We start from the raw sequence: 144,179 nt of genomic DNA, 5'->3' as shown, positions 1-144,179 counted from the left end.
GGTATAAGCATTATCGTTTAACAGGTGAAGAAACAGACTAAAGTAGGAAGTTACCCAACATTTAAATATGGAGTGGAAACTCATAAGTTCAAGACAGGTCTTAGAACTGCATTTCCTAAAATTTCCGTCACTTCTGATTTATTAAAGATGTTAACAAGTGAAATTGGCCTAAAGGATGACTTTCAAAGAATTCCAACATGGGACTCTGTAGCCTGTAGCCTGATGTTCCCAAAGTGTGGTCCCTGGACCAGCAGCATCCACCTCACTTGGGAACTTGTTAGACAAGCAAATTCTTGGGCCCCTATCCACATCTGCTGAGTCAGAAACTTTGAGAGTGGTGCCCCTCATATGTGTTTTAACAAGCCCTGAAGAGGATGCTACTGCATGCTAGACATAAGAACCATGGATTTAGCCATATGAGTGAGTAAGAATTTAGCAGCCAGGAACTTGAGTCAGGTCATTGTTTTGAACCTGTCCTACCCGTAAGATCTATAAACATGGGAAGATTATATTAGGTTAAGATGGCCTTTGACTTCTTTACTCTGGATGTCCAAGGTAGGGGAACTGATGACAGGATTGGCAAAGGAGGAAGAAAATGCTTCTGCAGCTCCAGTGGAGTAAGGGACTTGTGGCTCCACAGACTGCTTTTCTTATGCACTGATCTTCAGAAGGAGGTGCTTAAGCTCATCTTATTGCTTCACCATATTCAGAAAGTCACCACTAAGGGTGTGACATAAAGTAGGTCACTACTTGTTTTCTGAATCTTACTCTACACTTCTTGAAAATCAGAGATTTGACCAATTAGTTCTTAAAATATCTACACTATGATGTGAACGGCATTCCCTATGAAGTATTACTGCCCCAAATTTAAATATTAATCTAATCGAGTATTTAGATCATGCTTAGCAGTTGCAGGAAATCAGGGTATGGAGGAGCAAAGTGGGCGGCACCATGGGGAAGCACCCAGTCAAGTCCAGAATAGGGGGTAGTTAACACAGTCAATACCCTCCACAATCAATACCTTGAAATAAAAGTAGGGTAGCTATTTTAGAATAAATTAGTTTAAAGAAATGCAATAACAAATGTCATGTGATATGTGAAATTTACTTTATTCTTTGGTTTAGAAACACTCTGTTAAGGGCAGATAGACAGAAAGATAGATGTAGATTTATAGAAATATACATATAGTGCAATTATTGCAAAATGTCCATGATTGTTGAACCTAGATGGGTATAGATGATCATTTTACTATTTTCCTCAAACTTCCATTTGTTTGACTTTTTTCAAAATTAAATGTTGATGAAAAATAGTAAAAGTAAAGAAGGTTATATAGCAGAAAGGATTTTTAAATATCCCTCCTCTATCTTCCCCCAGCATTCCATGAATAAAGAAACCTGGATAAAGAAAAGGACAGAGAGGTAAATGCACTTTTGCTGAACTACTTCATCTGTTTTTTACCCCTTATTCCACGGTAATCAGACCAAAGCCCCTGGCTCTGAAACTATGTCTCTTCAACTAGCATCATGGATCCGAGGGGCCTGTGAACAGTCTAAACTGCTGCAAAGGTCATGGAGGTGTTTTCCTGGTCAGTTGCTTCAAGGTCTCTTGACACCTACCCATCCTGGGCCTCTGTTCTCCATGTTTCCTTCTTAGACAACAAAATATAACTGGAAAAGTAAGGAGACCAGAGCTCAAGGATTTTTGAGAACTGGTGACAATAGGCATGAACATGCACCAGGAGAGAGAGATTGGAGGAGGTGGGTGTCAGCCTTCTCCAAAAGTTTTGGGAAATAATATCATATTAATTTTAAAGTGTCATCAAATAAAAATCTTACTTCAAACTTGTAAATTTTCCTTTCCCAAATGGAAAAACTCCAAATATTTGGGGTTTTCATGCATAGGGTCACAATTTCTACTAACATAAGATCCCATAAGCTCTCCTTACCACTCTCTTGGGACACATTGCTTCATTTTGGACTCCGTAAATCAATCGTGTATTAAGAAGAAGGTTTGTGACACTGAATAGATTCACAGTGCTCTCTGAATCTACCTTTTCACATCACGCTACACAAATTAAAATTTATAAAAAATGAAACAAAGGATGTATGTAGACAGACATGTCTGTCTGTCTGTCTGTGTGTATGCATATCCTAAGACAAGATATGAATGTAGGTCTATATGCACACATGTATGTGTGTGTGAATAAAATCTTTCTTTTCACCAGCTGTTGTTGTTTATAAATCGAAGGTTTGAGGAACAGAGATTTTCTTAATGTCTTAGGTTTTGGATTGTAGTGTTACTTTGCTTCCTTTCTTTTTTGAAATTTCCCCTAAGCATTTATTATTTCACTGAAATGGAGCAGATTAAGATGACAAAATCTCCAGATACTCCACCACAGCTTCATAAAATAACAGGGTGCAGCTGCCTGGGCTTTGTCCCTGAGAGAGGAGAAAATAACACTCTTGTGATGAAAGCACAGAGAGTTGCTAATCACTTTCTAATATTCCGTGCACGGAAATATTGATGCGATATCCGAAACTAGACCCACCAGGCCTGGGGTTTTACTTCTGCATCTTAGTGGAATAAAAACAGCCATGCAAATGCTCAGACTATGCTTGGTGCCTCTCCCTTTCCTAATGCATGCAAAGTGTCACTTTAATCTCATCTTCCAGAGAATTAAGTCCCATGGACTGCTCTAGGTTTTAAAATTTTCCTGTTAAAGTGTGCTCATATCTCAGATGTATTTTTCTACTGCGACTTTTAAGGAATATTCCAGGGAGCGTTAATATGAACAGGCACACAGATCATGATTATGGTAACTTTGCTTTTGGGTGTAACTCAAGGAGTCCTATAGTGCATTTCCCTGTGTGGGTTTTTTTTTTCCTTGTCTCAAATTGGGATGAGACACTAAAAGCATCCCCTAAGAGCTAAAACCCTATCATTGTTCTTCACTGGCTAAAGAGGTGCTGTATGTGCTTTGCTAATGATAGAAAAAGGTTTAAATATTATCTCTTGTGGAGGAGAAGTTTATTCTGTAAGAAAACCTAATATATATTTGATATCATAAAGCAGTCCATACTTATTCAATTGATTTTTAGGAAGGATACAGTTTATGCTTAAAAATGTGCAATTTCTGATCCAAGGAATGAATTATTGGTCCACCTTTAACTGAACACACTGATTCTAACTTTATTTTTTCCAATAAAATAGAAGATTCTGCAAGTTGGATTGATTCTTCCCTTTTTTTCTTGTCCAGGTAGCCACATATTTCTGCTGAAATAGAAAATTGCTGGAGTTGATATTCAAACAATGACACCAAATCTATAGAAACTGCATTGACCAACTCTGTTCCAAACCTTTCTGAAAAAATTTTAACAAAATAATGGAGGAGGTGCTCATTGTATGATGGTATCCAGATAGGAATTCAATACTCAGTTGCCTCAATTTCATTGAAATAGCAATTATCACATGAAAAATATTCCAGTAATCATCAGCACACATTTCAAGCCTGCTGTTTACCACCTCTGATAAGTTATTTATAAACATTTTCTCAATCAGTTATGAACCTTAGGAGGTAGTTTCTAATTTTACAGATAAGAAAACCTATGTATGGAATTCTAACTCTTTACATCATGCACCTAGAAGGTTGAAGAGTGGATTCACACCCGGATCTGTCTGATTTCAGTTTTGAAAATTTTAAACACTATAAAATGCCTCTCATAACCTTAAAAACTATTGCTAGACTCTAAAAGGAATTTCTACAAATGTCAATATATACAAAGCTGAAAGGTAAATTACTATAATTTGTAGCTTACACCGGTAATTTTTCATTTTTCTACCTAGGGGATAACAAAGCCATTGGTGAGAAGGGTGATAATTTAATTTGTCTCATATTACCTCACACAACTCTCAGGAAGATACAGCACTTCGAATCAAGTCAACCAGCCATTGAAAGCTGCCTCTCTTCTGGTCAGGTTTTTTATCTTTTGTCTGTATAAATTCTTATTCTTATACATCAATTCTTTTTTATTTCTTTGTTTTTTAATTTTATTGAGGTCACATTGGTTAATAACATTGTGTAAATTTCAGGTGTAAATCATTACATTTCAGCTTCTGTATAGACTGCATCATGTTCACCACCAAAAGTCTAGTTTCCATTCGTCACCATACATATGTGCCCCTTTGCCCTCCCCCTATTCCCTTCTTCTCTGGTAACCACCATTCTATTCTCCATAACTACATGTCTTTCTGTTTGTTTATCTTCTACATGTGAGTGAAGTCATACGGTAATTGTCTTTCTCTGTGTGACTTATTTCACTTAATGCAATACGGTCAAGGTCCATCCACACTGTGTCAAATGGAGCAATTTCGTCTTCTTTATGGCTGAGTAGTATTCCATTATATATATATATATCACATTTTCTTTATTCATTCAACCATTCATGGGCACTTAGGTTGGTTCCAAGTCTTGACTATTGTGAATAATGCTTCAATGAACATAGGGGTACACATATCTCTTTGAATTAGTGTTTTAATGTTCTTTGGATAAATATCCAAAAGTGGAATAGCTGGATCATATGGTATTTCTATGTTTATTTTTATTCTTCTTCTTCTTATTTTTTTTTTTTTTTGATGAGGAAGGCTGGCCCTGAGCTAACATCTGTGACAATCTTCCTCTATTTTGTATGTGGGATGCCGCCTCAGTAAGGCTTGATGAGCAGTGTATAAGTCTGCACCTTGGATCCGAACCTGTGAACCCCAGGCCGCCAAAGCAGAGTGCATGAATTTTACCACTACACCATGAGGCTGGCCCTGGTATTTCTATTTTAATTTTCTGAGAAATCTTCATATGGTTTCATAGTGTCTGCACCAGTTTGAATACTCACCAATAGTGTATGAGGGTTCCCTTTTGTCTACATCCTCACCAACACTTGTTATTTCTTTTCTTTTTAACAATAGCTATTCTGATAGGTGTAAGGTGATATCTTATTGATATTTTCCCAAAGAAGATTTTTAGATGGCCAACAGGCACATGAAAAGGTATTCAACATTACTAATTATTAGGGAAATTCAAATCAAAACTACAATAAGATATCACCTTATACATCAACTCTTCATACTGAAATCCCAATTCATTGAACATCTCCAGAGATGGAAGTAGATATCTTAATACTTTATATTCAAGATTTGAAAGATAATCTGTAATACATAGGTTTAATAAGTTTGGCAATCTAAAGATGATAGTTGTTTTCTGTATGAAAATAAATAAGGATATTTTAGATTCTCAAATAATGAATTCTTCACAATCTTGTATGGCAGGAGAGAAACTTCGTCCTCAGTTCATCTCCCACATGAAATAAACAAATGAGAGATTGCAGGAATTTGACCAAGAGCCTCACACACCACCAGATTTAGAATTTGGCTTTAAAAGGAAGACTCTAACAAGAACAAGGAGCATAATGAGAATCTGGCCTCTGTCTAGGAACAAGCATGGAGCTGAATGAAGCACTCCTCTTCAGGAAAGATGAAAGTGGCGATAGTGGGCCGAAATACGCTGAGTCTATAAGGGAAAGAAGTAGTGTTCATGATAAATAGAAAAAGCATTGTTCTCCAAAGTGTACATATCCACATAAAACAATATTCACTTCAGGCTTTCAAGAAAGTCTGAAACATGATTATAAATAAGAAACGTAATGTTACACAGACCAAGTTGAGTCTACCGAACCTGGCATAGCCAGCCTCCAGCCAGATGTCAAAAAAGAGAAGATGTGACTGTGTCCATCATAAAGTGAGGGTTTGGGGGAGGAAGAGTAAAGAGAATGGCCAGAGTTTCATGTGGCTTGACACTCATAAAATCACTTCTGCTGTAATATCCAAATGGGTTTGTATGCACCTTCAGCAATGCACTGATGGTTGTGAAAGATGTTCCTCATCCAGCTTTCTATATATCACATTGCTACCCTAATTTGTCCATAGTACCTTGTGATACAATATCTTCCATCTGCTTGAAATTTTATAAAGTGCCTACTATGTGCCATTACTGATCATAGTCTCTGATGATATAATAATGAATACAAAAGACAAAAGTCTCTGTCCTTGTGGAGTTTGCATCTTGATGGGGTGGGAGGATGAAGTGGGCACAGATAGTTAGCAAAACTTGTGTAAATTTAGAAACTTATAAGTTTAGGGAGAAACATGAACCACAGAAAAAGACTAAGAAATCTCAGGAAGTAAAAGTTGCAAATTTTAAAATGGTCTTAATGCAAGTCTCACTTAGAAGGCAACATTGAAGAGGGATTAGAAGGGGTTTTGGGAGAAACAAAGTCTGCTGGTATCTGGCGGAAGGCCATCCCAGGGTGAGGCAAACAGAAGGAAGAGTTCTGGAATGAACAGGTGCTTGCCAGGTTTGAGAAATGGCAGGAAGGCCATGTGGATATAGAACACTGAGAAGGGGAATCTTAGTAGGAGACATAAGAGAAGTAAGAAGAAGCCAGACAGTCTAGTGTCCTCTAGGCCTTCCAAAGACTTTGGACATTACGGGGTTGAAGTGGAGTGACACTGGAAGTTTGAGGGAGAAGAGTGACGTTTCCTGAGGAAATTAAATGGCTGCTATGCTGAGAATAGACTGGAATAGAGGCAGAGAGCATGGTCATAAGTAGGAAGACCGGTTAGGAGATTACTACAATATCCCAGTTAAGATATTATTGTGGATTTCAACAGAGTCATGGTGGTAGTGGAAGAAATGGCCAAATTCTCGACATGCTGTGAAGGTAGAGGATTTGCTAATGGATTCTATACAGAGTATAAAAGAAAGAAGAATGAAATGATTCCAAGACTTTTGGTCCTATCACCAGGAAAGTTGGAGTTGCTACTAACTGAGAAAAGGAATAAAGTGAGGGTGGGAACAAAGATTTGGAGAGAAAAATCAAGAAATTTCTTCTGGTAATGGTATAGGTGAGATGCCAAACTAAACATTTAAGTGGAAGTGTTGACTGCACAGTTAAATGTATGAGTCTGGCCTGCTATGGAGGCCCATGGCTGGAGAGGTGAGACTTTCCAGTGTCAAGAATTTGGAGAGATGGGGGTATAGTAAAGTATACAGATAATATAGATGGAAAAGAAGAAATGAGTGACAAAGAGGGAAAATTGGTAGTGTGGTGTCCTATAAACCACCCAATGAAAGATTTCAAGGTCGAGGGAACCCGTAGGGGTGTCCAATGATTGTTTGGGGGCAGGTAAGACGAGGATTTAGACATCACCATTGGTTTTAACAACAAGGAGGTCTTATTAGCTGTGGCAATGGTGGTAGTGAATGCCATATTGCAAGAAGTTTGGAAGAGGAAGAAAAGAGGAGAATAAATTTTCATTCATTTTGATTCTTTGAGGAGGAAATTCAAAGATAATGAGCACAGATAACTTTCTTTAAAAGCTGGTGATAGATGACAGCAGAGAAATGGGGAGGAAAGTGAAAAGTTAAAAAGAATGATCCATTAGAGAGAGAAAAGATGCTGACATCAAAAGGTGAGGGGAGAATTGCTGTTGCAATGCCCTTGACTAGCTGATAGAGGATGGGATTCAGTGAACCAGTGGAAGTTCTGGTGAGATAACAATGAATGCATCACTTGGAGTAAGTGACTCTCCAACGTGAACCCTTACGATCTTGAGGGGTAGGCACCACAAGCTAGAAAAACGTATGTGGAGAAAAATGGGTAATGACTATTCTGTGGATAGTTACCAGTGTTTCCTACTGTTAGTAGTTTTATTATAGTCACCAACATTATTATTATCTAAAACACGAGGCAACCAAAAGCTATGGACCAATGTCTAAGAGTTTGAGAAAAACTGACAAGTCGTTGTTCACCAGCGCAGGCAAACAAATGTGCTTCCAGATGTCCAAAGGCCTGAGATATTAGCCATGAATATACCGTCACAAAAATATTCCTAAGGATATTTGAGCTTACAAATCTTTGACTCAACCTTTAAAAAACAAAACAACTAAAAATGGTGGTATTGCAATATAAAACGAGTAACAGTGACCATTGCAACAAGCTAAACAAATAATGACTAAATAATTGATCAAGCACACTTCCAAACAGAATACAAACAAAAAGTAATTCTTGAGAGAAGAAACACAATTTAATATTAATAAATAAGATCAGCCCAGCTCATACAAACTAGTATTCATGAGAGGTCTAAGGAGGTAAAATTTTCTTATATTTGGGATTATAGATGCATTTCGTTCTTAACACTGATAATTTTCAAACTATGGGCTAAAGCACATGTCTCTGTAGATGTTAAATTATATTCGTAATCTTTTTCTGAAAAAGGTCTTTAAAGTAACCCATAAAAGTACTGAAATGCCAGTGTATGCTTTCTAAATTTCAAGGAAAAATAGAATATTTAAATAATTAAGGGGAGCATACATAAGCAGATAAGAAAGAAATAAAAAGAATTAGAAGAAATAAAAGTCATCAAAAGAAAATTAACCAAAATAGGACTACATACATTCTTTTCTCTTATAATATGATGGGCGTGTTCCCTAAAAAGTCCCCAAATATTACCATTCTACTATTAAAAATTATGTTAAAGACTCAATCCCATTCACAATCACAACAAAAAGAATAAAATACCTTGGGATAAATTTAACCAAGTGAAAGATCTATACAACGAAAACTACAAGACTTCCTTGAAAGAAATCGATGACGACATAAAGAGATGGAAAGACATTCCATGCACATGGACTGGAAGAATAAACATAGTTAAAATGTCCATACTACCTAAAGCAATCTACAGATTCAATGCTATCCCAGTCAGAATCCCAAGGACATTCTTTACAGAAATTGAACAAAGAATCCTAAAATTCATATGGGGCAACAAAAGACCCCGAATTGCTAAAGCAATCCTGAGAAAGAAGAACAAAGCTGGAGGCATCACAATCCCTGACTTCAAAGCATACTGCAAAGCTACAGTAATCAAAACAGCATGGTACTGGTACAAAAACAGGTGCACAGATCAATGGAACAGAATTGAAAGCCCAGAAATAAAACCACACATCTATGGACAGCTAATCTTCAACAAAGGAGCTGAGGGCCTACAATGGAGAAAAGAAAGTCTCTTCAACAAATGGTGCTGGGAAAACTGGACAGCCACGTGTAAAAGAATGAAAATTGACCATTATTTTTCACCATTCACAAAAATAAACTCAGAATGGATCAAAGACCTAAAGATTAGGCCTGAAACAATAAGTCTTCTGGAAGAGAATATAGGCAGTACACTCTTTGACATCAGTTTCAAAAGAATCTTTTTGGACACCATAACCCCTCAGATGAGGGAAACAATAGAAAGAATAAACAAATGGGACTTCATCAGACTAAAGAGCTTCTTTAAGGCAATGGAAAACAGGATTGAAACAAAAAAACAGCCAATTAATTGGGAAAACATATTTACAAGTTATTTATCCAACAAAGGGTTAATATTCATAATTTATAAAGAACTCACACAGCTCAAAACCAAAAAATCAAACAACCCAATCAAAAAATGGGCAGGGGACATGAACATACATTTCTCCAAAGAAGATATGTGGATGGCCAATAGACACATGAAAAGATGCTCATCATCACTAATCATCAGGGAAATGCAAATCAAAACTACACTAAGATATCACCTTACGCCTGTTAGAATGGCAAAAATATCCAGAACCAAGAGTGACAAATGTTGGAGAGGCTGTGGAGAAAAAGGAACCCTCATACACTGTTGGTGGGAATGCAAACTGGTGCAGCCACTATGGAAAACAGTATGGAGATTTCTCAAAAAGTTAAAAATAGAAACAACTTATGACCCAGCCATCCCGCTACTGAGTATCTATCCTAAGAACCTGAAATCAGCAATTCCAAAAGTCCCACGCACCCCTATGTTGATCACAGCATTATTCACAATTTCCAAGACATGGAACCAACCTAAGTGCCCAGCAACTGATGATTGGATAAAGCAGATATGGTATATATATACAATGGAATACTACTCAGCCATAAAAAGGACAAAATCGCCCATTCACAACAACATGGATAGACCTTGAGGGTATTATGTTGAGTGAAATAAGCCAGACAGAGAAAGACGAACTCTGTATGACTCCACTCACAGGTGGTAGTTAACATATAGACAATGAGAACTGATCAGTCGTTACCAGGGGAAAGGGGGGCTAGGGGGAGGGCACTAAGGGTGAAGTGGTGTACCTACAACATGACTAATAATAATGTACAACTGTAATTTCACAAGGTTGTTAGAACTATCATAATCTTAATAAAAATCAAAAATTATGTTAAACAGATATATGATACCGTGGAGAAAAATCATGCTCACATTTAAGCAACTGTAGATTGTATTTCAAAACAATACAATTCCAATTTTATAAAATGTGTAAATATATACACCTTAGTACCATAAAATAAAAACATTGATTTTTATTTTACTCTTAATCTTAGGATTGCAGGAGGGTCTTATTCCCTTTATTTTTATTTTTTGGTATAAAAATTCACTTCAGTAAACTTGCAACAGGAAGTTTTTTATTCAGGAAATAAATGTAATTTTGTGAAACATATTTTCTACTGCCTACAAAGAACAAAATTGTAATTTTTGAATAAGATAATTCAGAAATACCATGTTAATTACGTTGCAAAATTAAAATACACATTTATGTGAAATGCTCCTTTGTATCATATAAAATATATCTGTAGTGATAGATATTTTGACTCAGGGGTGAGCGGACTTTGTTCTGAGTCACATAAGAAATGTCCAAATGTGTGACATTGTGAGTTGACTTTGGATTGAGTTTGGACTAACTGATATTGGTACTCTTTCAACTGTGAACTGACAAGATTTTGTTTTGGTCCCTCTTCCCGTCCTTGCATCTAACTTATAAAGAAGAAAATAAAATCTATAACATCAAATCCCTCTTGTAGAAACCACATTCTTGAGGAAAATAATACCATTTGTCCTTCACAACACTTAAACCACAGCATGACTCTTGGGGTCTTGAAACAGAGTTGAGACGATGGGAATCCATTAGACATGAAGTCAAGTAGCCAGAAATATAGGGTTAATAAGCTAATTAACAACAGCAAAGGGCACAACATGAAAATATTAGAAAATTCAAGGAGGCTTCTCTTTTCTCTACAATCAATTCAATCAGATTCTCCTCCAAGTGAAGAGGGCGATACTGATGCAAAGGCTTCATTGACAGAGTTTTAAACTCTGTAATGAGATAATACCATAACTTAGAAGACACATTCAACTAAGCCAGTCTGTTGTTCAAAATTTTCAGTCTCCTCAAACAAATTACTGAGCACTCGGCAATGATGAAATGAAAGCTCTTCTCTTGTATCCACCACAACAAATGAGGATATAAAGTTTAAATCTTGAAGACAGGGAATGATACACATTAAAAGAAAAAGAATGACTCTATTTTAAAATTTGGAAGAAATACTAATAGTAAAAGCTGATATGCCAACGTTTATAAGGATTTTAGGAACAGCCAGAACTACAGTCATTTGAGAAAATATATTTGTAATGAATTGGAACCAATCTATAACCTCTAGGCAGGCACATGGTGGCAGAAAGTCAATTGCATACACTATGGACTATGCTATCCCAGTAGGCATTATAAATGCCCGAAGAAGAATATGTTTACCAGATGGACTCACAACATGCAAACCTAAAGTCCACTGTTACTCGTTTGACTAGAAGACCTTGTACGCTTAGCATTTGTGGAAATAAACACTTTGAGAAAAGCAGCATATTAGGAGATTTTAAATGAGTGATGGAAAATGAAAAAGGAAGGATAGGTAAAGCATATATTGATATTGCTTTTCTCCTCTCCATTTCTTATTAGCAGAGAATGCCATGGAACCCTTCAAGAATTTACTCTAGTAACTGGAATAGCCTTCACTCCAATATTTTTCTAGACACCAGATGAATTTCATCATTCTAAGTTGTAAAATTCACTTTTCTGCCTGATAATTTCCCCAGGAAAAAAGACAAAATGTCCATGATAAGAAAACTCCCACTTGGGAAATATTTGACCTTTTACCTTTCTCTTCTATAAATTGTGCATTAAAATATATGCCAGCATAAATATATTTCTAAAAGCCCAGCTGTTTAAACATATTTGCAATTTAATGTGAAGAGTCCCCAATGCATTTATATTGCAAGGTGAAACTAATGTCAAAAATAGTGTTGGTATTATCATTGGAATCTTATAGTTATTGGAATAGTGATAACAATCTTGATTCCACTTGTCCTGTTTTGATATAAAATAAGGAGGAAACCACCCCAGTAATACGTTTCAGTTCCTCTAGTACTACATAACAAAGAAAAACAATAACGTTTCATTGTTTTGTGTTTTTTTTAGGATTTACTCTGATCTACCACCTGTTGCCAAGCTTCCTCTCCCCAAAGCCCCAGTACATAGTTGTATATTTTAGTTATAAGTCCTTCTAGTTCTACTATGTGAGCCACCACCACAGCATGGCTGCTGACATATGAGTGGTGTAGGCTTGCACCTGGGAACTGAACCTGGGCCACCAAAGCAGAGCACACCTAACTTTAACCAATAGGCCATCATTTTTCTCTTTTTTTTTTTTTCTATTTCATCTTTCTTTGCATTGAAATTGTTTATTCAAATACATATTCTAAAATGACTATATTAAAGTCTAAATGTAAAATGACTATAGAATAAGCCTTGTAAAGGCACATTTCCTCTTTCTCTCTTTTGCCTCTCTGTGTCTCCTTCTGTATCTTGCTGTCTCTATACTTCTACCATTTCAAACAGAATTCGGAGTAATTCAGGGCATGGTTACAAGGAAACCAAAAATCAACATCAAAGACTACCAAATGCAGTGTAAAGGGAAAGAGGAAGAGGAAAAGCATATCAGAAAACTCTGACTCAGGAGAATTAAAGGTTTCAAATAAATGTTACTCCGAGGCAAGTGGGAAAATAAGAGTGTTTACTCACTCAATATCTCCATTGATTTTTTTCCTCCCTTCAAGCCCTCTGAAGGCAGTAGTCAGACCTGTCCACTGCCACTTCTCCAGAACTCATTGCTGTATAGCTATGACACTGGAGCATTAATTGAGCTATCCAGGTGCTAACTCAGGACTCAGTATGAGCCCCACAGCCCACTTCTTCTCACATTTAACCTACAAATGACTCAATTTAAAATATAAAGGATAGATTTGTTTTGATATATCTCCACTTATCTATTTTTGCATTTTTTGCTTGTGCTATTGGTGTCATATCCAAGAAAGCACTGTGAAGACTAATATCAAGAGGATTTCCCAGTAAGTTTTCTTCTGAGAATTTTACAATTTAAGGTCTTATGTTTAAGTTTTTAACCCATTTTAAAATTATTTTTATGTATGGTGTGGCATAAGGGTCCAATTTCATTCTTTTGCATGTGAATATAAAGTTTTTCCAACACCATTTGCTGAAAAGACTATCTTTCCCCATTGTGTATTATTGGCACCATTGTCAAAGATTCATTGAGCATATATGTGTGGGTTTATTTCTGCACTCTCTCTATTCTGTTCCATGGGTCCATATGTCATAAACAAGTGGGACCATATGACACTAAAAAGCTTCTGTACAGCAAAGGAAACAATCAATAGAATGAACAGGCAACCTATGGAATGGGAGAAAACATTTGCAAATCATATGTATTAGTAAGGGTTCTCCAAGGAAACAGAACCAATACTATGCAAGAGATTTATTATGAGAAATTGGCTTACATGATTGTGTAGAGTGAGAAGTCCCACAATCTCTATCTGCAAGCTGGAGGCCCAGGAAAGCCATTGGAGTAGTTCCAGTCCTAGTCTGAAGGCTTGAGAACCAAGGGAGTCAATGATGTGACTCCCAGTCCAAGGGCAGGAGAAGAGCAACATCCCAGCTCAACAGGAAGGCAGGAAACAAAAGAGGCAAATTTCTTCTCCCTCCACATTTTTATTCTACTCAGGCCCTCAGTGGATTGTATGATGCTCATCCACACTGGGGAAGGCAACTTATTTTACTGAGTCCACTGATTCACACACTAGTCTCATCTAGAAACACCCTCACAGACACATCCAGGAATAAAATTTAATCTTGGTACACTTGGCCCAGTCAACACATAAAATTAACCATAACACCATATATCTGATAAGGTGTTAATACCCAAAATATGTAAATAACTCCCACAACTCAATAGAAAGAAAACAAATAACCTGATTTTAAAAATGGAAAAAGGACTTAGATATTTCTCCAAAGAAGACATAGCAAACAGATAACAAGCATTTGAAAAGATGCTCAGCATCACTAATCATCAGGGAAATGCAATCAAAACCACACTATTATAACACCTCACACCAGTGAGTATAGTTATTATCAGAAAAACAAAAGATTACTAAGTTTTGGAAAAGATGTGGAGAAACTGGAACCCTTCTACAGTGCTGATAAGAATGTAAAATAGTGCAGCCACTATGCAAAACATTTTGGAGGTTCCTAAAAATTTAAAAATAGAACTACCAGATGATCCAACAATCCCACTTCGTTGTATATATGCAAAGGAATTGAATTCAGGATCTCAAAGAGATATCTGTACTCCCATGTTTACTGCAGCATTGTTCATAAGAGTCAACTTATGGAAGCAATCCAAATCTCCATTGACAGATGAACAGGTAAATAAAATGTGTCATATACAGACAAGAGAATACTATTCATCCTTAAAAAATATAGAAATCCTGCCATTTGTGGCAACATGGATGAACCTGAAAGACGTTATGCTAAGTGAAATAAGCCAGTCACAGAAGGCAAGTATTGCATTATTCCACTTATACGAGGTACCAAAAATATTCAGACTCATAGAAGCAGGGAATAGAACAGTGGTTATCAAGGTCCTAGGAGAGGGGAAACAGGAGTTGTTCAGTTGATATGAAATTTCAGTTATGCAAGAGGAATGAGTTCTAGAGATCTGCTGTACAGCAAAGTGCCCGTTATCAACTGCATTGTACACTCAAAATTTTGTTAAGATGGTAGACATCATGTTAAGTGTTCCTACCACAAAAAGAAAGAGGAAAAACAAAGGGACACAAGGAAACTTTGGGAGGTGATGGATAGGTCTCTTACCTTGAGTGTGGTGGTAATAACATGCATGGATGCATACATCCAAACCCGTTGAATTGTATACGTTAAATGTATGCAATTTATTGCATATCAATTATAACTCAATGAAGCTGTTTAAAATAAATATGCAGATTTCAAGCTGCCACATGCTCTGTCCGTCACATAACATGACTTCTACAATATCTAACTTTAAATTAAAAAAAGAAAGAAAAACTGAGATATTGATGAGAACTTTTTTCCTCAACTTCCACATAAATTTGGAATTATTTTTTTCTATTTCTGCAAGACAATGCTATTCCAAGCCTTGTACACACAGTGTACCAAACCATGGACTCAAGAAGAAACTCTACGTGAGTTACAATGTAGGCTGGACTGCGTTTAACAAAGAAGCAAATCACCATGGTTTAAGCGAGCTGGAAGTCTGCTTCTCCCAGAGGCAAAGATACTGAAGGAGAAGGTCTGGGGCTCCCTGAGCTCGCTTCCTGCCTGTGTCCCTCTAGCCTACTGGGGGACCCCTTCTTCCTTTACTGGTCTTTGGGATGCCCTCCTGCCCCCTTCCTGGTTTCTCAGATGCCTCCATCACTGATATATCAACCTCCTATATTGAATTTCTTGTGCTTATTATATTCTGAGGGTTTCAATGGTCGTACCGTGCTATCTTCCAAGGACCAAGTTTCCCTCCATTTTTAGTCCCTCGTCCCTAGAGTAGAAATCTGCAAACTGAGGCTATGGACAAAATGAGACCTAAAGCCTCTTTTTGTAGATAGAATTTTATTGTAACCCAACCACACTCATTCATTTCACTGTTGTCTATCACTGCTTTCATGCTGCAACAACAGAGTGGAGTAGTTACCAATGAGACTGTTGGCAAAGATTGTCTTCTTGACCCAACTCTAGCCAGGCTCCTCTCAGCCTTCTTCTCAATTAGGCCTCAACCTTGGCCTATAAAATCTTGAACAAATACTTGACATAGTTTCCAACCTCTCAAGGAGACATCTCAAGTGTGATCCCAGCTCACCTGTAAAGTGCCTGGCTGAGAAAACTCAAGGCTGCCAAAAAAATTTACTGTTTGTTCCCGTCCATACCAGAAGATCAGGTGCCTGAACTCCCAGTCTTGGTGAGAAGCGAGGAGTCTAACTGCAATAAGCACCAGTTAACAAACTCAGATGGCTTTCATGTGGACCAACCTCTCCTTCACATTTTCTGTAATTTTTCACTTCTCTGATTCTGAGCCCTCACTCCTCCTACTCTCTCTTTCTTTATTCTCCCTTTAAAACACCCAGTCGCCTCTGCACAAATCAAAGTCAAGTTCAGTTTACACTGGACTTTTTTCTCCATTTCAACTTTGTATTACCAATTGGAATCTGTTCTCAACACTTATCTAGCTTGCAGCTATGTTAATCTTTGACATTGCACAACCTACAAAGCCTACAGTACAAACTGTCTTGTCCTTTACAGGAAAACTTTTCTGGGCCCTGGCCTAGAGTAATGCCCTCAATTCTGGTTGTATGGGATGATTCACCAGTATGACATACACACGCAAGTCCAAGGATGGAGGAAGGGAAGAAGAAGGGGAGCAACTGCATCATTCAAGGACGTACCCTGGATGCTGCACGTATTTGCTTCAGTCCTATTTTGTCGGTCTGAATTTAGTCAATGTCCACACTTAGCAGCAAGGACACTGGGAAATTTTGCCTTTATTGTGTAGCCATGAGTCCAGGTACAAAATTGAAAATCCTATCACATTGTGAAAAGGTGAGACTTGTAATTCTCATTTTCATTCAAACAAGAAACAACCCAAAGCAAGGACATTCAGTGCCTTGCATGTTTTTGATGCTAAACAAATGTTTTTATTAAAAAGTGACAGTGATCCTTTTAAAAGTCAGCACCTGATGCTGTTTTCTTGAGCCCTGACATTCTATAATTGTACACAGTGTCTACTACAAGTTGTTCACTGAATTTTGATTACTTTACAATTATACTGGAATCATATTTGTGGAGCTTAAGCCAGTAAAATCCGCACAGCATCAGGACACAAAGAGAAAGTGGTTAAAAATACCTACACTGAGCCAGCAGCAAACCCATAATCCTTGACCCTGGCTTATGCACAATAAATAACGCTTCCATCTTAATTTGTTGAACACAAATTTTTTTCATTATGAACCTACTATAGCTGGAATTAAAAAAAACAATTTGGAAAATGGATGAATAATAAGAAACTATATTTTATTACATTAACACAAACACCCTAAGAATTTTGGTATATTTTTTTTTAATTCTTCACCCTCATATACCTCTCTTTCTATTCATAATTGCATTCAGAGTATTATAACATATATAAAAACTGAACACAGGTAATATTGTCATGGGGAAGCACTTACAACTTATAGTGGTGGTCTCTTTGAATCTCGTGATTCTAGTGTTTGGTAGAATCTGAAGAGATTTTATTTAAAAATGATGCACTCCATGACACAGGAATCAGACACAGACTGACTCCCAAAGAGAATGGCTTTATAATTCCTCTCTTGCCAATTCCATTTCCATCCCAACACAACACCAGGATTTCCCACATCCATATGACTAAATTCTCGTTATATCCCTCTATGCTACCATTCAAGAGAGGTGACAACACAATGACATTTTCAGACAAAATCTGGGAGAGTCTGGTGCTTCACTGGAAGACAAACTTTTTCTCTACCCTCTTAGTTTCCATCTTCAGTTCAGTGATTAGGGGTCTGTGACTTAAACGGAAACTGACACCTTAAGAGGAAAAAATACCCACGAAGTTTATTCATATACCTATGGGAATGAATAAAAGAAGTAGTTCTCTAAACAGCTACCGATGTGGGTCCATTTACCTGGCTTAATGGGGCAGGGGAGAAAAGGGTTGTATGAGAAGAGAAAATGGATTTCTAGGAGAGCAAATGGGAAGTAAGAAAGCTTGTGATAATGTTTGTTTATGCACGTGTGAGTGGTCTTCTCTATTTTATTCTTCTATTCTGGCCATAAAGTTTCTCTGGAGATGGCATTCATGGCAGACTCACTCTTGGTGAGTTAAGGGAAACTCTGAGAAGGCTTCTATCTGCATCTATTGATCTCAAATATCTTTAGTGTAAAATAATCTTTATATCAATTCTAGGGCTCTGAGTGTTTCCCCAAGTTCCCCCATCTGAAATTTCCCTAAAAGTTTCACAAAAAGCTGGGTAGATTGCTATGGAGAGAAGATTCCAGTTAGAAATTGTGAGATAAGTGATCTGCAAAGGGAAAGAAGAGCACGGATTAGAACAAGGAAACAAAAGGAACAAAGATCAATGGGTAGAGCAGATTATAAACCCAATTTTCATGTCAAGAGGACAGCCAGATTTCTAGATGTTGGGTTCAAAGGAGTTTTAGTTAGCATGGTAGTGGTGGTGGCCTGGTCACGGTAATTTACTGGAGCAGAGTATGGAAGATGCGATGTTCTGGTGAAATTCTTGAGTGGCCTGCACCATTGTGGGGATAAATCCTTTGAAGTTTGTCGTAAGCCATCCAACTTTAGTTTGCAGGGCTTTGAGAAAAGGTCAGTTTTAGTTTTTAATAATGTCAAGTCAGGAGAGTGGGAGAAAAGTTGGAAATGTTAATCAATAACAAAATGTGTTTGTCACATAATATATAACACATAAACGTAAGACAATAGGATCCAGTTTGCAAGAGGTGAAAATAGTTCAAAAACAGTAAATATTAAACAATAAATCTGATAACAAAAAAGAGTGTGCTATAGTTTTCTATTGAAACATAAAACTTCTCACCATAGTCGTCTTTAATTTTTGATCAAAGATAATGAGAGTAAGATTAATCATTTGCAAAATAAGTTTAATCCCAGTAAATTTTACCTGCTTATCTACATAAGTGCATCAATAACAGTGACCAATCATGTAAGTTTTTTAAGTGTGTTTTGTTGGAACTTTTATAAGAAATCTCAGACTGGACTTTTAAAAGCCACTCAAGGTTATGAAGCCATGTCAAGAATTCATCATCAGATTTCATCTACAGTACCTATAGATTGGGGAGAATTCCTCTCTTCTGAAGCTCCCCTAAATAAACTAAGATTCCTTGGCATACCAGGAAGTGAACTTCCTTACTCATCTGTAAGGCTGAGAACCCTGTAGGCCAGGTACCCAGACAGTTTTACCAAGAGGGCTTTGTAAGCATTGACTTCATAAAGTCAACCCAACTTACTTAAAACTGTGTGTTCACACCTGATTTTACGCCCATCATTTTCAAATATGACATTCCAATCAAAGCCTTGGTTATGTAACCAATGTTTCCAATTATATCCTGCTATAAGGAGAACAGATTCTTTATTATCTAGTTTAATTGAGATATAATTGACTTATAACATTGTATAAGTTTAAGGTGTCCAACAATGATTAGATACATGTGTATATTGCAAAATAATCACCACAATAAGTTTAGTGAACATCCATCACTTCATATAATTACAGATTTTTTCCTTGTGATAAGAACTTTTAAGATTTACTTTCTTAGCAACTTTCAAATGTACAATACAGTATTGTTAACTAAAGTCATGTCATATATTACATCCCCAGAACATACTCATCTTATAACTGGAAGTTTGTACCCTTTGACCTTCATCTCCCCATTTTTCCTACACCCACAGCCCTGGCAACTACCATTCTACTCTCTGTTTCTATGAGTTTGGCTTTTTTAGTTTCCATATATAAGTGAGTTTATACAATATTTTTCTTTGTGTGTCACATTTATTTTACTTATCATTTTGCCCTAAGCTTCATCCATGTTGTCACAGATAGCAGGATTTACTTCTTTTTTAAGGCTGAGTAATATTCCATTGTGTATGTATATACTACATCTTCTTTATCCCTTCATCCATTAATGGACACTTAGGTTGTTTTCACGTTTTCCCTAGAATGAATACTGCTATGGTGAACCTGGGGGTGCAGATACCTCTTTGAAATAGTGATAGTGATTTCGTTTCCTTCAGATATATATTCAGAAGTGTGATTGCTTGTTCATATGGTAAGTTCTACTTTTAATTATTTGATGAACCTCCATACTGCTTTCCATAGTGTCTGTATCAATTTACATTCCCACCAATAGTGTACAAGGACTTCCTTTAGGAGAGCATATTCTTATTGAACTTATGGAAATAACTATATTGCCATAAAATTAAGAATACTCAAGAGTTTCTGAATTCTGGAGGGATCAAGTAGGGAGAAAATAAATGTTTCATTTCTATTTATAAAAGTATAATCCACTAAGTTGCTATTAGTTATAGACAGCTTAAGAAAAAAAGCATTCCTTAAATGCAGAAAATAAAACACTAAAGAACCAGCAATATTCCAAGCAAAAGTCATAAAAGAAATTGCAATTATTTTTATCAGTCTATTCATTCTCATGTGATTCATTTAAATCTTGTTTGATCTTGGGTTAGTAATTTCAGAAACCCATCAGTTTCTTATTAGTTCTGGAAATCCTTGCTCAATCCGGTAGTATGATCACAAAGTTAGCATATTAATGCCTGAATCCCAGAAGCCTAACTGCACAGTCTTCCTGTGGGTCTCTGAGACAGTCCCTTCTGTTGAAAACAAACGCTTTGGCCTATAGCTGATGTAAGTGCTTTCAGAAAAGCGTGAGTAAAATAATAACTATCTGTTACTGACAAAAGTTTTAAAATAGTCATGATTAAAGATCTGATGAGAATTCATTATAATTCAATTAACAAGGAAATTTGGCCATCTCTGTGTCATAGAATATTTTAAGATAACTGGAATTATGACTGATAACATTATATCAGAACATATCATGGACAGCAAGGACATTGACAAATTTCTAGGAACTTTATGTAATTTCTAAAATACTTATATTAATAACATATATTCATAAAGGTAGAACCTAGTGAAGGTTAAATATTTCTTCTTCTTTGACAGTTTAGCATATCGAATAAACCTGATTTGTTTAACATCTTATTCTTATGAGGTGAGAGAATAAGTCCTTTGAGATTTTTCAAGGGTCCTCTGGGAAATCCTAAACTCAGTTCAAGGTCAAGAAGTTTTTATTTAGAATTTGGTTTGGAGAAGTTGTCAAAAATTCAAAAGTTTTTAACATTTGACTAAATGATATTGTACGCCACTGTAAAACAATATTTAGCTATTCATTTAACCAAAATAACAATGAAATATTACAAAACTAAATACAGGAGGTAACATTACGGAGAAAAATGCTCTTTTATTATTGAGAGGACTAGTTTTGCTTAATTAATCAAAGAAATAGTAAGGGCAACATGAAGCATAAGAAATTATTTTAAGACGTATTATCTTTGTTTCCTATGCAGATTACTCAGAAGGTAAAGAAAAACCTTTTACAATCTCTAAGAGCAAACCAATAGCCCAGGAAAACTATCATTTTAACAAAGAAAACAAAACTTTCATTTTGCATTGGTTCACTATTGATATTGAAGCTCATTGTAACAGCTTATAATAAATCTGTTCATCCTTAGCTAGTTTAACCATACCAGATGAACTCTCTCTCTTTCTTTTTCTGTAAGCTCTTTACAATTTTATCATATCCAGTCAGGTTTTTCTATTTTATTTTCCTCTTTCTCATTGTATAACAACCTTTAATATCCTCTAAACAATCATCTTAGGACAAAAATTCTATTTTAACAAAAACATATCCTTCATATTTCATACCTTTATACTTTTCCTTGTCAAAAACTCATCTTATTTTTCCCTCATACTTTGTATATAAAGATATTTCTTTTCACCCTTATTACGTTAGTAGTTTAGTTTACATACAGTAGCCCCCCTTATTGGCAGTTTCCCATTCTGTGGTTGCAGTTACCTTTGGACACAGACATTGTCTGCTCCGGACATCCCACAATTGATGTCATCATGGTTTGCTGATCCTCCTTCTGATGTATTGTCAGAAAGTCAATGATAGCCTAGCGCTACATCACAAAGCCTATTACCATTCATCTCACTTCATCCCAGCATGTAGGCATAGTATCATCTCACACCATCACAAGAAGGATGACTACAGTACAATAAGATATTTTGAGAAAGAGAAAAAGACCACATTCACATAACTTTTATTACAGTATATTGTTAAAATTGTTTTATTTTATTATTAGCTATTGTCATTAATCTCTTACTGTGGCTAGTTTATAAATTAGACTTTATCATAGGTATGAAAGTATAGGGAAAAAATAGTATAAATAGAGTTCAAGACTACCCACGGTTTCAGGCATCCACTCGGGGTCTTGGAACATATCTCTTGTGGATAAGGGGGACGACTATATATTGATTATAAATATTAATCCTTAGCATTCTTTATTTTCCAGAGAAAACTAGGAAGCAGACAACTGAATTGTCTGTTGGATATCAGCATTCTATAGTACATTAGCAAATTTATGAATATATCATTTCATAATCTCTAAAGGCTATGCACCTTTACAGTACAATTTACCAGTGTGGCAAAGAACATATTTATTAATAGACCCAAATATCTTTAAACTCTCTGCAAAAAATGAGGAGCCAAAAGTATAAAAACTTACTTACATTCCTTAATTAATATTTCAGTATATTATTTATAAATGATGTAGATATTCAATAAATAGCTATCATTTAGCTTAACCTAGTATAACTTTAAGGTTTTGAGTTACCAAAAGATTTTGAAAACTACCTTTTTTTGTTTTTTGAGGAAGATTAGCCCTGAGCTAACTGCTGCCAATCCTCCCCTCTTTTCTGAGGAAGACTGGCCCTGAGCTAACATCGGTGCCTATCTTCCTCTACTTTATATGTGGGATGCCTACCACAGCATGGCTTGCCAAGCGGTGCCATGTCTGCACCCAGAATCCAAACCAGCAAACCCCGGGCCGTCAAAGTGGAACGTGCACACTTAACCACTGCGCCACCAGGTTGGCGCCTGAAAACTACCTTTATGTAGACATATTATAAAACACAATTGTTGAAATTAAAGTTTGTCAGAATAATGACTCAGTTTGGTTAAAATTAAATCTATAAGTATTATAACCTGAAACATCCAGTAGATGTAATATTAGCTAGTTCGACAAGTAAATCTGACTATAATAAAAATTGTATGTCTGTACTGTATTTAATACTGACAACTCTGAAGGCATACCTGTTTTTATTAAACCAATAATATTTAACTAGTTTTATTTACCAAAGATTTATCCAAATCACGTGAACTTGGAAAATATTCGAGTTAGTTCACATATTTCTGAGAGTTTTAGGAATATTTAATTTATAAGCACTTATTTTTCTCTAAGCCAATTTAGAACAGCGCTCCTTTATTCATGTGTTAACATTATCTGGAAGTAGGAAAATATTGTGTATATATGTATGTCTATAAATAACATACATACATAAACGTATAGACAGATGCATGTAGAGAGTTAATGGCTTTCATTCTAAGATTTTAGCCATAAGTCAGATATAAATACAGAACTCACTAATTTGCATAAGAGTTGGTTCTCATCTTTGCTTTGTTTTGTTAATTCAAATTACGTTTCTTGCAGGTGGAACAAGTTTCCTTTTGTTATCTGTTCAATATGAGAGCTAAAGCCTTATACCAATATTTGTGGGCGTGACTCTTGACATATAATCTTACAGAGGGTGTGATTTTAGTCCCATGTGGTTGTTTTAGTCAACTGAGACATTAAAGCAAGGTACCTTTCTGACTGGGATCCAGAGTAATAACCTCAGATGTTTACATTTCAAGAGACACCTCTCAGGTCCTTGAGAAGGCAGTTCTGGGTAGTACAAGATGTACATCTTGTAAGAATGAGAGAAAGCAATAAAAGAGAAAGGATCAAAGCTTTCTACAATAGTTGTTCTAAAAAGGAGTTTGAGGGAATAGTTTCCTATTACTAGGTTTTTGGCTGAAACAGCAGTAAATTCTCCTGGCAGCATCAAGCTTTTTCAAGTAGACATTTTAAAAGAGGGGGAGGGTTTATGATGAGTATGGATTTTAGTCTTTGTTCTAAATCTGATTTATGCTCCTTAATTTTGTTAAAGGAATATTTTAGGTGAGCCCTGATACTTTTTTACCTTCTTTTAATTTGATCTTCTCGTAAGTACCAATAGGACTTTGTTTAGGGTGAGAGCTCTCTAAAACTCCTTTAAAATATAAAAGCTCTACCAATTCAAAGGATCTGTCATCCAGCCACTGACAATTTAGAAACTTCAAAGGTATACCTGTTCCAAAAAGTGACTTAAAACTAATCAGAATTTTTACGGCTTAACCACGGACACAAGAGGATCCCCAAAAGGGGATCCATCCCCAAAAGATGCAGCCCTCATGATCCAAAGTTATCCCAAAGATAGTAGAAAAAAAGAAACCAAGCTGCAGTAGGAAACAAAGGCAATGAGAAAGGATTTAGGTTTAGGCTGTCCCCTAGAGCTGGCGACTGTCAGTAGGAAAGTGTCTCAGGCACAGAGTCTGATGGCTGGCTACCTGCAGATACAGGCTCAAAAACTGGTGCCCTTGGCAGGTGGAAAAGCAGAGAAAGAACATTCACAGTGGATCATACCAAGCTCTCAGACACAACAGCTACCTCTGGGAAGGAAAGGATGTATGACAAGGGTACTCAAGCCCAAAGTCACAATACCCAAAGAATTAGTTCCTACAAGTGTTTTCTCCTGCCTTACAGTCAAGGAACCACAGGCTGACTGGAAATGCCTGTTCTTGTTGCATAATAACACAGGGTCATGAAACAAACAACAGCAGGCTGTTTTTATTTAAAATTTTGTCACCATAGATGTTTTGCATTAATTTTGATTTTTCAAAATATTGAATTAACGTATTACTTATTCTGAGTGCTGAGTTTTCTGTCACTCTCTTAAATTTTATGCCCAAGGTGAGAGCTGAGGGGAAGAAAAATTTTCCCTTCTACCCTTTTCAGTTTTGTGGTTGGTCTAAGAATTAAATTGACGTAAGACAGATTTATAGGAGAAAAGAAAACTATTTTAATTTCATACATAGGTGCAGGAGCCCCGCAAAGATTTGATACTCAAAATGCAGCCAGATGGTTGAGGCTTATATCCCAACCCGAGCGAAGGAAAGGAACAGGGGTCTGGGGCTTCAAAGGCAGGAAGGCAATCCAAGGGAAGGCGAGAAGAAGAAATGTTGGTGAGCAAAGGTTACCAGGCTGTGCAAAGAAGTCTCCCAGTTGAAAAACTGCTCTCTCCTGAAAGCTCTCTCCCTGGTACTGACCTCCTTTCTAAGGTAAATTTCCTTTATGCGTGTAGATTTTTCTTACAAAAGGGGAACTTCCACTCTCTTTTCAGTGCTTCTCCTGTGTCAACAGTGTATCAAAATAATTAACTCAAAATTGTCTTTATGCCAAAGAGGCATATTTGGGGATGGTATGGTCTGCTGCCCTTCCGTGCCTTCCTCACCTCACCCGAGCCCTAGCCGCATCACTGAAGATTATTCCTCAGCAAGGAGGAGCTTGTACCAAGAAGAAAGGAGGGGGAACGCAAGGAGCCGTGGTGAGCAAATAAATTATTAGTAAACAGGTAAATAAATCCAAAGATTCGTTGATTATAAGTCCTATAATAATTACAGTTACTATTTAGAAAGGCTAAAAGCGAAGTAGAATTAAAATGCTACACAATAACGACATGAAAGATGGGAAGAGAGTGAAAATTATGGTGATATTGCTTAACTTTATATTTTATTAAATCATTGTTATTTGAGAATAATCCAATATAAAAATAAAAATAAAAATCAGCAGAAGGAAAACCTATGTATGTGGATAAATAGGTAAAATTTAGTTAATTTAATTAGACAGGAAAGAAAAGCAAGAAGCAAAGGAAATGGATGGAAAATCGAAAGTGTAAAATATACAAGGTAGGAATAAACCCACTGAAGATAGATCCCTTTGTGATGCGAGTTGTGAATCACAATTGATCTAATTGCCTTTGCCAGTAATGCTTCAGGGATGTATTTGTATTCCATTGTTGTATAGCAAGTCTTCACAAATTTAATGGCTTCAAACAACACACATTTATTATCTCACAGTCTCTGAGGATCAGAAATCTGGGCACTGCTTTGCTAGGTTCTCTGCTCAGGGTCTCACCAGGCTGAAATCCAGATGTCAGCCAGAGAGCTGGGATTTCATATAAGGTTCAGGGTTCTCTTCCAGCTCACTCATTTTTGGCAGAATTCATTTCCTTGTGGTTGTAGAATTGAAGTCCCTCATCTCTTGCTAGTTATCAGGTAGGGGTTTCTCTCAGCTCTAGGGGCCAACTGTTGTTCCGTTCTCCCCCCTATAGGCAGTTCATAGTGTGGTGGTTTGCTTTCTTCCAGGCCTGCAGCTTACCTCCCTGACACTTTACCTTCTTCTAAAGGCTTTTCTGATTAGGTCAGGCTCACCCACGATAGTCTCCCTTTGGATTAAGTCAGGGTTGGCTAATTTATAGCCTAGTCACAGGAATGACATCACACCATGATCAAAGTTCTGCCCACACTCAAGGGCAGGGGATCATATGATGTATGTATACCAGGGGTGGGAATCTTGGGGCCATGATAAAATCCAACCTACCATTAGTGTGAGCATAAGACCCAAAAAGAAAATATAAGAAATAAAAGTCAAATCTTTTGGGGATGTGGGGGATCAGAATCAGTCGCCTCAAAATGCGTCTGTTTGGCTCATTTTTAATAAGAAAAGACTCTAAAAGAAACTTCGACCTTCACCATGCCTCCCTAAAAGAATTTAAGATAAAAGGCCTCTCCCTAAGACAGTCCATCACCATAGATAACTCTGGGTATCAGTAGACTGTGAGGGTCCTTGCTAAGCCCATTCTTATCTACCAAACATTTTCTTCTCCATTTCCGCTTGAATTGCCTTCTTCCCCTTTGAAGACTCAAACCGCTACCCACGACTTCCTCCTTTGTCTTCAGTTGAAGATGGTATATAAGCTGGCAGGTCGGCCATGTTGGTGAGTTATCTAGTTTTCCTGGGTTTCTCCCACATATACATGTTATAAAGCTTTGTTACATTTTCTCCTGTTATTCTGCCTCATGTCAATTTCATTTGTAGACCAGCCAAAAGGACCTAGAATGGGTAGAGGAATTCTCTTCCTCCCCTACAGAGACTTCTTATATTTTCCTCTAAATGAAGATTCAGACACTGATGAGGAGAAATTTCCCCTGATTTCTTGATTTTTCCACTTTACTGTCAGGGGAAATGATGCTTGAGCTGCAGCCAGCCTATAACTCTGAGGGGAAAGTTTGGAGACCATGGCTGAGCTACTCTACCCACCCAGGCTTCTTTGACCTGACACGTGCTAACAGATGACATCTCATGCAGTTGGGTAACCTATTACTCCAGCAGCTAATATACCAAGTGATACGGAAGCATATATAAAATAAATTACAAAGACATCCAGAAAAAGTGAACACCAATTTCCTGTGTGTGTTTAGCTGTGCAGTGGGAAGGAGAGAAAGAATTGGAGGGAGGGTGTCTTCACCAAATCAGATATTTTACTTTTTAAAAATATGACAGAAAGATTTTAAAAATGTTAACATTCCCTAAATCTGAGCAGTGGGCTTTATGAGTCTATCATATTATTTTTGGTGTTTTTCTGCATTTTAGAGTATTTCATAACTTAAAATAGAGCATGGTTGTTGCAGAGGAGCTTATATCACAGCTCTGCAGAGTACTTGCAGAATGACCAGCCACCTCATTCCTCCGAGTGTCAGCAGCCATAGCTTCACATGGGCACCTGTGAGAGATGGACTGGATAAGCTGTGGGAGACAGAGGAAAAACAAACTTCTCCCGAGAGCATTACTCCAGACTATAGTATTCTAAATAGACTAAGACCAGGTATGTTGGCACTCCATTTATCAACAATTTTATTGAAGCATAATTTATATACCATAAAATGCTTATATTAAGTGTGATATTTCATGATTTTTAATAAACTTACTGGGTGATGCAGCCACCATTACTCTCCAGTTTTACCACATCACTCCAATAAAATCCCTTTGCCCATTTAGAGTTAAGCCTCTTTCTCATGCTAAATCCAGGCAACCACTAATCTACTTTACGTCTCCATAGACTTGCCTTACATGGAAAATCATATAAATTCATATCATATAAATTCAATCATACAATATGTGATCTCTTGCCTCTGGCTCCTGTGACATAGCATGCTTTTGAGGTTCACCCCATTACAGCATGTATCAGTACTTCATTCCTCTTAATTGCTAGATAGTATTCCATTGAATAGATATACTACACTTTGTTTATTCACTCACCAATTTTTGGACATTTGGGCTATTTTCACCTTTTGGCTATTATGAATGATCCTATTATGAACATGCACAGACATATGTTGTTGTGCTTCCCCACTTTGGGAAGGTAGTTAAGAGTGAAATTACTGTGTTATCTAGCAAAGAAAAGAAACAAAAACGGATATCCTTAAGCTTTCTGCACCTCTGCTTGTTTAGAGAGGACTATAACTGGTCCAAGATTGGAGGTATATTAACTTACCAAGTTGTGTCTCAATTAGCTAAAAAGAGGAATAAAACTACTCTGTAGTTAAAAGGTTTTCAGAGCCACTTCCCTAAAGACTTTGGGGGATGTATGACATGTGGCAGATTTAAAATTTTCTGGATTAACATATAATTCGTTTTACTAATAGGCATTCAGTTGATTATTCTGCAGTGTGTAATCTACTTGTACATTTAACATAAAATGATAAAAATTTTCAATGTTTCTATATATTCTTTTAAATTGCTGCTTAAAAATCTAGTGAATAGACATGGTATTTACTTAATCATTTTACTATAGATGAGTATTCAACTTATTTCCCTTAAAAATTATGAAAAAAGCTTCCAATATCATCTTTGTGCAAGCAATTTCCCCATGTTTTTGGATAATTTCCTTAGGAAAGAAACATCCAAATGCAGTTCCTGAGTTGAAATAAATGGGCACTTGATGGCTTTTGACCCGTACTGCCAAATTGTTTTCCGAAAGGTCTATACCAGTTTATATCTGCCACCGGCACTGTGTGAATGCCAGTTTCATTACATCCTTGCCAGCACTGGCTATTACCTTTTCAAACATGGCATTCTTAGAATTCTCCTTTTTCTAAATCACAACAAATCAATGTAGAAAAACAATCAGAGGTCTCCTGTCTCATTTTTCTAAATTTGGGAAAAGCCCACAATCACTGTCTGATTCTCAACTCTCAAAAAGGGCATATATTCTTAAAAAAGTTCAGATTCTTTCTTAGAAATATATCTTTCTTTCCCTTTGCTCCATCTTTCGCCCCCCTCCAGCTTGCATTCTGAATAGATCTCCGACTCAGACTGAAATCAACTGTTTATCTAACATCATCTCATCGTCCAACCAGATAGATCTTCCCAAAGATCTACTCAGTAAGAAAGGATCTACTCACTAAGAAAATTATCAGAAGAGTAGCATTGTCTATTTTCTCTTCAGGATGCTAAGCAGACAGTGGGGCAGGTTGCTCCCTAAAGTTTGAGTCACATGTCAGTAATGGCTGTCCTAGAGCTGTGTGAAATGATAGGACCCCTCAGCCTCTTCTAAAGGTGGCTCCTTGAGGTGGCTATCAATGGCCCCACCTCCTGTGGCTATTCTTAAAGGCCACACAGCAACTCATGGTGGTATCTCTCAGTGGCTATTGAAACGGACAAGGTCTAGCCTGGAACAGCATTTGAGCCCCAGTGGCTGTGCAGGTCAGTGATGTTCTCCAGTATCATGTCTCATTTTCCACTAGGTGGACTTCACCCACAAGCTCTAAGAGGGCACCTCTCTAGAATTACCAGGAGGCATAGCTGGACAGTGCCCAATAGATTACATCGTGCTCACTCAGCAAGTGCTGCCCCAGCAGCAGCATTCCCCCTCCCTACCCAAACACTGCTGAGGCAGGACGAGTGCTCTGATTTTCCCTTAGATTGAGGTCAAAACTCTCTCTCCCCCAGGCCATCGAATATAGATACCAATGACAGTCACAGCCTGCACATGTCTGTCAGTAAAGGAGGACACTCTTGTTCAGCATAGAAGGACAAACTCAGCAACCTTTGATCTCAAGACTTTCCAAGATAAAGAGGAAAGTAACTGCAATAATGATCATTACCCAATTTTTGTAAAACTCAACCCAAGATCAGAGAACAGTTCACGACAATGGAATTCTAGTATATTAGGAAAAGGAAAAATAAAGGAGTATTAATGAGAAAACTGCTATTTTTGGAATATCCATTAAGTGATAAGCAGCATTTTTTAAATGTCTTCATACGCATTCCATCTCTTTACACCCTGATGGTAACCCTCCATTTCCAAAATGGGGAAAATGAGGTTCAGGAAACTTAAGTAGCTTGCCAAAGTTAATTTAGCTAATAAATGATAATAATAATGTAATGCATACTAACATAAGGGGAAATGCCTGGTCTGTGGAGAGGCAGGAAGGTTGCAGAAAGTGTGATCTAAGAGTTAGGAAGGCTTGTGAAGAAAAGCCTGAGTGCTCACAAGTAGTTGACCAGATTGCAGATGGGGACCCTAAGAGGAGAATCACACAGTGCGGTGAAGTGCATGCTCCTGACCTTGACCCCTGCCTCCCTTCAAGGGGGAGCAAAGCTGGAATAAGGTTTGACTTGGGAACCCATCAGGAAGGCCCACCCCTTGGTGGCTCGGGCCTTGGGTCATTGCACATCCGTTGGGTGCCCAATTTAGTTCTCCTTAGGTGGTGACGAGCCTGCACACCCAAATAAACTGGGTAATGGGACTTGAGGTCAAGGCTGAAGGTCTCAATTAATCAGAATCAAGACCTCAGAGTCTGAGGAAACTGTGATATTATCAAAGTCCACACCCCATGGCAGACAGTCAGACATCAGTCAAATAAGAAGTTTCATCCAGGAGTATTAAAGAAATAAAAGGTAAATGTCAAGCAACACTTTTAGCCTGTTTAAATATTCATCATGTTTGAGACAATAAAAGCAATTGGAGCATTACAATTGTTCTGTGCATCCGCACTCCACTGAAGTGTTGGTTTGTGAAATAACACGTGCACTCTTGTTTTCTGAGTATCCACATATTATGTCCGGATTAATAGCCACAAATAAACAATTAAATGATCTAAGAATACCTGCTCTGTTGCCTCACCAAATTGGAATTGATCTTTCTTTCTCAATCTCAATACCTAAAAATCGATTTCTTGTAAGATGTCATGTACAAACAATCCTTGTTCTAACTCTGTCTTCATCTCTTTCTATATGTGAGGCCCTGGGAAGGTCAGTTTATCTCATTGAGTTGGGGATCTTTTACTAATAATACAGTGATAACTGCCATTCTCATAGATACAGTGGTTTAGAAGCCATGAATATAAGGACCTGGAACTTAGTAACACTGAATAAATGAGAGCTAGGAGAGCTGTGGCATTGTCGGGTTCACTCTATCCATAGAGGGCTCTTGTCTGATTCCCTTCAAGTGTCATAGAATCAGTTTACAAATGAGGCAGCCAAGGTGCAGAGAGAAATCAGAGAGCTAACTGGTGAGAATCGCGATAGAACAGTGACCGAAGCTCATCCCTTTATATTCTGTGATGGCTCTCAGAGCAGAATGCAAATACTGGCGGCTCCAGCCCAACAAGTAATAGATGCTGTGATTTTTTTTTATTTAGTCATAAGCTATAAAATTAGAAGATAACAAGAAATAAAGCTTGTGTTGTATACACTGTTGAGAAAATTCCTTATACTCAGTTTTCTCACAGGTAAAAATTGGGGTTTTTTTTTAAGGTGATAAAAACATTTTAAGATTGACTATGGTGATGGGTGCACATATCTGTAGATGTACTAAAAAACCACTCAATTATACACAGTGGGTGAATTTTATGGTATGTGAATTATATCCCAACAAAGCTGTTAAAAATAATTGAGGAGTTTGAATAGACAAAACCAACACTGACTTTCTCAGCCACATGAGAAAGACAAGGAGCACACTACAGTATAAGCTTGAAATTGAGGAGTCTAAATCCTAACCTCAGATGGGCCTGGTTCTAGCTGGGTGACATTGAACAAATTAACTAACCCAGCTGTGCCTCAGTCTCCACATCATTTAAAATTGGTTGGTGTGAAGGTGGTAAATAACACCAGGGCATAGGGTTTTGGTGAGTACATCAGTCCCCCCTTATCCATGGGAGATACAATACAAGATCCCCAGTGGATGCCTGAAACAGAGGATAGTACTGAACCCTATATATACATATGTATGTTTTTCCTATATATACACACCAATGATAAAGTTTAATTTATAAATTAGGCACAGTAAGAGATTAACAACAATAACAATAACTTCTCTTTGGCATATATGAATTGCCATCATCACTACTCTTGTACTTTAGGGCCACTATTAAGTAAAATAAAGGTTACTTGAACACAAGCACTGTGATACAGCGAGAGTCAATCTGATAACCCAGACAGCTACTAAGTGACCAACGGGTAGGCAGTGGGTAGAGGGTGCATCCCCTGGACAAAGGGATGAGTCACATCCTGGGAGACAGAACAGCAGCAATTTAAAACTTATAAATTGTTTGTTTCTGGAATTTTCCATTTAATATTTTTGAACTGAGGTTGACTGCAGGTAACTGAAGCCACAGAAAGAAAAATCACAGATAAGGTGGGACTGCTGTATACGTATGAGAATGCCTGGCACTCAAAACATGTCAGTTTTCTTTATTGGCATTAAAATTCTAAACTAGGGAGTTGGCTATATTGCTATTTAAAAGTCAAGTGTGTTTCCTAAGAACAGGACTCTTGCTATCACTGCTGCACTAACAAGCCACGATGCTACACTGAGACATGCACGTATTTTCCTCAAGAGTAGGGCAGATGACTTAGCTTTGTGTAGCTTTATTTATTCAAATGAGATTTAGATGTGTGTCTCCCAACAACAAATTAGGATCATGCAAAGGATCACTCGTCAGATCTTCTTACCAGTCTAAACAGAAAACAAAATGGCAGGACAGTGGGTGTGGTGTCTGGTCTACTTCATATCAACATGGCCCTGGAGCAGCCTTGGGGAGAAGAACTTGCTCCCGGCCCAGAGAGAATTGCTTTCAAACCTGCAGTTCACCTCCTCTCTCTTCACCGGCAGGGAAGTGGCTTACTCACTCTGAGGCTCCCATGCTTCTTTCTAAAATGCTTGTAATGATACTTATCTTATGGAATTATGGTGGAAAATATATAAATATTGCCAGCACTACATTATAGGTCAGTATTTGCTTTCTTCCTCCTCAATAAAAATGCAAAAATTGGTCATCAGGTATATGATATAAAAATTCACGGGTTTATGTGGCATTATACAGACCAAATCGTGTCATATTTGATTGATTTTGCTTTTCAGCCATGTGTGTGGAGGCTGATTTTAGGTTCTTTACCTGAAATGCGTCATACGGATTGGGAAATTAAAAATCGTTGCTCTTGAGAAATCTGTTAAGGCAGAGGAACGAGTTGGAATGTCCGCTGCCCCTACTGGGTGTTGACTCTTGTCGCGAGTCTACCGGGTCAGTTATGTACTAAATCCAGAAGAGAATTTCCTTTTCCATTCCAGGTATCTCTGTCCTTTGGATTTACTTTTCTTAAATTCTCAGGGGAAGAAAACATAAAAACTCCCCAAACCTGGAATCTCTATATCTTTTATGAAGGTGCTAAACTGTCCTTTTTTTCTGTCTAGATATGAAAAAGATATGGTCTTGCCTCTGGTGATATCTGATCTGTGGGAGAGAAGCCGAAATAACATTTGGAACACAAATAGACTACAAATGATTCGAGCCCTTTGAAAATCGCTCTCCTGGTATTGACTCACTCTGGGAAGGAAGGCCTGTTGGCCGACAGACCAGCCCTGGGCAGACGGACCTGAGGCTACAGAATCCCTGGGAGAGGCAGGAAGACTTGGAGAAATATTAGCTGCCAATAGCACTTAGCACCATGTCCCCCAGTTAGGCACGCTTTCACTTTGTTCCAGCCTTTGAAAGGCTTTCCATCTATTTTGAACACACTCCCATTTTCAAGTGACAAGTTTGAAAAGAACAAAATGATTATTTAATACAGTAGCTGTGATCAGCAAAGATATAACAACACTGTGCCTTTTATTTTTCAAAGCTCTTGACTAAACATTATCGTATTTTAAGCCTCTCGCAAACCTGTGAGCTAAGTATCTTTACTAGTCTCTCCACGGAAGGAGAAAGTGAGACTTTGGCACCCTCCATGAGTTGCCACAGCCCAGCATTTGGAAAGCTGGGGCAGAAATTGACCCCTGTCTCTGATACCTGCTTAGGATTATCACACGGCCCCAGCAGCAGAGCTGGAAATGTGCTAACTGTCCATCAGTGTAGGGGTGGTCAAAAATTGGAAGCACGAGTTAGAATGTGGCACTGATGTGGAAACATGTCCATCTACACTGCTTTGGGGAAAAAGGAAACCATAATAGAAGAGGGGGGTATAGTATGATTCAATTTCAGTTAGGGAGAATATTTCTATCTTTTCATTGTTTTTACAAGGATGTCTTAAGGGATGCTCACCAAACACCTAAATGAGTATGTGATTCTCTCTGGAGTGATAAGTGTAACTGATTAGGGGTTTGGGGACAGAGGAATTGTTAGCAGCTTTCACTTATTTCAAGTGATAGAGTAACGGTGCCAAATCCCTCAGGGCTCTGTGCTCCTGCGTAACCAGCCAATAGGATGGGAGTTCCTCCAGTGTGTTCACGAGTAATGATCATTTTGAATAAAGAAAACTACTTGTGTTGAGCCAACAGGGCACTGAGAGCCCTAGCAGAATATCTGTTGTTTCATCACCACTGCCCTGCATGGGAGGTATCACTGTGTGGTTGGCATTAACATAGGAGATAATTGTTCTTCTGTACAAATTCTGGGGGGAGAGGAGAGAGGTCTGTGCATTTACAGTTTCTCCGAATAAGAAGCTGACACCGGAGTGTACACAGTAGACCAGGCCCTTATGCCGCACAGCAGGGCCGTCATCTCACTTTACATTGAGGAATCTGGGACTCAGCCAATGAGCACCTTGAGTCATCCAGCCACTAAATGGCAGAACCTAAACCCAGATGCACAGCTGTGGTCCACACTCGGGCTCAACTATGGAGATAAGAGCTTATATGAAGAGGGAATACTTATGGAGAGGAAGATCCTATCCATGATCTGGCTTCTAAACTTCTAAGAAAGGAGCCAAAGTGAGGAATTGCCCCAATCTCAGGGAAAATCTTGCTCCAGTAGCCCCCACCTCAACTCTCATGGAACAGTAGTGTAGCTGCCTATGCATTCATCTGTCCACTAGCTGGTCTGGTAGACATATAGCCTCTTTTTTGGCCATTCTGCCTGGGATCACTTTTATGAATCTTAGATGGAAGCATAGACCACCTCCCACTTCGGAAGTTCACAATGCCAGACAATCCCTTCCCCAAGGCAAAGACAAGTGTCCTGGGTTGATTACTCATGTCCCGACTCTGGCTGAGACTAGAAAGCCAGTCATCCAAAGGAACAGAAATTGCACAGAATGCCCTGGGAATCAGGGGCAGCAGTGGGAATGACAGTGTCCCTTTTCCAGGAGTTGCAGTTGAGGTCCCCCTAGAAGCTGCATCTCTTGCTTAGTACTTGGGGTGTCAGTGGGGCAAGCAGTAGATTTGAGGCCATGCAAAGCAGGAAGTGGAATATTCACAAGAACTGATTTGTAATATGATTTTAGACTTTGGATTCTGGCATGGTCTTCAAACATGCATCTGAAGCTCTCCTAGAAATTGTCTAAGCCATTCAATATTTTATAATATATTACTGTTCTGCTGAGATTAAACAAACCCATTGCTGTAGTTTACCACCCAGATTAGCTGCTAAGTGTACATTTATTGTGTGAGTGATAAATATGAATCAATAGTCAATTGTCAAGTTCTTCTACCCCTTGACAATGTCAAACCAAATGCATGTGAACATAAAACCATATTTATTTGCTTTATGTGTTCCTATTCCCCAATCAGCAGCAAAAAATAATCTTGATGTTCCTAGTAATATGAATCATTGATTTAAAACTCAGTCTCTTTCTGGCTAAAATTTACTCCAGTTCATGTCCTACTACGCCAAGCACTTTTCTTCACTCCTCTACTCTTCTTATTATGCCTCCTAATTCCTCAGGATTTGCATATATTTATCACAGGTGGAAGTGGGCAGGGAGAGGGAATTTGCTTAGCTGGATGGGCACAGTTTGGTGGAAACAGGAAATAGTCTCCATCTGATCTGCATCTCGGGCAGGAGGGGATGTGGAGAACTGCTGTGGTCTACAGGCTCACTCATTTCTGATGCTGGCTCTATCACATGGCAGCATGTTGGGTGGTCTCAGGCACTGAGCTGGGCTTTGAGTGCAGTCTCCTGATATATGCCAGCCTAAGATTGTTGGACCAAACCTCCCACTGACCTCGAGTGGGGGAGTCCTCTCACCACCCACCATACACTGTCCCATAAGAAGGTGGGGTTAACAAGAAGAGCCAACCTTCTCATGGCACCCCAGAGCCCATCACTCCAGAGAATTTACAGGATCCTTGTGCACCCAAGTTAGCCCCTGAGGAAATGGGGTAGTTCTTGCCCCCTCCCTCTGAGTGGTAGAAATTTACTATGTCTCTACCATTCCATCCTCATGCCCAGGCCATCCTAGGGCTTATCAAACTCCACAGAAGGTCTGGGGACCAGTCTTTTTTGCTCAGAATCATGGCCAAATCTCCAAGGAAGTTCTCGGGGTCCTCCCTGCCTCTGGTTCTGCAGTAGAATCACCCGGGGAGTGGGCAGTAGGAACATAAATCAGTGATCCTCAAATGGAATCAGCGACCAGCAACATGTGCATCATCTACACACTTGTTAGAAATGCAAAACCTGCACCCCACCCAGAGCTACAAAATCAGGAACTCTGGGGTCAAGCCCAGCAGTCTCCGTTATCACAAGCCCTGTAGGGAATGCTGCTGCCCTCTAGAGCTTGAAAACCACACACATAAATCATCACTAACCTGCTTCTCCAATGCCTGTTCCCCAACACAGACATGTCTGTCCTGAAGCCTCTTTTCCAATTTCCACCCTGCCTAACTACAGAGCTATTTCTGCTCCTTGCGTCTTGGTGATAATGAAGAAAGAATGACTCCTTGGGTTTGGTTCCATCTGAACTCGGCTATGTGGAATATTCAGCAACCGTGTACATGCATGTGTGTGAGTGTGTGCATGTGTGTGTGCTTCACACCCATATGCACGTTAGGCAGTGCCAGAGAAGATAGGGAAGCAATACTCGTTTTCACATGCGCTTGCCACAAGCTAGCCTTCTCCATCTCACTCAGTTACATCTTGTTGATGCACACCTAAGAAGTCCTGCCTCCCCTTTTTCAACCCCAACCTGACCCAGGTCTTATGACAGAGGTCACGTGACAGTACCTAGCTACTCAGGAAGCTGTCTGAGCCCCAAGAGATCTCCTGAGGAGAGTTTCTGGGACATGAATGGAGCACTAGTCCCACTTTTCTCTCCAGGATTTTTATGCGATCTGTCCTTTCCTCCAAGTTGCAGAATTAGGGATATTAGTAGGAATGGGGGTACAGGAGGAAAAGGATGTGAGCCTGACGAAGACTCCTCTGCCTCCTCTTTCAGGCACGTCTTCTGGGAGCAGAGATACTTCTGAGCCTGGTGGAGAAGGGAGCATTGAGTTCGCCTTCTGAGGGGTTGGTTACGGGGCAGAACGAAGGGGCAGCCTGGATATATCTCATGATGAAATATAGAAGAACACTTGAAAGTGAGCAGGAGTTAGGATTTAGGTTGTGTCCATTAAAAAATGAAAATGAAACTGAGACGTGTGTAGGTGGACATTGGGGGTGGCGGACACAAGTCACCTGAGTCCTGAAGGTTGAATTTTCCTCTGATAAAATCCCTTAGTACTGTCCCTAGGGTTCTGTATGCACCCAAGACTAATTTAAATTGCAACATGGGACAATATATGGAAACAGAGGAAGTTGAAATAAGGCTTTTGGAACTTGTATCTGCACAAAGCCATTGTACATGGAAAGTATAGAGAAAAACAATTGGAATCATTTCAGGCCTTGAAAACTTATAATTACAGGTGAGTGGCTATTATGTTATTGGAACAGCCATTATAACTGAAAGGTACAATTTGAGATAATATATGTGAGGAGACTAATAGACCATCAGGTTTCTACAGCACGAGCATCATAATGCATCCAATTTCAAATTAAAGGTTACCTTCCTAGGTTTTTTCTTGATTCTCTATCTCTATTTTTAAATAGAGCATTCATGTGAAATAATGGCATCATTTTTCAAAAAAAGTCACAATAATTTTTGGTTGTGCATTTTTTACTACCATTTAAAAGTGTCCAGGTCTTTAACATTTTAGGAAAATAAACAAAATCAAAATTACCCATCAGGACATTCTCCACATGACTGTCACCTTTAAGTCACTTTTGCTAATTCAATACAGCTATGGCATGGATAATCCAGATGGGGATTAATATAGAAATCACCTTTATTTGCATTTAGAATTTACATTTAAATGGAAAAACGTCTGATGCTTTGGAGGTCTCTGAACACTGGATGAAGAGTGTCAGCAAGCATTGCAGTAGAGTGAGAGAACATGGGCAACAGAAGAACCAAGGGAATTGTGTCCTGGACTCTATCACCTTGTCACTGGGCCACATTGCTAATATCCCTAAGCCTCTGTGCCCTTGTGAATCACATCTACTTTGTAATTGTCCCAAGGATTACTTTGAGACTGGGTGAATTATAGGTTGATTTCCCAGGTGTCCATCCCCTTGGCAGGCTTGCATCCTAGGTCATTGTGAAGAAATCTAATTCAGATCAGTCCCTGGCCTGTTACAAATTCTTGATATGCAGCTCCACCGTTTCAGAAGATCACAAATATACCTATTCTCCAACTTCTCCTTTCAAAATTCCATGCAAAGCATTATATGTGTTTTCATGATTATGCAAACACTGACCTAAATAAAGTTATCTTTTACTTTTACATTTATTTTTCACAGCTTCTTGGGTTGATTGAAGTACTTAGTTTGTTCTAGGGTGGCTTTCCCAGGAATAGTGATGAATTGTAGGTTGTTAGAGAAAGTGAAAGAGAATTGTGGCAACAGCCAGATTTCATTACATAAGCCACAGTGATAGGAAACAAATCTAACTAAAAGAGCAGTGGGGTTGAAAATAACACTGATTATGAATTATTAAGAACTAAAATGATTTTTGTGGTGTTAAGATGTAAGTTTATTGCAATACATTGTGTTTTCTGTATAAAATTAAATACAAAATCCCCAGAATGATTTATGATAATCTAAATTTTCTTTTTGTGAAAATCGTCTTATGCCTAGATACATAACATAATTCTGAAAATAATCTTAAAATTGTATTGCATTTGGTTTTCTTGAGCTACATCAAGTGCCTATGTAGCGGTAAGCATTTTCCCATGAGGCAAGAACAACTTAAGTATGTCAATATATGAAGATCAAAGTCAGAGACAAAGATAGCCTAAAAAAAGTGACTTAGGAAATCCCCATCACATTTTATGTTAGATGCTGCTACAGAGAATGAGAGACAAGCTGGAGGCACACATCACTAGGCATGTTTGTGATTTGATGGAAGGATTTATTTTGTGAAATATTTAAAGCAAATCTTTATTTCAAAATAATTTTGTATTATATACAAAGCACAGATTGCAAAACAAAAATTTTATAGCTCTCTTACAATGCGATACATCTGTTCATTTCTAATATGAAGCCACAGCATGGAAGGGAAGAAAGCCTTCTCAACAAAATATTTAACCTCTTCTGTGCATGTAGTGAGTGGCAGACCCAATGAAAAATAGATTCTTTGCTTGTGCCACTTGTATGGATTTTGTCAATGTGCTCCAGGTACTCAGATATTCATCCTCGTGTCTTAAGTACCCCTCTGTGTCGGGCACCAGAGAACATTTACTGTGATGGTTAATTTTATGTCAACTTGAGTGGAACACAGGGTGCCCAGACTAACCATTGTATCTGAGTGTGTCTGTGAGAGTGTTTCAGGATGAGTAGCATTTGAATCAATGGACTCAGTAAAGTAGATCAGCCTCCCCAGTGTGTGTGTGTTGGGGCCTGGAGGGGGCCCCTCATCCAATCTGTTGAGGACCTGAATAGAACAAAGCATGGAGGAAGGAGGAATTTACCCCCTTGTTCTTTCTGCCTCCCTGCATGAGTGGGAACATCTCATCTCATCTGGGATTTATACAGTCAGCTGCTCTGGTCCTCAAGCCTTTGGACTGGGACTAAATTGCACCCCTGGCTTTTCTGGGTCTCCAGCATGCAGACGGCTGACTGTGGGACTTCTCAGCCTCCATAATTGTGTGCGCTAAGTCCTCCAAATAAATAAATAAATTATATTACATTTTATATAAACAAATATAAAGAAATTACACATATGTGTGTATGCGTATACTTATATAAATAAATACATATATAAAACCTATTGGTTCTGTTTCTCTGGAGAATGATGACTAATACAGGGACACAGAAACCAACAAGTAGAACCCCTATCCACAGGGATGGAATGATTAAATTCTTTCCTTTCTCTTTCACCTCCTTCTCTCACTCACTCACACTTGCTTACTCCTGGATGACAGCATTTCTTAATTAGTGTAAATAATTACATGACATTCATTCAACTAATCATAAAAATTTAAAACATGAGCTGATAGATAATAAAGGTATAAAGAAAAATTAAATCTTGTTGTACAACCAAGAAATTTATTCTTTTCCAAACATATATTTTATCTTCATGATGAGAACATTTTGTTCTCAAAATCTTTAAAAAGGAGAATGTTTTCTACCCACAGTCAAATAAAAATAGTCTGTAGAAATGGCAAAGATTATCCACAAGGTCACACAGTCACGATTCACATACTCTTTAAACATGGATTTATATTCACACATGGTATTCCATTTTCAGAACACGTTTAATAGGCAATATGGCAAAGTTACAGAAATACTTGCAAAGCTTGTGCACTCATAATGTACAAATAACTATGGTGCAAATTAGCTGAATTATTCATTGAGGTGCAGTGCCAAACAACATTATCTAGACTTGAATTCCTTACAGGTTTAGCTCATTTTTCAAAAACAAGAATTGACAGTTCCTTATGATGCCTGAGTGCACACTAAATTCGTGCCTGTATAATGCTAAAGGATTTGTGGGGAAAATCAAATATTCAGCCAGTCATCGCCAATGTTTCTCCATGCAGGACCAGACTCTTCTGGATGAAGACTTTGGACAAAAACACCCAGTTGACTGACTACAACGCTAAGGTGAACCCAGGGAAACAGGATCCATTTTTGACAGTTTTATAGGATATAAGTAAAATCTAATTGGTTTCATATGTGAGAAAAGAGACAAAGAAAAGATGAGCAACTTATAACATCTCCGATGACCAGAAGAGCTGGGTAAGGGGTCAAGCAAGAGCAGTGTCCTGACCTGTACAGATCCCTACTTCTGTCACTTCAGGTGTTCTTTGTAGAAGGAAAATGAGTGGTTTGGGATAGGAAATTTCTTCAAAGTGAGACTAGGTCATCTTTCAAAAAACATCACAGAGAACTACGTACAACTAATGCTTCATATGTTTTAGGAGAAGCATCCAGCTAAAGATACATTTGATGGGTGACACCACAATGCTGTGAGCCCAATTCTCATCCTGACTTCTTTATGTGTAGGATTTGGGTAGTGCTTTCATACACACCCAGCCCAGACACTTCTCCCCTGACCCTCACCCTGGGATTGGGGGCCTACAGGACTCAGTAAAGATGTCAGGTAAGAGTATCTGAATTGAACTGGAGTGTGGTAGATTGTCTCTAAAGATGGTCTCCAACAATCACTCCCTGGCACGTATGTGGATGCAGTTCGCCCTTCCCTTAAATCTGGGTTGACTTTGTGACTTGACTGACAGGGTGCCAATTTTAGATGTAGCACTTAATAGGTCTGGTAGCTTTCACTTTTACTCTCTTGCATCCTGGTCTCTGTACTCTAAGCAAGTAAGTTGAGGCCACTGAAGGAAGAGATCGCTTATGCAGCACTGACTACTAGGCGTATTAGTGAGTCCTTTTTGAAAGTTTCAGACCTAACTGAGCTTCTAGCTGACTGTGGAGGCATGAGCAACCCTGGCCAATGACACGTGGAAGAAAAGGACTGCTCGGTCGGGCTCAGAAAACTCACAGAATTCTAAGAAATATTAAAGTGCTGTTGTCTTAATCGACTTTGTTACGCAACAATAGATAACTTAAACAAGCAGCATCCAAGTGTCATAACAACACAGTTGTAATATTTTGGATGATTTTGCTTTGGGGCTTCTTATTCAGAATTGCCATGCCACCTGAAAGACAGCGCCAGAGGTTCCTCCAACTATATTGTAAGCATTCTGAGACAGAGTAAAGAAAGGCTGTCTCCTAGAAACTCAGACATCCCCCACCCCTCCATGCAATAAAAATAAGGGAAGGACTCTTTAGGGGGAAAATGTGGAAAACAGAAGACAAAAGCCTAGTGAAACAACCATAAGCACATGCTGGGTTCTAGCCTCATGATGCTACAGAAAATCAAATCAATGGAAGCTTCCAGCTGGATTAGTTTTCACCATCCCATACTAGGAAGATATTTTCATGGATGCCAAAATGTGTCACATGTATCTTTTGGAGTTTGATCCCCAAGGAGTGTGAGAAAATTGATAGTGCAATCATCAACATTAACTGCACAAAAGTATAGTCCTGTACCCTCCCCAATCTTGTTTCCCTTAACCAGTCTTAATAGACAGGGATGGAGACGGTGTTGGTTTTGTCACTCTAGGAAGTGAAGTAAGATTGTCATGCATGTTTATGTTCTTTCTTACGTCTGGTGCCATCTGTCCCCAGCATATAATATATGCCATGGCTCCAATGACATTTCCTTCCTCAATGGTGTCCTTTTGAAGCTCACTGATTATATAGCAGGCCAAATTTTACAGTGGCTACTTATGAAAGTTTCAAAGACCTAGAGATGATATTGAAATGTGATCTATATCAAGCTTAATGTTCCATTTCATAGCAATTTTAAAGGGAAAAAACTATATGCCCATAGTCCCAATAATGTTGAACTCTTAGCTATCTTATACAGTGACAGTTTTTTCTAATCAGTGAGCAGTGAGCAGATTAACTCATCAAATAAGAACCTCAGAGACGATCAGAGCTAAACCTGGCCCCCTTCAACACAGTGACCAAGGGAAACACCACTGGTCTTTCATCCAGGGTACGAAAAGACAGAAGACATATGTGCAATACCAAAGAAGCTTTGAGAAGAGAAGGTAACAGGACTGAGATCCAGTCTTTGATTCATTAAAAATTTATTCAGTGTCTCCATTGTGCTTTCTGTGTGTGTAAGGAAGACAGGCAATGTGAATTGTATTGAATGGATATTGTCCTTGCCTTTGAAACTCACCAATTGGAGCTGGCAATTTGGGCAGCTAATAATGAAAGAATATGTAAAGTTATATCGTCCAATTCAGAAAAAAGATATTGTCCAATTATATGACCAGCTCAGTTCTGGTACTGGGAATTTTCTATAAGGATTCTAAAAGATACAGATACTTTAAACACTTATGACATAATTTGATACATGCTTAACAGAGGCAGACACAGAATGCTACGGGACCACAGGGAGGGACCCATAACTTAGCTCATAGAAGTCCAAAAGATTTTCCTTGAAGAAGAAATGTACATTCTGGGTCTTAAAGGAAGATTTGGAATTGGTGAGCAGAAAATGGAGAAAAGATATATTGGGTAGAGACAACAGTGGATAAAAGAGCATGTAGCATGCAGATAGGCAAATGATTCCTCATGGCTGTCACATAGAGTGAGCTTGAGAATGGCAGGATATGAGTCTGGCACAGTTTTATGAGGCTTGCCCCAAAGGCCTTGAATATCACACTGAAGAGTTTATGGAAAAAGCAATGAGGGAGATAAATGAACAAGACATAACAGAACTGCACAGAATACTCTATCCAACAACAACGGAATAAATCCACATTCTTCTCAAGTAAACACGAAACATTCTCCAAGATAACCATATGTTAGGCCACAAAATAAGTCTCAATATGTTCAAAAACAGAGATAATATACAGGGTATCTTATCTGACCACAACAGGATAAAGTTAGAAATCAGTAACAGAAGAAAAATTGTAAAATTCACACATTTGTGGAAATTAAAAACACACTTTTGAAAAACTGGTAAATCAAAGAAGAAATCAGAAGGGATATGAGAAAATATCTTGAGACAATGAAACAAAAATAAAAAACAACATGCCAAAACTTATGGGACACAGCAGAAGCAGTGCTAAGGGGGATATTTATAGCTATAAATGCTTACATTAAAAAAAAAGATCTAAAATCAATAACCTAACTTTACAACTTAAGAAACTAGAAAAAGAAGGGAAAAAAAAACTATACTCAAAGCTAGCAGAAGGAATAATAAAGATTAGAGCAGAGATAAACAAAATAGAGAATAGAAAAACAATAGAGAAAGTCAACAAAACCAAATGCTGGTTTTTTGAAAAGATGAATGAAATTGACAAACTTAGCTAGATGGACTAAGAAAGAAAGAGAGAAGATTCAAATTACTAAAATCAGAAATGGAGGTGGGGACATTACTACCCATGATATGGAAGTAAAAAAGGATTATTACAGAGTACTATGAAAAATTGTACACCAACAAATTGGATAACCTAGATAAAATGGAAAAATTACTGTACACCAAACCTACCAAGACTGAAGTATGAATAAATAGAAAACCTAAATAACCTATAACTAGTAAAGAGATTGATTCAGTAGTTAAAAATATCCCCAAAAAACAAAAGTCCTGGACATGATGGCTTCACTGGTGAATTCTACCAAACATTTAAAAAACTAATACCAATCCTTCTCAAACTTTCCAAAAAACTGAAAAGGAATGACTATTTCCCAACTCTTTCTATGAGCATTAACCTAATACCAAAGCCCGACAAAGACACCACAAAAAAAGAAAACAGGTCAATATCCCTTATGAACTTTGGTGCAAAAATTCTCAATAAAATGCTAGTACACTAAAAGGATCATACACCATGACCAAGTAGGAATTATTCCTGGAATCTGAGGATGATTTAGCATATGAAAATCAATGAAAGTGACATACACATTAACAGAATGGATGAAAAAAACCACATGATCATCTTAATTGTTGCAGAAAAAGCATTTGACAAAATTCAACACACTTTCACGATAAAAACATTCAACAAACTAGGAATAGAAGAAAATACCAAAACATAATAAAAGTTATGTATGAAAAACCCACGCAAACATCATATTCAATGGTGAAATAATAAAAGATTTTCTCTAAGATCAAGAAAAGGCAAAGATGTCAACTTTTTCCGCTTCTATTCAATACATTATTGGAAGTTCTAGCCAAACTAGATTGTCAAGGAAAAGAAATAAAAGGCATCCAAGTTAGAAAAAAAGTAAAATCGTCTGTTCACAGATGACATGACCTTATATGTAAAAAACCCTAAAGACTCCACACACAGACACACAATGGGTAGAACTAATAAACAAATTCAGTAAAGTAGCATGATACAAAACGAACATGTAAAAATCACTTGGATTTCTACACGCTAACAATGAACTGTCTGAAAAGGAAATTAAGAAAACAAGCCCGTTTACAATAGCTTCAAAAAATTATTTTGGAATTAACTAAGGAGGTGAAAAACTTTTACAATGAAAACTACAAAATATTGCTAAAAGAAATTATGGAAGACATAAATAAATGGAAAGACATCCATGTTCATGGATTAGAAGATTCAATATTGTTAAGATAATATTACTCAAAGTTGCACAAATTCAGTCAACCCAAATCAAAATCCCAATGATATTTTTTTGCACAAATAGAAAACTCATCCTAAAATGTATATGGAATCTCAAGAGACCCCAAATAGCCAAAATGATTTTGAAAAAGAACAAAGTTAGAGGACTCACACTCCCTGATTTCAAAACTGACTACAAAGCTACAGTAATCAAAACAGTGCGGTACTCGCCTAAAGACAAACATATAAACTAATAAAACAGACTAGAGGGCCTGGAAATAAATCCTCACATATATGGTCAAATTATTTTAAACAAGGGTGCCAAGAGAGTTCAATGGAGAAAGAAGAGTTTTTACTCCAAATGGTGCTGGGAAAACTGGATATGCACCTGCAAAAGAATGAAGTTAAATACTGTCTTAGTTTGTTTGGACTGCTATAACAAAATACCGTAAACGGGGTGCCTTATAAATAACGAACATTTATATTTCATGGTTTTGGAGGCTAAAAAGTCCAGGATCAAGGTACTGGCAGATTTGGTGTCTGATGAGAACTCACTTTCTCACAACCGTCTTTTCTCTGTAACCTCAAACGGCAGAAGGAGCGAGCTAGTTCTCTGGGGCTTCCTTTATAAGAGCACTAATCTCAATCATGAGGGCTCTGTCTTCATAACATAATTACCTCCCAAAGACTCCACCTAAAATTTCAACATATGAATTTGGGGGGAACACAAACATTCAGACCATAGCAGACCCTTACCTAACATCATATATAAAAATTAACTCAAAATGGATCAAAACCTAAACATAAGAGCTAAAACTACAAAGCTGCTAAAAGAAAGCATAAGAGAAGGCTTCATGACATTAGATCTGGCAATTATTTGTTGGATATTACACTAAAGACATAAGCAATAAAATAATAAATAGACAAATTGAGCTTAATCAAAATTAAAAACTTACGTGCATCGAAGACATTATGAACAAAATAAAAAGAGAGTCTACTTAATGGGGTAAAATATTTACAAATCATACATCTGATAAAGGATTAATATGCAGAACATATAGAGAACTTCTAATATTTAACAACAACAAACAACCTGATTCAAAAATGAGCAAAGGACGTGAATAACAATTCTCCAAAGGAGATGTACAAATCCCAATAAGCACATGAGGAGATGCTCAACATCACTAATTGTCATGGAAATACAAATCAAAACCACAGTGAGGCACCACCTCACACCTATTACAATGGCTCTATCAAGAAAAAAAAAAACAGAAAATAACACGTGTTGGTTGTTGGTGAGGATGTGACGAAATTGGAAACCCTGTGCACTGTTGGTGAAAATGCAAAATGACACAGCTGCTGTGGAAATCAACATGCAGTTCTTCTAAAAATTAAACATAGAATTACCATATGACCCATCAATTCCACTTCCAGGTATATACTCAAAAGAGTTGAAAGTAAGGTCTAAAAGAGACATATGTACACTTGTGCTCATACCAACATTATTCACAATAGTGGTTATGTGGAAGCAACCCAAGTGTCCATTGACAGATGAATGGATAAACAAAATGTAGTGTATACATACAATGGAATATTATTCAGCCTTAAAAAGGTATGGAATTTTGCCATGCTACAGCACAACTAAACTTTGAGGACGTTATACTAAGGAAAATAAACCAGTCACAAAAAGACATATACCATATGATTCTACATATACGAAGTACCTAGCATAGTCACATTCATAGAAACAGGAAATAGCATGGTATTTGCCAGGTGGGAGGAGAGGGGAACGGGAGTTATTGTTTAATGAGTACGGTTTCAGTTTTGAAGGATGAAAAGAGCTCTGGATATGGATGGTGGTGATGGCTTTACAATATGGATGTACTTAATATCATTGAACTGTACACTTAAAGATGGTTAAGGTGGCAAATTTTATGATATGTGTATTTTACCACACTAAAAGAAAGTTATTAAAAGGGGGAAAAAGCAATGAGAGAGAAATGGGGAGTTTTTAAGCAAAGAATGAGACTTTATGCTGTATTTTAGGAAGATCATTTTGTCAGAAGTATGGAGAACAGATTGAAAGGAAGTAGGACAGAAAAGATTGAGACAAGGCATAAATAAAATCTTGAACTAGGACCATATTTTTTGAGAGAGAGAGGAGAGGGCACACTCAGGAGGCTTGTGATATAATTGGCAGGAATTGGTGAGCAGCATAAGAGATGAGAGAGTGGGAGAAGTAGATGAAAAGCTCTCAGGATCTGGTCTTGTACCTTTCAAAGGTGAAGTCAGGAAAGGAGCTGACGGAGATGTGGAGTTGGGGGTTTTACATGAGCTTGAAGGGATGTTACCCAAAGGAAATTAGCCAGTAGGATACTGGGTATACATTTCTTACTCTCGTGCTCAAAAACATCTTGGCTTAAGATACAGATTTGAGATTCATTAGCATATTGACCGTAAAGATCTGAATGTGAGAGAAATAACCCACAGAGGCCCAATGACTTATCCAAGATGGTCGACAGAAGCCAAAAGAAGTGTGCCGCCTCCCCTGGAACACAAATCTCTTACTAAAACTTTTCTTATATATTCACTTGAATTAAATCTTAAATTTTACGTGACATAATGACCAATACTTTTCTAGAAACTATTTTTGATACTACAAATCTGCAAGTCCAAATAGTTTTCAATGAGGAAACAAATCTTTTGAGGGGGCAAGAATTATAAACTCAATTTTAAAAAGAAAATATTCTATTAACCTATGTGGATATTGCATGTTTCAGAGTATAGCAAAAATCTCATGGCATACACCCTTATGAAACATGGACCTGGGTAATTTTTCTACCTGAGTCCAGAATTTAATAGGTGTAACATTCACTTATTGGGAACGTCTATCTCTATTAAAAGGGCAGGGATTGGTAGAATCTTAGCTGTATCTATGATGAGGAGTTTAGGCTGCTTGGAGGCAGAGCTATTGTGGGACACATTTCCCATCGTAACAAAATTTTTGCTGTCTGGATTTCAGAGCTAAGCCTTAGTGTTTCTCTTGTAGACATTATTGTAGTAAGCAGTCAGCAATTGCTCATGGAAACATTTGTTGTTAACCACCATGAGAAGGGAGTGATTTTCTTGCCTGCACAGGAGTTAACTATTGAGTACCTGATAAATATTCGTGGAGTCAAAGCTGTAACTAAGACACACCCATAGCATCACTGTCAGTTAGACCTCCATGGTTTAAAGGAGACCATGGCAGTGGGGGAGGGAGTTATCTATGAAGCTCAGATGCAGAAATTGTCAGATCATGTCAGCAAATACTGTAGGGAGGACTCACCTCCTGCCGTTAGCTAGCTTTTCATCCAGGGGTAAATGTCATGTTGAAGAAGTTAAGTACAACTTCCTGGAGAGGAGACCAGTGTGCTGAAGAATCCGGAGGAAGGACTGGCAGAACTTGGGAGGCTTAATGTGGAAAGGATTGGCTCAAGGGTCTTCACATATCTAAAGGGCTGTCATATGGAAGTACCGGAGGAGGCACACTTTCATTCAGCCTAAGGCAGAGTTTGAACACTAAGAGTCCACAGTGAAGAATCGCATTCCAGAGCAGCGATTGACTTTTCTTCAGGACCACTCACACTGCAGTATCAGCGCCGGGGTGTAGAGAAGGATCACATTTGACTTTTGCATGACTCCTCCAGTATATAGTCCTGTCCTTCACCCCCACCATCTTTGGCAAGAGGATTATATCAGAAAAATAATGTATCCTGTGCAGGGACTTTTTAAACCTACGATTTGTTTTTTTAAAGGTCAACATTTGTGGTAGAAGAAGATTTTGTGGTTGCAATTAACAAAGTCAAGATGTCTAATTATTTTTTTAATCTCAAATTTCCTATCTCCCTCAAGAGTATGATTATACCATAGAATTTTATAACCAATATTGTATTGGAATCACTGATCTCATCCAATTACAGTTCTGTCTCTTATCTTCTGTGTGACCTGAGGTGTAAATCTCTTAACCTCATTTGTAATTTGGAAATAATTATTCATGACTTGCATAGTATTTTAAAAACTAAGACTTATAAAAATAAAAAAGTATTATCTGAAGGTGTGAAATGATAAGTTTAAAATAATCTTTTCCCCCTTCAGTAAGCATGGCATTGAAAAAATACGTTTGAGGCGCTTGCATAAAAGGGCACACTTTAAGTGAATGTGCAATGTTGCTGCCTACAGTGATTTTGCCATCACAGACTTCAGAGCTCAAAAAAAGCCAGGAAAGCAATGTTTTTCAAATACTTGCATTAATTAAAATCCCTATTGGAGAATCTGGATCAGTTTTCAGGTTTATTTTTCAAAGAATGACAGTTACGGTATACAAAATTTCAGTGGAAAATAAATGGCAAAAATTTTGGTCTCTTTTAAGAAGAATCGGGACTTTTAAATGAATGGAACCCAGTCTGGAAATATGCAGTTTTTTAGCAGAAGTTGTGAGTTGATCATCTGGTGGTTGTCCAGTATTTACAAATAAGATTAAACTTGGAACCAGAGGCAGGTGACACAAACCAGTGGTGTTATATTTCTCTTGACCGGAATTTAGCATCATAGGGAAAGGCATATTTTTGGAGGCCCCTTCTGTGAAATAAAGCCACAGGAGGCGTTTCAGAGGAAAACTCACATTCAGATTCTAAGAGAAGAACTAAGGACCCACTATTTAAAGCAACTTAAACACAGGCAGAAATGAACTACTAGCTGGAGGCAGTGAGTGTATGCAGAATATTTCAGGGCAATTCAGATAGAGTCAGGTAGAAAAACTGGGGTCATAGATCGGAGTGGTGGTGAGATTGTTCTATAATAATAATTTTTTAAAACTCTACTGTTTACATGACTAGAGCTCCAGAGAGTTCTGTTTCAATTTCTTGGCATAAAGTACAGTAAAAACAAAATTAAGAAGTCAGAATTCCACGTCAATTGGCTAAAAGTTTTCCAAGTTTCTCATTCTTTTAAATATTGCTTTTTGCATCTTTCAATTTGGACATAAATTTGGATTTATACATATTTATTGCATACAAAACAAATGGTCTGGATCTCTCATTTTAACACAATATAAGATTCATTGCTATAAAGCCTCAAATATATCACTGTCATTGGCACCAGACACATCAAATTTCAAGTACTATACTCCCAGAGATTTCTAATTTCTAGGGGTTTTGCCCTGCCATTCAACTAATTCCTTGCATGATCAGAAATTCCTATATCCTTTCCTCTTTCATGACACTTATAACTCTATCCCTTATGGTAGTCATTTAGTCAACAACCAATCTCCCCAAGGCTGGACACTGAGGTAGGTGTACAAGGTTAATACATAGGAAAGACACCCTCTTTCCTTCCCCAACAATTTAGTAGGGGAGATGAATTTCTAAGCATATAGTTAAAATATCAAAGTGAGAAGTACTATTATTTTTATGGTAATATTAAGCACTATGAGAGCACTGGGAGGAGAGGTAAAGCTTTTTAAAGCAGGGTGAGTAAAAACAAAATACAAGGTGATAACTATTGAAGAGGATGGTAAAAATATGTAGAGTGCATCAGACAACTGGAAGGAGAGCCTGCATATGTGAAGAGCTGACACAGTTAAAGAATATTACCTGTTCAATCTTGGCAAGTACTTTGGTGTAACATGAACTAACTGAGTATTATCAAGAGCAAAAGGCATAAAACAATGCTGGAATCATAAGTTCTGTACAGTGCTAAGAAGATTTGAAATAGTGAGTGAAGGAAGCATTTTAAGCAGAGTATTTATGCAATCAGAATAGTATTTTAGAAAGATGGATTAAAGAATTATGTGCCTAGAGGAAAATAAACCAAACAGGAAACTATTGCAATGGTGTGGGCAGCGAGACTTAGAAAACGTGGGGAATGGGGAAGAAGAGAAGGAATGGATTCTGCAAATGTGACATGAAGAATGTTAGAGTTGGGTGTAGGAGAGCTTCTGAGCTTCTAAAGAGGCAATTTGTTGGGGAGGCGTACTTTAATATCTCCTGTGCAGGCCCAGGACTAGGGTGAAGTAAGCAAAACTCACCTCAGGTGCAAAATTTAAGAGGGCATAAAAAACTCAATAACCAAGATATATATTTTAATGCAATGTTTTTAAAAATCAATATTAATGCAAAAATCCATGATGAATATAGCAGTCAGGGTTCTCCAGAGAATCAGAAGCAATTGGATATATAGAGTGAGAAACAGAGATTTATTTTAAGGAATTGGCTCACACGATGATGATGGAGGGTGAGAAGTCCCAACACTTTCAGTCAGCAAGCTTGAGACCTCAGAGAGCCAACTATGTGGATCCAGTCTGAACTGGCAGGGCTGAGACTCAGGAAGAGCTAGTGTTTCAGCTGGAGTCCACAGGCAGAAAAAAGCTGATGTCCCATTTGGAAGGTAGTTCTATTCAATTCTATTCAGGCCTTCAACTGATTGGAAGAGGCCCACCCACATTAAGGAGGCTAATCTGTTTTACTCAATCTATTAATGTAAAAATTAATCTCATCCAAAAACACCCTCACAGAAACAACTCGAATGATGTTTGACGAAATATCTGGGTACTCTGTGGCCCAGTCAAGCTGATATATAAAATTAACCATCACATTAAACAAAACATAAAAATTTAAAATAAAGACAAGATCAGTATTACTGAATTTTATTTTGCCTCAGGCATGACTATGGCTTGGCATGGCACTGCTCCTGTCTTTTAATATCTCCTACTTGTCACAATGTCTCTTGAAGGCAAGCACTAGGCAATATTAACTCTATTTTCCCAATGATTGCAATGTATCATATACAGAGAAACAGTTCAGTAACTATATTTAACACATAGTGATGCAAGTTAATTTGTGTGGGAATGAAAGACTTTCCATCATGGCATTAGCCACACAAACTTAAGACCAACAATCCAGAATCCCCTTAAATATTCCCTTTGGATGTTTCACCCAAAATGCATTTACATTCTGATATATTTTAACTGTTAATCCCAGGTTTTTCCTCTATTTTCTATGAATGTAATTTCAGTAGCAGTAACCATAAAAATGGCAGGCTAGGGAGGCAGATTCCCAGCAGAGTCCTGCACATGTTATCCCACATTACTAGGACTGTTATCTGTACTATATAGATTAGGAAATGAAGGCTCAAGGATTTTAATTAGCTTGGCCCTGATTGCATATTTAGTGAGTGGCATTAATATGACATGTCCCTAGTTCCGTCCAACTCTCAACCTTAGAATATTTCCATTACTGCCTCCGTGATAATCTCCCCAAATATGTAAAACAGAAAGAAACCACCTGGCATTGTTCTCTTCAAATGTAAATATGCATTTACTTTTGAGAGGTCTGAAAACTGTAAACAACTGATTTCTAATTTTGATTCGTATATCTACACTATAATGCAATAGAAATATGATTAAAAAAAAATCCGGATGCAAATCAAGTGCCTTGCCCCAATAAATTAAATGTTACCTGAAGTCAACTTAAAATAACCAACTATTCAACAGCCCTGTTCCAATCAGGAAAAGTAACCATAGCAACGTAATTATTAACATTCACCATTCCTCATCCCTCCATTTTGATTCTGAAAAGGTAATTTGGTTGAATTACTTGTTTATGTATTTTTTACAGTCTGGCTTTCTATTGATCTTAGCTTCTAATTCAATCAGACAGCTTTTCCCCGAAGTGAAATTTAAAAATCAAACCTCTTTTCAATCTGCCTTGTCACTTCCTTTCCGTGATTCTGACTGCCTGAGAGAGAATTTGGTAAGCATTGCCTCTTCACATGTACACCTGGGGACAAAAGTCTATCAGTATAAAATTTTGGAATATCAACTGATATGTTTTTCTGCAGAATTTCCTGTTGCCCTGTGGCCTTGCTGTAATCAAAATCTAGACCATAAGCCATCCTTTGCTTCAAGGAAATGCTTTTTACAAAATGAACAATAAAGTAATAAATAAAATAGGCAAATATTTGGCTTTAAAATTTTTAAAGCTGAGATCCAGGCATAAGACATAAAGGATTAGATGTGACCCACATGAATCACCTCCCAGGGACTAACAACAGAAACGTAGAGGATTTCAGTTTGGAAAAGAGATGATGAAGTCCCTGACCCCCACAAACCAACAACATCAACTGTCCAGACTCGAATATATCCTTGGCTAAAAGCTATGGTGGAGGCTGGGAAGCAGTTCAGCTTAGTGTCACAAATTTACCCAAACAACGGAGATTACATCTCCAATACTAGTTGGAGGGGAGTCAAAGGATATTGAGAATAAGTATGGAACACATAAAGTAACATTTTTTGCATACCTAAGCTTTGGCCTGAGATTTGTATCTGCTATTGTAAAAACACCCCTCTAGGGTCATTATGAAGATGAACTGAAATAAAAAGTAAGACCTTTCTAATTTTTGTCAAGGATAAATAATCATAATTCTGGCTCCAGCTATAGTTTGTATTCATAGTTGAAATTACCTTTTTATTGGTTCTTGTTCCCAGCCTCAGAGCCCTCATACAATGGGCCAGAGTGCCATTTCTAAAATGCACTAACATTATCCCTCTCTCCCTTAAAATCATTCAGGATAAAGTCTAATGAGACTCTTATATTCCTATCCTACCACTTGCCCATGCATGAAGCATGCACCGAGACTGCATTTCTTGTCATTGCCCAATCCACAATTCCACACACGGCTGCCTTTACACATGCTTGTCTCTACCTGTGATACTGCCCCAGCACCACCACACATGATGGTGATGCTCTTCCATGCCTTAGCATTTCTCTCAAATATTGTCTCCCCTGAGATTCCATGAACAAATCTCCTTCCTCCAAGATAGACCTGAAGCAGATTCTCTGTGCTATTGGAGGACCGAAGTTGTCTTCTATCTTAAGGCCTTAAAACATTGTGTTGCAGTTTATTTTTTTCTTACTTTAATGGCTCTTTCACCAGACTATAAACTTCATGGAATAAAGAAAACAGTTCTAGACTTTTCTATACCACCTTAACCAGCACAATGTCAGACCTATGATAAGTTCTCAGAAAAATGTTTTCAAATCAATTCATTAAAATGTTTTGAATAAAACAGAAAAACGCAATTGTTTCTAATGCTGGATTTTTTAAATTAGGGAGGCTAGAGGGAAAATTAAAGGTTTTAAAACAGAATCTATCCTCCCCTCAGAAATGTCTTCACAAGTTTATTTTGTATATTTGACTTTAATTAGGTGACTTTAATTATTTAACATTCAAGTTATTATACACATTAATGTGAATTCCTAACTTCATTTAAAGTGAGTTCCAGCAATAAAGGATTTTGAAAATTTCCCAATTTTAATTCCATAAAGAGATCACGCCATCTGGAATCTTTCCTTCTCATGAGTCTCCACCCCTCAGAACCACCCTATTCTTTCTCTCTCCCCATCCTGAAGGATCTCCACTGTAATACAAAGGAAACTCATCAGATATGCAGGATTTTGGATCTACGTATGGCTTCATCCTTGAAGAAGAAACAAAATGAAGCAGGGTATTTGGTGGCTGTAACTGGGAGGTTTTAATTTTTTCAAATCATTTGGTGCACAGCATCATTTATGATGTTATCATTTAATTCCCATATTTCTGATCTTCCATCTAAATTTGTCTGCCTTCAGCCTAAAGAACATCCTTTATTTTGTGTCAAATAGTGATAAATTATCTTAGTTTTTGTTTTCCTGGAATTTTCTTTATGTTACCATAATTTTGAAAAATATTGTACCTGCATTTAAATTGTATATTATTTTATTTCTACAGCTGACACATGTGATTCCATCATATTTTTCCTTGCATAGTTTCTGTTGAGAAGATGAATCTAAAACACTTTGCCCTATTACACATTTGAATTGTTTTTTCTTTCTAGTTGCCTATAAGAACTTCTCTTTTACCTTTGTTTTTAGAAGTTTTACTGTGAGGTATGTCAGGTTTGATTTTGTTTTGTTTTTAATTCTGCATGAGTTCTGTAGGAATCCTTCAATCTGTGAGTTGATATATATCTGTAATTTGAGAAAATATTGAGCCTTCATCTCTCCAAATGATGCCACTGCCATCTGAGACTCCAATTATATGTATATTGGACCTCTTAACTAGGTTCCATATGTTTTGTATACTCTTTTTCTGTATTTTCTATTCTTTTCTTTTTGATGTTTCAGTCTGGAAATTTTATGTTAACTTATCTTCTACTTCTGTAATTTTCCCTTCAGCTTTATCTAATATGCTTTTAAAATCATCTACTGTGTTCCTAATTTCAGTTATTATATGTTTAACTTGTAGAATTCACATTTAGTGTCTTTTCATACATTTCAGATATCTAATGAAACCGTCTATCTTGTATCTATACTCTTGAACAGACTAATCAGTTATTTTAAAATTTGTCTCATATCAGATTTGGATCATCTATGGGTTTGATTCTATTGTAGAATCTGTCTTCTGGTCCTGTTTCTACACTTTTTATGAAATAGAAGACTGTGTATAAAACATTGTAGTGGTGTCAGCAACATGGCAGAGTGAGCTGTTCCCTTTTTCTGCCCCCCTTTGAACTACAACTAAATGGACATTCATTCATCAGTGGAGGATACCCACAAAGCATATCAGAATGCCTTGGACACCCACACAGCTATACATCTGAAAATGGATGGACTACCTACCACTGGGGAGGTGGTGGAGATAGGTGAGCACTCTCTGGTTCCCAAATAGCTCACGTGCAACAAGTCTCCCAGCTGGAGCACTCATAGCACTGCTGCAGCCTCAAGGATGGGAGCGTGCCTTGGAAACAGGTGACAGCAGACCTGAGCCCCAACGTGATTTTTCCCGATCTGCTGAGAGAGTTCACAGGGCCATGCTGTCCACAGGGGTGGCTCAGGCTTGGACCCAGTGGGGAGGCCCTTGCCACTAAGCACAAAGTCTGCTGTGACCTAGGCACAGATGGCAGTGGAACTATGGGCCAAGGCAAATGAGCTGCTGGCTGCTTTGAACACCCATGGTAACACTGCAGCCCCAAAGAGAAGACTGCAACTCAGCAGGACTGTGGCAGCAGGTGGCAGCAGCCCTGAACCCCTGCACGATCACTCTCTGATCCAGTGGGGAAGCCCACATTCAGACCATGATGCCAGGGAGTGGCTCTGGCTTGGACATATTGGGAAGGTTCCCTCCACCAAGCACAATGGCTGATGCAACCTAGGAATAGACCTTGGAGCAGATGGTGGCATATCTGTGGCCCAGAAAAACAAGGTCTCTGCTGACTCAAGTACCCACAGTACCACTGCAGCCCCAAAGGAAGGACCACAACTTGGCAGGACTGTGGGAGCAGGTGGTAGCATGCCCTGAACCACGAAGTGATTGTTCTCTTGTCCTGTGGCAGGGTCCACAGTCCCACCATGGTCCTAGGGAGTAGCTCTCACTCAGACCCAGTGGGGAGGCCCCACTCACCAAGCACAATGGACAGGATGACCTAGGAGCAGATGGCAGCAGGGCTGCAAATCCAGATGAATGAATTCCAAGCTGCCATGAACACCCATAGTATTGCTGTGGCCCCAAAGGCGGGAGCACACTTTTATGGGACTGTGGGAGTAGGTGGCAACAGCCCTGAGCACCCATGTGATTGTCTTCTTATTTGGTAGGAGAACCAAAAGGGCTACTGTGATCCAAAGGAGTGACCCAGGCTCAGAGAGGCTCAGTTTACAGTGATCATGGCAGACTCAGATTACACAGCCCCTGCCCACCTCCTGCCAGTGGTGGCAGGTGGAACCTGTGACCAGATAATATCATGCAATGGAACAAATCCATTCCATCAAATGATATGAGGAAATACATTAATACTCCATACCAGAAGGAAAAAGACAAACACCCAGAAATCAATCTTCAAGGCAAAGAAATCTAAAATCTAAATGACAGAGAATTCAAAACGTCTATCAAAAAACCCCTCAATGAGTTATAAGAGAATTCAGATAGACAGTTCAATGAAATCAGGAACAAAATTAAGGAACAGAGGGAATTCTTCACCAAAGAGATTGAAACTATAAAGAAAAACTAATCAGAAATGTTGGAGATGAAAAACACAATGGATGAGATAAAGAAAAATCTTGAATCCTTAAATAACAGAGCTGATATTATGCATGATAGAATTTGCAACCTAGAGAATAGGAATACAGAAATGCTTCAGATGGAGGAGGAGATAGAACTAAAACTAAAAAGAAATAAATAAGTTCACCAAGAAATATCCAACTTAATTAGGAAATGCAACATAAGGATTATAAGTATTTGAGATGGAGAAAGGAGCATAGAGCTTGTTCAAAGAAATGATAACTGAGAACTTCTCAAATCTGGAGAAGGAGATAGAATTACATGTAAATGAAGTCAATAGAACTCCTAATTACATAAATGTAAAAAGAGCTTCTCCAAGACATATATTAGTAAAGCTGGCATAAGTTGATGACAAAGAAAAAATATTAAGGGCATCAGGGCAGAAGAAAATAATCTACAAATGAACCCCTATCAGGCTTTCAGCAGATTTCTCAGCAGAAACCTTACAGGGTAGGAAAGAATAGAATGATATATTCAAAATTCTGAAAGACAAAAAGTTTCAGTCAAGAATACTATATCCACTGAAAATATCCTACAGATACAATGTAGAAATAAAAACTTTTCCAGATAAACAAAAGCTGAGGGTGTTCATCACCACAAGATTCCACACCCCCCAACACACACACACAAGATTTGATCAAGAAGGCCTTTATATCTGAAAAAAAGAGAAAAGTTGGCAGAGACTTGAGCAAAGAGGTGAATAGGCTGACAAAATAAGAAAATTGCAACTCTCTATCAGAACAGATTAGCAAACACTTAATTATAACTTTAAAGATAAAGGGAAGAAATACAACAAAAATAAATGTAATCACTCCATGGTAACCACAAATTAACAATACAAAATTGAATAAGTTGTGACGACAACAACATAGAAGGGGAAGAGGAAAGGAATGAAACACGCTTAGACTAGGGAATAAGAAGCTATCAGAGAATGGACTGTCTCACCTGCAAGATCTTTTATGCAAACCTCACGGTAACCACTAAACAAAAAATCAGAACAGTGACACAAGTGACTAATAAAAAGACAACTAAGAAAACCATCATAGAGAGCCACCAAACTGACTTGGCAAGCTGAAATACACAGGACAAGAAACAAGGGAAATACAGAACAACTGGAAAACTAGGAATAAAATGGTATCATTAAACCCTCAAGAATCTCTCTAAATATAAATGGATTGAATTCCTCAATCTAAACACACGGATGGCTGGATGGATTAAAAAATGAGAGCCAACACTATGCTGCCACCAAGAAAGACATCTCAGCTCTAAAGACAAACACAGGCTTAGAGTGAACGCATGGAAGATGAGACGCCAAGCTAATGGCAAACAAAAGAAAGCAGGTATTGGCATATTTATATCATACAAAGTGGACTCCAAGATAAAAGAGACAATGAGAGACAAACAGGGGCAGTACATAATGATAAAAGAGACTCCATCAAGGGGACATAACACTCATAAATATATACGCACCTAACACGGGAGCACCAAAGTACATAAAGCAACTATTAATTAACCTAAAATGACACATTAACAACAACACCATAATAGCGGGGGAACTTAACACCAGACTTTCACCAATGGATAGATCAAGCAGAGAGAAATTCAACAAGGAAATAGTGGAACTAAATGAAAACCTAGAGCAGATTGACTTAATAGATATATAGAGAACACTTCATCCAAAATCAGCAGAATATGCATTCTTCTAAAGTGCACATGGAACATTCTCAAAGATAGACCTTATGTTGGGTAACATGGCAGGCCTCAATAAATTTAAGAAGATTGAAATCATATCAAGGATTTTTTCCATCTTTAATGCTATGAAACTAGAAATCAACTACAAGAATAAAAGCTGGGAAGGTAACAAAGATGTGGAGACTAAACAACTTGCTTCTGAAAAACCAATGGATCATTGGGGAAATTAAAGGAGAAATCAAAGAACATCTGAAGATGAATTAAAGTGTAAATACACCATACCAACACATATGGGATGCAGCAAAAGTACTGCTATGAGGGAAATTCATAGCAATACAGGCTTATATTAACAAACAAGAAAAATCTCAAATAAGCAATCTTAAACCTACACCTAAAAGAACTAGGAAAAGAAGAAGCAATCCCAAAGTCATCAGAAGGAGGGAAATAATAAAAATTAGAGCAGAAGTAAATGAAATTGAAAACAAAAATCAGTAAAAAGGATCAATGAAACTAAGATTTGGTTTTTCAGAAGATAAAATTGACAAACCCTTGGCCAGACTCACTAAGAAAAAATGAGAGAAGGCTCTAATAATAAAATTAGAAATTAAACAGAAGAAATTACAACAGATACCACAGAAATACAAAGAATTATAAGAGAATACTATGAAAACTATATGCCAACAAATTAGAAAATCTAGGAGAAATGAATAAATTCTTAGACGCATACAACCTACCAAAATTGAATCAAGAAGAAATAGAGAATCTGAATAGACCAATCACAAGTAAAGAGGCTGAAACAGTAATCAAAAACCTCCCCCAAAATAAAATTCTAGGGCCAAATGGCTTCTCTGGAGAATTCTACCGCACGTTCAAAGAGGATTTAGTACCTATCCTCCTCAAACTATTCCAAAAATTTGAAGAAGACAAAACACTTCCTAACACATTTTATGAGTCCAATATCACCCTGATCCCAAAGCTAGACAAGGACAACACAAAGAGGGAAAACTATAGTCCAATATAGCTGATGATCATAGGTGCAAAAATTCTCAACAAAATAATGGCAAACCAAACACAACTATACATCTAAAGGATCAAACACTATGATCAAGTGGGATTTGTTCCACCAACACAGATATTTGAACATCTGCAAATCAATGTGATACACCACACTAACAAAATGAGGAATAAAAACCACATGATCATCTCAATAGATGCTGAGAAAGCATTTGAGAAGATCCAACATCCATTTATGATAAAAACTCTCAATAAAATGGGTATAGAAGGAAAAGAACTCAACACAATAAAGGGCATATATGACAAGCCCATAGCCAACATCATACTCAACAGATAAAAACTGAAAGCCATCCCTCTGAGAACAGAAACAAGACAAGGGTGCCCACTCTCACAACTCTTATTCAATATAGTATTGGAAGTATTGGCCAGAGCAATTAGGCAAGAAAAAGAAATAAAATGTATGCAAATTGGCAAGGAAGTTGTGAAACTTTTGCTGTTTGCAGTCAACGTGATTATATAAAGAGAAAACCCTAAAGAATCGGTTGGAAGACTATTAGAATAATCAACAACTACAGCAAAGTTGCAGGGTACAAAATCAGCTTACAAAAATCAGTTGCATTTCTATTCTCTAGTAACAAGCTAACAGAAAGAAAACTCAAGAATAGAATCCTGTTTACAAGGATTGTAACAAAAAGAATGAAATATCTATGAATAAATTTAACCAAAGAAGTGAAAGATCTATACAATGAAAACTATAAGATATTACTGAAAAAAATAGACGATTACATAAAGAAATGGAAAGTCATTCCATGCAAATGGATTGCAAGAATAAACATAGTTAAAATGTCCCTACTACCTAAAGCAATCTACAGATTCAATCTAATCCTAATCAGAATCCCAATGACAGTCTTCGTGGAAATTGAGCAAAGAATTCTAAAATTCATATGGGGCAACAAAAGACCCAGAATAGCAAAAGCAATCCTAAGAAAAAAGAACAAAGCTTGAGGCATCACAATCGCTGAATTCAAAATGCACTACAAAGCTGTAGTAATCAAGACAGCATTGTACTGGTACAAAAACAGACATACAGATCAATGGAACAGAACTGAAAGCCCAGAAATAAAACCACACATACATGGACAGCTAATCTTTGACAAAGGAGCTAAGAATATACAATGAAGAAAGGAAGGTCTCTTCAATAAATGGCGCTGGGAAAACTGGACAGTCACATGCAAAAGAATGAAGGTAGACCATTATCTTTCACCATACACAAAAATAAACTCAAAATGGATTAAAGACTTGAAGGTAAAATATGAAACCATAAAACTCCTAGAAGAAAATATAGGCAATATCCTCTTGACATTGGTCTTTGAAGGAGCTTTTCAAATATCATATCTACTGAGGCAAGGGAAACAAAAGAAAACATAAATGGAACTTCATCAGACTAAAGAGCTTCTGCAAGGCAAAGAAAACCATGAACAAAATTAAAAGTCAACCCACAAAGTGGGAGAAAATGTTTGAAAATCATATATCCTATAGGGGGTTAATCTCTAAAATATATAATCAACTCATACAACTCCACAACAAAAAAAAACAAGCAACTCTATCAAAAAGTGGAAAGAGGATGTGAACAGATATTTTTCCAAAGAAGATATATGGAGGGCCAAAATGCACATGAAAAGATGTTCAACATCACTAATCATCAGGGAAATGCAAATAAAAACTACAATGCCATATCACCTTACACCTATTAGAATGTCTATAATTACCAAGACAAAAAACAACAATTGTTAGAGAAGATGTGGAGAAAAGGGAACCCTCATACACTGCTGGTGGGAATGCAAACTAATGCAGCCAGTAAGGAAAATAGTATGGAGATTTCTCAAAAAATTTAAACTAGAAATACCATATGACTAGCTACCTCATTTTTGGGTATTTATTCAAAGAACTTGAAATCAACAATTCAAAGAGACTTATGCACCCTATGTTCATTGCAGCAATATTCACAATAGCCAAGATGCGGAAGCAACCCAAGTGCACATCGACTGATGAATGGATAAAGAAGATGTTTTATATATATATACATATACAATGGAATACTACTCAGCCATAAAAAAACCAAAATCATCCAATTTGCAACAACATGGATGGACCTTGAGGTTATTATCTTAAGTGAGATAAGCCAGACAGAGAAAGATAGACACCATATGATTTCAGTCATATGTGGAAAATAAGCAGATACATGGACAAAGAGAACAGATTAGTGGTTACCAGAGGGGAAGAGGGATGGGGAGCAGACAGAAGGGGTAAAGGGGCACAAAAATATGGTGACTGACGATAATGTACAACTGAAATTCCACAATGTTATAACCTATTACGACATCAACAAAAAATTTGCAGTGGCTCTAAATGATGTTGTCTTCTTCCACAGAGCATCCTGTCTCTATTCCCTTAGCAGTCAGCTGGAGTTGGGGCAGATCACCTTGACCCTGTCACGGACTGAGTTGGCCTAAGATCAGTTTTTAGATTTACTTTTTATCTTTCTTTTCTTTTGAGGAAGATTAACGCTGAGCTAACATCTGCTGCCAATCCTCTTTTTGCTGAGGAAGACTGGACCTGAGCTAACATCCATGCCCGTCTTCCTCTAAGTTGTATGTGGGAAGCCTGCCACAGCATGGCTTGACAAGAGTTGCATCAGTTTGCACCTGGGATCCAAACAGGTGAACCCCAGGAAGCCAAAGTGGAATGCGAGAACGTAACCACTGTGCCACCAGGCCGGCTCCAGTTTTCAGATTTTTAATGGCTCAGCCTACTTCTGTTTCACCTCTGCTTTTAAAGCATAGCTCTCCATGCATCCCAAGAGATATTTTAGAGTGGGTATTAGGACCCCTTTTCCCTGGATAGTCCTGAAATCTAATTTCATTTTCTCAGAACCATGAGATTTTCAAAATTTCTAATTAGATATTTTAGCAGCATTCGACTAGATGTTTTAGTCTCTCACTCAGTGCAGATAAATAATCAGCAAATCTATCGAGAGAAAACAAGTTCAAAAGATGCCAAATTTACTCATAATAAGAGAAATACAAATTCAAATTATACTTAGAACCAATCATCTATTAGATCAGCAAAACTTCCAGAAGTTTGACAAAACTATGGTGAGGCTGTGATAAAACAGCCACAGCCACATATTGCATGATGGAATAAAACCTATAGACGATATTTTGGCAATATCTATAAAAATTACACACACACATCACATATACAGAAACTTTTTGACCTACAAATCCTCCTTCTAGGAATCTACCCTGATGGTAAATCCCATAAATATGAAGCATTATACGAACAATGTTATGTTCTGTGACATGGTCCACAAAGCAGAAGACAGGAAACAAGTTAAATGCTTTTAAAAACAGACTCCTTGTATATATGGTATATTCACACAATGGTGTACTATTCATCTTAAGAAAAAATGAATCTGTATGTAATAATATGAAGAGAGTCCCAGGATATATTTTTAAGTGAAAAAGCTGGGTGCAAAACATTGAATATCTAATCCTTTGTGTGTTGTAATAGAAAGAAAAATATAAATATACCTAATCTATTTATTTTCACAAAAAAATTCAATTCTAGGTGGATAAAGAAAAAATAATAATGGGAGTCAGAACAGAGTGAATGGTAAAGTGATGGAAATAAGGATTCTCTGAGTATACTATCGTTATATTTTTGAGTTTTCAATGGAGTGAATATTTTACACAAAAAAAGTTGAAATCAAAAGAAGAAAAAAGAAAAACAAAATTGAAAGAAAATTCTACATATGTCAAGTTGGTAACATAATCACACAAGAAAGAATTATTTCAAGATATTTTGTAATACAATGCTTTGATACATTCTTACAGTCTTAGTGGGATATATTCAATATGCAAAGATAAATACAAATAAATTCGAAACCTCATTTGATGATTTTGTTGATAGTAGCATTATTATCGTTTTATAAATATGTATATTGTGAGCAAAAGTAATAATAACAATTTATGAAGAACTTAAATATCAGTGCAAAAAACAAGGTAAATATAAAATCAAAGAAATTCCACAAAAGTACACTACATTGTTAAATTTGAATTGGGAATATGAATATGAATACATTATTTTTCTATTATATATATATTTCTTAGCTCTAACCACAGACTAGGCCTAGAAACAATGTCACCTCAATACCAACGAACCCCCCAAACATGCAGATTTTGGTTTCTAAATAACATTCTACACTAAAAGGAACCACGTCTAGATGGAAAAGTACAAGGTAAAATTTGCATATCTTGTACCAGAAATCAAGGAGGTGCTCAAAGACATAAATTAGTATGTCCCAAGGATAACCTATTACTATCTGCCTTTTCATATAATAAAAAATGCACTTTAGAGCAGGAGCAACACAATTTCTTTGCCAAAAAATGTTTAATTTGAATCTAATATGGTCTTTAGACCTAACTTACAGTTTATAGGAAATAAACGACATATAAGAAAAAACAAATGACAACCCAACTAATATATACACACAAAGAGAATAAGGCAAATATAGCAAAATATTAACAATTGTTGAATCTGAGTGGTAAGTAAATGGGTATTTTTACCATTATTCCTTCAACTTTTTTGCATTTTGGAGAAACCGTCTAATAAACATTTGGGAAACATAAATAGGTTATCCTGTAATCATCTCTTGGTGATTCAGGCTCATCACGATATGCAGTAGAAGTTGCTGACTACTCCTCTGGTGTTGCAAAAGTGAAAGAGACACTGGGACATCTCAAATACATCTGTTCCAATAGTGGAGAACTGGGAGCCCCATATCAACTTCCTTTTCCATGTTCCAGTCCCAAGTCACACCTTCACTACCTAGAGAGAAATCATCCTGCCACACATATCCTCACTGCCATCCTTCAGTGGATCCCTGTCACCTAAAGAACAAAGCCCAAATCCGGAACTGAAACAGAATCCAGTTCCCAGATTTATACATCTCCTCCCTTGTGGCCACACTCTCCCCACAATGGACCATGCTGTAACCAACGACTAAAAGTCTCCCTTTCCCCTAAAACACTCTGCTCCTTCATCTAGTGGGGGCTCTGTTCATGCTTTCTAATCTGGAAAAAAGTGCTTTCTTATCCTCCATGGGTTACATCTCTACAACATTTAAAATTCATTGAGGATGTTTCTGCCTCGATTTTGTGTGCCCATTAGATAGCAATTTCATGTGCAATTAACAATAAATCTCTCTATTTCTTAAATAATGACCTCTTCAAAAGTAAGGACTTTGTATTCTTGACATCTAATGTTAAGGATGGTACATAAATGCCCATTGCTTTCATTCTATTATATTCAACAAATATTTACCTAGCAGGTGGCAGACAAGCAGTAGGCTAGTCATTGGCAACTGTCAACAATAGTGAATGAATGAAAAGATGCTCTCAAACTTGGTTCAGAAAGCCACGCTTAGAATCCTCATAACTATAATTATAAAAAAGGAAGTCATGTGCTGCCCCGAGGCATTTTATGAGCGTGCAATGCCTCAGTTCTTTAACATACTCATAGATGCCATATGCACAGTTTGTGAGATTCATACGCAGATGACTCAGGACAGCAGCAAATGATGATCTGAAATCAATGCACCCAGTCAACACGGCATGCAGAGCTACTCCAATGGAATGTTTGTTTCCCCAAAGAAAAGCCTTCCCTTTTGCAACAATGTTGACTTGTACAGATATAATGCTTCCTTCAAGAATGCAGAAAATGAAAACTGTGCTTATTTAACAAACATAATTGCCACTGAAAATGCATAAATGTAACATTTTGGACGCCTTATTTTTCCAGTAATATCTATTCTTTCCTACAATATCGTGGGCGTAACTATTTTCATGATTCTTACCAGAATATTTTAGAATTTTTTTGCTACATTTCCCCTCAGAATATCCAGCTGGCATTTTCCCAGCTCATCATTTTCAGTGATCTCTGTGAATGTCTCCTCTGCAATGTAGGGTGAGAAGGTCTTTCGTTGCAGGAGAGCAGGGTTGGAAAGGACAGGCGCAGAACTATAAAACAAAGGCTAAATAGTAGTTTTCTATGTTTGTTTATTTCAGTTCAAAACAACTTTTTGAAAAACCACTTAAAGCCTCACCCTTTACAAAACATAATGCCAGTATCTGTGAGACACAAAAAGCAGAGCAAGGAGTGACCCCTTCCTCCACTCTGGAAACAACCACATGGTAGGAGAAGAAATAAGATGACAGATAGACAATAGATAGATGGATGACAGATAGATAGATAGAAAGATAAATAGATAGATGATAGATGATAAACAGTTGAAAAAAATGGATAGAGGGATAGATAGCTGACACATGGCAGACCATAATGGAGGATCTAATACAGGATTATGAATAAGCAATAGAAATGGAGAGAAGAAAGGAGTAACTCAGCAAGGAGACATTATAGAAGGCTCTTAAGATTTTTTTTTTGCCTCCCTATATTCAATTTGATAAGATCTATACCGTGGAGACAGCATAAACATAAGAAGACTACTGTGATTAGGAGGCTTAGTTCTAACATGTTTGGAAGGAATCAGGTATTTTAGGACCACTCACAGACCAAATCTCCTTCCAGGCCACAGCCCCATTCCAACTGCAGAGCTGCCAAAACAGTGCATGAAAACAGTTAACAGAGAATCAGATGCCATTCTCTAATTTGAAAATAAGAAAGCAATTATTAGAAACAATGAGTGAAAAACAGGTGCTTTTTTGGGCTACTTTTGTTTTGCTTTGTTCTCCAATGATAGTCCCACAACGTAAAACATCCAAGAAGAAATTGAGCCTAATTCTTACAGTAGGACCCAGAAACTACAGAATCCAGTATTGAAACTGCAAATGTTGTGCGCTGAAGCAAAGGTTCCTGAGAGGCTTTTGCTTTGAGGTTGTCCCGGTTCACCTCCCCACCTGCCCCCCACCCACGCTTGAGCAGCCAGGCCCAGGGGACAACTTGGTGCATGTGGGGAAGATTTAGGAAAAGTTGGTTCAGCATCAGAGAACATGGGAGTGAGCTGACTTCCTTGCTGGTTTCGTTCTTCATAAACGAGCTTCAGGCGGATAACGATAGGAAATGGAAGAGGGCTTCCAAATTCTGCCATCTGATAGAGACTGAAATGTCTAGTAGAGAAAAGAACAAAGAAATAAAGAGGATAATGTGGGCAGAAAAGCATATCAGAGGCTCCAACTCTGGTAAACTAAGAACAGTGATCCCTTACTTACAAAAAAAATGTCATTAATAACAAAATAACTAAAGTTGCCAAGTTTTTTAATGCCTTTTTAGTTCTAGCTAATATTCCTCAATCTTTCAAGGAAAGTATTATGCAACCCATGTTCCATAGGAGAAACACCAAGGTGCAGAGTTTAAGTCATGCACCAAAGGTTGCCCAGATGGCAAATGCAGGGCAAGGATTCAGTCTCAGATCCAGCTCCAAATTTCATTCATGCTCTTTCTCTTAGGAAACTTCCCATCTTATGAAGTTACGTGTGAATGTATGTGTATGAACATGTATGTAGATTTACATGCACATACCTATGCACAGGCATGTGCCTTTTGATTAGTGTGTTAACAGATGAATATAAATCAAACTCCAGATATATGATTTACAGAGAGAGAGTGAATTGCTATAGAATAATTGCTAAGAGAGCAGGATATAAAGGCCAACTACTCATTTTTGCCACTTATTATTTGTGCTATCTCAGGGAAGCCCTTTAACCTCTCTGTGACTCAGTTTTATCATCTGTAAAGTGTAAATAATATCAGTACCGATCTCACAGGATTTTATGATTAAATGAGCTTTTGTATCTAAAGTGCTTACAACTTTCTCTGGCACACTGTAATTGCATACGATTGTTAACTATTGTTATCATTGTTGTTATTATTGATGTGCTTCATTGATAACCCGTTTTCTGTTTCCTTTTTTCTTACCTTTCCTTGTTTAGCTATTTTATTTAGTTCCCTGTTTTATTTTCCATAAAGAAACACCAGCAGGTTTTGTAAACTAAATTTATGTGAAACAGTGATGGATTTAACTACCTCCCAGGATAAAAATCTCAGTTTTATTGCCCAGAATAAGGCCTCTTCACAACTGGGAGACACCTCAATACAGTAACACAATTGACATAGTGCTGCATGATTATGCCATTGTGGGCTTTTATTCCTTCGCCAAAGAAAGAGGAGGGTCTGTCCATGCATTGTCCACAGTGGTCATCTCAGAACATGTGCTCAGCACATCTTCCCAAGGCCCCTGGCTGGACTCACAATTGACCCACAGCAGTCACAGGCCATTGAGCTGAGTGTGAACAATATAAATTCTTGTATGTATGATTCCAGAGTCCAGTCTGTCAACTTTAATCTCCAGCTCATAAAACCTGCCAAACCTATTTTCTACTCAATTAACTATTTACTGTTTTCAGTTTCCCAATAATCCAATGCATCTCAACATCCTCCTCTCAATATTTTCCATGCATGCATTCAAACAGTGGGATCCCTGGCAACCTGAGAAAGATTTGCTGAAAACTCACAATAAAGTGATTTTAGCTTTACAGCATTAGAATAAGTCTCAGACAGTAGAAAACTATGTTCTGAGCAAAAGCAGGTTTCATGATTTTCAGAATGAAAATCTTTTATACATAAAGCAACCAGATCCAGGTACTTAGAAGAATGCCATAAATTGACTGAGTATAGTACAATGCAAAAAAAGGCAATTAGTCAGATAAATTGTCCAGTCTGCCTTGAAGCTCAACCAACCTTTCCCTTGTGAAAAGGTGAGCTTGATGTCCTCTGCATCGATAAGTATAAGGCAGCCTCGATAGGTGTTGGAAGTTCATTCCTAACTATAGCCAACCCACACACACATTGCATACACATAAAGGCATGTGCCTACACACATGTGTGTACTTCCACACACACATGCACACACACATGTGCACACAGCATTAGAGAGAAGACAGTAGAACCTACACCTTTCCCTGCTTTCCCACAATTATTTCCTAGGACATGCTGCTTATTCATAGTTCATTATTTTTCTAGATTACCTCTTTCTCCTTCTCTCATCTCTTCTCTTGTAGTTGTAGAAAAAAGTCTTAAAGGCAATTTTCACTTCTCTTTTTCGAGGCCAAAGTTATTAACAGGTTGGACCATAGAAAAATTGCCATTTTGTAGCTAAAAAAGGTTCAAAATAAACAATTTCAAATGGTTCAATCTATTATGTTGCTTACTTTCAAATACTGAAATATAATTTACATATAATAAAATACACAACTCCTAAGTGTACGATTTGATGAGGTTTAAGAAATGTGTAATCTATGCAGCCAAGATACAATTCAGTATAGAAAAACTATTCCATCACCTCAGAAAATGTCCTCTTGCCTTTCACAGTCCTTCTCCTGCCCTCCACAATGACCACTATGGTTTTTACCAACAGTGTTTAGCTTTGCTTGTTCTAGGACTTCATGTAAATAAAATAACACAGATTCTTTTATGAGTAATAGTCCACGGAATGGACAAACTATAGATTTTATTCTCCCACCATTGGATGTCTAGATTGTTCACAGTTTGGGGTTATTGTACAAAACACAGATAAATAAAAACTTCTATGAACATTCTTGAATAAATATGTAGATATATGCCATAATTTTTCTTGCACAAATACCCAGGTATAGAAGTGATGAGTTAAGTTTATAAGAAACTGCCTATTGACCAAAGCAGTGACGTCAGTTTTCTGAAATATCTCTGCATTCTCATTAGCACTATGCTCAAGTTGCCGTTGCTGCACATCCACACCAACATTAAGTATTGTCAGTCTTTATAACCGTAGCCATTCTTGTGGGTGTGAAGTGGTATCTTATTGCATTTCCTTCACAAATAACGATATGAGCACTACTCGTGTGTATGTTGGGCATTTATATTTTTTCTGATATTCCATTTAATTTAGATTCAAAAAATAGCTAATTGCTTTTTGCACATGACTAAATCAGCAGCATGCAAACTCCGGAGCTGAAAGTGGAACAAAAATGGCTATATAGTGGAAGAATCGCTATTTCTACACATGAATTGAAATTAATCAAAAGGATGTCTGCAGAGCAAAATGAACAAAGTGGGAAGTTGACAGTACTGCAGGGATACTGAACTTTCCAGTTATGTATTAGATTCCGTTCCTGAGTCCCAGTTGTTTTCCTGAATGTGTTTTCTGTTCCACAATACACCTTCTTTAGCTGCTTAAACAAGCTCACATTAGTTTCTGTTATGTTCAATCAAAAGCAACTTAAATAACGCCAAAATTATTTGAATACTAAATTTTTAGCATATACAAGTATTCATCTCTTTTATTTTCTGTGTACTGGGAGCTGCAGAAAGGATCTTTCCCTGAATATTTTACCTATCCTAATTTAATAGCAGGTTCCCATCATTGAAAAGAAATTAAACCTTCATGTATGACCACACACTCCTCAGTAATATTCCAATTATATTTGAGGATATATCTAATAATATCTCTTCTGCAGATTTTTAGGGAAAAAAATGGAGCAAATAGAAATAGATTGAAAAATAATGAGTAGGTAGGAAATATTTTCAGGTCCTTAATTTTTGCTTATTTTGTTCATTTTTTATATGTAATTGGTGATTTTATTATGTGATAGGATAGTTTTGCAAATTGTAATTTCTTTGCTTATTTTATCTTTCAATCATCTGCTAACAAAGACAGTATTATTTCTTCCTTTCCAATCTGTAACATTTTATTTCCTTTCTTGTCTTATTGCATTACCTAGGATTTCCAGTATGATGTTGAATAGCGGTGGTGACAGAGAACACCCTACCTTGCTCCTGATCTTAGGGGGAAAGCATTGAGATGCAAGCTTAAGACATTTTTTAGATGTTCTTTACCAAGTTCAGGAAGTTTCCTTCTATCCCTAGTTTACTTAGAATTTTTTTCATGAATGAATGTTGAATTTTGTCAATTTTTTCTGCATCTATTAATATGATCATATGATTCTTCTTCTTTGGTCTATTGATGTAATGGATTACAATAACTGATTTTCTAGTGTTGAACCAATCTTGCATACCTGAAGTAAATCCCACTTGGTCATAGCGTATATTTTTTTATATACATTGTTGGATTTGATTTACTAATATTTTGTTGGAGCTTTTTTTTTCCTCCTCTCTACTGGCTCTTCCCCATTTAGCATTTAAACCCTCTCAGGTCTCTATTTTTTTCTTAAAGATTGGCACCTGAGCTAACATCTTTTGAGAATCTTCTTTTTTTCCTTCTTCTTCTTCTTCTCCTCAAAGCCCCCCCCAGTAAACAGCTGTATATTTTAGTTTTGAGTACCTCTTATGTGGGAGGACACCTCATCATGGCTTGATGAACCATGCCATGTCCGTGCCCAGGATCCAAACCAGAAAAACCCTGGGCCACTGTAGCAGAGTACATGAACTTAACCACTCCTCCACGGGGCCAGCCCTGAGATTTTTACATCAAAGTTCATGAGAAGTATTGGTCTTTAGTCTTCCTTTCTTGTAATGTATTTGTCCAGTTTTTGTATAGGGTAATGCTTTCTTCATAGAATGAGTTAGGAAGTATTCCTCTGCTTCTATTTCCTTTGTACATGATAGAGAATTGGTACCATTTCTTCCTTAAATGTTTGGTAGACTTCACCAATGAAAATATCTGGGCTGAGTACTTTCTGTTTTGGAAGGTAATTAATTTCTTATTCAATTTATTTAATAAATTTAAGTCTGTTCAGATAGTATTAATTTGTATTTTCTCTGTTTCTTTCTTGGTTATCCTGGTTGGGTTTCTAAAAATTGTATTGATCTTTTCAAGAACCAGCATTGGGTTGCATTGACTTTCTCTGTTGTGTTCCTGTTTGCAATTTTATTGATTTCTACTCTGATTTTTATTTTCTCTTCTGTTTACTTAGGATTTAATTTGTGCTTCTTTTTCTAGTTTCCTAAGGTGGAAGCTTAGATTACTGATTTCAGATCTTTTTTCCTTTTCTAACATTTACATTCAAAGCTAAACATTTCCTTTTTATCACTGTTTTCACAACATCCCACAAATTTTGATAGGTTGTATTTTTGCTTTCATTTAGTTCAAAATATTTTTTATTTCTCTTGAAACTTCTTCTTTGATCTATACATTATTTAGAAGTGTTTTTTCTTAGTTTCCCAACATTTGGAGATTTTTCATCTATATTTTATTATTAATTTCCAGTTTACTACCTCTGAGGTCTGAAAGCATGCTTTATACAATTTGTATTCTCTTAAATTGTTGTGCTTTATGGCCCAGAATGCGGTCTAATGGAGAATGTTCCATGCAAGCCTGAGAAGCATGTGTACCCTGCTGCTGTCAGATGAAGTACTCTGTAAATGTCAATTAGATCCAGTTGATTGATGGCACTGTTCAGCCCAACTATGTCCTTGCTGATTTCCTATCTATTGGATATGTCAATTACTGATAGAGGAGTGTTGAAGTCTCCAACTCTAGTAGTGAATGCATCTATTCCTCTATGCAGTCCTATCAGGTTTGCCTCATGTTTTAATCCTTTTATCATCATGCAATTCTCCTCTTTACCCCTGACAGTTTTCCCTGTTCTGACATCTGCTTTGACTGAAATTAATATACTGACTTCAGATTTTTTTGGTTGGTGATAGCATGGTATATCTGTCTCCATCCTTTTACTTTTAAACTATGTCGTTGTATTTAAAGTGGATTTATTACAGACAACATACAGGTGTCTTTTTTAAAATCCGCTCTGTCTTTGTCTTTTAATTCATGTATTTAGACCACTGATGTTTAAAGTGATTATTGGTATAGTTAGATTAATATCTACCATATATAGAACTGGTTTTTATTCATTTCCCTTGTTCTTTGTTTTTCGGAGGGGGGGGAGTATTTTTTTCTTTTTCTTCTACTCTTTTCCTGCTTTCTCCGATTTTAGTTGAGCATTTTATATATTCCATTTACGATCCTGTCTTAGCCAATAAATTATACTACTCTTTAAAATTTTCTTAGTGGTACCCCTCGAGTTTGCAATTATATATTTATGACTAACCCAAGTCCCCTTTCGAATAACATTATACCACTAAACTGGCAATGAAAGTACATTATAAGAGAGTAGTCCCAATTCCTCCTTCCATTACTTATAATGTTGCTGTAATTCATTTCATTTGTAAACATATTATAGTCACCAAATACATTGATGCTATTATTTTTTAGAGCAAACTCCTGTCTATTAGATCAATTAAGAATAAAGAAAAAGCCATGGCCGGCCCTGTGGCCGAGTGGTTAAGTCTGCACATTCCGCTTCAGCAACCTGGGGTTTCACTGGTTCGGATCCTGGGCATGGACATGGCACTGCTCATCAGGCCACGTTGAAGCAGCGTCCTACGTGCCACAACTAGAAGGACCCACAACTAAAATATACAACTACGTACTAGGGGGATTCAGGGAGAAAAAGCAGGGAAAAAAAAAAGAAGATTGGCAACAGTTGTTAAAAAAAAAAGAAAAGAAAAAGAAAAGAAAATAGGTCTGGCCTCGTGGCCGAGTGGTTAAGTTCACATGCTCTGCTTCAAGGGCCCAGGGCTTTGCCAGCTCAGATCCTGGGCACAGACCTGGTACCACTCATCAAGCCATGCTGAGGCAGCATCCCACATAGCAGAGCCAAAATGATGTACAACTAAAATATACAACTATGTACTGGGGGACTTTGGGGAGCAGAAAGAGAAAAAAAAAGATTAGAAACAGATGCTAGCTCAGGTGCCGATCTTAAAAAAAAAAAAAGAACAAAGACAATAAAAGATTTTTTTAATCTCCATTTATTCCTTCTCTAATGCTCTTCCTTTATGTATATCTGAGTATCTGACCTATATCATTGTTCTTCTCTCTGAAAAACTTCTTTTAACATTTCTCACAAGGCAGATCTATTGGCAACAATTTTTTTAAGTTTTTGTTTGTCCAAGAAAGTCTTCATTTCTCCTTCACTTTTGAAAGGTAATATTTTTGGATACAGACTTCTAAGTTGTTGGGTTTTTTTCTGCAACACTTTAAGTATTTTACTCCAGTCTCTTCTTGCTGGCATTGTTTCTGACAAGACTTTCAATTTAATCTTCCTCCCTGTTCTTTTATAGGTAAGGTGTTCTTTATTCCCTCTGGCTTCTTTCAAGATTTTCTCTTTGTCTTTGATTCTCTGGAGTTTGAATATGATATGACAAGGTGCTGATTGTTTATGTTTAGCCTGCTTGATATTCTGTTGGATCTGTGTTTTGGTGTCTGTCATTAATGTTGGAGAAGTCCCAACCATTACTACTTCAAATCTTTGCTCTGTTCTTTTCTGTCTTTCTTCTGTTTCTGGTAAGCCTATTATACATATGGTATACCTTTTGTAATTGTCCAACACTTCTTGGATATTCTGTTCTATTTTGTTCTTTTTTCTTTTTGTATTTCAGTTTTGAGGGTTTCTATTGACATATCTTCAAGCTCACTGATTCTTTTCCCGGCTGTTCTTGCATATTGTCCACTTTTTCTATTAGAGTCTTTAATCGTCATTATTTTATATTCCTGGTTTGATAATTCCAAAAATTCTGCCATATCTCAGTTTGATTCTGATGCTTGGTTTGTCTCTTCTCTGTGCTTTTCCCCCACTTTTATCATTTCTTGTAATTTTTTGTTGAAAGTTGTTCATTATGTATTGGGTAAAGGGAACTGAGATGGATAAGCTTTCAGTGTGTGTTTTTGTGTTGATCTGGCCAGGATTTTGCTGTGTTTATTCTTTGCTGTAGCTGTGTTTTCAGAGGTTAAAGTCTCCTCTAGAGTGCTTGTTTTCATCACTCTATTGTCTTTGGGTGTTCCTAGATACTCCTTAAATAAGGTCTGAGGCTTGCAAGTCTTTTAGCTATAATCCTGTGTTATTATATAGAAGCCCACTGATGTGGTGCTAAGGTGTAGGGGGAAGAGAGAAGCATTTTATAGTCCTATATTAGTCTTCATAAATTACTACCACATCAGTCTTTTTAATGAACCTGCATTGGGTATTTTCTTTCCCCCATGTTAAAGGCTGCATGGAGATGAATTTGAGTATTTACCTTCCCCACTGTAGGTTAAGCTTTAATAAAATAGTTTCCAATGAAGTCAGGCCTTGTTAAAGCAGAATAGAAAGGCTAGGTGTATTTCAAATTGATTGCTTTCCCCCTCCCCCTCCCAGAAGCTCCAGGGAACTTTCTTCTGAATGCCATTGTGAGAAGATGGCAGGGATTCTGGAGGTAAACTCGTGAAAGTAGGGGCCCCATAAAACTGTGCCCCTCTGGAGTTTTTAACTCTTGACCACACTGATCATCCAGCGATTTGTGAATCACAGTTTTAAGTGTTCCTGCAGATTTGGGCTTTAGCTGGGGGCTCTGCTTCTGGATTTCTCCTCCCCATATGTTGTGATTTTCTGTATCTTCCTGTCTATCTTTCAAGTTTTCAGGGAAGCAATTTTCCCTGTGACCTCAATTCTCTGATGGATCTAAAATAAAAATAAATTGATTTTCAATGTGCTTGGGTTCTTTATTGTTGTGAGGATGGGAGAGACAGCTTCCAAGTACCTTCCACGTAGGACTATAACCAAAAAATTCCCTGTTTTCAATCAAATACCTAGAGCTATGTCTTGTAACACCCAGAAATTTTTTCTGAGCTAGCATTTCTCATGATCTTTTCAGTAAATTGACTGGTCTCAGGTAAGATTGTTGCACCAGCCTTAAAACCAGGGCTGCTGCTTCCCAAGCCAGTTCCATTTCTTCTATTCATGCACCCAGGTCTACTGAGAGTATAGAATTAAATCTTAGAAACCAGCCATTATGTTGAGATGTTGGGTCAAATGAAAGCACCAGTGTAGTAAACGCTTTATTTCCAACCAATCGGCACATATCTTTAGGGTGCTCTTATGTGCCAGGCACAGATTTGTGTGGAATCTGATGGAGTGTCTTATATAGTAAAACTAGAATGATGCCTGCAGCCTATCATGATAAACTAAAGAATTCCTCCTAATTGGTTGTATTCACAAAGTTAGGGTGGGCCATTGGTCAATAAGCCAAAAATGAGATAATGATTGCCCGGTTCTTCAAATCTCAAATCAGTAGTCACTACAGCTGCCAAGTTTCCCAAAGGTGAGGGCAAAGTCTTTTGTGGTCACTCTTCTACTCCCTGTACTAGTATCAGAATGGCAGGGAACACCTTCTCACAGCTCTTGGTGAGTTAAATAAATGAAAGAATGAATTGAGAAATTTTTATATCCAATCAGAATCATGTGAATATTAGCCTGATGGCAGAACCTTAGAATTCTAGAAATTGAGACAGCGTGTCAGCATCTGTGTTTTTGCAGCAAATTCCTTTGGAAGGGGAAAATTAGGAAGGGATGAAATGACACAATAAACTGTTATTATTCACAGCCATTGTATGTCCCAGAGGTCTCTGAGCAGATTTTTAGTAGAGTAAAGAATGTATTGTCAGCTTTATCAATGTGAAGAGTTGAGGAAGAATAAAAGTTATCAGTCCCAAAGCTGACATAAGTCTCTCAGCCAAAGCGAGCTGAAGCAGGTACACACAGCATCTACTATCCACTCTCAGATACCTTACTCACACTGCAATCAGGGATTCTATGCTGGGGTCCATGGATGAGCTTCAGGAGTCCTGGAACCCCCAGATATTTTGCGTGTACATGTATTTATGTAAGAAGGACCATGACTTTCATTAGCTGCTGAGATGATTATGTGATGTAGAAGAGTATAACAGTATACGAAGCAGGGAAATGTTCCAAGAACTTGTCCTGACCTTCAACAGTTCCCTTCTTCCCTTGAGTAGATACCACATATCAGAGAGTGTATTCTCTGAGAAAAGAGAGACAAGGAGAGACAGACAGGCAGACAGACCTGCACAAACCTCATACTGAGCACCAAGGAGCCTCATCCCTCCATCTTCATAGCCTGACTCTTGAGGAGGTTGGAGAACAGACCCAATAATTAGCAGAGGAAGTTTTTGAGGTTTAAGTCTGTTTGAGATCTGTTATTAGCTTCCATTTATATGACAGATGATCAATTCTTCCATTTTTATTTTGAGACAAGCTATCTATTTAATGTATTAAATTGTCATCAACTAATGAGTAATCATTGTCATTAAACAGCTGCATCACAGAAATAATAGACAGAAAAACTCAAAATCTATAAAATTTTAATTTTCATCATGGTTAACTTAGGGACTCGTTTATGGATCCCAACTCTGGTATTTTCAGTAACATTGCATGGAGTCTGATTCCTCCCTGCTTTCTTGTTTTCCCACAATTTCTCACACTCCCTCTTCTTTCATCTTTAGTCTCTGGGGCAAAAAAGGCCAAAATCTCTTGACTCCCTTCACTTAGAAAAGGGTAAGACTGTAAAGAGAATCAGATATAACAGACTTGAGCATACGGCTCAAGGCACCAGGAGAGAAGGTGTTTTTGCAAAGTTAGCAAGGGGTGGGAAATCATCAGACCAGGAAAGGTCAGCAGCATCCTTAGCCGTGAGAGCCAAATGTTGGCTCACTAATTGGACCATTTACCTCTCAGAACTGTGACAAGGTTGCTCATACACAATTCTCAGACCTTTAAACACCTCAGCTGATCAGGTGGCTTAAAAACCAAAAGATGCTGTTAATTAGTGCTAATTGATTGCACCTGACTTTACATTTACCCATCAGTAGGATGCCCTCCCTCCTGAGAGGTGAGGAGTGTGTTGTATATTTGGTAGGTAGCAAAAAATCTCTGAATTAGAGAGAAAAGTATATGATTTCAGCAGGGAAAACCAGTGCCCATGGACTTTGTGTCTGTTTCTCTGACTCCCTGAATTTCAGTCTTTTGTTGGGACAGTTTCTCCATGCACACTTATGAGAAGTTGTCAGGTGAAGCCAGGGTCTCTTCCCAGAAGGTGAGGGGGAACCATAGAGCTTGTCAGGAAGCTTCAGCCACCACGGTCTTTGAATATTAGGCAGTGCAGTTTCCTAGGAAATTCAGATGCGTATGCTACGCATATCATGTATTATTAGGCATTTTATGTCCTTTAACCCTGAACATAATATTTGTAAATTAACAGTTGGGTACATGTTATAAAACTCCAGCTCATCACAATCCTGGTTTACCCCTCATATGTGATTGAAGGCATAAGTAGCATATTCTATTTTCCTTGTTCTAATTGTCACATTCATTAACAGCAGTTTGCCCCTGGCAAGATATTTCACGTGAGTAGAATGAATTTTGTGTGTTTGGCAAATGTATCCCTCTGGCATGACTAGAAGTACTTGTAGAGAACATCATAAGTGCATAGCATTTGAATAGATGTTCTAGATAAAAATGATGTACAGGTAAGTCCTCATACCTACAACTTTTAAGAAAGCTAAAAGCTCATTAAGGATATAGACTTGTCAAGAAAGAAAACCCATCCAGTATCCTATTATGCTACTGGTGATCTCAGACATAGGAGATGGCTACACATTCATGGGGTCTGATGTCTTCCTCTTAGTGATTTGGGGTTGAGCTGCTGTGCAGAAGCATTTTAAGGTAACTTTGGGAGAATTTTATTTGTAGGGGCAAATTATACAAAAAATTGCAGATAACACTTTATTAAAAATATTCTAAGAATCATAAATGGACGCATCTTTCTGGAAGGCAATTGACAGCAAATATCAAAATTCCATATATATGTACATATCTATTTCTTCCAGTGGGTATAACTTTCTCACTAAAATATATAATATATATTTTATATTATAATTTTTTCATGTCATATGTGATTTATGTAATATATCTTAACATAGGCAATATACACTATACACACACATATACACGTGTGTTTGTATGCAACTTTTGATCTAGACAAGCCACTTTCAGGAATCTTTCCTATAGTAGTAATTTGACAAACATGCATAGATAGATATAGAAAAAAAACTCTACTGAGACGATATTATAATCATGAAAAACTGGAAATCACTCTCCACCAATGGAAATAAATAAGTCATGGCTCATCCGTCCAAAAGAAAAATCTTCATCCACAAGGGTGATGATGCAGACTTATTTATCCATATGATGAGATATCCAGAAAATTTATTTGAGAGAGAAAAAAAGATTAAAATTTATCATGTATCATAATATAGTGCTATTTATGTTGAGAGAGAAAATATCTGAAAAAAACTTTATAAGATGTCAATCTCTGGATGGAGATTTTTTAACTTTCTGCTAATATGTAATGTGTTCGAATTTTATTTATAATCATAAGTAAGACAGTGAATATATTTCCATTTTAGAGAAGAAAATCCCACATAAGAAATATATAGAGCTTAAAATAGCAAAATAATGGAAAATAACGGGGCAACAGAAGTTTTGAAATGCTACCTACACTTGGGTGCTGTCAGCCTCACAGCCTGCAGTGTGCAAAGGTCCCTTCAGTCCTGGGCAAACAGGGGTTATCACAGTCTGTCGTTTTGTACCCTGAACTGAAAAGTCAACACACTCCCAGAGCTGTTTAGTCATCACACATTTCTTTCAAGCTTTGCAGCTTAGCAACCATTCTGCTCAGTGATTTCTTCCTTCACATTTCAACTGTGTGAAATGACTCCCATTCAAATACCTAGGTTGTGCTCCACTGTTTCCATATAGAAAGTCACACCCACTGAAAAAGACAGATGGACTATGAAAAAGAGCCTTCCAGGTAAGATAGCAAAGTAGGCAAAGGCCTAATTCCTGTTCTCTCAGAAAACCATTGAGATAATAGAATATAAAGAGAGGGAAAACCCTCGTGGACACGGGAAACCAGAGAAGTGAGACAGGCCCCACCAGGAAATGGAAGACATTTCTGCTGCATGTAAGACCTTCAGCTGCAGGGTAGAAGTGAAGAAAAGAGAAAGCAGCTTCCCAGGAAGGAAACAGAGACTTGGCAGAAGCCCACCAATACCCCTGCTCAGGAGATGCCAGAACTGAAAGTGAGGAGTGCTGGGAGCACATGTGGACCCAGGAACAATTCTGAGAGTGCTCAGCCTAAGCTACAGGGAGGTCCACAGGTCATTCTGATGACTGTACATGGAATTGACTATGTCCCTACCTACCTGTATAGTACCCTACCAAAGACACAAAGAAAATTCACAGAAATGAAGATTCTTAACAGAAAACGAAGTTTATAGTAAATTTAAACTTTTCCCTATCAATGAACAATCTGGACAGAAGCTGTCTGAGTCCTTGCTTGAAGAGCATAGGCATTCTTCTCCAGAAGAATACATTTGAATGAACCAGCTGTGAAATAAGGAGCAAGTAAAGAAGTTGATGCAGAGCTCTCTATAGATTTTCTCTGAGAGAAAAAATAGGAAATGTGACAAACTCTGCATCACCTTCTACATCGTTCAAAGGCTGTGGTGTATATGAAACTCTCACAGACAGTCATGAAGGCAGAGCCATCTGAGGTCAAGAAAGATCCAGTGGAAATGAAAAATTCTAGTTGCCAAATTTAAAGTTGCGGTGTGGGCAAGAATACTTGATTGGACACTCGGAGGCTGAATTAGGAAAGGAGAAGACAAGTATAAGAAATCACCCTAAAGCTCAGGATCAGGGTACAAAAAGCTTAACAGGTAAAAGTAGGCATATAAACATATAAAAATAAACAGGAAAAACAGAGCCAGAAAATCCATCCTCAATATAACAGGAAGCCAAGAAGTAGAGAAAAAGGGAAAAAAACAACAATCAAAACAATAAGAGTGCCACTCCCCTGATCCAAAGCCTTCCAGTGGTTTCCTTTCTCACTTAGAGGAAAAGCAAAAGCCCTGGCCCAGCCCACTGGCTGTCCACTGAGAGGCCCCCCTTCCTCCCTGACCTGTCTCCCTCCCTTGCTCACTGAGCCCAGCTGCAGTGGCACTTCACTCCTGGAGCTCATCAAGCACCCCCTTCTGGGGACTCTGTATTGCTCATGCCCAGACCCTCACCTGACCCACTGCCTCTCCTCCTCCTGGCCTCCCTCAAACTCTCAGCTCCTGCATCTGCACATCTCCCTGCCTTCCAAGAACCCTCCATTCCACTGGCTCTGCTCCACTTGTCTTCACAGCACTGCTCATAGAGAACACACAATGTACTAATGTGTTTGCTTATTTTATGTCTCTTCTCAATTACCCCATCAGGGTAGACATGTTATCTGTTTCATTGCCTAGTGTAATGGTTCTCAATCAGGCAAAACTTTGCCCCCAGAGGGATATCAGGCAATATCTGGAAACTTCTTTGGTTGACACAACTTGAGGGGATCGCACCTACTTGGTGGGGGCTAGAAATGCTACAAAACATTCTACAATGCACAGGACAGGCCCCACAATGAAAAATTATGCAGTCAAAAACATATATAGTGCCGAGGTTGAGAAACCCTGTCCTATGACATTTCCAGCACCTAGACATAATAGACACAAAGTATTGTTGAATTAATGGATGGATGGATGATGGATGGATAGATGGATTAACGGATGGATGGATGGGTGGATGGATGCATGAATGGATGGGTGAATCGAAGATAACTTCCCTGAGTTGAATATAGCCTATGGAGATTGGAAAAGATAACAAACTGTTAATTTAAAATAATGGGGGGGAAAATATATTTCTATATTTCCATAGATATTCTGGCACTTTTAAATTCCAAGTTTTAAACAATTATAGGCATTGAGATACGGAAAAAAGTTATCAGTAGATAAGCAGACAAATAAAATGAGTCTCAGATTCCTCCACAACACAACTGTCAAAAGACAGCTCATAGATGTCTACAGGTTTGGTGGGAAATGACTGGGAGTAACGTATTTTACTCCCAGTTAAGTGCTGCTATGTGTGGCCGTGTAGGTAGGGACAAACGTTTTAACTTTCCGAAAGAGTAATATCTCAAAGATGTGATCTGGTTACATGAGAAATAAGTCAAATCAAATCATTCCAGATTGGGAGGCATTGGCACAGAAGAGTGTCCCAGAGCAACAATATCTGTTAAGTATAGAGTTGTATGACTAAGTATTGATAACATGTAAATGCAACTTAATGCAAATGTAAAAAGTAACAACTGAATAGGAAAAATAGACAAAATCTGGAATAAAATCTGTATGTGAGACTACAGCAACAAAACTGGGATTGAAATCATATAAATATAAAGAGCATTGCAAAACTCGGAAGAAAATGTGATCAATATTTAACAAATCTCAGGTAGGAAAACAGCTTTCTAAGTATCAATATAAACAAAATAATTAAAAAGTGAAAAAGTTACAAACCCAATTAGACAAAATTTTAGGACCTACATGTAAGAAATTTTATAAAAACAAAAGGCAAATTACAAACTAGAAAATACGTTAGCCACATATGGGTGTGTGTGTACACTTGTAAGGATATGCTAGTATCCCTCAAACATTAGAAACAAACCTCTTCAGAATAAATAAGAAAAATATGAGCATCTGAGAAGAAAGCTGAACAGAGGAAATAAAAGCACACATAAATTCAAATGGCCAATAAATATTCTTAAAATGTTCAACATCTACGAGTAGTAATTACACTATTTCCTCATACTATTTGTCCTACATAAGTGGAAACTTTTAGAACAATTGCAATAATAATTATTCTCAGTATTATAGAGTACAAGTAAATGGGCACTCCATACTCTTTCTATCAAGTATAACTTAGGACAAATTGCCTGGAAAGCAATTAGGCAGCACCAGGAGAAAGCCTCAAAAAACAGCATACACTTTGATGAAGGAGTTTTATTTCTAGCAATTTGTCCTAAGGAATCAATCACAGATGTTTAAAAAGATGCATGTGCAATGCTGTTCTTTGCAGCATAATTTAAAATAGTGAAAAATTGGAAACGATCTAAATCGTTGCCAACAAGAAATGGGTTTTTAAAATATGGAACATATAAACTATGATGAAATTCAAGAGAATGATTAGCAGTCATGTACAAGAATACCAAATGAAATAGGGAAATGATCAGTGAGAGAAATAGGCTTAAAATAATGTAGAGTTGGACCTAAATTTGGTTAAAATATGTGCAAATATAATGCTAATTTTTATATGTATAAAATATGTACAAGGAAAAGGGCTGAAATTAAATATAACATGTTATTGAAGATTCTCTAAGTCAACTTTGCAAAAGAAGAGGAAAGTGGAAGGACCTCCTTGTCAAATGTTACGATATATTACGACATCTTGATCAAATACATATATTTATACAGGCCTTCAAGGACAGTCTGTAGGGCAATGGAGTCAGGTAGAGATGAAGAGCTAGAGTGGTTTGTATATGAAAATTTAACATTTGATAAAATGCCATCAGAATTAAACAGAAAAAGTATGAGTGGTTTAAGATAATGTTGAGAAAATTGGTTCATTGAATGGAGAAAAATAAAAACGTTTCCTACCTAATGTCATCCATAAAAGTGAACTCTGGCTATATTAAATACTTAAATGCAAAAGGAAATTTTCAAAGTTAATAGGAAATATTGTAGGAGAACACTTTTCTGACACAGAAAGGAGGAAGGCTTATCAAGGAAAACATCAAAGGTACACACCATAACAAAGAGAATGGGGAATTTAACTGTAAAGTTTAATGAGTTCTCTTCATTTTTAACAGCTTTATTGAGTACAATTGATACACAAAGAACTGCACTTATTTAATGTGTATGGTCTGATGAGTTTGGACATGTGCAAATGCCCATGATACCATTGCCACCATCAGAGTAACAGACATCCAACACTCCCTGAGTTCTTGTGTCCCCTTGTTTTTGTTTTTTTTTCCTGCTTTTGTTTTGTGGTAAGAACACTTAACACAAAATTTACCTTCTTTACTAATTTTAACCTTATTGTTAACTATAGCCTATATTGTACTGTAGATCTCTACACCTTACTCATCCAGCACAATTGAAACTTGGTACCCAATTGAATACTTTTTATTCAATAAAGTTTATAAAAACATGTCAAACTGGGAGAAGATATTGTTAATACCCAAATGAAAGAGATTAATCTCTCGAATAGGAAATAAAATCTTGCAAATAATAAAAACACAATTATTCTAATTTTAAAAAGGGTAAATATTAAAAAGATAATTCACAGACAAGTAAACCTAAAAGTCTATAAAAATATGAAAAGATGTTCAGATTGAAGAGTAATCAGAGAAATACTCATTACAACGAAAACATATCACTATACACAAATTAGATCCGGAAACTTAAAAATCTGGAAAATGCCAGTCTCAGCAGGAATGGAGGTATAGAAAAGTAAGCTGACATGAACTGCTGGGAGAAGGCAGACCGGTGAAGACATTCCAGAAAACAGTTTGGCAGCACTGAGTCAAGTTAAAAATATTTGAACCATAATCTACAAAATGCTTAGTACTGAGCATAATTCCTAAAGATAGTCTCACATAAAGGGATAAGAAAATATGTAATAAAGCTAGGGAGGGGCTTTACCAAGTTGCCAAGTACAGGCATGCAATTATACAAAATGTTTACAGGTAAAATTAATGAGAAATATTCAGGCAAAGACCATCAAAAGAATACTACTGGAGCAACATTCATAACAGATAATAGAGAATTTAAGAAAAAATGCATTTCTACACATAAAGTGTCAAAAGATAATGATAAAATCTTCATAGAATGGTTATATAAACCATTGTAAACCTGTACGCATGGAGTAATATATGATCAAAATATCCAACAAAAAATCACAGAACTACAAGGAGAAATGGACAAATTACCATAAAGGGAGGATTTAACAGAGCTGCTTTTGTATTTTACAAATCAAGCAAGCATACAAATGAAAAAAGCTAGAGAGCTGTAGAAGATTTGGACAACACTAACAAGTTTGATCTAACGGACACGATGAGAACACTGCACCCAGCAGTTAAAGAACATGCATCACTTCCAGGCACGCGTGCAGTATTTACCGAAAGTATGACCAACCACCAGGACATCAATGAGGCCTCAATAAAGTAACTCCAAAAATCTGGTAGGAAAAAAGGGTGAAAATAACAGACAAAATTAATAATATAGAATGGATTAGATTATGTATATTATATTTATAATACTTAATGTATAACATAAAGAACATATTACATAATAATATCAAACATATAGTTAGATATTATATTTTAAAATTTAGGTTTTTATAATAAATTTTTATTGAATATTATAGACTATCTAATATTACAGAATAGACTACTGAGGACTGATAAAGAAAAAACTTTTTCTTTGAAATGAAAGGCATAAAATTCTATCACGAATGATTAAGCAAAAGGTCTCAACAAAAATAAGCAATTTTAGAAAAAAAATCTGTAAATGCTGTGGTGGAAAAGATAAGAGGGTATTATTGTGGGGAAAGAGTGTACACAGCAGATCTGCTTTTCTCAACTCTTGCTTCTCTCTGGGGACACCTGGAGCCTTGGCACTGTGCCTTGCTCAAAGTCCTAGAACTTAATCTCTGGATTGTTCAAGCAGTCAGGGATTAAGACTTTATTCTGTATGCCCAAGGCAGTGGATCAGGATGTCTCAGGCTGGCAGTATCATTTAAAATAATTGCGAAGCTTCACCAAGTGCACCTACCTTGTCATAACACTATGACCCATCAAAGAGCTACTTTAAGGCTTTAAAAGAACCTTGAACTCCTAGATCCGAGTGGGCTTCCCTGGGTGAAGACATCTCACACCTGTCTCCGTGGCTTGCAGCTGGAAAGCAAAGCATGACCGTGCAATCCTTGCAGGGAGGGGCTATCTACTTAGAAGCCTGCACCTGACCATCTAGCCTTTGCTCATGGGTATGTTTTTCTTGCTATTCCTGAACTGTATCCTTTGCTGTGATAAATCCTATTGTGATTATAACATTATGCTGAGGCATGTGAGTCCTTCCACTGGATCACTGAACTAGTGGATGGTTCTGGGACCCCCCAAAACCATTATGAACAACTTTATGACAACAAATAGAAAAACCTAGAAGAAATAAATTCTACACAATATAGCTTTGAAAAACTGACTCAAAAAAAAACAGAAAACCAGAGTAGTCATGTAACAATTAAAGAATTTGAATCTGTAAATATTCTGACAAATAAAACACAAACCCAGATGATTTTCCACGTTTACAAAGCTTCAGGTAAAAGACAAATTCAGAGACTAGAAAAGGAGGAACATCTCCAATTATTTTATGTCATGTGAAACAAAGCATATGGATATGGTGCCAGCCAGACTTAGGTTAATTCCAGATCTACCAAGTGATAGGTTTGTAACTCTGGAGTAATTTACCTAACCTGTAATAGTTTTCTCATGATCCTTTCAACAAAGATTTATCTGGCACGTACTAGTTGTCAGGCATGTTTCTAGGTAGTGGGGATGCATGACGGAGCAAAACAGACAAAAGCCCTCTTCTTCACAGAGCTGGTGAAGGAGCATCCTGCTGATGTCTTGGGAGCAAGCATTCAGGCAAAGGCCACCTGTGTACGAGCCCTGGGAGGAGACAGGGCAGAAACAGACATGGATACATATAGGAATGGCAAAACAGTGTTCGGAGATGAGGTCAGACAGGTTATAGGCTGCACTTGGCCTTGTTTGGTATGAGTGACAAAAAGGAGACCATGATGACTCCAAGCTTCTTGACATGAGCAAATGGAGTGGATTTTAAGTGACGGAAAGGACTGTGAGAGGAGTTGTTTAGGCAAATGGTCTGAAATTCCATCATGAACATTTTGAGATGCCTAATCCACATTCAAGTGGAGATCTGAGTTGACTGTTAGATGCAGAATTCTAACATAATTTGAAATGTCATGTGTATATAGTACAGTCACGTGTCGCTTAACAACAGGGTCATATTCTGAGAATCATGTTGTTAGGCGATTTCATTGTTGTGTAAACATCATAGATGTACACCTAGAACCTAGATGGTATAGCCTACTACACACCAAGGCTTTATGGTACTAATCTTATGGGACCACTGTTGTATATATAGTCCATCACTGACTGAAACATCATTACACAGCACATAATGGTACTTATAGATGGTACTTAAAGCCATGAGGCTCTATGAGGTCACCAAGGAAGTAAATATAATTGGTGAGAGAACAAATCTAAGGACTTAGGCCCAGGGTACTCCAGCATTTAGAAGTCAGGAGATGAACAGGAACCACTTGACTTGATCCTGATTCAATAGGCCACAAAGTAGGAAGAAAACCAAGTGAACGCACTGTTGAGGTAAAGCGATAATAAAATGAAAGATGGTGATATTATCTAATTTAAAGTATTGTGAATTCCATAAAACATGTAAATTACGTTACAAGTTTCCATCCCTTTTTTATTTCACTTACATCCCCACACAGAGATTGAGTTTACATTCTTTCTATATGCTTTTGTTTGTCTCTATATGACAAAGCATCCTGTTTTAGCAACTAGATGAAAAGTAAGTGCTGTTTAAAACTGCTTTATAAATTATTATGATTCATTGACAGTATTTATCTAGAAAAATATAACTATTCATACCTTTGAATAAGTAGTTCCACCTTTTAAAATAACTCATGTTATAGATAATAATTATATGTACAATATCCTCATTTCAGTATTATATATTACCATGTAAAATTGGAAAGAAAACACAAAGAAAAAAGGAATGTTTAAAGAAATTAAGGATATTCACTCCTTAGAATTAAAAATGATGATTGCAAAGGCTGTACCATATGGAAAAAATTGGCTCACTAGAAAGTGTAAAAAGCCTGTAAATACAGAAAGAATTGCCATGACAATTACCATTACAGAAAAAAAAAGAGAGAGACAAGAGGCATAGATAGAAAGAAGTTGAGTGATATTTCTGTTACCATAACGTAAACATAAATATCTGGTTTTGCTTATCCCTCCTGTAGTAATTTATCAAACTGTATCTCTGCAACTGAAACCCAACCACGATTTTCACAATTGCAATACATTAATAGTTCAAAAAATACAATTCTATGCTTAAGAGATGTTTTGAGTGATGATGTGGCGTAACAACTGAACCTGAGTCATACCTCCCAGGAAAAGCTATATAATTGTCACTGAATACAACATGAAACTTTGTTCATAAACCAGTATAACCGTGGTGTTTCAATTCTACAAAGTCAGGAATATGCACACAGCACTGAAGTCCCAAAGAGCATTATGGCTTACGCACATGCAACACCTCCTACACAGTCACCTTCAGGTGGAGCAATTAGGTGCAGGAGGCGCCCTGTCGCGGGGCTGACAATCTCCTCCGTTGCTGCATCCAAGCCCACTGGAAAGCTTGAGCAAGACCTGTAGATTTACGTTTCCAATAAGAAATCAAATGGACTTAAGATGCTAATGTATTTTTAGCTAAATAAAAGATAGAATTCCTGATTTACTTACATAAGTAATTCAAAATATTAATAGTTCCAAGAATGAGAGAAGAGGACGAAAAAGAAAAATAAAGGGAGAAAGAGAATCAGTTTCATACTGGTGTTGTCAAAAGCAATAAAAACCTCTAAAACAGGTCTGAACTGACAGCACTTCTCCTTCTATAACTGCAAATGGCAATACTAAAAATTCTGAGATAAATTCAAGCAAAAATACAACAGAGCCCACGTATGACTTGAAATCTGCCAGTGGGGAGAAAACTCAATAATTCTTATTAAACCCACAGCTTAAAGTAAGCTCTGGCTTAGTGGATGGAGAGTTATTTTATGAAATAGGAGTTTGAATAAGAACAGGAGACAGTACATAATGAGGGCATGTTCTAGAAGTGGGTTTGCCAGAATCAATTTTTCCAGATTGGAAGGTGATCCTCGTGGTGAATTCCTATAGAATGTTTTATGACTCTGCTTTCTACTTCCAAAACTCCTTTTCTTCCTACATATCTAGGAACAGAAAACTAAAGTAACAAGTGAAAAAAACCACAGTAAAACTGACTCCAAGAAGACTTACATTAGAAATTTTAAATAAAGGAAATTTGAAGATTTTTCTCAAATTGGTACAGACAGCCATGAGTCAAGTATGAAAGACAACGTTTGAGGCTTAGTTGGAAAGTATTTTAATATTAGGGTTTGCTCCCCTGATCAAACATCTGTATCTTGTTAGAGCAACTGGAGAAAAATGATTGTGGCTAATGTAATTAGAAAAGGAATCTTTGGAAGCTTATTGAGTACAAACAGAATCAAGAAGAATGGTAGAAAACCAGGATCACAAAAGGACAGGAATCAGGGTGGCTCCAGGAGTCTTGAGAGTAGGACTTTAATAATAATTAGAATAGCATTAATAGCAATAGTAATAATAATTTCTATCTATTGAGAGAATACTGTGCAGCAGGTTTTATGCTAAGCACTCTGCATGCATTAAATGACTTAATTCTCATAATTACCCTATGAGATAGTTACTATTATCCCATTTTAAGATGACAAAACTGAGACATAATCATAAGTTCCCTACCAAAAATTCAACAGCTTGTAATTGGCAGGAAGTCACACTCCAGAGCCATTGTTGTTACCCACAGGTCCTCAGTTTCTTTTGATGACAGGAGCTAAGACATTAATTGACTCCAACATTCTTTTTATTCCACCGCTGCATTCAAGGCTCCAAGTACGAGGGGAACATTGGATTCTGGAGTCCAGGGAGCATGCCCTTAAACAGGGCCTAGGGTCTACTCTACTTTCAAGCCTACCTTATGAGGTTACATCAAACCTGATACACATGTGATTATTTGGCCTAATTAGCTCCCTTGGTTAGAATAATGTATTAATGAGTTCAAGATAATAGATTCATCCTTCACTGAAAAAATTGGATTTGACGCACACACACATACACAGAGCAGATAAATGGTGCACACCAATCCCTAACCCCATATGGCTATGCCTAGAATGTGACCAGTGAGAGAGAAAGCAATGAGTTAAGGAAAAGCAACCAGGATTCACCAGGTGCCCTGTCCACCAAGCAATGGGCATTGTGCTTCACAAAGACATTTTCATGCTGTACTCAAAATACCTGGGAATGTAAATGATTAACTACATTTTATAGCTGAGGACATCCTATGTAGAGAGACTAAGAAGTTTTCCAGGATGACACAACCAGCTGGTGGCCTCAGCATGATTTCCACCTGGTGTTTTCTGCTTCCAAAGCTCACATTTCCATTGCCCAGGTACGGCAGCGTGTGCATCTGTCAGCAGTCATAGAAAATTAATGCCACACACTGTTGGTGGGGTGCTGGGGCACCTTCTACAAGAGGGCTGAAGCTCCAATCCTAACTTACCATTTTAATTTCTTCTACACAGAGTGAAGCTGGTGAAGTCATCAGAGTCTCAATGCTTAACCCAGATGGTCCTAGAAAAAGTCAGTGGAATTGTGAAGTGCAAGCAAATTGGAGCCTACTAGTTTTAGTGAACAAGTACAGTTTAATTACCATGGAAATAACTAGTATAACTCTAGGCTCCAGCTTCCTGTCTTTTCCCTTGGTGCTCAACACTTGCTCTATCACTGAGCACTTTGATTACTTCTGAGACTTCTGGGCTATATTTAAATTTCTCTCTCAATTCTATTTGTGGCACTGCTTTTAGATTACAGGGTGTTGACGCAAACACAAGTTTAAAACCAAATTCAAGCCCAAAAAATGCATATGTAAAGGCTTCTGCATCAAAGATCCCACGGAGGTAAAGAAGGATGTGCAATTAAGGACCTAATTCACAGGGCAACTCCAGCTGAGAGGGAAGAGGAGGGTAAGGCAGTGGAGGGTTTCAGAGGAAGTGTCTGAGTGGACTCCACAGGGCCAACAATGAAAGCAAAATAAGCCGATGCCGCCATCTGCTCTCCGGAGAACCATACCAACCTCAAGCCGCGAGAGGGAAAAATGGCAATAAAATGTTGAAGCCTTAGAAGTAAACATTTAAATTGAGCTTACAAACCAAACTGCATTAGGTCTAAAGCACATCTTTCTTTCTCCTCAATTTCACTCTCCCTCTGGCCTTCCAGTTGGGCTTTTTAAATTTAACCATAATTAGATATTTTCACTACATTTTTCTGTAATCTAATTTTTCCAGTTCTTCAGAGCTCCTAAAAAGAAATGTTTTATTCTGCAGTTTAAAGAGAAAACTGCATACAACATCTTCCACACGCTGATACAGGCTCTGCCAGGCAGGGTACAAACTGTCCCGCTAGGACGGGAGGCAGGAGCATTGGGGAAGAGAGATCTTCCACGTGACTCACCACTGGAATTTCAGGTGTGGAGTCCCCTGTAGAGTGGGAAGGGGGATCTGTGGGAGGAATGGTGTACCCTGTGTTGCCTGCACCCCTCTGCACCACTTCAGTGGGTCTTACCTACTGCTAACGTGCCCATTCTCAAGGTAAACCAGATCCAGCCAACTCAGGCCTCTCCACAACACACTTCTGATCCTTCAACATGACAAATACTGTAGTTCACTCTGATTCAGCAAGACACGGAAACAAACTGCCCTCCCCAAACTGCAGAGCCATGCTCTCCCCTCAGCTGAAGTCAATGCGATTACTTGTTAGCATTTTTCCAGTCATCGGTTCAAACATCTAGCCCCTCTCCTCTCTCCAGTCTTTTCTTTCTCTGCAGTCCCTTTTACACATTTGGTTATTCTAGAACATTCTCTCAGCTTATCCCCTAGTTAGTTGAGAGTTCTGACCACTGTTTTCATCTTAACAGTTCACCTGGGTCATCAGCCCTTTTCAGATAAGAAGAATACCTAGGACAGCACTATTTAACAAACATATGAGAGCCACATATGTAATTTTTAACTTTCTGGTAGCCACATTAAAAATATAAAAGGAAAGAGGAGAAATTAGTGTTAGTAATAGGTTTAATTTAACCCAATATATTCAAAACAGCATCATTTCAATTTGTGATACTGGCCACATTGTATGTGCTTAACAGCAGTATGCGGCTAGTGGTACCATATTAGACAGAAAAGACCTAGAACACACTGAACTCTCACACTGTGGGACGGACGTCACTTACATTATAATACAGGTGTCATCATCTCCACTTGACAATGAGAAAGCTGAAAGTCAGAGACTTCTTGCAACCACCCCCAGCAATGCACAGCTTGTAAACTGAAGAGCTGAAATTTGAGCTCTGATCCCAAAGGGCATGCTCTTTCCATTCCTCATACATCTCTCTAATTCCAAAGAAGACAGACTCACCAGCCTGGTCCTGTAGCCAGCTACTTCAAAGATGCAACCATCCTCAAGAGCTTCTTCTCTCCTGACAGAAACTATGCATTGATCATTCCCTTCAATCTCTCTGCTCTTGACAGAGAGAAGAGGAGAGAGAGAACTTAACGTCTACAAACTTGCTAGCCCAATGCAGAGCACTTTCAGATCTGTTTGACAAGCTTGCTACTTCACCTTGGCTGCCTCACGTCTTGACGTTTCTTAGTATCCCTCATGCCGGTGTCATGTGGCTTATTTTTCTACCACTCTACTGAAACATTTTTGGAGATTTTTGGTCATCTTTTTATACCATATCAAGTGGTCAATTCTCAGTCTCCAGTTTCATGGGGGACTCCTTTCCTCTTCAGAATAAATCTCATAATTTTTTTCACCTCCACAAGAAAAACTACAGTGCCTTGAAACTAAAAGGTGCTCAATAAATATTGGTTAGCATTTTTTGTAAGTTATTAATCACATGAAGTTTTTACTATTTCTACTGAAAGGTATTTATTAGACTTACATCTCAATTTGCTCTCAATGAAACTAGATCAATTATAGATACATAGGATTTCTGGTTTAGGAAATATTCATCAATCTGCTTTGCTCTCTAAATATGTTTATTTAGAGAACTCTCTTAATGAGAGCTCATCGGGGATTTGTCTAAATAAATGTCATAATCATTTCTGGTCTTAAATGTGGCTATTTCAACTATGGTCACAAAACATATTAGATGGATTTGGATAAAAAAAATGGAAAACCACTTATTCAGTTCCTAAAACACAATATTTTTCTTATAATAGTTTCATACATATTGATAGTTTAAATTTTAAAAAAAGTATTTGTGAATAGTCTTTGCCTAACGAAGTTTAGCCTGATGACTCTCTCGTTACCCAGCAGCCGGAGCCCTATGTTCCCAGTGAGGGGAGAGATGCCCACGTTGAGAAAGAACCCACACAATTCTCAATAGAAGCACCTTATGCTGAGGGCCTTGTCCTTTTCCTTCATGAGAAAAATGCATGCTCATCTTCATACACCCTGCCCTCCACCTCAAATACCACTGCGCTTTCATCAACTCAGTGTCTACCCAGTATTAGGGTCTCTGTTTCCTCCAAAGACCAGGACTCCCCCAGAATCCTTGCTCTCATATGGCCTAGGCTTTGGGCCCATCAGCCTCTCTATCCCTTTATCACAACTTCAATCTAAGTCCCTCTAATATTTTTCAGGCACTTCTTTCCTTCTCAAACACCTTTTGATATAAGTGGTTCTCTGGAAGGGCACTGACAGCCAGTGGGCTTCCTCTCGGCCTTGATGTGCTTTCAGGTTGCTTACCAAGTGTGTTCCCGGATTCCCAGTGCCTTACTGAGTGCCTAGCATATAGCTGCTGTTCAATAAATAGCTCTAGAAGGAATCAATGACTAAATGGATTAATGATTGACTGAATGATTGAACAGTAGTCTTACAAGATACTCAACAATAAAGAGTCCCATGGACAAGTGACTTGGGGACTATTCCTACTCATACCATCTTAGCACAATGCACACTGGCAAGTTGAAGGAGCAGAGCAGGCAATCCCAAACCAGTATGGCTCCATCAGGACACTATCAGGACCAATAAATAAGGAAGCTGCAGGATCTTGAACATAGTAAGGGCCAAACAAGCTAAAGTTTTCAGTATTGCTTTCAAAGGTAGGCCACACTGTCCTCCACACACACTGCTATGAGAACACGGAGGTAAATCATGTCTCTTCTCTCCTCAAAAATTGTTCTTGTCTCCCTAGAGCCCACAGGAGAAATTCCAAATCACCTGCAAGTTGGTTTCAAAGCCTCTGGTATCTGATCTGGCCCATGTGGTGAGGCAGGCCACATGGAAGATCTGCTGTGCTGAGCACAAAAGCCCCAGGGTTCCCAGATTTGCCTTCAGGTCAACAGCTAACTCAGGGCCCAGAGGGCCGAACCAACGGACAAAGCGGGTTCATACGTGGAAGGTCTGGGTCTGAAGGAATTAATCAGTTTTTGCACTCATGCAGATAAGTGCTATATATGCATAATACATATATCAAATAGCACATTATATAATATTATGTGGTATATCCATGTACATATAAACATACATGTGTATATGGTACGTGTGCTCACATATATAATACATAATTTAAAAACAGGATCCATGATTAACATCCTTACTGTTCCATGATTATTTCCATTTCCAAGATTAGCCAGTCCTTTTGACATTAGCCAGAGTCCTAATAGATGCTATTTTAAAGGAAACTGAAAACAGGAAAATCTGGTTTTACCACACTATCATTTAATTTTTTCACAGACAAATGTTCTATTAATTTTAGTCTATGCAACGAACCAAACAATTCTAATATTCAGTTGGTTTGGAAAGCATTGAAGAAATGTACAGAAAAGTGCCCGAAATTTGATCAATTTCAAACAACAAGCTGAGCAATATAAGAAGACTGTGGGAGGACCGGGTGGGCCATAGTTCCTTTCTCTCTGAGAGATAGACCAGGCACAGGAGGGTCTTTTGTTTTAGGATTCAATTTATAAATCAAAATGTAAATATTTTAATGTTTTCTGCTATAATCTCTGGTTATGACCAATGACAGCAAGAGTATCTCTATCAGGAGATAAGGAATGAGAGGGTAGAGGGAGGTACTCTGGGAAAAAAACATAGGAAAGGAAAGGAGACAGGGAGGAGGAAAAGAAGAGGGGGAGAGAGAGAAGCTTGCAGCAAGAAGAAACTGCATATTTTCAGTCTTGATAAAATGCAAGATAGCCACTGTCAGGAAATAGGGAATAGGATGATATGATCAAGACAAAGGATTTTAAACAATATGATGAAACTTTGTAGTTGAACGCAGCTCAGTATGATGCTAGCTTAAAAGAAAATGAGGGAGAAAGTAAATGTATTTTTATCGTTAAGATGTACTTCAATTCTTTCAATTAATGATTTGAATGACAGTTGTGGATGACTAATGAGCTGCAGATGTCTGGCTCCAAAATTGCAAGCAGGAAAAACACAGCTTATCGGTTCTTTTTGAGAAAAGGTAGGCATATATCTCCCCTTCTTTTCTCATAAACTCGCTGTCTTTGTGAAATATCTCTGGCTCCATCTTAAGAGAAGTAATGTGTGTGCATCTTTGAGAGAGAGACGGATCTGTGAAAGCCCAGACTAGTTTACCAAAGCAACTCAACGCCCAGCCTCCCTCCATGATGTGGACTAAATTCCCGGAGTGCCCAGACGGCAAGGAGCAGACTTTCTTTCCTAACTATAGTTTTCTTTGCTGAAATTATTCATGCAAGTTGATAATATATTTATTTCAGGGATAAACACACAAGCTATTTGGGAAGGAATTGTGTAGCGGGGGATATTGTAGGACCAAGGTCATGCCTCCAGAGTTTACTGGAGTGTTTTAGAGGGAAAAAAACAGCAAGGCAGGTATGGTGGGTGGATAGTCAGCTCAAAGTGCTAAAGACGTTTGGATGGCTATTAATCAGCTTTGCATGCCGGAGGCTGAACATTCAGCAGCCCACCCAGATTCAGAATTAGAAAGCTTCACTCTAACATTCTAACCAACATGTGGTTCAGAGCACGCAGCAGTGGCCACTGAAGGGCCTGCTCGAACACAGATTAACAACTAGCAGCAGTGGGAGTGCCAAATGTTCCTCATATGAGACGATTTGGCTGACGTCTTGACAGCCTGCTGCCTTCAGCCAGCCTTGCAAAATATCCACAGGAATCCACAGGAATCAGGAATTTTGAGAGAAAGGGTACGATGTAGTTCAAGGTCAAAGAATACAGGAGAATAGAAATCTAGGTTTTCTTTTCCCCTCCCGAGGCCCACTCGGAAACAGATTAAAACTGTTAACTTCACAATTATGAGCATAGCGTGGCTTTTAGTGGCGCCTCCTATAATAGACCAGGGAACTTTTATAGGAGATCTTTAAAAAGCCATCCCATGGTGATTCACCAGACACTCACAGGCAATAATGAAAGTGCCTGAATGCCTTACTATTTCCAATAACAAAAATTTAAATCCAAGAGAGTCAATACTTACATTATTTATTCTTTTCAATAAAAACTAATTAAAGCTACTTAAGTTTTTAGTGATGGGCCTGGGAATGTAGTCATGCAAGTGCAGATTTAGCAGGCCATTAATTGAGTTCTCGATAAGGATCTGAATGAAGAATGAATCAATCGCTTCTGGATATGAGCTCATTTGGCCCCACTGTCTACAAACTGGCAGTGAAGGAAGCCTAAGATTTTGTCTTCTCTCTGTCTTCTTATCTTTCAGCCCCTGGGATACAAAAAAAAAAACACAACATTCTTTCAAAGGCATTGCTGGGAGCTCTCAGAGACGGCACTTACATTAGGTTTGTTTTTAATTCCTCAGCTGGGTCATCATTTCTTGAGAATGTGAATGGTGGCAAATGCCAATCAGAAATTAAAGAGAGAGGAGAATTAGTCACAAGATTTAGGTCACTTTTAGCTCCTTTTTTTTCTCTAATGCTGCCTACAACACACTCCAGTTCTATTTTAAAGATATCTTTGCATTCAGAAAAGGATATGGCACAGGGTTGCTGCTGGCTGCTGTGAAGGAAAATTCAAATTCTGGCAAACTGCTGCTTTCATCTGGGCCCTGAACAAAGAAGCTATTTTGAAATTCTGATTGCATCTTGGGGGAAATCAGACGTACCCCAAAATTTAGAACATAAATTTAGCTTATTGCCTCACATTCTGCGTGGAACAGCTGATGTCCCCAGGGAAAAGGTAGAGTCCCTGTACCAGCACAACGTTCTAGAATTCAGATGATATATAGATCAAAAGCAGTATCTCTCTGGTGAAGCTGTGCTTACTGGTCCAGGAAATGTGCTCTCCAGCTCTCGCCAAATGAGCACCAGCAGTACTAACTATAGTGCGATGCTGGGAGTGGGGGCACCGATTGAATTTCACAGTAGTATACTTCAGCTCTGCTTACAGGATATTCCCCCAAGTAATCCAGCTTCTCCTAGAGGAAATATGCACTTAGATAAAGATCAAAATGATCTTTGCTTCCTAATTGTCCATTTTTACTCCTGCTCCTCAAACAAGCGCTGTGGAGGGCATGTCTTTTCCTTGAGAATGCCAGGTCTTCCTTGGCCCAGGAGAATGCCCTGCTCTTCTGAACACACTGGACTCTCTATGCCTCCCTTTCATTTGGAAGAAGCGCGTGATGACTCGTGATATTTCTTACACTGCTTTACAACTGTTAGCAACATGCAATGCTCAGGACATCCCCACCCGCGCACTTAATTACATGTTCAACTTCTGTCTGCCCCACTGGATGGAAACAGAGAAGGAAAGGGACAGTGAACACCCAGTTTAGTGCATTATCCACAGAACCGAACACGTAGGAAAATAAAAAATGCTGTTTGAATTTATAAAGAAGTAAATCATGCAGCTAGTTTTTACCCCATGATTACATGTACAATGTAACATCCTTGAGGTTAGTAACTATCTGTAATAGCTTATATAATTTCATTTTATTTATCCAGACCAGTACAGTATTTTGTAATATCATGTGCCCAGAACATGATTTTGATTGGCTATTTAATTGAAATTATTTCTCCCATGTGGTGCTGCAATTTTTTTTCTAAAATGGTTGTTCCAATACAGTAGTCTTTAGTGTTATAAATTCCCTCTATTTGGAAGCAACCCTAATTGCCCATGGTATTTTCAGTGAGAAAATGTTGTAAAGGCACAAATTTAATCTCAGTGTCTGGGAAACAGTGAGCAAATCCAGTCAACAGCCCAGTGTTCACATCTCAACATGGTTTTGTTTTTCTTATTTGATGTAGGTCCTCATCTAATCATCACAACAAATGGAGAGAATACAAACAAGTGATTTTTTCAAGTTTGTTCTTGAAGATCTGAAAATGTAAAGGTTCTAGTTCAGTTTGCCTCAAATATAAGCAGATGCAATAAACTACATTCTTTTTTTAAAAAAAAATATTGGCCCTGAGCTAACATCTGTTGCCAATTTTTTTTTTTCTTGTTCTCCCCAAAATCCCCCAGTACATAGTTTTATATTCTAGTTGTAGGTCCTTCTAGTTCTGTTATGTGGGACACTGCCTCAGCGTGGCTTGACGAGTGGTGCTAAGTCCATGCCCAGGATATGAACCGGCAAAGCCCTGGGCCACCAAAGCAGAGTGTGCAAACTTGACGACACAGCTATGGTGCCAGCCCCCTAAAATACATTCTTCAGTGCCTAATTGTTTGCAGCTCTTTTCTATCGGAGATAGAGACATGTTTTGATTATTTTGCCCACTTTTGAAGAACATAAAACATTGCATGCATGCAGTTGTAGTGATAAACAGCTCAAACGAAAACAAAGTGGACATTTGTGCTGCTATACACATTTAAATAGTTAAGTCCCACAGGGAAAAAATCCGTATGGCTCATTAATGTATATCCTACTAATTGAAGGTAATTTCCATAATTCTGATAGTATCTGGCTGACTGACTTTAGTGCAGTGTTTTTCAATCACAGCACTATTGACATTTGGGCCCGATAGTTCTTTGTTATCATCTGTCATATTCATTGTGGGGCAGTTAGCAGCGTCTCTGGTCGATATCCACTAGATGCCAGTGGCACCTCCTCTGTAATCACAACTAAAAATCTCTCCAGACATTGCCAAGCGGCTCCTAGTGAGGGGGCAAAATCACTCCAGTTGAACACAACTGCTTTAGTGCTGTCTTGTAGAAAGGATGCAAAACAAACTATGGCCATGAAAAAGCAGACAGCTGTGCTAAGTATCTTATAAGTGTTGCTACCATTATACTCTAACATCATCCTATTCCAACTAGTCAGCAAAGAAAGCCTTAGGACCACACCATGGCAGACATCTTCCAGAACAGCAATTGCACCTAAAAGAAACAAAGTTACATTTTTAACAGCCCATGATTAAGATTTTTTCCTAAGCTGTGCTGGAATGCTTAACAGTCATCACACAGTGACTATACGTGCTACATTCTGTTGTGTTCTTAAATCATTTTATTTAATGCTCTCAAAAAGCTTGCAAAGAAAATAATGTCAGTCACTGATTATACATGGAAAAAAAGCTTGGAGATGCTAAGATTTGTCCTCGGTCACACAAATGGAGAGTGACAAGAGGGGCTTAGGGTTCTGTACTGTCTGGTTTCAAATTTCATTTTCAAATGTCATTTTTATCATATGATCTCTGTTAGTCTACAGTTGGGCGAACGGGATTAAATTTGTTGACACAGGTCCTGAAATTCAGTCAAGACGATGGTGGTGAAAGCCACGGTGTATGGCATGACAGAGGCAGGGACATCTTTCCCCAAATGTAGCCCATTTCTCCTTCCATCTCTCCTCACCTCTGGTGGCCACCAGATCCAGAGACCCTTCTGCAACACCCCCACCTGCCTGGAGCCTGTTTTCCTCTATGTGTGATCTCAGGAGAAATAGCCTTGGCCAGTAGAAAAGCACAGCCTGAAAGTTGACACCTCAACTGTACTGGGGAAGGCAAGGAGACCTCGGGCCCTTCATTCACCCTCTTCTCCCCAGGCTCACCACAGGGCTCCTCCCCTGAAGGACAGAAGGATGCTCTTGGCTCCAGAGACAGGCAGCCAGGTCAGCTGCCTGATGGAGGGAAGGATTTTCTCAGTCCTTTATACCAAGTAGTTAGTAACTTCTGATGCCTGGTTTCCCATCCTAACCTTCCAGAATTTGAGTTAATGGGGTATGCATACTTTAATTTAGTGCAGTATCATCTGAATTCTAGAATGTTGTGCTGGTACAGGGACTCTACCTTTTCCCTGGGGATATTAGCTGTACATGCAGAATATTAGGCAATAAGCAAAATTTACTTTCTAAACGTTGGGGTATGTCTCCTGTTGACGGCATCTGCAGAGACACAGGGACTGCTAAGGAGCCCTCTCTCCAGCACCCCCAATTGCTCTGTCACCTCAACCCTGATCACTGCTTTGAGTTTCCCTCATTATTAGCATTTTTTTCTCCTTTTCCCATAACTTGGATCCATTAGCTAGAGATCAAAGCATAAGATTTTCTGTTAGGACCAGATGAGAGGATTTGCCACCGTCCCCTACGGAGGCACTGGTTTACTGAGCGCCAGAGCATCAGGGCCAGGCAGGCTTTGCAGCCTTGAGGAAAGCTCCCCGGAACCCAGTTCCTCCCCTGAAAGTGAGGAGGCTGGGCTCCATCAACCAGAGTCCTTTCAAGTTCTCAAATTATGTCTGCAGCCCATCAGTCTCTGTTCATTGTGCTAATTAGAGTAAGCAGCCCAACACAATCTGTCTGGCTAATGATGTTATGTGAGATGGACAGAGAAATCAGGTCATGAAATAAGCTTATTAATGATCATTAGCATATGTGCCTGCAGCTGTGTACCTGTTTTAGCTGAAGGCAGACCAGCCTGTGCTTCTCTCTCCATTACCTGAGCGTTGAGGGCTGAACAGAACTCCATTAGCACTGAGTCCACACAGGCAATTTAGATTGCATAATTGGTTTAGTTCTGTCATTGCCCTTCAATCTGAATATCTTTTGCAAATCTTTCTCCTCATTCTATGGCTATTCTTGAAAGAGCGCAAGCCCTGGCTACTCAGAGTGGGCCCTGAACCAGCAACATGGGCATTGACCTAGAGCTTCTTAGAAATGCCGACTCTCAGCCCCACCCCAGAAGCATTGCATCAGAGTCTGCATGCATTTTAGCAACATCCCCTGTCAATTCACACAAACATCAGAGTTTGGTTCAGGCCATTGTGGTAGGGGGGCTGCTGTCCCTCTATGAGATTTTGGTGGCCTTAATACAATTTAACTCCCAATGGAAACAGTTCTTACAGAGAAATTGCAATCCTCAAAAATTCACATGATGAAGTCCTAACCCCCAGTACCTAGGAGTGCAAACTTATCTGGAAAGGGGGTTGGTCATTACAGGTGTAATTAGTTAAGATGAGGCCATCCTACAGTAGAGTGGGCCCCTAATCCAATATGACAGGTGTACTTATAAAAAGGGAAAATTAGGAGGCAGTCATGAACACAAGGAGATCACCACTTGAAGATGAAGGCCGAGATCAAGGCGATGTTTCCACAAATCCAGGAACACCAAGGATTGCCAGCAAACCCCCAGAAGCTAGAGGAGAGGCCTGGCACAGATCCTCAGCGCCATAAAAAGGAACCAACCTTCCTGACACCTTGATCTTAGACTTCCAGCTTCCAGAACTGAGAGCAAAAATTTCTGCTGTTTAAGCCCCCCAGTCTGTGGTCCTTTGTTAACAGCAGTCCTAGCAGACTCATACAACAGTGCAGGGCATTGAGCGAGACACAGCTTCTCTAGGCCAGGATTTCCTCTCTTAAAAATAGGGGCCAGGGGTTTCTTTTCCCAAGTTGCTGTGGGCTTAGAGGAAGCATCTATAAAGAACCAGCCAGGTGCCTGCACACAGGAGAACCCCAGGTGTGGTATCGGTAATTCTTTTGCGAGCTGAACTTCTCTGGGGCAAAATCAGAACAGATGACCATGGCCTCCTGTTTGAGAACGGCAGTCTGGGGAGTAGTTCCTAAGAAATCAGCTGTTCACCAAGACGTTTTCAGGCTAAAATCAATGAGGATGAATGTTAATATGTATTCATAACATAGAGAGTTAATATTGACAAATGGAAATGGCACACAATAGGATATATTGGAGTATATGAGGAAGCCATTTGGTGTAAACCTAATTCGGCCTGACTTTGTTTTTCCAAAAGGGCCTGACTGTGGCTGTTGAGCACGCATTGCATATCTGCTTTAAAACATTTCCTATGGTAAGAACAAATGCCCTTAAGATAAAGGTGCAACTTCCCCCCACATTGGCATTTCCTTAGGGATAAGCATCTTTCCTTAGGCTAGGAACTGATTGCTGTGCTCACCTTTGACCACCCAGCTTACCTGTGACCACCCAGCTCAAGACAACAGACCTGCCACCCTGCTGTGTTCACCGAGACAGCAGACCTACCTGCTGTGTCCATCAATCACCGTGCCGACAGAGCAGTCTTGCAACTGTTGTAAAAAGGACATTTCAACCATATGTGAAACATCCCATTTGGGGGTATATAACCACTTTGTACACCCCACTTCTTCCGTGCCCTTTCTTCCTTTGGGAAGAAAGGACCCGGGCCATGGTCCTCAGATTTTAGCCCAGAATAAACTCACCCAAATTTTCATTTATGGATTGGTTATGGATTATTTTCATCGGCAATATTAAAACAAAATCACTGTCCAGGCGAATGAGACTGTCTTCACACTCCCCAACCTGCAAGTCACTCCAGGGGCCTCGCAACAGCATCAAATAAAATGGCCGACGTGTTCACCTGTGTGTAGATTCTTTTGCTCCTGATTCCTCCAGAAACTGTTTAGAATACTGGGACTTTCCTTCTCTCCACTCTTAACCACAACCACATGACTGCACAACTCTTTCCACACCCTGAGAGGTTTCCCAGGATGCAGGACTTCCATTGCTAAAACTGGGAGAATCTCAGGCAAAATGGGATAAATTGTTCACTGTTAAGGGTGAATTTTATTTTCCCTCCAAATTCACGTGCTGAAGTCCTAACCCCCAGTATCCATGAATGTGAACTTAATTGAAGGTAGAGTTGTTGCAGGTGTAATTAGTTAACATGAGGTCATCCTAGAGCAGGGTGGACCCCCAACCTGACATGAGAGGTGTCCAAATATAAAGGGGACATTTGAGACTGTCATGCATACAGGGAGAATGCCATGTGAAGATGGGTGTTATACTGCCAAAGGCCAAGGAATTACTAGAAGCAAGGAGAGAGGCCTGGAACAGATCCTTCCCTCACAGCCTCAGAAGGAACCAACCCTGCCGACACCCTGATCTTAAACTTCTAGCCTCCAGACTGTGAGACACTACATTTCTGTTGCTTAAGCTGCCCAGTTTGTGGCACTTTATTACAGCAGCCCCTGTAACCCAGTGTAGTCACCCTAATTGATATCGACTCCAGAAGTCTGAGATAGTCCAAACTTATAAATATTTTCTCAGAAGTGCTGCGCTCCATAATATCAAAGAGACAATAAGAAAAGAAACAAAAACTCACATTAAGAAGAAAGCTTCCTTTCTGCTCTTCATTCCGAGTCCTCTGTGGTCAGATGGGCTCCTTCTGAGATCCTTCGTTGCCATCTCCTCTCAGTGCCTTGGCTTTCTTAGAGGTCGGATAGGAGCTGTACTTGTCTTTTCTCCATTATCCGAATTCTCATAAAGCCCTTCACTACTTCAGCAGGATGGAGTCAGGGGTGAATGATATCTGCAATAACAATAAAATATGAAGATATATTTCACAGCCCAGGACAAGTTGGCAGAACCAGATTGTATTAAAATAGGCAGCTCTGTATGTTTAAGAAACTGTAATTTTACATCTCCAGCAGAGGTGCATTTTTTGCTGGTTACTCTTTCACAGTGACTCAGACCCTAATTTATTATTTATGTGGTTTGAAAGGTGCCAGTTGTTTGTCATTTTAAAGAAAGCATTGTTACATACCAGTATTGTGCTGGAAACTTTAAATATATGAAAACAACTAATCCTTAAAATAATATACAATTTTTATGCCCATTTAAGACATAAGAGATTGAAGATCAATAAAGATAAGTGAACTACCTAGAGTCCCAGGGCAAGTGTAAAAACTTTTTGTTCCATGTTTTCTTTATATGAATTGTTCGAGTAAGATCTGTCTTACATACTTTTGTATACTCAGTCCTAGCACCATTCTTTGCTCAAGGAAGGCACCCAGTAAAATAGTGGTCAAGTCCATGGAACTCAATGGATAACATCCAAAGGACTAAGTGTTGCCTCCCCCATCCCTTCCAAGCACTAGGGATGATAACTTCTCATTCAAAGAATGGAACAGAAGGCAGCCCAGCTGTGGTGCACCTGCCACGTGGACTGTAGGCAGATGTGACAGTTCTGGGCCACCAGCAGCTGTAACAGGCTCAAGGGCTTTGGCTTTGGGTAGTTTTAACAAGTGACCATGAATGCCTAGACAGTGATGGGGGGTTTTCAGCATCAGAATCAGCCAGGCCCCACAATGCAGGGATCTGACTCCTCCACTGAGGGACTCTCTCTCTCTCCCGAGACACTGTGGAGGGAGGGAAGAGGGGACAAGGGTTAAGGGCATAGACTTTGGAATTCCAGACCCAGCTTCAAACCTAGCTCTGTACCTCGGTTTCCTAGTGCGTGAAATGAGGTTACAGTGGTATCTGCGTCTCAAAGTGCTTCTGAGGATTAAATTGTGTGCCTTGCAAGGACCTTGGTCCACCATAAGCACTCAGGCAGTTAGTAGCACCCCCTTCTCCTCTCCTACCAGGGAGGGACTTATTGGACCCAACCCCTGAGAAACGACCCCTCTGCACTCTTCCCTTTATGCCCTGAACGCACCCTGCATCTGAAGGCTTAGATCCCACTGGCTCTTCCCTTTGGAAAAAGAATTTAAAACTTTCTTTACTTAGAAATCCAACCTTGATTTACACGAATATATGAGTGATCATTTTTGCAGAGATCTTGGAGATCCAGACTGCCTAAATACCACGACACCCCAGCCTGTTGGGCTCCGTTGCCACTCCAGGCTGGCCGCATCAGGCCAGCCGGTGCCACAGGCTGCATTTCAGTGGCTGTGCTTTCCGCCTGCCCCTTCCAATGACATTAAGACGTGTTCCATTAATGAAATGTACAGAGAAGAAATGACTCATCGCTGTGCTTATGATGTCAGTTCCACAAGCTAGAGTTCCACTTCCTACAAGCGTTCTCTGCCGTGTTTGTTGACATTAGGAAACCCATTCCTCTCTTTCCCTAATAGTTCACAAACCAAAGCAAGTGAGAGGAACAGTCCATGTGGGCCTTGCAGGAGCCTTGTGTAGAGCGGCCAGCAACGCAATCTCATCCCTAAGTCTGATTTTCAAGGAACAATAGGCAATTGGTTTCTTAGACAGCCAATGTAATTCGTAGCATTGTTCTTGGGAACAGATTTAGATCCAAACAAAAATATAGGTAACCTTCTGAATAACTGTTGGAAGAAAATGGTGTGTTCTCTCAGGTTCCTAAACCTTTGGGCATCCAGACACCAGTGTGCCTTGAAAGTGTATCAAGTATTGACTTCTCACAGTATAACTCAACAATTTTTTTTTTTAAATCCTTCTCTCTAAAAGAGAATTTCAATGTCAGGGTAGGATTTTTCTACTTATGCTTTGTAGTTACATTTTTTATGGAACCTGTTTCCCTAGCATAGGAACATGAACTGTCGAGGCATAAAGATTCTTCTTAAGTAAAATGACAAAAGAGAGCATGCATCAAAATCGCCTTGACCGTTTGCGGTCTTTCATCATGGCACGTTCAGAAAACATTTTTCTTCATAGCATATATTTAAGCTTGTCAGCGGAGGGATTCTAGTAATACTAGGTATTATTGGGTTTTGCAAGAAGACAATAACTTCAGCGAAGCCAAAATTTATATCCTTTGGCTCAGCTCTAACTTATCTGCAAAGAGTCGTTATGTAAAAGAACAATGGCCCATAAAACCAGATGTGTCTTAGAACAGATCAGTTAGAACAGGCTGCCTATCTCCACATCTGTTCTCTGTGCCATATTTAGGGTTACCTGCCCCCTTGTAAGGAGGTGCTGAACCCCAAGTTCTGGGTCCTCTCCTCTGCACCATAATCTTTACTCTGTCTCAGAAAGCCTTCTCCATAGACAAACATAGTGCCCTCATCCCCGTGTCTACTTACATGGTAGCAGTCCCTTAACGTAACAAAGTGAGAATTTCTCTCTTCTTTTTATTGATGTATTTTCTAGTCCTTAAGCAGGTATAAAGCACTCCCCACATGCCTGATTCGTTGTCACAAAGCCAACCTTTTCTTCCTTTTTCCTCATCCTAATTCTCAGCATATCATATGCTGTCTGACAGTTGATTGTCCTTGTTCAAAGTTTTCTACCTACGTTTCATCCTAAAATTCAAGCTCTTACAAAAGTAATATATGACACTACCTAAAAGATATGTTCCCATTGGCTAAGCCTGCCAGGTCACTGTAAGGCAGTAAGGCTTCACGATAGACTCAGCACATGGAGACTTTGTGCTATATTAGCGCAGTGTGAGCACTTAGATGGGAGCTACTAATGCAGGGTGAGCACTTCTATGGGATTTACTAATGCAGTAGGAGCACTCACTTGGGAGCTACTAATGCAGTGGGAGCACTCACATGGGAACTACTAATGCAGTGGAGCACTTACAAGGAGCTACAAATGCAGTGGGAGCACTCGCGTGAGAGCTATGAATGCAGCGGGAGCATTTACATGGGACCTTAATTTGGGCTCAACCCCAAAACCGTTACATGCCCAGTGGAGGTGTTTGGACAAGTATTTAACCTAACTCCCAGTTGACTAAGCTTTGGAATCCATGAAATGATATATGTGAAATGTGTAGAAGTATTTTTTACATATCATACAAATCTAAAATATATTTTTCATGTATCATACAAATATAAAGTTACTTACAGTGCATGTACCTAAGGGCCATTTATGTGTGTGTAGTTCTAACTATGTATACAGATAAACCATTCCATGATATTTTGGAAGTTATTAATCCATGACATACAGGGTATTGCTACAAATGAATCAAAATCTACTCAACACCTAACACAAATGTTACATTTAGTCAGGTTTCTAAATTTAACTTTAGAGTAATATTCATGTGAAATTCCCCACTACCTTTGAAACTCATTGGTAGTCACAATATGGCATCCAAAAGAGATGAGCTAAAGCCTACAATTTTATAAGTTCTAGCTTCTTATGAGGGAAAATTCTGAGAACTGTAATGTGCATTCTCTGAGCTAATTTCCAAACCAAGTCATATAGTTAAGACGTAAACTTATATTTCTACACAATTGTTTGTGAGTCTAGAGATGTATATCAATTATTAATGTTTTGAAATTAATAGCTTGGAAGATAGAAACATCAACCAAGTGCCTGTCTTCATTTGGATGTAGATGGCTGCCTCTGGATATGTGACATTTAAAATTAGCTTTCCCTCCCCTCTTAAAAACAATGTAGTGAAGGAGATACAAGTCAAATCAGAAATTTGATATTTAACAATCACTTTTTTCTTTACATTGTCTGCTTGTGAAAATGTATATACAAAATCTGCGAAACTGTAAACTTGGGCAAAACTTTCAATGAGAAGGCATAAAACATCTGTAAACGTGACATTCAAGAATCCAAATATCCAGGCTTTAGGTACAGCCTGTCCTGAGTAAAATGCTTCCCTCATTCTCTAGGCAACCACTCACAAGTGTCTGTGGCACCATCAGGTAAATGTCATAATTTCTCTTTAGACCTGACAACTGATGGTGGTAAAAAACAATGACACACTATTTTAGTTTCAGGGTCTAATCAGTGTATGACCTCCTGATTAAGAGCAAACGTCCCCCAGTGAGTCACATGTAGGTCCTAGTTCCGTCTCTGCCACTTGGTACACTTTTGAACTTGGACAAGTTTCTTAATTTTTGAGTCACAGTTTCCTCATCAGTGAAATAGAGGTAATATGAAATACCAATACCTGGTCACCAAGTTGTTGCAAGGATTAAACAAGATATTGCACGTAAAATGCCTAGAAAGTTTTGAAAAGTCTCCGTACACAGTAGCCATGACTATAATTATCTGTGTCCCATGGATCCCCTATCAATGGATGTCACAAGTCCCAGAGCCATGCCTGTAATAGCAAAGGTTTGGTTACTTCCTCATCTGGCATTTCTCCCCTTTTCATACGGAAGGTTGCACAGCCCCTGGAGAATAGCTACTTAGCTCCTTCCTGAAGGGTCTCTCAGCCAATGTGATCCCCAATTATCCCAGACTGGAAACAACTTTTCCACTCTTCACAGTGTCTGCTTCCCTGAGTAGCATGGACATTTTCCCTGAGAATAAAGTTTAATTTTTGACATATTATTTCTTGAAAAACAAAAGCTTCTCCCAAGTAGCCAATCAGAGCAGAGTAGCAGCCCACTATGCGGCTTCTGTTGCCCACTGGGAAATAGAACTGTGGACTGGGCCCTCATAAGCCACTTGGGGACCTCGGGCATTGTCTGTCTCTGGACCTCACCTAACACACAGCAAACATCTTGAAGTGTTCCCCCATCCCACATTAATTATAATTGATATAGAGTTCTATGAGTTGAGTTACAGTTAACTGGCTGTGTCACAGCTATATTTTATAGGCAGTTAAGCATTCTTCAATTTTTTAAAATTATTTATTGAAGTCACATCATGTTACAACATTGTGTCAATTTCATGTGTACATTACTGTATTTCATTTTCTCTGTTGACTACATCATGTTCACCACCAATAGACTAGTTTTTATCTGCCACCATACATATGTGCCCCTTTACCCTTTTTTTGCTTCCTCACCCTCTTCCCCTCTGGTAACCACCAATCTGTTCTTATCTCTGTCTTTGTCTGTTTATCTTCCACATATGAGTGAAATCATAGAGTCTAATTTATTTTGCTTAGCATAATGTCCTCAAGGTCCATCCATGTTGTCACAAATGGCACAATTTTGTCTTTTTTATGGCTCAGTGGTATTCCATTGTATATATATACCACATCATCTTTATCCATTCATCCATTGATGGGAAGTTGGATTGCTTCCACTTCTTGGTTATTGTGAATAAAGCATTCATTAATTTTGATTTTGGAATCTCTTTTCATGTTTTTGAGCCATTTTCCCAAAGTACTTTTCACACACACATTTTTCCACAGTAACATTTTCTTAGGACTTTGAAAAGACCACATGTATATTGTGCCTTTGACTAGAGCTAAACAAAGAGCCATCTGCAATGCAATAAACAACTTGTGCCAGAAAGTAAATCAATATACTGCTTCCTTCATTGAGAAAGTTTTGCCTGTTAAAAAATAAAAAAATAAAAAGTCAGATGAATTAAACAGTATCTTTAGTGAAATGACTGTATTATATTCTGGCAGAAGTTCCTTATGGCATTGCACACTGGTAACAAACAGATCCTGCAGGCAACCAGTCCCCAGAACACATGTTGAGGGTCAATGCCTTAGACAGGACAGCTTTTCTCACTAAATCAACTCTGAAATGCTCCTTGGTCACATCCAGATATGGTGCTATCGTGGCCGATTTTATGCCTCACCCTGAATATACATAAGCACATTTACTCTAAAGCCCTAATCAATATTTCTCAAAATTGTGTGGACCTAAGAAGCATTTGGGGAGCTTGTTGTGAATATAGATTCCAGGGCTCTATTCCTGTTAATTTAGTGGGGTTGTTCTAGGGCTCCGGTATTTGCATTTTTAAAAAGTACACCCAGTAATTCTAATACTGTGATCCATGAGAAACACTGCCCTTCAGGCTGTGCTATCAAAAGTGCCTCTGATGCTTCATAAATGGAGATGACCCCCCTGGTCACCCGCAGAAGATCCTAGAGAAATGTTGAGGAATAGCAAAGACACAGACAGACCCTGAGGTCACCAAGAGATTGGACCAATATCAGCAACCACCATCCATCTTCTAGAAGAATTCTTATTCAATGAAAAACTAAACTACATATTGTCGTATTTTTCTGCCATTTACAGCCAATCTTAAAATATAATTTTAAAACATTTTCTCCTCGGAATCATCCCTGATTTCTCTCTCTCTCTCCACATGCTGACTTCTCACTAGAATGTTTTCCATTTCTGCTAAACATTTTGTCACCTCGTATCATTTTCCTTGTGCTGCTCTGTTCTATGGATGGCAATTTTTCCTTCCCAATAACATTTTAAGTGATTTTGGAAGCGTCTACATAGTACCAGCAATGTTGTAAGCCCTATCTTGTATCATAAAGGCTGGACTGGTGATTCAATTCAAAAGGCCCACCTCTCTCAGCTTACCATGTGCCACTCTCCCTGTAGCCCTGAACACTCCACCACGGGAGTTTTAGAATTCCTTGAATCCACCTTGCTGTCGCAGGGCTGTTACACATGTAGTGTCCCTTCCCCTGGCACACTCTTCCTCATGTGCTTTCCCTTCCCAATCCCCACTCATCCTTCAGGTTTTACTGTGACTTTATCCTACTCTCAGGTTAGGTACCCCTTTCACATATTCCCACAGGACATTGAATTTTCTTGATCTTACTTATCACACAACTAATTACTGGTTAGTCATCTGTCATACCCACCAACCGACACAGCTCTACCTACGAATGTGGGGAAAAATTGGATTATGTCTATGTTGCTGACTGAATCCCTAGCCCCTAGTCCAGTGACTGACACATGGTCAGAAATCATCAATGCTGAATGGAGAAAAGGATAAATGAACAAACGGTTCAAGTTCACAACCTCTGGCTGTGACTTTGAAAATGGTACTCTGTTTCCTACCATCCTTTAGAGTTGTCCCGCTCTTCAGAGATGATATCCCTGAGACCCAAACAGCACATTGGATCAGGTATATCTTTCTGAAAACATTTCCTGAGCCATATGGAGCCCCAACTGCAACAGCATCATAGAAGGAAACCATCTTTGAGGCAACAGAACTCAAGAGGCACGATCAAGCTCACAATTAATGGTTCTGAGCAATGTTTGAAGGTACCCAGAAGAACACTGATGAAACCTTTGTGTTCCTTTTCCTATCACATTTAGGAAATAACCCTTTTGACAGTTAAACAGATTATTCATTAACCCCATCACTCTCACACTGATTCTTTATTATAAATATCTGCAGGAAAATATCCTCAATTTTAAACCAAAATCCTATGAAATGAATGGAGGAGTTGAGGAAGACAGTCAAATCAGGTGAAGACCTAGGACAACGTGGACCACCAGCAGGGACACACCTGAGTCAGCAACGGAGTGGGTCTAGAGTTAGATGACTTTGGAGAGTCTCTTCATTCTTCAGCCCCCAGTGTTTTCATGTCCTCATTTGTACAATAATCATGTGTGTTGACTCAGGGCAGGTGTGGTAGAGCTGGATTCTAAAAGATGTCTGAGAGTCTTTCCTAGTCTAACATTCAAGAGTGTTACTTACTCTTTCTATGAATAGGATCAAACTGTCTGAATTGTCTCAACGAACACACTTTTACTTTTATATTTTATTCTGCACACCAGAAAAGGAAAGTACAGTCGTTCCTCCTTACCCATGGTTTCACATTCCATGGTCTCAGTTACCTGTGGTCAACTGTAGTTGGAAAATATGAAATGGGAAATTCCAGAAATAAACAACTCATAAGTTTAAATTGCATGCCATTCTTAGCAGCATGATGAACTCTCATGCCATCCCACTCTGTCCCACCCAGGACAGGACATGACTCATCCCTTTGTCCAGCAGATCCACACTATATATGTCTCCTAACTGTTAATCACTTAGTAGCCATCTCAGTTATCAGATAGACTGTCTCAGCATCACAGTGCTTGTGTTTTACTTTACTTTGTCTTGCTTTACTTAATAATGGCCCCAAAGCACAAGATTAGTGATGCTGGCAATTGGGATATGCCAAAGAGAAGCTGTAAAGTGCTTCCTTTAAGTGAAAAGGTGAAATTACTTGACCTAATACGGAAAGAAAAAGCATAGTAGGCTAAGGTTGCTAAGATCTGTGCTGTTTTATTACAGTATATTATTAATTATTCTATTTCATTATTAGTTATTGTTGTTAGTCTCTTACTGTGACTAATTGATAAATTAAACTTTATTATAGGTATACATGTATAGGATAAAACAGTGTATACATAAAGTTTGGTACTCTCTGCAGTCTCAGGAATGCACTGGGGGTGTTGGAATGTATCCTCTGTGGGTAGGGGGGACTACTGTAACGACCTAAAATGTGGCAAGTCAAACAATAATTAAGGACACTACAAAGATCTCCCCAGTTGTACAAGTATGGATACCTTGAACTGAGTATTTTTCCCAATAATTTCCTTGGGAATGCATGTACTCTTGTGATCATCATAGACTCCTCGAGGCAACTCTATGTTTACTCAATTTTGAGCATGCTTTCCTAGAAGAGATTTGAAGCCACTTTGGTTGAACTAACTTTAAAAATACTGCTGCTACCAGTGAAATGCATTAAAATTAAAAAATAGATACTGCCCTTACCACATTGTAAATAGTTTACATATCACAATTTATATTTGAATATGAAAATGTTTGAAGACCTTCTTAGCATGATTAAGAAGAGACAAGGAATAAAACACATTGTATCATAACCAGCCTCATTTCATAAAGAAGATATTTTCTCGTAATGATTTTCTGACAAAATTAACTAATGCCCAGGCCAGTGCATCAAGAAATAATGATATTCTCACCATCACACTTTCTGACTAGGATAAGACTTTCAATGCAGCTTTGCCTCTGAGGAGATAATTTACTGACTGGAAAATGTGGCAGTTATATATTTCATTTTATAATAATTAAAATTACTTTTTGACTTCTACACAAAGAATCAATGGTATTTCTTATAAAATTTAATCTTGAAAAGAGGGAAAAAATCCTTTTATTACTAGACCCGAGTACAATATGCTTCAAAATTTCCTCGAGTGCTCTCAGCACCCCATGGTCAATTGTGAGGAATAATAAATGGTTGGATATCAATCTCCCTCTTATGGGGCCTATGCAGGCTGGGAGAGGCGTAAGTCAGCAGACAGGATTCAAGAGTGTGTCTCCAATAACAGCCCAGGGCAGGGTAATATATCAAAGTTAGCGCAAAGTAGGAAAAACTGACAGTTCAATTTCATATCAAAGTCCTTGAGGGAAACTTGATTGAGTGAAAATAAATACCATCTACTTTTTATTGTATGTGTAACCAAGGTGCTGTACAGTCTTCCTAATAACCACAAAATTATTTTAAAGCTGAGGATATTGAGGCTCTGAGTAGTTAAAACTCATTGGTTATATGGGAATTGAGCCAACGTGGAGTAATCCCAGTCTCTCTGCCACTCTGGAAATCTTTCTAGCATGCCGATGTTGCCTCCCCAGTCCAGAGGAGAGGAGGCCAAACGTGAACTCCACATGGGAAGAGGACAAACAGGTTCGCAAGGAGAGGCAGAACCAAGCCTCAGGTGCAGGCAGGAAATGAATGCTCATAGAAAACATCTAAGAAAATCCTGAGCCTTTTGCTGCAAAAGAGCCTGAGATGCCTGCCACAGGTTGTTCTGAACCTCGGGTCCCCAGTCCAGGGATGTTTTGGCCGGGTTCAGACTCCAGGTAAGGAGCCAGAAACATGCAACCTGAGCATCAGATCTTAAAACTTAAACGACCAGGCACTGCTGTCATTCTCTACTGAGCGTGTAACCAGAGAATCTGAATCCTCATAGGAGTTAGGTTAAAAAGAAGGAGAAAAGAACCAGCAGTTCTAAACACTAATCAGTGAAACAGATTTTGCGATTGATGAACCCTTCATCTTCTGGAGTGGGGAAGTCTTGTCTTCCCTGAAGTCTGGAGCAATTACTAGCTGAACTGGCATGGTTCTGTTCTAGGAGTATGTAAGGTTTCACATCTAAAAGTCCATTTTTAAAATTCTTTTATCAGACCCCCTACTAGATTACTCTCCTCAAACATTAAAAGAAAGAAGATTGAAACATGGAATGCTCTGCAGTCAGAAGAGCCACCGATGAACAGCAAGGTAAGAAAAATTATTCCTCGCTCAGTTCCCTTGAAACAAGAATTCTTTTACATTATTTCTTTTTAAACTAAAAATAATACTTCCTTTTTTCTCCTTTTCCTTGCAATGAAAGCAATAAATATTCATTAGAGAAGAATTATAAAGCATAGAGAATTTAAGAGAATGACAGAAATCCACATTTTACTACTCTGATATGTAACAGCCACACTTCATTATATTCTTTCTTTGTGGATCTTTGCTTCTGAAAGGTTTGTGTTCATTTAAAAGAATGATTAGGAAGAAAATAATTCATCTCTGGTGATAGGGCTTGAGGAGAAACACAGCTGGAGAGGAATTCTTGGCAGCAGGGATAGCTGACAGACCTCTAAGGGTAGTGGTGGCCAGTATTAAAATGTAGAGTATTGGCTGCCTTGTGATATAGCGTCACCAACCACCTCCATTTGCCCCCAACCTTCAGCAAAATATTCTCTATACAATGCCTTCTCTTAGTGACATTTTGCCTGGAAAGAAAGGGAAAGAGGCACAATAATCAACTTTCTAGTTGAATTCAGATGGAGAGAATTTCACACTCACAGGAGCAAAGTTTCAGAATGGAGATGGAAAAATCAGTAGAAAAATCATATTGACTAGAAAACTGCAACCCTCAATGGATCTCTAATGGTTTGGGGTAGGATCTTGGCCTCCTTATTCTACAGAAGTATCTTAAGACAGATTTCTGAAACCATTCATGGGAAGATGGCTCTAAAACAGTGTAGGACCTGGGGAAGCAAATGTTGCTAAGAAATCTCATCCCGTCTCAAGCAGCCCCATATTGAGGATGGTACCCTAGTAAATAAAACACAGCTCAGCAAAGCAACCAAAAATAACTCAAAATACTTTAAATGTTCATGCAGTCTTTCAAAGCAATGCCCAATAGAGTTTGAATCTGGGCTATGACCTTGGGAGAGTTACTATCTTCTCTGCACTTCACTTCCTCCTTCGTAAAATGGAGATGGCAATACCACACTCACACTGTGGTTGTGTACATACACCAACTAAGGGCATGAGGTGACTAGCACAGTGCCTGGCACCTGTTGGGTAACTCACCAACATGGATCCCTCCCCTCCTTTGGCAGCAACTGAGCTGGGATTTGCTAATACCCTCATGGCTTTCAGCAGTGTTCTCAGAATTGCCGTTTCCCCTGGTGTGAACTTTCTTGTTTTAAATCTCACCTCCCTTGGCTCAGATGCTCAGTGCCTTGTAAGGTGGTAACATCATAATTTAATATTTGGCAGCAACAATATGCCAGTGAAAGAAAGCTTAAGCAGAACTTTGGGACTCATCAGCCCCTACTTGGACTATCATTCTGTACACTTTCTAATTTCACACTTTGGAGACATCTAAATCAAATGGAACAAGTTCAAGGGAAAAAGTTAGTAAGAAGCAGCTCCCAGTTGTGCTACATGTGAAAGATTTGCAGGAATTGTGATGAAGAGCAAAGAGGAAAGAAGACTCAAGAGACTATAGAATCATTGTCTTCAAGGACCATAACCTGCTATTGATTCTCTAGTACTCAATATTCAGTAATTTTCAATTGGAACATAGTGGTGTGTTCTGTAAGAGTGAATTATTGACTCACAGGATGGCTTCAGAAGCCACTTCCTTAGTTGCAACCCCAAGAGAAGTACAGCTCTGTCTCCCTGACACCTAAAATCCGGAGGGTTTAAGAAACAGAGAGACATTTGAAATTGAAGGAAGATGGCCACTCTTAACAATGCCCAGGGATCCATGTGGTTGACATCATTGTAAACTCTGACAAAAAGGAAGCTATACCATTACCTGACTACAAGGGATGTGTCATGACCAAAAGAGCAGTGATATAAAGTAAATCTCATGTTGATTTTGATCCAAATTCTCTCTGAATCATTTTTATTTGCCCTCCAAATGACTAAAGACTGAGGGGGAAAAAAGACAGTAATCTTACCTTGATCTCTATTATCTCAAAGGCTGGAACCATTATCTCAAGGGTAAAGACCATTGAGTATAAGGCACAAGCGAACGTATTTATTCTCAATGTAAAACGGAGCCAGAGAAGTGGAATGGTAAGCTAAATTATCTCAGTAGAAAGTGAGTTCATCATTGGATGTATTCAAGCAGAGGCTGTGTGCACACGTAGCAGGAATGTGATATAGAAGCCTCAATGGCCTCATATACCCCAGCTGGATAAGCTTGAGGTTTTCATCTAAGTCTGAGAAGTTATATAATTCTAAAGGAGGAAGCTCAATAGAGGAAACTTCAAAGGAAGTAGCAAAAGAAGACCACAGAATTGCAGGTCAATGTTGCAGGGATCTTGGATCTGTCAAGATCCTATGGCATCCCCCACACGGCACTGCCACAGGTTATAGGAGTGGGGGTATTTTACCTACTACTTCTATCTACTGTGTCATTGGGGACCATATGTCAGAAAGTCAGTCACTGATGTCTAATCCAGGAAAGACACTGACTCTCCAAATTCCTTGGTCTAGGAACTTTAGGCCTGAGAGACACACTTTGAAATGCATCGATCCTGCCCTCCAGAATTTGTGTCCCACTGAGAAAAAAATGCATTGGGGATTCCAATATATCCTCATATTTATCTCCAGATTACAACTCCTACAGAGTAAGGAACAACAGAGTGTTCTGAAGAAAGGGGTGTGGAGGCCAATGAACAGACCAGGTTATTCAGTTTTCAATGGAAAATATGAAAGAATAGTGACCTCTCTTTTAATGAACAAGGTACGAGAGTCCTGATTCCTTCTCTGCTTGTAGGGTCTGTGCATTTGGATTACTCTTCAGCCTATGTCCTCAATATTTTCTAAAATTCCCAGTAAGATCATTCGTGGAAAATATTGTCCTTTTTTATCATCAATATTTCAACAGATTTGAAGTTCAGCCTGGGCCTGCCATGCTGAGGAAGATAAAACAGGGCCCATGATCCTCCCTCAGCTGGGATGCTCATCTGAATGCCACTTCCACTGGAAGAATTCAGAAATCCCTGACACTCGGGCCATTTCCAATTTGCCCACTTCTAAACGAATTTCCTCAGCTCTCTATGAGCATTTTGACAGCCTCCAAACACCAGAAGCAGGTGTAGGAAGCTGCCAGAAGGAGGAATCTAAGACAGCTGTACGACAACCTCATGTCTGCATGTATGGGCTCACAGAAGAGCCGGCAGCACCACCTGAGTCCTGCCCTGCTGAAACAGACAGCTTCTAGGAAACAAAAAGGCATTTGTTACCCCATGTTGTTTTTGCATAACTCCACTTGCCTATGAAATGCGGCATGTGTCCAGTTCTGTTTCCTTGTTCTTATCCAGCACAATGAATATATCATTCCATCAGCCCGCAGCTTAGAGCCGATTTCACTATCATCATTTGTTTAGGGCTAATAGTGTTTACTGAGGCTTTCACAGGGCTCTTTGTGACATGCAGCAGAAGCCAGCCTAGCAACTGTAGCTAACGGGCTTGGAGCAGAGCTGTTCCAATGCAAACTCACTAGCTCACAGCATCTCAAGGCATTTGGCTAGTGTGCTCTGAAAAATCAAAACGTTCTAACAAAGGAAAATAAACTGCTAGTGACAAAGACAGACGAGGAAAATAACAGGCAACACATGGAGAAACGTGAATGTTTTCAGCAGTCTTAGATGAAGAGGCGGGAGGAGGGGAAAGGAGGCCATGTGGCCCATTTATCAGGTCACAGCCATGGGAGTCCATGTCTGGACAGAGTCATTAGCATTTGGTAATGACCACCCACAGACACCTGATGTGACTCAGTGATGTTTGAGCAGGGCCTGGAGATGCTGCTGCATGTGCCCTGCCATCCATCCACCCACCCATCCACCTCTGTGGCCACCAGGACCACCCTCTAGTCAAGAGGCAGGCACCAAGCCCACTGTCTGTCCTTTCCAGTCTGACGATGCTCCACCAGGCACTGCAGCTGCCCAGAGCTCGTGCGCTGACTCCCTGAGTATCCTTACCAAAGCCATTGGCGGGCCAGGTTCCCAGACTGTTCACTCTCATGTCAGTACAAATTTAAATGTGTTGTCCTTTTTACCAAAAATAGTCAGATTTTGTTTTTTGGTCGTATCTCTGATGGCCAAATGAAAAGACACCTTTCCTATCAGTGGCAATTTCAGTGGCCTGTGTTTTGGAACAGGGACTGGGCTCTGATTCCATGTCCATCAGTGTTCAAAGCAAATGTTCACAGGAGTCATCTGCATGCCTTCAGTCCCTCATGAATTAAAAAGGAGTCTTCTAGAAAATCATATTGCATTAGCTTTTCACAGATTTTTCAGATATGTTAGATTTTCGTTGTTCTCTGCCCTTGGTCCTATCCTACCCAATTCTCAAGAGACCAACTGCATCTGAGAAGTCAAGATCGGTCCAGTTCCTCACTCTGTGTCTAATGTGATGATTATGTTTGATTTTCAAAATCCTCACGGGCAGACTATTTTCTGATAAAGGGCGGCTGTCGGGGAGTCAAGGGCAGAACAAAGTGACTCCCACTCTTACCCAAACTCCTTGAAAGCCACGTGCTGGAGCATCCCAGGAAAAAGATCAACTCCCACAGGGAGGGAGGAGTGTGGCCCCCAAGCTCTTGAGTCTCTGAGACTTGGACCTCAGAGGTCCAAAGCCTCTCAGCTTCGCACAAACGTGGTCATTGCTGTGTGGCAGAGGTGACTTCATTCCCTGATTGTACCTAAGATCTCCCACCTGTCTCCTTGATTTAATTTCTCTGGCTTTCAGTTTCCTCATCATTAAGATTGGAATAGTAATAGAACCTACTTCACAGAGGTGCCGTGAGGATAAATGAGATAATGCACAAGCCTGCAACACTCAGCCTTTTGCCTGGCAGAGAGCCAGCACTCCCTCCTGGGTCAGCTGGTAGTGCTGACTGCCGTTGCTTGGCTTGTCCATGATGCTGGAGACCAGGGCCAGGCAGGAGCCACACAGTGTGAATGCAAGGGACTGCTCATCACCTGGGGGCTCCTGTGGCAGCCCCAGTACTGGTCACAGAGCTGTATGGAGATGAGCTGGCACCTTCCTCCCTGCCCCTCCCATCAGCTGCCTGTCATCCCTGCCATGCTAAGTAATGTTCTCGCAATCCCCCTTCCCACTCCAGTGTTACAAGTTGTGCTCACCTCCCAACCTGAAGAGGAATTTCTGTTATAGGCTGACAGGAATCTAATCCTGAGGGCTCAGAATCTGTTCTGTCTCTCTGAATGTGGAAAAACCCTGCAGATCTGGGAGAAAGAAATTTTCTTCACAGTGGGCCTGCAGGCTGGGAGGCCAGGACAGTGACACACTGCCACCTAAGGGTGGCACGTCCAAGGAGCAGAGCCTGGCCCGATGAGCTGTGCTACAAGGCGCTCTCTCCTCGGCTGCATGGGCTAAATAGAGTCAGTGAGAAGAGATGCATTCATCAGGAGAGAGGGGAGCAAGGGTGAAGCCCCAAAGCTTTAGCATTCAGAGAGTCTCATCCTGGCCTCTTCACTGGGAGAAAGGACTAGACAGATGTTTGTGCCAACAGTAAATCAACATGTAGAAGAGAGAGGTACCTGCCCAACCCCACTCAGAGCTTACTTCTGGCTGACCCTGGTGGGCTCTGTGACCTGAAGATCGAACCTCTCCACCCTTCAATTTCCTTGTGTGGGAATGCAGACAAGAGGAGTAAGTGGGTTAAGGCGGCAATGACGCTCAGAACAGTCTGACCCACACACAGCTCTCAGTGAACAATGCAATCAAAGTTACCTAGAGCTTCATGTTCTTCAAGTGTCTAGAAGGCTCCAAGGGGTGTCTGATATATGGGACAGACGCATAAGGCTTCGGAGTGATGAATGGAGGCGCTTAGCTCCCTTAAACCTTGAGACACAAGGCATCCATCAGCAGAGATTATCCAGTCCCACATCTGTCAAGAGACGTGACTGCTTTAGTCCCAGCCAGGGTAGACTGAGCTGGGACTGAGCTGGGCAGGACTAGTGCTGGCATTTCCCATTCAGATGGCACAAAGCCTGAGCCAATGGTCCCTATACAGGCAGGTCCCTGAGAGCAGCACTCTGCCTTGAGGTGGGGTGGTCCAGAATTGGAGAGCAAGGAAGTTCAATAGTGGGTGTGGCCTAGAGAAGCCTGATGGTCTGAGGACCAGTCAGTGGGGGCCATTGCCTGCACTGTCCACAGCAAGCAGAGTTACTGAGAAGTCTTGAGGGGGCTTCGGTCCTCAAACAGGTACACTTACCTTGCAGGGAAAGGTAACTGGAAAATGCACTGGGAAGGAGAGTGAGGCAGAGGTGCAGGAAGTAGGACCCAGGGCCAAGCTGTCACGACCAGGCGCATCAGAGTTTGTCCTGGGAAGTGGGTGGGGTAAGGGCCATGTGGGGCTGAGGTTTCAGGGCTCAGCGGGGAACTGCAGTTCCTGACAGGAATTGGGGCAGCACTTGTGTTATGGGCTCAATTGTGTCCCCCTAAAATTCACATATTGAATTCCTAACCCCCAGTACCTCAGAATGAGACTATGTGAAGACACAGCTGTAGCAAATGTAATTAGTTGAGGCCATCCTGGAGTAGGGTGGGCCTCTAATCCAATATGACTATTGTCCTTGTACAATGGGAACTTTTGGAGACAGACACACAGACAGGGAGAATTCCATGTGAAGATTGGAGTTAACATTGCCACAAGCCAAGGCATTCTCAGAAGCTAGGAGAGAGGCCTGGAACAGATTCTTCCCTGGACCCTTGAGAGGGAGTGCGGCCCTGCCAACAACTTGATCTCAGACTTCTGGCTTCCAGAACTTCAAGACAATAGCTTTCTATTGTTTAACCCACTCAATCTGCAATCCTTTGTTATGTGTACTAGCAAACTAATAGACTTCCAAAATTAGTTCAGTGACTAGAGCTGGATTAGGGGAGGAGTGGATGCGGCCTGTGTGGACCCAGCAGTGGGGACCTAGGAAAGGCTCCCTTGGCTGTGGGACAAAGCACCCCTATTTACTTCTTGATGGGGAGGGGCAAGGTTCTGGAAGAGCATGTGGGACCAGAAATATCACCACGGTATTATTTGAAAACACCACCTGCCACTGTCTGCCCTCTGGGTTTGAAAGAGATTTACATTAATGTATTAATACATTAAGAAAGTTTTAAGTGAGTGACTTTTGGAAGTAGTCAATAAAAGATTATTTTAAAAAGTAATTTGCTCTGTTAACCACATGACAAATGAAAAAATATATACTAACTTTATTTAGCAAAGAAGAAAAGATAGTGCCGTAACTCTATCTTCAGGCACTTTTCCCACCAACAGTCAGCTCTCGCTGTCAATGAGTTCATTCAGCCTTATACTTTATTCATACTAAGTCTTGCCTCCACCTTTCTTTTCTCTGTGATCTCATATTTAAATAAATTTCCTCTTTGGTCAAATACTTTATGAAAGTAAATGCAATGTGCCGTCAAATGACCTGATTGTTCCGGAAAAATTTGCTTCCACATTATTTTGAGAATCAGGGCTCCTGTAAACTCTGGGCATACAAAGTTTACTGTTTTAATAATGGCATTTTAACCATTTTCAAATTCAATCCACCAATTCTGCTTATTGTGGCACTAAATTATGTCCTCTGCTTCCGTAAGAGAGTAAAGATCTATATTCCTCTTTGCCATCCAAGTCATATGGCAATGACCCAACACCAATCCTCCAGGTCCCCTGCTCCCCGCATCCCCAACTTTCTGAGGAAGAATCAGCCAGTGAGCAAAAAGCTTAAGGAAAGCGAGGACAGAACACTTCTGTTGACTTTTCCATAGGTGCTGCATGCACACTGAGCAAAATAAAAAAGATACATGTAGATCCAGAGTGGGGTGTAAGTAAACCTTCCTCCCCTGAGTCTCAGTCATCACATTCCCTTCCTCGGGGCAACCAGTATTAACTGGTTATGTAGCTATGCATATATGTATGTGTGTGTATGTATATATTCATACTATTGACATAGGAGAACAGGCGTCACTCACTGACCTGTGCAATGTTCATTATTTTGACAAGGTTTCTTAGAGACTCTTCATTTCAGTCCCTAAGAAGCTGCCATGTTTCTGTTAATGGCTGCCTGGCACTCCATGGTATGAATATAGTGTAGACCTGCATCTAGTCTCCTCTGGTGGACATTCTGGTTGTTTCCATTCCTTGTAGGGCAGCTCTTACTCATTTGAGTGTCTGAGTGGCTTTATTGGGAAGACCTTGTTGAGGAAGGGACGGAAGGCAGACGTTGGAAAGCATTTCCACTCCCCATGGAAGGGGTATCCTCAGGGGCGTTGTAGCGTCTAGGGGAGCCCTGTGAAGTGCCCACGTTCTTCCACTAGAACTGGACCAGAGAGTAGGACAGAAGGTCTGGGGAAAATCTTCTCTGTCAGCTGTTTAATAGACCCTCTGACCCTCAGAATTCTAACCACCCAGTCAGAGATGGCGTGCTCTGCAGGGGCTACCACTCCCTCTCGAATCTGTCTGAAGGGGCTGAGCCATTGTCCTGCTTTGGGTTAGCCTGTGTGTGCAGTCAGGCGCAGCAGCCTTGTGCAGCCCATCCGGGCCTGTCACTCGAGCTGATGCCGTGTCTGCAGACACTGTGAACCAGTGCCTGGGTCAGGGCCTCTGTCATCTTCTTTCCTTCATTTCCTGTGGAAAAGGATCTGGACTCAAACAGAACTCATATGACTTGGATGGCAAATAGGTTCAATAAGACTGTGCCTCAGTTTCTCCTACTAGAAAGGAAGAGTGAGGGAAGAACAATTGCTCCCTCCTGATATGGCTCTTTGTGTGAGGATTAGTTGCACCTTGAAGTTCACACAGTGTCTGTGGGTTAGGGCCAGGGTCAGGATGAGGGCTAAGGCTAGGGTTAGGGTTAGTGCTAGGAGTGTAGTGACTGCACAGGGAACATTCTCTGATACTGAAGACCTGCCCTTCCTGCTCTGAGTTTAGAAGATAGCAGGGGAGAATCGAGAACCAGGCTGAAATAGCCCTATCTGGCATCTTTCTGAAGCAGGCATTGCCAAAATTACCCTAGCTTGGTCATCTTCATTAATAGTTAGCCTAGGGTGTTGTGAAGTATCTGGGATTTCTTTCTTTTCCTGACTTATTTTACAGAACAGGTTATGAATTTAGATCCCCAGATAAAGTTTATGGCTCCCAAATTCTTAGCTGTTTTTCAGCCTGGAGCTCTGTGGTCCACAGTCAGTCTCAAGAGCATTTGGTTTGCGGAATATGGAATTTAAAGTGGACCTGTGCTCTGCAGCCTGTCCTGCCCTGTCCAGTTCATGTCAGTCCCACACCCCAGTGCCCCTGTTGCAGGGGCTTCCCGCAGGCCTGCTCCCTGTTTGGTGTCAGGGTCAGCATTTAGGACAGGGCTCCTCTTCTGTTTCCTAGGGCCCAGCACACATCCTGTGATGAACTTAGCTGTGGGCTCGAGCAGACTTTAGTGAAAATGTGTGGTGCTGGCAAGTTATGTAAGGATGGGGAACTTTGGTCTCCTGGTTTGTCAGATAAAGACAAAGCACTTACCCCACTCTGCTACATGAGAATTGAGAAGATGATCAAGATACAGGAAGCTGTTCTGAGGCTGGCGTGTGATGGGGGACAGTCTCGGTCCTCTTCCCTCACTGTCACCCCAAACAACTGTCCAAATGCTTCAAATTGGACATTTTGTGTTCTGGGGTCTCTCCTCAGATCCCACAAAGGCCTCCATGCCTCCAAGGAGAGCTATTAGTCAGGTAACTTGATATGAGCCTCGTTCTTGACATAAAGAAATGAGATTGAAGTAAAGAAATACACAAAAGCAGAAAATTCAGCCCTGAGTGGCTCTCGTCTCCAGCTCTGTAGCAGAAAGCCTTCTGACACCTTGTTGCTTAGACAGTGGGAAGCAGGGGAGTGGCTGCTGACATTTTGACGGGCTGGTAAACATTTTCGAAGCTGCTTGGCCATGCAGAAACAATTTTTTTTCTGTTTATTTGATAGAAAGCATTGAGAGCCCTCAGGGTTTTAGGGAGAACTCAGAGCTGTCTGTGGAGTTTCTTTGAACTCCTGTCCAAAGGCTGCACAGAGGGTGATTAGCTAACACCAGTTTCCCAGAAATGCAGCTAGATCAGGGGATGGCAAGATTCTTCTTGCAGGACCCCTGATAGGTGAGCTGATTCAGTTTGGATTCATGTGTTGTACCTAATTTCCCAACACTGCCAGGGAGCTTTCTTTCTAAATTAGGGCTTCACCTCTTTTTGGCAGGGTAATCTGGAGCCATCCTTTTGTAGCTTTGGGGCCTTAGGGGCTGCATTAGCCAAAATCTGGGGACAGGAGGATTAGAAATGAGACCCTGAGAGCTGTGACCTGGTAGGGACTGGCAACTGTCAGCACGAGAGGCGGGTGTGAAGTGTGTCTCCGTCTCTCCATCACTCCCCGTCTCTCACTGTCTGATTCCATGTGACTCATTAGGTCACTTGGCAGGGGCAAGAGGACCAAGTATCAGCTGCCACCTCCTCTTCCTATGTCTATCTCACACACTCTCCGTTGCTATCCTCTCTTCTTCTCACCCAACTGACATTTTTCTCAGCTGCAGATTTGCAGTCTTGTAACTCAGATTCTCAAGGAGACACCTCGTGCAAATGGACTGGTCTTATATTTGAGTAATTCTCCAATAATCCTATATTGAGGTACTGTCGAGAATAGTGCCATACAATAGAAACAGATGTAGTCACATGTGTAATATTCCAGTAGCCACATTTAAAAAGTAAAAAGAAACAGGTCTAATTAATTCTAATAATATATTTTTAGCCAAATATGTCCAAAATGCTATCATTTCAAAGAGTAATAAATATAAAAAATATTAATGATCTTTTTTAATAGTAAGTCTAAACCCAGGGCATATTTTATGCTTACGACGCATCTTAATTCGAACTGGTCACATTTCCAGTGCTCAGAAGCCACCCGTGCCCAGTGGCTGCCCTATTGGACAACACAGCTCCAGGAGCAGGAGGAACAGTGATGAGTAAGACAAGGATCCTTCTCCCCAGAAGCTGGCAGAGAGCGCGAGAGTAGCAGAGGTTACGAACAGGAGCTTATAGATCACAAGAGCCTGGATTTGAATCACAGCTCCAAGACTGCGTAGGGACATGACCCTGTGCCAGTTATTTAACCTCACTAAGACTCGCACAACCCGCTATGTTAAAGGAGGTCACTAATAGTGTCTGTGTTGTAAGATTGTTGGAAGGATTAAATAAGATTTTGCATTCCACATGCTCAGCCATCCAGAAGTGCCCATACCTAATCTGAAAGGTGCCTCCATCTCTGTGCCGATGTCCCTTGTCTAAGGACCTCCCTTCTCTGTTGTTTTTTTTTTTTTTTTTTAATTGGTACCTTGGCTAACAACTGTTGCCAATCTTCTTTTTTGTTTTTGTTTTTTTGTTTTTCTCCCCAAATCCCCCCATTACGTAGTTGGATATTTTAGCTGTGGGTCTTTCTAGTTGTGGCTTGTGAGATGCTGCCTCTACCTGGCCTGACGAGTGGTGCCATGTCCGTGCCCAGGATCCAAACCAGCGAAACCCTGGACTGCCAAAGCAGAGAATGTGAACTTAACCACTGAGCTACAGGGCCAGACCCCTGTCCATCTTTCTAAGAGGCATCAGTATGCTATGGAAAGACAGGACCTTGAACAAACCCTCAATGTTAGGAAGACACTAAGTAGGTAACTGTATCAGCCCCCAGGGAGATCTGAGACCCTCAGAGAAGATTGGCGGTCCGCACCTCCACGTTCCCCCATCTGCAGAAAGTCCTAGTTCTAGAAGTGTATTTATAGCACTGTTTTATAGCTGGATGTTTACAGGAAGGTTTCCCCATGTATTTCTTAAGGCTAAATATTAAGTCCTACTTGCTCTTTTTCTTTTTTAATTGTATTAAATGTCTTTATTTTTTTCATATATATTTCACTTTATTTTTCTGTTGTGTACATCATAAAATATTTTGCATTCTGTGTAGATTACTTCATGTCCACCACCCAAAGACTAATTATAATCCATCACCCCCCATTTGTGCCTAACCACCCCTTTCACCATCTTCCCTCCCCACTTCTCCTCTGGTAACCACAAATCCAATCTCTGTTGCTATGTGTTTGTTTGTCATTGTTTTTATCTTCTACTTATGATTGAGATCATATGGTATTTGACTTTCTCCCTCTGACCTATTTCACTTAGCATAATACCCTCAAGGTCCATCCATGTTGTCACTAATGGCCAGATTTCATCATTTCTTATGCCTGAGTAGTATTCCATTGTGTATATATACCACATCTTCTTTATCCATTCGTCCCTTGATGGGCACCTAAGTTGCTTCCAAGTCTTGGCTATTGTGAATAATACTGCAATGAACATAGGGGTGCATGTATCTTTATGCATCTGTGTTTTCAAGTTCTTTGGATAATTACTCAACAGTGGGATAGCTGGATCATATGGTAGATTTATTCTTAATTTTCTGAGGACACTCCCTACTGCTTTCCATAGTGGCTGCACCAGTTTGCACTCCCACCAGCAGTGTATGAGTGTTCCCTTCTCCCCACACCCTCTCCAACATTTGTTGTTTCCTGTCTTGTTTATTACACCCATTCTGAACAGAGTGAGGTGATATCTCATTGTGGTTTTGATTTGGATTTCCCTGATAGCTAATCATGTTGAACATCTTTTCACCTGCCAATTGGCCATCCGTATATCTTCTTTAGAGGATCTCTGTTTAGATCTTTTGCCCATTTTTTAATTGGGTTTTTGGTTTTTTTGTTGTTGAGACCTATGAGTTCTTTGTATATTTTGGATATTAACCCATTATCTGAGATATAGTTTGCAAATATCTTCTCCCAGTTGTTAGGTTGTCTTTTCATTTTGTTGATGGTTTTCTTTGCTGTGCAGAAGCTTTTTTGTTTGATGTAGTCCCATTTATTTATTTTTTCTCTTGCTTCCCTTGCCCGATCAGACTTGGTACTTGAAACTATGCTGCTAAGACCCATGTCAAAGAGTGTACTGCCTATACTTTCGTCTAGAAGTTTCATGGTTTCATGTCTTACATTCCAGTCATTAATCCATGCTGAGGTGAGTTTTGTGCATAGTGTAAGATAATGGTCTACTTTCATTCTTTTTCATGTGGCTATCCAGTTTTCCCAACACCATTTATTAAAGAGACTCTCCTTTCTCCCTTGTATGCTCTTGGCTTCCTTGTCAAAAATTAGCTATCCATATATGTGTGGATTTATTTCTGGGCACTCAATTCTCTTCTGTTGATCTGTATGTCTGTTTTTGTGCCGGTACCATGCTGTTTTGGTTACTATAGCTTTGTAGTATATTTTGAAATCAGGGAGCGTGATACCTCCAGCTTTGTTCTTTTTCCTCAGGATTCCTTTGGCTACTGGGGGTCTTTTGTTGTTCCATACGAATTTTAGGATTCTTTGTTCTATTTCTGTGAAAAATATTGTTGGAACTTTGAGAAGGATTGCATTGAATCTATAGATTGCTTTAGGAAGTATGGACATTTTAACTATGTTACTTCTTCCAATCCAAGAGCACGGAATATCTTTCCATTTATTTGTGTCTTCTTCAATTTCTTTCAACAATGGCTTATAGTTTTCAGTGTACAGATATTTTACTTCTTTGGTTAAGTTTATTCCTAGGTATTTTATTATTTTTGTTGCAACTGTAAATGGGATTGTATTCTTAATTTCTCTTTCTGCTATTTCATTTTTAATATAGAAATGCAACTGATTTTTGTATGCTAGTTTTCTATCCTGCAACTTGACTTTATTGATTTATTATTTCTAAAAGATTTTTAGTGGATTCTTTAGAGTTTTCTATGTATAAATCACGTCATTCACAAATAGTGACAGTTTCACTTCTTTGTTTCCAATTTGGATCACTTTTATTTCTTTTTCTTGCCTAATTGCTCTGGCTAGGACTTCCAATACTATGTTAAATAAGAGTAGTGAGGGGCCGGCCCCATGACCAAGTGGTTAAGTTTGCCCACTCTGCTTTAGTGGTCCAGGGTTTTGCTGGTTCGGATCCTAGGCGCAGACATGGCACCGCTCATCAAGCCATGCTGAGGTGGCATCCCACATGCCACAACTAGAAGGACCCAAAACTAAAAATATACACCTATGTACTGGGGGGCTTTGAGGAGAAAAAGGAAAAATAAAACAAACAAAACAAAATAGTGGTGAAAGTGGGCATCCGTTCTAGTTCCTGTTTTGAGAGGGATCCCTTTCAGTTTTGCTCCACTGAGAATGATATTTGCTGTGGGTTTGTCATATATGGCCTTTAGTATGTTGAGGTATTTGCCCTCTATACCATTTTATTTAGACTTTTTATCATAAATGGATGCTGTATCTTGTCAAATGCATTCTCTACATTAATTGAGATGATCATGTGATTTTTATTCTTCATTTTGTTAATGTGGTGTATTATGTTGATTGATTTGCAGATGTTGAACCATCCCTGAATCCCTGGAATGAAACCCACTTGATCATACTGTATGATCTTTTTCATGTATTGTTGTATTTGATTTGTTAGTATTTTCTTGAGGATTTTTGCATCAATGTTCATCAGTGATTTGGGCCTGTAATTTTCTTGTTTTGTGTTGTCCTTGTCTGGTTTTGTTATCAGTATAGTGTTGGCTTTGTAGAATGAGTTAGGAAGGCTCCTCTCCTCTTCAATTTTTTGCAAGAGTTTGAGAAGGATAGGTATTCAGTCTTCTTTGAATGTTTGGTAGAATTCACAAGGGAAGCCATCTGGTCCTGGAGTTTTATTTTTGGGGAGATTTTTGATTACTGTTTCGATCTCCTTACTGATTGCTCTATTCAAATTCCATACTTCTTCTTGATCCAGTTTTGGAAGGTTATATGATTCTAAGAATTTATCCATTTCTTCTAGATTATGCAATTTGTTGGCATATAGCTTTTCTCTTAAAATCTTTTGTATTTCTGAGGTGCCTATTGTAATTTCTCCTCTTTTATTTCTGGTTTTATTTATTTGAGCTTTCTCTCTTTTTGCTTGGTGAGTCTAGCTAAAGGTTTGTCAATTATATTTATCTTTTCAAACAACCAGCTCTTGATTTCATTATTGTTTTCTACTGTTTTTTTAGTCTCTATTTCATTTATTTCTGCTCTCATTTTTGTTATTTCCTTCCTTTTATTGATTTGGGGCTTTGTCCATTCTTCTCTTTCCAGTTCTTTTAGGTGAAGTGGTAGATTGTTTATTTGGGATTTTTCTTGTTTGTTGATGTAGGCCTGAATTGCTATAAACTTCCCTCTTAGAACCACTTTTGCTGTATCCCATAGATTTTGGCATGATGTATTTTCATTTGCACTTGTCTCCAGGTAGTTTTTGATTTCTTCTTTGATTTCTTCATTGACCCAATCGTTGTTCAGTAGCATTTTATTTAATCTCCACATTTTTTTGTTTTTCTGATTTTCTTCCTATGCTTGATTTCTAGTTTCAAACCTTTGTAGTGAGAAAAGATGCTTAGTATTATTTCAATCTTAAATTTATTGAGACTTTCTTTGTGGACTAAGATGTGATCAATCCTGGAGAATGTTCTATGTGCATTTGAAAAAAAATGTGTATTCTGTGGTTTTTGGATGGATTGTTCTATATATATCTAGTAAGTCCATCTGGTCTAATGTGTCGTTTAAGGCCAGTGTTTCCTTATTGATCTTCTGATTGGATGATCTATACATTGGTGTAAGTGGAGTGTTAAAGTCCCCTACTATTATTGTGTTATTGTCTATTTCTCTTTTTATGTCTATTAATAATTGCTTTATATATTTACGTGCTTGTATTTTGGGTGCATAGATATTTACAAGTGTTATACTCTCTTGTTGGATTGTTCCCTTTATCATTATGTAGTGCTCTTTTTCATCTCTTGTTACAATTTTTGCTTTAAAGTCCATTTTGTCTGCTATACGTATCACCACTGCAGCTTTCTTTTTTTTGCCATTTGCATGGAGTAGCTTTTTCCTCCTTTCACTTTCAGTTTGTGAGTGTCTTTAATTATGAAGTGTGTCTCTTGTATGCAGCATATATATGGGTCTTTTTTTTATTCAGTCGGCCACCCTATACCTTTTGAATGGAGCATTTAGTCCATTGACATTTGAAGTAGCTAATGATAAATATGTATTTATTGCCATTTTGTTACTTTTTTCTGAGTGTTTTACTAGTTCTTCTCTGTTCCTTTCTTCCTCTCTTGCTCTTTTCCCTTGTGGTTTGATGGATTTCTTTAGCAATATGCTTGATTTCTTCCCTCTTACTTATTTGTTTATTTATTATAGGGTCCTGGTTTGTGATTACCATGAGGTTCCTATGTAATATTCTATATATATAGCAATCTATATTGACTTGATAGTTTCGTTAGCTTGACCTCTTTCTAAAAGCTCTGCTCTTTCACTCTCCTCCTCCTACATTTTATGTTTTTGAAATGATATATAATGTCTTGTTTTCTGTGTGTCTATTCATTATCCTCTTATCATTGAAATAGGTAATTTTGGTACTTTTGTCTTTTAACCTTCATCTTATCTTCATAGGTGGTTGATCTGCTACCTTTACTATATTTTTGCCTTTACCAGTGATTTTATTGCTTGTTTTGGGGGGAGTTTTTTTTAATGATAATTTCCTTATCCTTATTTGTGGTCTTCTCTTTCTCACTTAAATAAGTCCCTTCAGTATTTCTTGTACAACTGGCTTCTTGGTGATAAACTCTTTTAATTTTTGCTTGTCTGGTAAGCTCTTTATATCTCCTTCCATTATGAATGATAACCTTGCTGTGTTGAGTATTTTTGGCTGTAGGTTTTTTCCATTCAGCACTTTAAATATGTCATGCCTTATCTCCTAGCCTATAGGGTTTAGGCTGAGAAGTCTCCTGATAGCCTTATGGGCTTTCCTTCATATGTCACTTGTTGCCCTTCTCTTGCCACTTTAGGATTCTCTCTTTATCTTTAATTTTGGATGTTTTAATTATAATGTGTCTTAGTGTGGGCCTCTTTGGGCTTATCTTGTTTGGTGCTCTCTGTGCTTCCTGTACTTGAGTGTCTATTTCCTTCCTTAGGTGAGGAAAATTTGTAGTTATTATTTCTTCAGATAGATTCTCTGCCCCTTTGTCTCTCTCTTCTCCTTCTGAGACACCTATAATATAGATGTTAGTGCCCTTGATGTTGTCCCAGAGTTCCCTTAGATTGCCTTCATTCTGTCTAATTCTTTTTTCTTTTATCAGTTCAGCTTGAATGATTTCCTCTAGGCTTTCATCCAGTTTGCTGATCCGTTCCTCTGTACCTTCTTCTCTGCTATTGACTCCCTCTAGTGAATTTTTCATTTCCAGAATTGTATTCTTCATTTCTGATTGGTTCTTTTTTATATTTCCCAATTCTTTGTTAACATTCTCACTGTGTTCATCCATTCCTCTCCCAATATCGGTAAGCATCCTTATGAGTTTTTGTTTGAACTCTTTGTCAGATAGATTGCTTATTTCTGTTTCATTTAGTTCTTTTCCTGGGTTTTTGTCTTGTTCCCTTGCTTGGAAAGTATTCCTTTACCTCCTCATCATGCCTCTATCTCTATGCTTATATCTATGTTTTAGGTGAGTTTGGCTATGTCTCCTGATCTGGGAGAAGTGGCCTTATGTAAGAGATGCCTTTTGAGGCCCAGCAGTGTGCTTCCCTCTTGTCATCAGCCCAAATGATCTGTTAGTGACCCCTTTGTGGGCTATTTGTGTCCTTCTTCTGTGGCAGGGTTGCTCTTACTGCCGGTACCCAGGGAGTCTAGTCTTTCCCTCCCTGACCAGCTGTTTCTAAATCCAGTTTGGGGAGCCTCAGCACCATTAGCTACAAGGTCTAATAGCACACTCCTGTTGCAATTTTCCTGCTCATTGGGTAGCTACCCAGTGTAGCTTGTTGCTAGGTTCAGACTCTTACAGTTGCTGTAGGCCTCAGGCCTGCATGGCTTTTGTCAGCTCTCTTAAGATTGCAGCTGAGTGGGTCTGGCCCTAGGCACAAGGGCACCCAATTGTTTGAGGCTTTGGAAGGTGGGGGAAATCCTCTTTATGGCTGTTTGTGAAGCACAGGTCTTGTGCTGCTGATAAGCCATGCCCCTCCCAGGTCCCCACACACCATCAACACAGTCCTGATCAGTGCACACTTTTCAACCCCCTGGAGTGTACCCTGTTGCCCCACTGCCAAGGCCCCCACTTCTCCACCAACATCCCACACCGTTCGCCTGGTCCTCACACAGGCCCTGCCCCAGCAAGGCAGACACACTCGCTTGCCTATAGAGGATCAAGGCACCCACTCTATGCAGACCAACAAGCAGCCTGAGGACTTGCTGTGGGGTGGAGCTGGTCCATAGGGCAGGCTGCCTGCTGTGGTTAAACTGGATTAATTTTTCACCCTACTGGGTGTGGCAGACCCCAGGGCTAACAGGCCAGGACAAGAACTTTAATGTTGTCTGCCAGCATCTGTGTCAGCACACCTGTACTAGGTCACAACAGTGGCTGCCACCAATGTCTCAGTCTCCAGAGAGGTCTCACCTCTCACCAAGATGCACCCAGAGCCCACTACGTGAGCCTCTTTTCACCAAAGGACTGTGCAGGCTTCTTTCTGGTGATTTTAGTTTGATCTCTAAGATGGGTGAATTTGTGTGGATCCTTTAACAGCTGGGTTTTCTTGGCTTTTGTCCAATAGCTCTTCTCGGGGTATCCCCCATTGCAGTTAATAGCCAGCAAAGCCAGATAGTAAGGCACTCATCTCAGTTGTGCTGAGTCTGAAAGATGCTTACTGTAGTAATGTATTCCTGCTCAGATCCACCCTTCTCCAGGGAGAGCTGCACACCTTATGGTGGTTCCCACTCAATGGCTGTGAAGCTCCTTTGCTTGTGAAGGTGGCTTTTTTTCTCTCCAGAAGGAATTTTTGTCTCTTCTGCCTCAGTCAGGACTGTCCCTTATTGTAGGGGTTCCTTCTATCAAGTTTTCCAGTTTTCTCTCCAGGGTAATTTTTCCAAAAGTAGTTGTAACCTGGTTGTGTTCACGGGAGGAGTCTGCCTATGCCACCATCTTGACAAGGTCTTCACTCTTTTTTAATTCCTTCTCCTGACCCTGATTCCTGGGAATTGGGGTGCTGTGCAGCTCTGCTGTGGGAGTGATCACTTCTCTCTGTGACACAGGGAATGGCCTGCTGGCCACATGGGCCCCACCTCCATGGGAGGGAGAAATCAAAGGAAAAGAGAAACTCTATGGCAGCTAGACTGAGGACCAGGTCTAGGGGTCAGCTCAGGAAGGGGCAGCTGCAACTGAAGGAGGAGACAAGAGACAAGGAGATGAGGGCATGAGTGTCTGGTGGAGAGGAAATGAGTGGTTGGGGAGTCAGGACCTCAGGAGCTTTTCCTTCTCCCCCTTCTGCTGCTCTGCCTGTTCCCCCAGCTCTGTGCTGCAAGCTCTAAAGGCATTCTGTCCACTTGAGGTGTTCTCCCCCTTTATTACTCACACTTTTGACGATGTTTCTCAAAGAAAGTCCATGGCCAATCTGCAGGAAGATAGACTGGGGCATGCCTCAAAAAGAATATCGATAGGCCCCACCAGCGTCGAGCCACAGCAGCACTGATAGGATTGATGGATGACACCAGGAGACACATTAGAGCAGTCATTTACATTCCCTGAACCAGCTCCCAAATCACCTGGGAACTTGTGAAAAGTCTAAATTCTCAGGGCCCAGCTCAAGATCAGCTAAATCAGGAATCTGGGATGGAGCCCAGCAGGCAGTTTGAGCACCACTACATTAGAAGGTGTAAATAGCCTTTAATGGCAAAGGACAAGGACATTTATAAAGATGATTCTATAAAGCAGAAGGTAACATATCAGGCTCCCAGAGAAGGTGCAGCTTCACCAGTGCCCCAGAACTATCCATGAAGTCCTGCACCCCTAAGGAGTGAGGACCCTCCCAATTCTGAGAAGCTCCCTTATCTTCCCCTCAGTGTTTTCTCTTCTGACTCTTTTCCTGCCTAACCCTGTGGAAGGCCTTGATACTAACCCATTCTCTGGAGGTGAAAGTGATTAAGACAATCCCACCCATTCTGGAATGTGTACTGAAAGACTGGGTGAATCAAAGTTCGATTACCCAGGTGCATCCTCAGCAGGCTGGGGCCTGGGGCTTGTCTGAGACACACTTTTGCATCATTCCTGCTGCTGAATCTCAATCCCCAGGAGGAGAGACTGGCAATATGCATTGAAACAAATTCTCCATGTGATTCTTTTTCATCTCATCAAAAATTCCACCACGTGCAGCTTCATACCGCGGGTGTCCTCTCCTGGGTTTGATGGACGTAGGACTCTGACTCTGCACGTAGCAGAGCCACTGTTCCCCTCCTCTCTGATCCTCACCCCTCTGAGCCCTAAATACAGAAACCTGTCCCTTTAAAGGTGTGGAGGCATTGTCACCTCTGACAATAAAGGGGTAGCAGAGAGATTCTTTCTGAAGCAAAAAACAAAAATTTTAGTGTGAAAAGTGTTGTTTTGGGGGTTTGGGTTTTTTTTCCCATTCAAAGGGTTCTGTTTATTGTTCCGATATCTCCTTAGGCTTGGTGATTTTCTCTTTCCACAGGCGTCTTCCTTCATCCACATTGGTGGTTCTCAGCTGCAGAGGTAAGAATCACCTGGAGAATCTGTGAAAGCATGGATAGCTGGTCCCTGCCCCCAGAGCTTCTGACTCACTGTGTCTAGGATGAGACCCAGAGTTTGCATTTCTGCCCACTTCTCAAGTGATGATGATGCTGCTGGTCAGGAGACCACGCTTGAGGAACCAGCAATAGTTCTCCACTGCACACTGGAATCATCTGTAAAATTTTTTAAAAAGATGCCCATGTCCCACATCCAAAACAATCAAATCTGAATCTCTGTCACTGGAACTAGCACAGGCATCGCTAGCACAGGTATTTTTAAAGCAGCTCGGGAGATTCTAATATGCAACCAGTGTTGAGAATACCCAAAAACTAACCAGTAGCAAAAGTCTCGGCTCTATGTCCACCAAATTGCCCACAGAGGTTCTCCCATCTTCACAGGTTCAGTTTCGTTGTCATTCCTGGGGATATAGGAAACAGCCCCTTCAAGAGAGCTAAGAGTTGAGGATGTTCGATCAGGTCATTTGGGTTCCAGGAGCCAGGCCCCTGTCCCACTTGTGTTCATCACATTTCTGCTCTTGGGCAAGTAGGAGGTGGTCCCTCCACTCCCTTCCCACATACCCACCCCAGGAGACTCTCCTCCACCTCAGGCTCTGTCTGCTCCACTGAAAGGTGTTGGGTCCACGATGAAAGGAGCAGACAGCAGAAGACCTGGGAGGGGCTCTCAGACACAGATCCCAGACCTCAAACAACACAAAAGGGAAAGCGGAGAAGCAAGCAGGGAGGACCCAGCAGCCGCCAGGAAAGAAGTGAGTTTAACCAGAACTGCTGATTGGCTCAGAAGGGCAGGTTGAAATATTTCCTGCCAGGCTGCACCCTCTGCTCTGATTTGTGGTCAGAGGAGCAGGTTCACTGTATCTGTAGCGCATGTCTATAAACTAGGCCATGAAAAGGCAGGGGAGGCTTGACCCGAGAACTTTTTGAATTTTTATCTTCTTTCATCTTTTCTTTTTATATCTCAAATCCAATTACTTTTTATTAGGTTTCCAAGCAATTTATATTTGTGAGTAGACATTGGTGTATATCTTTTTCCTACATCTCTTTGAGGTCTGAAATTCAATAGGATGTAGAAATAATAACCATTATTAAAATAATAACATGGCCATTTATCGGTGATACCCAGCACATTTTGGTGACAAATTTCTGCAGTAATAAATTTTGTAGAATATTTTCAGAATTCTTGCTCAATTTCTGGGGATATGTAAAAACAGAATAGTACACTTATGATACACCAATCGCAAGAATCGCAATGAATGTATAATCATGAATACCATAAAGCAGTAGGTTCTCAAAGTGACACCAGCAGCATCAGCATGACCCGAGACCTTGCTAGAAATGTAAATTCTTGGGCCTTACCCCAAATCTACCAAATCAGGAATTCGGGAGTGAGGTTAAAGTTAAGAGTCACGTCAAACATTGCCTTCAAACAGAATCTAGGACTGAATGCCTCGGCAGATCCTCCGCCTCTGACATTGCCTCTCATTGCCACAACTCAAGCTCTGTTCTTTGCTGCCCCCAGCTCTCAACATTTCCAGAAACCTCTAAATGTGTTGACCTCCAACTCCTCCAGGACCCTCCCAGGGGGTGATTTTACTGAGAAACTTTCCCCCTTATTCCCGTGGCTGCATATGTCACATGGGAAGTGCCATGCCATGTATTTCCTAGTGCGTTCTTCCTCTCTTCTTTCTTTCTAGAATCTTCTCAGATATGGCCTCAAAGAGGACCAGTAAAAGTGCCTACCTGGCTTCCCTTTCCCGAAAGGTCCAATTCACTTTATTTTACTTATGCTGGGTTAAATTTTTGGATAATGTTGAACTGGGGTATAAAAGCATATAAGTGGAACATTTCTACAAGGCAAGAAATCATTTTTTAAATTAATAAAAAGTGAAATAACGGTAAGAAAAAAAGCCCTGAGTATTCATCTGAGCTCTGCCTCCAACTTAGCTAATGTCGAGCAGGCGCTTCACTTCCCTGCTCCTCTGTTTCCTCACATGTTAGGAGAGGAGGCTGAAACGGACCCACATCTCCTAGTTGTGTTCTTTGGAACGCCAACAATTCCAAGGGGCCCCTTAGGCTTTTGCAAAGACATTTGAGGAAGAAAAATCACAAAGCAAAATATAATTTTCAAGCCAGAAGTCTCCATGATCCCTTAAGCCCATTCTGGTATGAAATGTCCATGATTTTGTGGAGTTTCTGGGGAGAAACCTGGTAACCGTGTGTAGGATGGGGCTGGGGGTGTCTGCGCTGCACCAGACAAACTGGCACGATGCCGGACGAGGCTGAGGCTTGGACAGCTGGACAAACACACAAGTCAGGAACAGATCCATTGTCAGGTGAACTTGAAGTTATGGAGATTGGGGGTAGCAATTAAAAGGGAGGTAACAGGGACGCATGGATTCAGGGCCTGCCCTTGTAGGCCTGACAGTTCCAACAAGAGCTTCCATTGACAGCACCCTGGCCGCCCATGCCCTCCCTGGGCAGAGATGCAGTGTGATTTTGTGACTGTATATGTGGCTGCTTCTTTGGTGTCCAGCATCCTGCTTGTTTTGGGTGGAAGCTGAATCGTGTTAAGGGCATGGATTCATCATGAAGCTTCGTGTCCATATTTCTCACAGCAGGAAAGGAAATTAAAGTTTATTTAATAGGTACAAGCAAAACATTGGGAAAACATATGTATAATTAATATTATCATTGATATTTCCATCAATTAATGTTCTTGATTCTCTAGCAACACAAATCATTTGAGCTAACTTAAGTAAAAAAGAGATTTAAAGAATACTGGATATCTCTAAGGAAAAGGCAGAACAACAGACACACACAAGGACTGGAGCAGGGGAGCTGCCATGTTCAAGGCCCAGGCACAGATGACTGAAGGGACCTCCCTAGGGCACTGCTGACGAAGGAGTCAACCCCACCATCCTCCATCTTTGACCAGTCCACACGACAGTCACATTCCCAGGAAAGGGGACAGTATTGGCCTTGCTAGGGCACCTGTCCATCCCTTGCTAGGCTGGTGACCTCAAGACACTAAGGCAGGTGGCATAGTTCCTCAAAAGGAGAAAAGGTGGCAATGGAGCAATCTATCAAATGAAAGGGGAGAGACGCTGGGCAGGCAACAGCTGTGCACTGAAATGTCCACCTTTGTGGAAGGAAGAACTGAGATTGCAGGATGGATGTGGTGACCATCGGCTGCACAAGCTGAGGGCTAGAGTGACAGGATAACAGGGACATTTTGCTGTTGTCGATTTGGGTGGCAAAGCTAGCAGAAACAGAACCTCAAAGAAGATAAGAGAAGCAGAAAGGACATTGATTGTGTTTCCATCTGTGCTCTGTGTTGTATGTTACAGCAGTTTGCTCTGACTCCTGATAAAACATTAAGTACTGAGATTATCACCAGCCTGCTTTGAGGGATGGCTTCCTCTTCAGGAAGATGCAGGCGAGAAGGGCAGGTCTGACTCAAGTGGGTAGAAACGACAGCAGACACTGCCAAAGGGGGAGCCCCCTGTAACCCTTCTGTGCTAAGTAAACCAGGGCAGAGGGGCCCAGGCAAGCCTCTATTTTCAGACATTACTTAATTAAAGGAAACATTCTACCTCCACTTTCCCTCCCAAACACACACTTTAGCTTTTCTGGGTTTTGACCTGGGTTCTGACCCCTGGGTTTTAAGTACTGAAATCTATTTAAAGGTTTAACCCAATATGGCTTTAACTCAACATTTTTTCTTTTTTTAACACAGTGAGATAAATATCTTTATTGGAAAATACCAACAGATTCATTTTCACCGTTTTCTTCTCAACATAGATCCTCGTCCAGGAAACCGTGGATGTGGAGAGCAGGTTAAGAAAGGCCATGGTGTTCAGTGGTACTTTTCCTCTCCCGGTCTGCAGGACAAAGTAGCACAAGCGGCCGCCTGTCCTGTCTTCTGAGCGAGCTGCCGGAGCTGCGGGAGCCTTTGCAGAAGAACACAGTAACGATGGGCTCCTGAGGTCCTCAAGAGCTGTGGTTGACCATGTGTGGAGACCAGCACAATGGGGCACATGACCTTAAATGGGCACTGAGGAGAGACTCCTCTCCAGTGTGGGGTCATCTCTCCTCTTGAGAGTGCCAGCACTTTGAAGGAGAAGGGCAGGGAGGGACCCTGACCTCATTCCATCAGCTCCATTAGGGGGTCGTAGAGATGAGGTCTTGTTCCATCACCATTATGCCAAATCCACAGCACAGCAGGACTCACACTTGGCCACACATGTCCTGTCACTCAAATCCCCATCTCCCACCTCCAGCCTGAAAGCTCTGTGGCTCTAAGACAGAGTGACTCCACATGGCCCTGAAATACGTGGAACACAAAGACTTAGCCCTGGAGATGTTCTTTTGGGAATGAGAGATGATATGAAATTGTGAGCAGACTACGAGATGGCAGCAGTGATAGACTAAGAGAAGTTACTTTTATTGAGCACCTGCTGCATGTCTGTGCTCTGCTGCTGTTGCCCCTACATTTTCTCATCTCCCTACGACGTCTCTGGGAGTGGCAGCATCAGCCCTTCTTGGAAGATGAACAAACAGGCATGTGACTCACCATGCAAGAAACATCTGGGTTTAAAGGAAGCAGCACAGGTAAGAGCTTGGGAGGCAAGAGCAATTGGATTTGCATCTTGTCTCTGCTACTTACTAGGAGTGTCACTTACAGGATTAATTTATTTAAATACTCTGTGCCCCAAGTTTCTCAACCGTAAGACAACACTTTTGTATAATAATATATGTTAGCACATACCATAGAAACTTGTTGTGAAAATGAGATTTAGTACAGATACTGTGTCTGGCACATAAGCATTTAATAAAATGTCTCTATTTCCCACTCCAAAGACATGTACAGGTCAACTCTGAGCTTGGATTCGAATTCAGCCCACGAGGCTCCAGGACCTCTGAGCTGTCTCCTGATTCCCGAGGCTAACATCATCAGAGAGCCAGTTTCAAGCATACCCAGAAGGGCAGCTGTGCATCCAGCATCATGACCTTCAGCCTCATGGGACAAACGTCACCACTGAAAATGGGGACACTCCCACTGAGAAGCTGACAGTTGCTGCTCTGTGTTTATGATTTTCACAGCTCTGTATGATGCAGCCCTAGATTAGGATTTAGAGGTCAGACTTAGTATTGCCCTAGACACAGTGGTAGATACCACAGCGTCAGTACAGGAAGTTGCTGATTCCTATGCCCAGAGACAACTGTAAACTCTTCTTCCAGCTTACAGTCCATTTTATGGACATGTTTGTCTATTAGTCCTCATAATTGTGAGGTTTTTCCCCATAATACTTTTGAACTAGGTACCACTGGACAAACAAAAATTAGTGATTCAAAAAGGCAATTGGACACAGGCTCCTGGAGTTCTGGCACTCAGGATAGGCTGTGGGTGGACCAGGTGCATATCACCTGTTTAAGTACATCACACATTTAAACCTATTGGAAAGGTGAGGATGTCTCAGAGAGTGAGAATAGAGAAGGGCAGGGGTCCACAGACGGGGCCTTGAGGTTGCTAATGTTTAGAAGTCCGGAACAGGAGGATAACTGAGAAGGGACGGCCAGTGAAGCAAGAGGAAGAAAAATTAATGATTCTTTTTCATCATTTTTAGCTGTGAATGTGGCCTCATGCTTGTTCATCCCAAAGTCTCCATCCTAGCTATGAGCTCCACTAAGTGTAACGTTGGCTCCTTTCCCAGCACCAAGGCTGCTCTCTCATTACAACTGATCACACAGTAGCTTCCGCTTTTTGTTTCTGGTCTCTTCTCTCGTCTTCAAGTGAGTTTGTTCTGATTCTCAGATTGTCCATAAACTAGAAAATGCTCTCCCAGGAAGCACTAGCTTTACTGTTCCTTCTGTAATATGCTCTGCTTATCTGAGGCTACACTAATTTAAGTATCTGACAGCCACACACACACACACATACACACAGGCACACACACCCTTGCATGCACACACACACATGCACACATATGCACATGTACACACATCCTATCCACACTTACAAAGACCAATACTTTGGAGTGCATGATGCCCTTTGATTGCTCTGGTTCAGTTTCCTTCTCTGCCAAACAAAGATGTCAGTGCCTGTCCCAGGAGGGTGAGAGAAGCTCCCATGAGAGGATGAAGTAAACCTCTAACACAGTGTCTCTGTGACATCAGGAATTCAGCTCTTTTATGCCATTTACTCTTTTCAGCTTTGACTACATGACCTACAGAGTTCAGGGAACCATCAAACTCACTCTCAAAGTCTCCCTCATTAAAACTCATCATCAGACATCTCTTTATTTCCTCATTCTCATTATGCACACACTGCACTAAAAAAACATTGATCAAAGAAAACAGAACAGGCCAGGAAGGGACGTCTACTGTACAGCATGCTACCACAAGCAAAATTTAATTCAAAAACAAAAGCAGATGGACACAGTAATTGGGAAAGCTCACAGCACACCTTTTGTTAAGTTCACTTCACAGTGAGTAATTATCTGGATATATATAGACTGAGATGAAATACTCCATGGGGCCCAAACTCCTTTAACAAACTGCAATGGAGCCTCCTTGCACCATGTGTCATTATTCTGAAATTGATTACATACATGCTGGTCATACCGTTTTCCTCCAAAACAGAATGGCTACATGGGAATAAAGTAATATATAAATAAAGATTAACATTAGTCCTGAAAGAAGTTTCAAGAAATGCACCTCTCATTTGGTAGGCTAGGCTTCCAACAATTTTCAGTGGTTTGGAGGTAGGCGAGAAGGATCTGCTCTCCAAAAATACTTCTCTACCTGCTCAATGGATTCAACCTCCTTGTCAGATCCGTCCAAATCATTTTGCTCTTATTGGCAGTGCTCATTCTGGGGGCCCTGCTAGTAAGTTTTTTGGTGGTTTCTATGGATTGAATGTTTGTGTTTCCCTGAAATTCGTATTTTGAAACCCTAATCTCCAGTGTGATGGCATTCGGAGGTGGGCTCTTTGGGGTAATTAGGTCATGAAGGTGTAGCCCTCATAACTGGAATTAATGCCCTTATATAAGAAAAGACATGAGAAGACTTCACCTCCCTCTGTCTCCCTCTCTAACTCTATCATTCTCTCCTTCCCTTCTTCCATCTCATCTCCATCTCCAAATCTTTCTCTCTCTCTCCCCCCACCATGTGAGGATACAGCAAGAAGGTGGTTGTCTGCAAGCCAGGAGGTAAGCTCTCACCAGTAACCAAATCTGCTGGTACCTTGATCTCAGACCTCCTTACTCTCCAGAACTGTGAGAAATAAATGTTTATCGTTTAAGCCACCCAGTCTAGTGTCTTATTATGGCAGCCTGCACTGATGTAAGACAGTGGTCCATGGGGCACAATTCTGTGTCTTCATTTTCTGCATCCCCACACAAACCAGTCAGCCTCCCTGCCATTTCCATCCATTGCCCAGGTCCACACAGGCCAATCACAGCATCGCTCAGGTAGAGGTAGGAAGCGTCCGATGTGTTCAACAGGTGACTCACTGCCTAGAAGTTGGGCAGGAGGAGCATTTAGAAGAAGACACACAGTGGAGTGAACGTATGAGACATAGCTGGTCCTGGGAGGTGATGGAGTGAGGGGAAGCAGCCAGAAGGAGAGCAGAAGGTAATGCATCTTTCAGCCAGATTGAGGCAGACCAGGCAAGAACAAGCTGGGCTTCCTGAACACACAGCACAATTGGAAGTTGGTGATTGCCAAGAATCCCAGAGATGTGAGGGAAATTAGAGGTTTACTTGCTAATCTTGGATTTTAATTTTTGTTACAAAGCTGCTGAAAGCCTATATATTTTATAACTTAAACTCACTACAAATATATTAAAACTAATCATATTGCAAATATACCATAGTGCCATCCAGGCAGACACAGCATGGTTTTGTCTCTAAACCAAGCACCTAGCACAGAGGCTGGCACACAGGAGAACCTGAATGCACTGTGTGAGCACATGAGTAAATCATCACGCATTTAAAAAGTCAAGCACCATTATTTTCCTCTGGACTCTATAAAAATAGTATGAAACTCAGTAGAGAAATGGAACTTTAAGCCAATCTATGATCTGACTGACAACTATCTCCTTATGACCATTTCTTTCTCTTGGGTATTTACAAGTCTGTCCTCAATAATCTGTGATGGATTTTTCCTGTGTCAGCATCTAACTCACTGATCAATAATCTTCCCACTTCTTCCCCGTGACAAAAACCCTCAGGAAATCCCTGAGAATCTTGAGTAATACCATGTAATTTTAGTCCTTTCTCTTTGGAAGTAGATTGGGTTATAAAAACCCTAACAGTTTTTATTCTTTTTAAGTAAGTGGCATCAAGAGCTATGTCACACTTTTTCATAAAATAGACCAATAGTAAGAAAAAAGAAAATGTAACACAAAGGGGGTTCTCTTATTAAAGTATTTTTTAAGCTGTATTTGAAGTGTATTTGCTGTGTTTCTTCTAGACAAGATGAGAAAAACAGCATTGTCCCTCCAGGCCCCAGGTGAGGAAAGAGAGCTATAAGGAGGGTGACCCATGGGTCCATTCAATCTGCCTGAAGGAGAAAGACAAAGGAGGGCTGAG

This window comes from Equus quagga, chromosome 8 (assembly GCF_021613505.1).
Source record: "Equus quagga isolate Etosha38 chromosome 8, UCLA_HA_Equagga_1.0, whole genome shotgun sequence".
Classification (NCBI taxonomy): Eukaryota; Metazoa; Chordata; class Mammalia; order Perissodactyla; family Equidae; genus Equus; species Equus quagga.
The sequence above is the reverse complement of the archived record's forward strand: the minus strand, read 5'-3'. Positions refer to the sequence as shown.